The sequence below is a fragment of the Salvelinus fontinalis genome, chromosome 30 (genome assembly GCF_029448725.1).
Source record: "Salvelinus fontinalis isolate EN_2023a chromosome 30, ASM2944872v1, whole genome shotgun sequence".
Classification (NCBI taxonomy): Eukaryota; Metazoa; Chordata; class Actinopteri; order Salmoniformes; family Salmonidae; genus Salvelinus; species Salvelinus fontinalis.
In genome coordinates this window covers 4452623-4596801 of record NC_074694.1, presented here as the reverse complement: position 1 = coordinate 4596801, position 144179 = coordinate 4452623, and the positions used below count along the sequence as shown (strand labels likewise).

Genomic DNA, 144179 nt, shown 5'->3' with positions numbered 1-144179 from the left:
ACTCTTAATGTAACAGTTTAACTTTAGTCCGTCCCCTCGCCCTGACCCAGGCGTGAACCAGGGACCCTCTGCACACATCAACAACAGTCGTTACCCATCGCTCCACAAAAGCCGCGGCCTTTGCAGAGCAAGGGGAACCACTACTTCGAGGTCTCAGAGCGAGTGACGTCACCGATTGAAAGGCTATTAGCGCGCACCACCGCTAACTAGCTAGCCATTTCACATCGGTTACATTAACACAGGAGTCCCCCAGGGGTGTGTCCTCAGTCCTCTACTGTACTCCCTGTTCACCCACGACTGTGTGGCTTCGCACGTCACCAACTCCATCATCAAGTCTGCTGACGACACCCACGGTTGTACGGCCTGATAACCGACAACAAAGAGTCAGCCTATAGGGCGGAGGTAAGTGAACTGGCATTGTGGTGTCATGACAACAACCTCTCCCTCAATCGTCAACAAAACAAAGGAGTTGATTGTTGACATCAGGAAACAGAGGAGGGAACATATCCTAATCCATATCAACAGGGACTGCAGTAGAACGAATCAGCAGTTTTAAGTTCCTCTGCGTCCACATCACCGAGGACTTGACATGGACCAACATCACCACCACTGTTGTCAAGAGGGAGCAACAGCGTCTCTACTTCCTAAGGCGGCTGAAGAAATGTGGCATGCCGCCCCGGGGTCCTCTCCAAGTACTACCGCTGCACCATCGAGAGCATCCTGACCGGTTGCATCTGGCCTGGTACCTTCCCCAAAACGTGTAAATATTGGACTATAAATTGTGCCTTCCTGTATTATACTGATGCTAACATGTTTATTACTTTCTACTGAACCATTTCCTTTATGTTCATATTCTTAACCTTTTATTATTTCCTATTGTTGTTGCATCGTCCAGAAGGAACCCTGCAGTCAGCATTTCATGGCCGGTGTATACCACGTGTATCCTGTATATACAGTACGACAAATAAAACTTGAAACATGAAATGATGTCGTCTACAGATGTATACTAAAGTGATCTGTTTATACAGTGCATTCAGTAAGTATTTAGACCCCTTTACTTTTACCACATTTTGTTACATTACAGACTATTTCTAAAATGGATTAAACAAAAACAAATCCTAATCAATCTACACACACTACACCATGATGACATCACAATACCCCATTATGACATCACAATACCCCATAATGACATCACAATACCCCATAATGACATCACAATAACCCATAATGACATCACAATACCCCATAATGACATCACAATACCCCATAATGACATCACAATACCCCATAATGACATCACAATAACCCATAATGACAAGCAAAAATCTTTTTTTTCAAATACCTTATTTACGTAAGTATTCAGACCCTTTGCTATGAGACTCAATTGAGCTCAGGTGCATCCTGTTTCCATTGATCATCCTTGAGATGTTTCTACAACTTGATAGGAGTCCACCTGTGGTCAATTAAATTGAATGGACATGATTTGGAAAGGCACACACCTGTCTATATAAGGTCCCACAGTTGACAGTGCATGTCAGAGCAGAAACCAAGCCATGAGTTCGAATGGAATTGTCCGTAGAGCTTCGAGACAGGATTGTGTCGAGGCACAGATCTGGGGAAGGGTACCAAAACATTTCTGCAGCATTGAAGGTCCCCAAGAACACAGTGGCCTCCATTATTCTTAAATGGAAGAAGTTTGAAGACTCTTCCTAGAGCTGGCCGGGCAATCGGGGGAGAAGGGCCTTGGTCAGGGAGGTGACCAAGAACCAGATGGTTACTCTGACAGAGCTCCAGAGTTCCTCTGTGGAGATGAGAGAACCTTCCAGAAGGACAACCATCTCTGCTGCACTCCACCAATCAGGCCTTTATGGTGGAGTGGACAGACAGATGCCACTCCTCAGTAAAATGCACATGACAGCCCGCTTGGAGTTTGCCAAAAGACACCTAAAGACTCTCAGACCATGAGAAACAAGATTCTCTGGTCTGATGAAACCAAGATTGAACTCTTTGGCCTGAATACCAAGCGTCACGTCTGGAGGAAACCTGGCACCATCCCTACGGTGAAGCATGGTGGTGGCAGCATTATGCTGTGGGGATGTTTTTCAGCAGCAGGGACTGGGAGACTAGTCAGGATCAAGGGGAAGATGAACAGAGCAAAGTACAGAGAGATCCTTGATGAAAACCTTACTCCAGAGCGCTCAGGACCTCAGACTGGGACGAAGATTCACCTTTCAACAGGACAATGACCCTAAACACACAGCCAAGACAATGTAGGAGGGGCTTCGGGACAAGTCTCTGAATGTCCTTGAGTGGCCCGGCCAGAGCCCAGACTTGACACCGGTCAAACTCTGGAGAGACCTGAAAATAGCTGTGCAGCGACGCTCCCCATCCAACCTGACAGAGCTTGAGAGGATCTGCAGAGAAAAATGTGAGAAACTCTACAAATACAAGTGTCGTGGAAATCGCTACTAATGACCCCAAAGTCAAGCTTAAATGAATTTATGTTTATTCACGCCAGCGGAGAGATTACAGACAAACAGCACTTCATGTGGAGTTTAGTCAGAAGCTCTGATGAGGTATTTCCCCCTCAGCATATTTATACTATTACTACTACAGGTTACACAAGTGCATCCTTCCTCAGCAAAACGTTTCCTCCCAGAGATCGGTTGCAGATGAGGAGAACACCTGGCAACAACACTCTGGGCGTTCAGCCAATATTTCCGCTCCCGCTGAGCCGACCTTGTGAGAGCAAATCTCAGACACCCTGTCTGTCTACAACAGGCGCATTTCTAAATATGCAACAGGTCAAACATGTAAGTTAGAGAAACAGTAAAATTCCACTACACAGGTGCGTCATACACAATAAAAATCGAGGCTGTAATCGCTGCCAAAGATGCTTCAACAAAGTACTGAGTAAAGGCTCTGAATACTGATATAAATGTAATATTACTTTTTTTAAATTATTATTTTTAGCAAAAATGTCTAAAAAACAGTTTTTGCTTTGTCATTATAGGGTGTTGTGTGTAGATTGATGAGGGAAAAAATATATATTTTTAAAGGCTGTAACGTAACAAAATGTGCACAAAGTCAAGGGATCTGAATACTTTCCGAATGTAAGAACAGATCTGGGACCAGGCTAGAAAACATACTGTAGTAGGAACAGATCTGGGACCAGGCTAGAAAACATACTGTAGTAGGAACAGAACTGGGACCAGGCTAGAAAACATACTGTAGTAGGAACAGAACTGGGACCAGGCTAGAAAACATACTGTAGTAGGAACAGATCTGGGACCAGGCTAGAAAACATACTGTAGTAGGAACAGAACTGGGACCAGGCTAGAAAACATACTGTAGTAGGAACAGATCTGGGACCAGGCTAGAAAACATACTGTAGTAGGAACAGATCTGGGACCAGGCTAGAAAACATACTGTAGTAGGAACAGATCTGGGACCAGGCTAGAAAACATACTGTAGTAGGAACAGATCTGGGACCAGGCTAGAAAACATACTGTAGTAGGAACAGATCTGGGACCAGGCTAGAAAACATACTGTAGTAGGAACAGATCTGGGACCAGGCTAGAAAACATACTGTAGTAGGAACAGATCTGGGACCAGGCTAGAAAACATACTGTAGTAGGAACAGATCTGGGACCAGGCTAGAAAACATACTGTAGTAGGAACAGATCTGGGACCAGGCTAGAAAACATACTGTAGTAGGAACAGATCTGGGACCAGGCTAGAAAACATACTGTAGTAGGAACAGATCTGGGACCAGGCTAGAAAACATACTGTAGTAGGAACAGATCTGGGACCAGGCTAGAAAACATACTGTAGTAGGAACAGATCTGGGACCAGGCTAGAAAACATACTGTAGTAGGAACAGATCTGGGACCAGGCTAGAAAACATACTGTAGTAGGAACAGATCTGGGACCAGGCTAGAAAACATACTGTAGTAGGAACAGATCTGGGACCAGGCTATAAAACATACTGTAGTAGGAACAGATCTGGGACCAGGCTAGAAAACATACTGTAGTAGGAACAGATCTGGGACCAGGCTAGAAAACATACTGTAGTAAGAACAGATCTGGGACCAGGCTAGAAAACATACTGTAGTAGGAACAGATCTGGGACCAGGCTAGAAAACATACTGTAGTAGGAACAGATCTGGGACCAGGCTATAAAACATACTGTAGTAGGAACAGATCTGGGACCAGGCTAGAAAACATACTGTAGTAGGAACAGATCTGGGACCAGGCTAGAAAACATACTGTAGTAGGAACAGATCTGGGACCAGGCTAGAAAACATACTGTAGTAGGAACAGATCTGGGACCAGGCTAGAAAACATACTGTAGTAGGAACAGATCTGGGACCAGGCTAGAAAACATACTGTAGTAGGAACAGATCTGGGACCAGGCTAGAAAACATACTGTAGTAGGAACAGATCTGGGACCAGGCTAGAAAACTGGATAGAGACATTAGTTAAGGTGTGAATTGTAGATATAAATGAAATAATGTTTCTGAATGCAAAGGAAACATCTAGAATACTGATAATGTGACGACTGGTCTCAAGACTAAACCCGTCTTGAATTAATTATAATTAATTATTTAATATATATAATTACATTGTATTGTATCTATAAAGTTATTGAATACATCTTACTTTGTGCAACAATTTTGTTCAGAGTTTCAACAAGCTCGAAGACACTTCTGAGTCCTATACAGGAAATAGAATATAATTTTTGTACACAAAAACTCTGTTTATTAATGTATGTAAATCCAGAGCAAACTTACATTGCAAGCAATCTGCTTGAACAGCGAAAAGTGCTTGAAATGGGGACCCCCACCCCCCACATATTTTTCTGCTACTTCAGTTTGTAAAAATTATATTGATCGATAAGCTGACGCACACACAACAATGTTTGTAGAGGTCCTGACTAACGGAGGATAAACTGTCTGAAAATAACCCCTAAAGAAGGCACTGCGAATCCGAAAAGTTGGTGAGGTGAACCCTTGAAAGTGTTGGGAGCATATTTAGAGAGTGTGGGATATAGTAGTATATTATGTTGAAAAGACAGGCAGGGAAACACTACTCTGAATAGATGAATAATACACTCAATAATGAAAGAAACAGAATGAAGAATAGCAGTATATTATATGTTATTATTATATATTGTATAACCTCTTACCTCATCTCTTATCCCAGACCACCTGTTAAACCAGTAGACTATCCCTCTCCCAGACCACCTCTTTAAACCAGTAGAATATCCCTCTCCCAGACCACCTCTTTAAACCAGTAGACTATCACTCTCCCAGACCACCTGTTTAAACCAGTAGACTATCACTCTCCCAGACCACCTCTTTAAACCAGTAGACTATCCCTCTCCCAGACCACCTCTTTAAACCAGGAGACTATCCCTCTCCCAGACCACCTCTTTAAACCAGTAGACTATCCCTCTCCCAGACCACCTCTTTAAACCAGTAGACTATCCCTCTCCCAGACCACCTCTTTAAACCAGTAGACTATCCCTCTCCCAGACCACCTGTTTAAACCAGTAGACTATCCCTCTCCCAGACCACCTCTTTAAACCAGTAGACTATCCCTCTCCCAGACCACCTGTTAAACCAGTAGACTATCCCTCTCTGGGAGAGGTGAATGAGAGTGAATGAAGCTGATATAGTGAGCAGGTAGTTAGTAGAAGGAGAGTGAATGAAGCTGATATAGTGAGCAGGTAGTTAGTAGAAGGAGAGTGAATGAAGCTGATATAGTGAGCAGGTAGTTAGTAGAAGGAGAGTGAATGAAGCTGATATAGTGAGCAGGTAGTTAGTAGAAGGAGAGTGAATGAAGCTGATATAGTGAGCAGGTAGTTAGTAGAAGGAGAGTGAATGAAGCTGCCATAGTGAGCAGGTAGTTAGTAGAAGGAGAGTGAATGAAGCTGATATAGTGAGCAGGTAGTTGGTAGAATGAGAGTGAATGAAGCTGATATAGCGAGCAGGTAGTTAGTAGAATGAGAGTGAATGAAGCTGATATAGCGAGCAGGTAGTTAGTAGAAGGAGAGTGAATGAAGCTGATATAGTGAGCAGGTAGTTAGTAGAAGGAGAGTGAATGAAGCTGATATAGTGAGCAGGTAGTTAGTAGAAGGAGAGTGAATGAAGCTGATATAGTGAGCAGGTAGTTAGTAGAAGGAGAGTGAATGAAGCTGCCATAGTGAGCAGGTAGTTAGTAGAAGGAGAGTGAATGAAGCTGATATAGCGAGCAGGTAGTTAGTAGAAGGAGAGTGAATGAAGCTGATATAGTGAGCAGGTAGTTAGTAGAAGGAGAGTGAATGAAGCTGATATAGTGAGCAGGTAGTTAGTAGAAGGAGAGTGAATGAAGCTGATATAGTGAGCAGGTAGTTAGTAGAAGGAGAGTGAATGAAGCTGCCATAGTGAGCAGGTAGTTAGTAGAAGGAGAGTGAATGAAGCTGATATAGCGAGCAGGTAGTTAGTAGAAGGAGAGTGAATGAAGCTGATATAGTGAGCAGGTAGTTAGTAGAAGGAGAGTGAATGAAGCTGATATAGTGAGCAGGTAGTTAGTAGAAGGAGAGTGAATGAAGCTGATATAGTGAGCAGGTAGTTAGTAGAAGGAGAGTGAATGAAGCTGCCATAGTGAGCAGGTAGTTAGTAGAAGGAGAGTGAATGAAGCTGATATAGTGAGCAGGTAGTTGGTAGAATGAGAGTGAATGAAGCTGATATAGCGAGCAGGTAGTTAGTAGAATGAGAGTGAATGAAGCTGATATAGTGAGCAGGTAGTTAGTAGAAGGAGAGTGAATGAAGCTGATATAGTGAGCAGGTAGTTAGTAGAAGGAGAGTGAATGAAGCTGATATAGTGAGCAGGTAGTTGGTAGAAGGAGAGTGAATGAAGCTGATATAGTGAGCAGGTAGTTGGTAGAAGGAGAGTGAATGAAGCTGATATAGCGAGCAGGTAGTTAGTAGAAGGAGAGTGAATGAAGCTGATATAGTGAGCAGGTAGTTAGTAGAAGGAGAGTGAATGAAGCTGATATAGTGAGCAGGTAGTTGGTAGAATGAGAGTGAATGAAGCTGATATAGTGAGCAGGTAGTTAGTAGAAGGAGAGTGAATGAAGCTGATATAGTGAGCAGGTAGTTAGTAGAAGGAGAGTGAATGAAGCTGCCATAGTGAGCAGGTAGTTAGTAGAAGGAGAGTGAATGAAGCTGATATAGTGAGCAGGTAGTTGGTAGAATGAGAGTGAATGAAGCTGATATAGTGAGCAGGTAGTTAGTAGAATGAGAGTGAATGAAGCTGATATAGTGAGCAGGTAGTTAGTAGAAGGAGAGTGAATGAAGCTGATATAGTGAGCAGGTAGTTAGTAGAAGGAGAGTGAATGAAGCTGATATAGTGAGCAGGTAGTTAGTAGAAGGAGAGTGAATGAAGCTGATATAGTGAGCAGGTAGTTAGTAGAAGGAGAGTGAATGAAGCTGATATAGTGAGCAGGTAGTTAGTAGAAGGAGAGTGAATGAAGCTGATATAGTGAGCAGGTAGTTAGTAGAAGGAGAGTGAATGAAGCTGATATAGTGAGCAGGTAGTTAGTAGAAGGAGAGTGAATGAAGCTGCTATAGCGAGCAGGTAGTTAGTAGAAGGAGAGTGAATGAAGCTGATATAGTGAGCAGGTAGTTAGTAGAAGGAGAGTGAATGAAGCTGCTATAGCGAGCAGGTAGTTAGTAGAAGGAGAGTGAATGAAGCTGATATAGCGAGCAGGTAGTTAGTAGAATGAGAGTGAATGAAGCTGATATAGTGAGCAGGTAGTTAGTAGAAGGAGAGTGAATGAAGCTGATATAGCGAGCAGGTAGTTAGTAGAAGGAGAGTGAATGAAGCTGATATAGCGAGCAGGTAGTTAGTAGAAGGAGAGTGAATGAAGCTGCTATAGTGAGCAGGTAGTTAGTAGAAGGAGAGTGAATGAAGCTGCTATAGTGAGCAGGTAGTTAGTAGAAGGAGAGTGAATGAAGCTGCTATAGTGAGCAGGTAGTTAGTAGAAGGAGAGTGAATGAAGCTGATATAGTGAGCAGGTAGTTAGTAGAAGGAGAGTGAATGAAGCTGCTATAGCGAGCAGGTAGTTAGTAGAAGGAGAGTGAATGAAGCTGCCATAGTGAGCAGGTAGTTAGTAGAAGGAGAGTGAATGAAGCTGCTATAGCGAGCAGGTAGTTAGTAGAAGGAGAGTGAATGAAGCTGCTATAGCGAGCAGGTAGTTAGTAGAAGGAGAGTGAATGAAGCTGATATAGTGAGCAGGTAGTTAGTAGAAGGAGAGTGAATGAAGCTGCTATAGCGAGCAGGTAGTTAGTAGAAGGAGAGTGAATGAAGCTGATATAGCGAGCAGGTAGTTAGTAGAAGGAGAGTGAATGAAGCTGATATAGCGAGCAGGTAGTTAGTAGAAGGAGAGTGAATGAAGCTGATATAGCGAGCAGGTAGTTAGTAGAAGGAGAGTGAATGAAGCTGATATAGCGAGCAGGTAGTTAGTAGAAGGAGAGTGAATGAAGCTGATATAGCGAGCAGGTAGTTAGTAGAAGGAGAGTGAATGAAGCTGATATAGCGAGCAGGTAGTTAGTAGAAGGAGAGTGAATGAAGCTGATATAGCGAGCAGGTAGTTAGTAGAAGGAGAGTGAATGAAGCTGATATAGTGAGCAGGTAGTTAGTAGAAGGAGAGTGAATGAAGCTGATATAGTGAGCAGGTAGTTAGTAGAAGGAGAGTGAATGAAGCTGATATAGCGAGCAGGTAGTTAGTAGAAGGAGAGTGAATGAAGCTGATATAGCGAGCAGGTAGTTAGTAGAAGGAGAGTGAATGAAGCTGATATAGTGAGCAGGTAGTTAGTAGAAGGAGAGTGAATGAAGCTGCTATAGCGAGCAGGTAGTTAGTAGAAGGAGAGTGAATGAAGCTGATATAGCGAGCAGGTAGTTAGTAGAATGAGAGTGAATGAAGCTGATATAGTGAGCAGGTAGTTAGTAGAAGGAGAGTGAATGAAGCTGATATAGCGAGCAGGTAGTTAGTAGAAGGAGAGTGAATGAAGCTGATATAGTGAGCAGGTAGTTAGTAGAAGGAGAGTGAATGAAGCTGATATAGCGAGCAGGTAGTTAGTAGAAGGAGAGTGAATGAAGCTGATATAGTGAGCAGGTAGTTAGTAGAAGGAGAGTGAATGAAGCTGATATAGGGAGCAGGTAGTTAGTAGAAGGAGAGTGAATGAAGCTGATATAGCGAGCAGGTAGTTAGTAGAATGAGAGTGAATGAAGCTGATATAGCGAGCAGGTAGTTAGTAGAAGGAGAGTGAATGAAGCTGCTATAGCGAGCAGGTAGTTAGTAGAAGGAGAGTGAATGAAGCTGCTATAGCGAGCAGGTAGTTAGTAGAAGGAGAGTGAATGAAGCTGATATAGTGAGCAGGTAGTTAGTAGAAGGAGAGTGAATGAAGCTGATATAGTGAGCAGGTAGTTAGTAGAAGGAGAGTGAATGAAGCTGATATAGTGAGCAGGTAGTTAGTAGAAGGAGAGTGAATGAAGCTGATATAGTGAGCAGGTAGTTAGTAGAAGGAGAGTGAATGAAGCTGATATAGCGAGCAGGTAGTTAGTAGAAGGAGAGTGAATGAAGCTGCCATAGTGAGCAGGTAGTTAGTAGAAGGAGAGTGAATGAAGCTGATATAGCGAGCAGCCCCCTCTGCTGGACAAAACAAGCACTACGCGATTGAGACGTCAACCGGTAGGCTCTGCTGTCCGGTATTTCTTAAAATATTATTCCGGGGACAGGCCACCAACAACGGGGACGTCTGGTCACCCTACACTACACTGAAATCCTTTCAAGAGCTCTGCAGTGAATTCAATGCGCCAAGATCCCATTTTTTTGTTTTTTATATCTTCAAATTAGACATGTAATTTCCTCATTTACTTCCAAGAGGAGGTTTAGAGCTCAGTTGAATGAAGTTGAAACCCTTCTTGTCACAGCACAATCCATTAAAGGCAAAATCTCCTATATGTATAGACTCCTTTCTGAGAAAGGAGGCTCCTCCTTTACTCCTTTGAAAATAATCTGGGGAAAAGGACCTTGGTCTGACTGTCAGTGATGAGTTATGGGCGTAGGTTTGTGAGAGAGTATAGTGCTCCTCTACGAATGTAAAAATGAAAGAATCTAATTACACATTTTTGTAAAAATTTTATTACACTCCTTTGAGACTCCATAGAATGAAAACAGACATTTCTCTTAACTGTAAAATATGTACCTCTGAAAGTGGAACCTATATGCATGTATTTTGGAGCTGTAGAGAGATTGCCAGATTTTGTCAATCTATACATACTACTGCACAGAAAATACTACATGTACAGTTTGCTATTAACCCCGTGTATCTTTCTTCTTAATACCCAACAGGACTTTGTTCTTGATCCTGACAGAGAATATTTGTTTATGACCATTACATACTTTGCTAAGAAATGTATTCTTCTATTGTGGGCCTCTAATTCTTCTCCTACATTTAAAATGTGGATTGACCAGATGGTTGACTTTCTTCCTCTTGAAAAGCTCACTGATGACCTCCACAAGAGACAGCCCAAGTTTGATAGACTCTGGTCTCCACTACTCAACGATATTTCACATTGGACAGAGTGAATGGGGTGATGAGGGAGATGAGCAGATACATGTTGTGTAAGGTGCTGTAAAACCTAAAAACTAATTATCAGCTAAGGCTGGAAATAGCTAATAAGAACCTTGATAGTGCTGCTGCAAGTTTTATATATATATTTATTTTTTAATAATTGTTCTTTGTGTGTATGTATATGTATGTATGATATAATAATAATATGTTATTATTTATTTTTATTAAGTCTGTCACATCTGTGAATGTGGAATGTGTTTTGTTGGTTGATTGAAAAACAAGAAAACTTAATAAAACTTTAAATATTAAAAATAATAATTATGGAAGCCCTGAATTGCAATGTCCATGCTAAACGGGTTATATCCATGATGAGTCGTCTATCTATCTCTATGACAACAGGTACAACTCTGATATAAAGTTGTCGAGATGCCACATAAGTCCACTTATATCAGTGCATTCGTAACAACATAACCACTACGAAAATTATATTCTATCAAATATGCCCCACGTAGCAAATTACCGATAACAACATCTGTTGACCGAATTCGAAACTCTCATTGACCTACATACAAAAATTCCTCACTTTGTGAGCTCTCTTGAGTTTTTGTTTTGTTGAGCAGACCTGCCTGGAGGAGTGTATTAATCATGCTGTATGTCTCATTGCAGCCAGCACTATTTTTACTTTTACCTTTATTTAACTAGGCAAGTCAGTTAAGAACACATTTTTATTTAACGGCCTACCCCGGCCAAACCCTCCCCTAACCCGGATAACGCTGGGTCAATTGTGCGCCGTCCTATGTGACCCCCGGATCACGGCCAGTTATGATACAGCCCGGGATCGAACCAACTAGCAGATCAAACGAACCACTAAAAGGCAGAAAAACAAAATAAATGACTCTCGAGTAATTAAAAAGAGTAATCCAAAAAGAACGAATCGATTACGGACTGCGCATCACTACTCCACATCCATTCGTTGTCTGACTCGGCTACCTTATCTTTCTGCTAGTTCACACGAGGTCACACCCTGGAGCGGCGAAACCACACGTATTATATCTGATAGACAAAACTGAGAAAGCATCATTATTACCTCAGTGATGGCGGGGATAGCATCCAAACTGCAGCACGACCGGGAGAAGGCGCAGGGCATCGGTTCCAACGCGCGGGCGGTCAAATATCTCGGTCAGGACTTCGAGGCGCTGAAAGCCAGTTGTCTTGAACTCGGGCAGCTTTTTCAAGATGAGCTTTTCGAAGCGATCCCTGTGTCCCTTGGATTCAAAGATCTTGGACCAAATTCCAGTAAAGTTCGTGGTATCAAATGGATGCGACCGATGGTAGGTAACTCGAACCGGGGTCCCTGTCGAATTGGCATAAAAAACATGAAATTATTGCCTCCTTCCTTTTCTGAGAATGAGACCAACATCATAAACAAACCTGTTTTAATGTCTCGATTGTCTCTTGTCAAAGAATTGCTTATATCTTAGAGAGTAAGTGAGATATTTTCAACTTTCTATTTATTTGCTATTTTCCCAGGAGTTGACCTTTAATCCCCAATTTATAGCTGGAGGGGCCACAAGGACAGACATCTGCCAGGGGGCACTGGGTAAGATGTACACACACACACACACACACACACACACACACACACACACACACACACACACACACAATGGACACGTTAAAAAAAAGAGCCAGAATCTCAATTGGTGGGAATGAAACGGAACAAGTCACATCCACTAGATTCCTCAGTTTTAATTGATGAGAAGTTATCAGGGAAAGATCCTATTCAATTTCCCTGCAGCAAATGTTATGGAATATGTTTGTATTATCAGAAAGATTAGTGGGTTGGTTCATCAGGCTTGTTTCCTAACTGTTCACTATACTTTAATTTACTGTATTGTGTCCGGGCCAGTACAGTTCTGTGGAATGAAATAGATCCTAACTGTCACAGTATGTTAAGTCTTTAACCTGCATATGCCTCCTAACTGCAAAAATTACTCATCATAGAAAATACATTTGCAAGACTAGGCACCCTATAATTACCTGGCTCCATCTACAAGACTAGGCACCCTATAATTACCTGGCTCCATCTACAAGACTAGGCACCCTATAATTACCTGGCTCCATCTACAAGACTAGGCACCCTATAATTACCTGGCTCCATCTACAAGACTAGGCACCCTATAATTACCTGGCTCCATCTACAAGACAAGGCACCCTATAATTACCTGGCTCCATCTACAAGACTAGGCACCCTATAATTACCTGGCTCCATCTACAAGACTAGGCACCCTATAATTACCTGGCTCCATCTACAAGACTAGGCACCCTATAATTACCTGGCTCCATCTACAAGACAAGGCACCCTATAATTACCTGGCTCCATCTACAAGACTAGGCACCCTATAATTACCTGGCTCCATCTACAAGACTAGGCACCCTATAATTACCTGGCTCCATCTACAAGACTAGGCACCCTATAATTACCTGGCTCCATCTACAAGACAAGGCACCCTATAATTACCTGGCTCCATCTACAAGACAAGGCACCCTATAATTACCTGGCTCCATCTACAAGACCAGGCACCCTATAATTACCTGGCTCCATCTACAAGACTAGGCACCCTATAATTACCTGGCTCCATCTACAAGACTAGGCACCCTATAATTACCTGGCTCCATCTACAAGACTAGGCACTCTATAATTACCTGGCTGCATCTACAAGACTAGGCACCCTATAATTACCTGGCTCCATCTACAAGACTAGGCACCCTATAATTACCTGGCTCCATCTACAAGACTAGGCACCCTATAATTACCTGGCTCCATCTACAAGACTAGGCACCCTATAATTACCTGGCTCCATCTACAAGACTAGGCACCCTATAATTACCTGGCTCCATCTACAAGACTAGGCACCCTATAATTACCTGGCTCCATCTACAAGACTAGGCACCCTATAATTACCTGGCTGCATCTACAAGACTAGGCACCCTATAATTACCTGGCTCCATCTACAAGACTAGGCACCCTATAATTACCTGGCTCCATCTACAAGACAAGGCACCCTATAATTACCTGGCTCCATCTACAAGACTAGGCACCCTATAATTACCTGGCTCCATCTACAAGACTAGGCACCCTATAATTACCTGGCTCCATCTACAAGACTAGGCACCCTATAATTACCTGGCTCCATCTACAAGACAAGGCACCCTATAATTACCTGGCTCCATCTACAAGACAAGGCACCCTATAATTACCTGGCTCCATCTACAAGACCAGGCACCCTATAATTACCTGGCTCCATCTACAAGACTAGGCACCCTATAATTACCTGGCTCCATCTACAAGACTAGGCACCCTATAATTACCTGGCTCCATCTACAAGACTAGGCACCCTATAATTACCTGGCTCCATCTACAAGACTAGGCACCCTATAATTACCTGGCTCCATCTACAAGACCAGGCACCCTATAATTACCTGGCTCCATCTACAAGACTAGGCACCCTATAATTACCTGGCTCCATCTACAAGACTAGGCACCCTATAATTACCTGGCTCCATCTACAAGACTAGGCACCCTATAATTACCTGGCTCCATCTACAAGACTAGGCACCCTATAATTACCTGGCTCCATCTACAAGACTAGGCACCCTATAATTACCTGGCTCCATCTACAAGACTAGGCACCCTATAATTACCTGGCTCCATCTACAAGACAAGGCACCCTATAATTACCTGGCTCCATCTACAAGACAAGGCACCCTATAATTACCTGGCTCCATCTACAAGACCAGGCACCCTATAATTACCTGGCTCCATCTACAAGACTAGGCACCCTATAATTACCTGGCTCCATCTACAAGACTAGGCACCCTATAATTACCTGGCTCCATCTACAAGACTAGGCACCCTATAATTACCTGGCTCCATCTACAAGACTAGGCACCCTATAATTACCTGGCTCCATCTACAAGACCAGGCACCCTATAATTACCTGGCTCCATCTACAAGACTAGGCACCCTATAATTACCTGGCTCCATCTACAAGACTAGGCACCCTATAATTACCTGGCTCCATCTACAAGACTAGGCACCCTATAATTACCTGGCTCCATCTACAAGACTAGGCACCCTATAATTACCTGGCTCCATCTACAAGACTAGGCACCCTATAATTACCTGGCTCCATCTACAAGACTAGGCACCCTATAATTACCTGGCTCCATCTACAAGACTAGGCACCCTATAATTACCTGGCTCCATCTACAAGACTAGGCACCCTATAATTACCTGGCTGCATCTACAAGACTAGGCACCCTATAATTACCTGGCTCCATCTACAAGACTAGGCACCCTATAATTACCTGGCTCCATCTACAAGACTAGGCACCCTATAATTACCTGGCTCCATCTACAAGACAAGGCACCCTATAATTACCTGGCTCCATCTACAAGACTAGGCACCCTATAATTACCTGGCTCCATCTACAAGACTAGGCACCCTATAATTACCTGGCTGCATCTACAAGACTAGGCACCCTATAATTACCTGGCTCCATCTACAAGACTAGGCACCCTATAATTACCTGGCTCCATCTACAAGACTAGGCACCCTATAATTACCTGGCTGCATCTACAAGACTAGGCACCCTATAAATACCTGGCTGCATCTACAAGACTAGGCACCCTATAATTACCTGGCTCCATCTACAAGACTAGGCACCCTATAATTACCTGGCTCCATCTACAAGACTATGCACCCTATAATTACCTGGCTCCATCTACAAGACTAGGCACCCTATAATTACCTGGCTCCATCTACAAGACTAGGCACCCTATAATTACCTGGCTCCATCTACAAGACTAGGCACCCTATAATTACCTGGCTCCATCTACAAGACTAGGCACCCTATAATTACCTGGCTCCATCTACAAGACTAGGCACCCTATAATTACCTGGCTCCATCTACAAGACTAGGCACCCTATAATTACCTGGCTCCATCTACAAGACTAGGCACCCTATAATTACCTGGCTCCATCTACAAGACTAGGCACCCTATAATTACCTGGCTCCATCTACAAGACTAGGCACCCTATAATTACCTGGCTCCATCTACAAGACTAGGCACCCTATAATTACCTGGCTCCATCTACAAGACTAGGCACCCTATAATTACCTGGCTCCATCTACAAGACTAGGCACCCTATAATTACCTGGCTCCATCTACAAGACTAGGCACCCTATAATTACCTGGCTCCATCTACAAGACTAGGCACCCTATAATTACCTGGCTCCATCTACAAGACTAGGCACCCTATAATTACCTGGCTCCATCTACAAGACTAGGCACCCTATAATTACCTGGCTCCATGTGCACCTTTGTTTAATAAGCTCAATATTTTGTCTATGTACGACATTAATGTGCACCAATTATGCCCTTTCATCCACAAATATTCATCCCTCCTAGACAATTTTACCTAAACCCTTAAATTGATTCTTCCAGGTGAATTCTGAAATCCATCTATATAACACACGACACTGTGATAACCTTCAACCTCCCCGCATCTCACATAGTCAATTACCTATCAGATACCGTACCAGACTATGGAATTCTTATCTTCAAAACCTCATCATACCTCAAGCGAAGACTGGGGGTCAAGCCTGATGAACCAAACTACCCAATAATCTCCTCCATGAAGACTTGGGGGTCAGCTTGATTTAAAAATGTTTAACCAGGCAAGTCAGCTAAGAACAAATACTTATTTTCATTGACAGCCTAGGAACAGTGGGTTAACTGCCTTGTTCAGGGGCAGAACGACAGATTATTACCTTGTCAGGTCGGGGATTTGATCTAGCAACCTTTTGGTTACTGGCACAACGCTCTAACCGCTAGGCTACCTGCTCTAACCGCTAGGCTACCTGGCTCTAACCACTAGGCTACCTGTCTCTAACCACTAGGCTACCTGCTCTAACCGCTAGGCTACCTGCTCTAACCGCTAGGCTACCTGTCTCTAACCACTAGGCTACCTGCTCTAACCGCTAGGCTACCTGACTCTAACCGCTAGGCTACCTGTCTCTAACCACTAGGCTACCTGCCTCTAACCGCTAGGCTACCTGCCTCTAACCGCTAGGCTACCTGCCTCTAACCGCTAGGCTACCTGTCTCTAACCGCTAGGCTACCTGTCTCTAACCGCTAGGCTACCTGCTCTAACCACTAGGCTACCTGTCTCTAACCACTAGGCTACCCGTCTCTAACCACTAGGCTACCCGTCTCTAACCACTAGGCTACCCGTCTCTAACCACTAGGCTACCCGTCTCTAACCACTAGGCTACCCGTCTCTAACCACTAGGCTACCTGTCTCTAACCACTAGGCTACCTGTCTCTAACCACTAGGCTACCTGTCTCTAACCGCTAGGCTACCTGTCTCTAACCGCTAGGCTACCTGTCTCTAACCACTAGGCTACCTGTCTCTAACCACTAGGCTACCTGTCTCTAACCACTAGGCTACCTGTCTCTAACCGCTAGGCTACCTGCTCTAACCGCTAGGCTACCTGCTCTAACCGCTAGGCTACCTGTCTCTAACCGCTAGGCTACCTGCTCTAACCGCTAGGCTACCTGACTCTAACCGCTAGGCTACCTGTCTCTAACCGCTAGGCTACCTGTCTCTAACCGCTAGGCTACCTGGCTCTAACCGCTAGGCTACCTGTCTCTAACCACTAGGCTACCTGTCTCTAACCACTAGGCTACCTGTCTCTAACCACTAGGCTACCTGTCTCTAACCGCTAGGCTACCTGTCTCTAACCACTAGGCTACCTGTCTCTAACCACTAGGCTACCTGTCTCTAACCACTAGGCTACCTGTCTCTAACCACTAGGCTACCTGCTCTAACCGCTAGGCTACCTGTCTCTAACCACTAGGCTACCTGGCTCTAACCACTAGGCTACCTGGCTCTAACCGCTAGGCTACCTGTCTCTAACCGCTAGGCTACCTGTCTCTAACCACTAGGCTACCTGTCTCTAACCACTAGGCTACCTGTCTCTAACCACTAGGCTACCTGTCTCTAACCACTAGGCTACCTGCTCTAACCGCTAGGCTACCTGCTCTAACCGCTAGGCTACCTGCTCTAACCGCTAGGCTACCTGCTCTAACCGCTAGGCTACCTGCTCTAACCGCTAGGCTACCTGACTCTAACCGCTAGGCTACCTGTCTCTAACCGCTAGGCTACCTGTCTCTAACCGCTAGGCTACCTGTCTCTAACCGCTAGGCTACCTGGCTCTAACCGCTAGGCTACCTGTCTCTAACCGCTAGGCTACCTGTCTCTAACCGCTAGGCTACCTGTCTCTAACCGCTAGGCTACCTGTCTCTAACCACTAGGCTACCTGTCTCTAACCACTAGGCTACCTGTCTCTAACCACTAGGCTACCTGCTCTAACCGCTAGGCTACCTGTCTCTAACCACTAGGCTACCTGGCTCTAACCGCTAGGCTACCTGTCTCTAACCACTAGGCTACCTGTCTCTAACCACTAGTCTACCTGTCTCTAACCACTAGTCTACCTGTCTCTAACCACTAGTCTACCTGTCTCTAACCACTAGGCTACCTGTCTCTAACCGCTAGGCTACCTGCTCTAACCGCTAGGCTACCTGTCTCTAACCGCTAGGCTACCTGTCTCTAACCACTAGTCTACCTGTCTCTAACCACTAGTCTACCTGTCTCTAACCACTAGGCTACCTGTCTCTAACCACTAGGCTACCTGCTCTAACCGCTAGGCTACCTGCTCTAACCGCTAGGCTACCTGTCTCTAACCGCTAGGCTACCTGTCTCTAACCACTAGGCTACCTGTCTCTAACCGCTAGGCTACCTGTCTCTAACCGCTAGGCTACCTGTCTCTAACCACTAGGCTACCTGTCTCTAACCGCTAGGCTACCTGTCTCTAACCGCTAGGCTACCTGGCTCTAACCACTAGGCTACCTGTCTCTAACCACTAGGCTACCTGTCTCTAACCACTAGGCTACCTGCCTGAAGATTAACTCTCTCACACACATAATCAAACAACGTTTTTTCTTGTTTCCTGAATGTATCATGTACAATTATAATTAATGTTTTGTTTAACTGACTGAACAATTATTTATATATATATATATTGTAATGAAACAGGCAGGGAGCAGGTCTCGAACCCTCGACCTTCTAGCCCGAGGTCCGGCGCGCTATCGACTGTGCCGCAAAAGCATGCTCAAGCGGCAGAGTCGATTTCCGCGCTTATAAACCCAGGGTCGTTACACTATATATATATAAAAACCTTTTTTTTTTTTTTACTTTTATTAGTGTTGTGGTTTCCATATCCTCACCTGCACACTGTTTTTACCCGTTTCTTTTATCTGGACTGTTTTGTCTTTCACTTTGTTTTTTCATTGTTGCGAATAAATAAAACCTAAAACCAGTCCTGGGGTTTCATGTGATCATCAAACTATTTATTATGTGCATCAAAGATAGAAACAGGACACTGCTCTGTGAGTTTATTACTCTACATGCCGTTCTGAGACTTTCTACCTGTAGAATAGTTCTATGTGGTGGCGACCCGTCATTCAGGGCAGGTGGGGCATATTGTTCTGGCATTAATACTCGTCAAATATGTGACCGTTGGGCTTGATCTGGTCTTATGTAGCAATATTTGAAATTGTGTTTTTTTATATTGGATAAAAGTAGAGACTCAGAGTTACAAAATGGTATATCATACACAGCAGTTGAGGAACAACGGGGAAAGTAATTCTACTTTTGAAAGTTGATAAACTTGTATACCCACTTTTGAGAAAATGACCTTTTAGAATGTTTTGGTACACCTACTGCTCTTTGTTGTCGTTCACACCCTCTTTAAGCTTTAGCCCTACCCATCTCTTTAAGGGTTGATCCGAACGTTTTGTACTAACAGCAGTCAAGCTAACTTGCTAGTTACTTCCAGACACAAATGAGAGAACAGCTCACTGTTCAATACTCGCACTAGCAGAGCTGGTTAGGCTGTTTTCATAATGAGAGATCACTCTGACCATGTTACTCCCCCTAGCAGAGCTGGTTAGGCTGTTTTCATAATGAGAGATCACTCTGACCATGTTACTCCCCCTAGCAGAGCTGGTTAGGCTGTTTTCATAATGAGAGAACACCTCACTCTGACCATGTTACTCCCCCTAGCAGAGCTGGTTAGGCTGTTTTCATAATGAGACATCACTCTGACCATGTTACTCCCCCTAGCAGAGCTGGTTAGGCTGTTTTCATAATGAGACATCACTCTGACCATGTTACTCCCCCTAGCAGAGCTGGTTAGGCTGTTTTCATAATGAGACATCACTCTGACCATGTTACTCCCCCTAGCAGAGCTGGTTAGGCTGTTTTCATAATGAGGCATCACTCTGACCATGTTACTCCCCCTAGCAGAGCTGGTTAGGCTGTTTTCATAATGAGACATCACTCTGACCATGTTACTCCCCCTAGCAGAGCTGGTTAGGCTGTTTTCATAATGAGAGAACACCTCACTCTGACCATGTTACTCCCCCTAGCAGAGCTGGTTAGGCTGTTTTCATAATGAGACATCACTCTGACCATGTTACTCCCCCTAGCAGAGCTGGTTAGGCTGTTTTCATAATGAGACATCACTCTGACCATGTTACTCCCCCTAGCAGAGCTGGTTAGGCTGTTTTCATAATGAGACATCACTCTGACCATGTTACTCCCCCTAGCAGAGCTGGTTAGGCTGTTTTCATAATGAGACATCACTCTGACCATGTTACTCCCCCTAGCAGAGCTGGTTAGGCTGTTTTCATAATGAGACATCACTCTGACCATGTTACTCCCCCTAGCAGAGCTGGTTAGGCTGTTTTCATAATGAGAGAACACATCACTCTGACCATGTTACTCCCCCTAGCAGAGCTGGTTAGGCTGTTTTCATAATGAGAGAACACATCACTCTGACCATGTTACTCCCCCTAGCAGAGCTGGTTAGGCTGTTTTCATGTTACCCCCACCTGCCCTGAATGACGGTTCGCCACTACATAGAACTATTCTACAGTGATTGGTAGAGAGTTGGTGACTGTAACTGTGCTGCTGGACACAATTCTAATTACGCTTTTTTTTTGCCGACGTTTACTGACACAGTCCAAATTCAATGAATGTTGATCGTTTGTAAATTCATCAGTTCTTCAGAGCTCTGGCACACTCAGACGAGAGTGCTCTGAAATTGGAGTAGATGGCCAGACGGAATTTACGAACGCACCCAAAATGGTAACTTGCATAGTGGAGTCTTTTGTTAAGACATGTAGCTAGGTAGCCAGGTAAACAATGAACCATAATCCCAACTCATGATGTTACTACCCTGCATGAATCTGCAGGGAGCTAACCAAACAGGTTCTATGTTAGCTAGTTAACATTGGGCTATAACTAGCCAAGCAAATGGCTCTGAGATACGAATAATAAGTTTATACACGTAACGTTAGCTAGCGAGCCAGCCAAGAAAATGGCTCTTTCTGTCAAAATTAGAAACATGTACAATCTGAAAATGTAGCTAGCTAGACTATCTTACCCGTCCGTATACATCATTGGTGGACACGTCTCCTGTCGGACGCCACGGTTGCCTTTAGTTTGAAGATGTAATCCGGAGGTGTTTTCTCCATCTCTTTAGCGATCAGACTCTAATTCCACTGATTTCAAAACTCGGTCCTCCAGAAAGTGGAGAGCCACACTTATGCAGCTCAACTACACACTACATAAAAAGAGCCGCGTGTCACGTTCCTGACCTATTTCTGTTAGTTTGTTATGTGTGTTAGTTGGTCAGGACGTGAGTTTGGGTGGGCATTCTATGTTTTCTGTTTCTATGTTGGTTTAAGGGTTGCCTGGTATGGCTCTTAATTAGAGGCAGGTGTTTGGCGTTCCTCTAATTGAGAGTCATTTAGGTAGGTTGTTTAACAGTGTTCGTTGTGGGTGGCTGTCTCCTGTGTCAGTGTTTGTCACACCATACGGGACTGTTCGGTTTGTTTTTGTACATCGTCATTTTGTGTAGTCTATTTTCCCTGTTCGTGCGTTCTTCGTGTTTAATGTAAGTTCGTCATCCAGGTCTGTCTACTCCGTGTGTTGTTTTGTTAGTTATAGTGAAGTTCGTGTTTTTTCGTCTTGTCTTTAAATAAATTATGTGTTCACAACCCGCTGCGCCTTGGTTCCATCACTACTCCTCCTTTTCGGTTGAAGAGGAGGAGGACTACCGTTACAGAACCACCCACCAATCCAGAACCAAGCAGCGGTGTAATCGGAGGAAGGGACAGCGCAAGAAGGAGGAATGGACTTGGGACGATGTTTTGGACGGAAAAGGTTGCTACACATGGGAGGAGATCCGGGCTGGAAGGGATCGCCTCACATGGGAACAGCTGGAGGCACTGAGGAGAGCAGAGGCAACCGGAGAAGGGAACCGGCGTTATGAGGGGACGCGTCTAGCACGGAAGCCCGAAAAGCCTGTGAGTACCACCCAAAAATTTCTTGGGGGGGGGCTAAGAGGTAGTGGGCCAAGGGCAGGTAGGAGACCTGCGCCCACTTACCAGGCTAACCGTGGAGAGCGGGAGTACGGGCAGACACCGTGTTACGCAGTAGAGCGCACGGTGTCTCCTGTACGTGTGCATAGCCCAGTGCGGGTTATTCCACCTCCCCGCACTGGTAGGGCTAGATTGAGCATTGAGCCAAGTGCCATGAAGCCGGCTCTACATATCTGGCCACCAGTACGTCTACTTGGGCCGGCTTACATGGCACCAGCTTTACGCATGGTGTCCCCGGTTCGCCTACATAGGCCCGGTGCGGGTTATTCCACCTCTCCGCACTGGGTGGGCGACGGGGAGCATTCAACCAGGTAAGGTTGGGCAGGCTCGGTGCTCAAGGGAGCCAGTACGTTTGCACGGTCCGGTATTTCCGGCACTACCTCCCCGTCCCAGCCCAGTACCACCAGTGCCTACACCACGCACCAGGCTTCCAGTGCATTTCCAGAGCCCTGTTCCTCCTCCACGCACTCTCTCTATGGTGCGTGTCTCCAGTCCAGTGCCTCCAGTTCCGGCACCACGCACTAAGCCACCTGTGCGTCTCCAGAGCCCTGTACACACTGTTCCTTCTCCCCGTACTCGTCCTGATGTGCGTGCACTCAGCCCGGTGCCACCAGTGCCGGTACCACGCACCAGGCATATAGTATGCTTTGAGAGTCCAGTGTGCCCTGTCCCTGCTCCCCGCACTAGGCTTGAAGTGCGTGTCTCCCGTCCGGTGCCTCCAGTTCCGGCACCACGCACCAGGCCTACAGTGCGTCTCAGCCGGCCAGAGTCTGCCGTCTGCCCAACGGCGCCTGAACTGCCCGTCTGCCATGAGCCTACAGAGCCTTCCGCCAGACAGGAGCAGCCAAAGCCTTCCGCCAGACAGGATCAGTCTGAGCCATCCGTCTCCGCAGCGCCATCTGAGCCATCCGTCTCCGCAGCGCCATCTGAGCCATCCGTCTCCCCAGCGCCATCTGAGCCATCCGTCTCCCCAGCGCCATCTGAGCCATCCGTCTCCCCAGCGCCATCTGAGCCATCCGTCTCCCCAGCGCCGTCTGAGCCATCCGTCTGTCCCGAGCCATTAGAGCCGCCCGTCTGTCCCGAGCCGTCAGAGCCGTTAGTCAGTCAGGAGCCGCTAGAGCCATTCGTCAGTCAGGATCTGCCAGAGCCGCCAACCAGACAGGATCTGCCAGGGCCGACAACCAGACAGGATCTGCCAGAGCCGCCAACCAGACAGGATCTGCCAGAGCCGCCAACCAGACAGGATCTGCCAGAGCCGTCAGCCTGCCATGAGCGTCCAGAGCCGTCAGCCAGCCATGAGCGTCCAGAGCCGTCAGCCAGCCATGAGCGTCCAGAGCCGTCAGCCAGCCATGAGCGTCCAGAGCCGTCAGCCAGCCATGAGCGTCCAGAGCCGTCAGCCAGCCATGAGCGTCCAGAGCCGTCAGCCAGCCATGAGCGTCCAGAGCCGTCAGCCAGCCATGAGCGTCCAGAGCCGTCAGCCAGCCATGAGCGTCCAGAGCCGTCAGCCAGTCATGAGCTGTCCCTCAGCCCAGAGCGGCTATTTATCCAGAACTGCCCCTCAGTCCAGAGCTGTCTCTCTGTCCGGAGCTGCCTTTCAGTCCGGAGTTGCCCCTCTATCATGAGCTACCTCTCTATCCTGAGCTACCTCTCTGTCCTGAGCTATCCCTCTGTCCTGAGCTATCCCTCTGTCCTGAGCTATCCCTCTATCCCGGTGCTGCCCCTTGTCTCGATGTTACCCAAAGGATTAAGTGGGTGTAATATGAGGGTGGTCATTTGTAGGGGGAGATGTAAGCTGGGATTGACTATGGTGGGGTGGGGACCTCGCCCTGAGCCTGAGCCACCACCGTGGTCAGATGCCCACCCAGACCCTCCCCTAGACTTTGTGCTGGTGCGCCCGGAGTTCGCACCTTAAGGGGGGGTTATGTCACGTTCCTGACCTATTTCTGTTAGTTTGTTGTATGTGTTAGTTGGTCAGGACGTGAGTTTGGGTGGGCATTCTATGTTTTCTGTTTCTATGTTGGTTTAAGGGTTGCCTGGTATGGCTCTTAATTAGAGGCAGGTGTTTGGCGTTCCTCTAATTGAGAGTCATATTTAGGTAGGTTGTTTCACAGTGTTCGTTGTGGGTGGCTGTCTCCTGTGTCAGTGTTTGTCACACCATACGGGACTGTTCGGTTTGTTTTTGTACATCGTCATTTTGTGTAGTCTATTTTCCCTGTTCGTGCGTTCTTCGTGTTTAATGTAAGTTCGTCGTCCAGGTCTGTCTACACCGTTTGTTGTTTTGTTAGTTATAGTGAAGTTCGTGTTTTTTCGTCTTGTCTTTAAATAAATTATGTGTTCACAACCCGCTGCGCCTTGGTTCCATCACTACTCCTCCTTTTCGGTTGAAGAGGAGGAGGACCACCGTTACACCGCGTTAGACAGGATTACCTACACATACTGCCCAGATCTAATAGACAGGATTACCTACACATACTGCCCAGATCTAATAGACAGGATTACCTACACATACTGCCCAGATCTAATAGACAGGATTACCTACACATACTGCCCAGATCTAATAGACAGGATTACCTACACATACTGCCCAGATCTAATAGACAGGATTACCTACACATACTGCCCAGATCTAATAGACAGGATTACCTACACATACTGCCCAGATCTAATAGACAGGATTACCTACACATACTGCCCAGATCTAATAGACAGGATTACCTACACATACTGCCCAGATCTAATAGACAGGATTACCTACACATACTGCCCAGATCTAATAGACAGGATTACCTACACATACTGCCCAGATCTAATAGACAGGATTACCTACACATACTGCCCAGATCTAATAGACAGGATTACCTACACATACTGCCCAGATCTAATAGACAGGATTACCTACACATACTGCCCAGATCTAATAGACAGGATTACCTACACATACTGCCCAGATCTAATAGACAGGATTACCTACACATACTGCCCAGATCTAATAGACAGGATTACCTACACATACTGCCCAGATCTAATAGACAGGATTACCTACACATACTGCCCAGATCTAATAGACAGAAGCCGCGTTAGACAGGATTACCTACACATACTGCCCAGATCTAATAGACAGAAGCATGCTATATGGCATACCAATCCAAACTCATCTCTCGGCATGTCCATCCCACTCATCAAACCCAATCATGGCATATATATATATATCTCTGTCTGTCTGTCCGTGTCTCTGTCTGTCCGTGTCTCTGTCTGTCTCTGTCTCTGTCTGTCTGTCTGTCTGTCTGTCTGTCTGTCTGTCTGTCTGTCTCTCTCTCTGCTGGGAATTCCACTCGGTGTGGAGAGCAGGGATCGTCTAGACAGTTAGTGTAAAAAAACACATTTTAGCTGTCTAACTAATATATATATATATATCTAACTAATCCCTGTCTTTTATATGACAGTCTGCAGATATATAAATCTATCTAACTAATCCCTGTCTTTTCCCAGGTGACTGCTGGCTGTTAGCAGCTATAGCTTCTTTGACCCTCAACAAACAGGTGTTGTCCCAGGTGGTTCCCAACGGACAGAGCTTCGACAAGGATTATGCTGGCATCTTTCACTTTGATGTACACACACACACACATGGGTGCAACTTTGATTTTAGAATTGGGGGAGGGGTACATAAACTGGTGGGGGTCTTTTTGGGGTCATCTAAAGCGTCCTGCATTTCTACACAATCTAATATTACCCTTTTTGGGTCATTTTGGGGATATTTTTTATTGTAAATAAGAATAGAACCTGTTTCTAAACACTTCTACATGAATGTGGATGCTACCATGACTACGGATATTCGTGAATGAATTTTGAATAATGATGAGTGAGTTTTATAGATCCACAAATATCTATACTGACTGTGATTGGGGCAAAAATATCTACCTTTAGCCAACTTTTGGCTAGCTCTAATAATACATTATTTGACAATAAACGAGCCAAGTTAATTTACTTCTGTTGAAACGGGACAAAACACAGGCTACAAAGCATTTCCATACACACAACAGCTGTTAGATACGGCTACCTGAAAAATAGCTAGAGGATAGAGCTGAACTGGCTGTGGTAGCTAGCTAGTTCATTAACTTTAGACAGAACTTCAGTCGAGAGGGGATGAAACATTAGCTAACGTTACATGTCACTTACACGACAAGCTCATCACTAGGACTAAGTACTTTTTTTTCTGTTACATCAAACCGCTGTTACCTTGCCAGCTACATCAGTTAAATAAAGAGTAGCCAGTTCCTGCTCTGCTTGCTTTTACAACTCAGAGGAAAAAGTACAACACACACAGACAACAGCTGCCTCTGTTCGCACTCTGTGGTGTCCGAGTGGTTCTAAATCTAGCCGGCTGAAACCACCAAACAGCCTACCTGACCGCTCTGAGGCGTCCGCATGGTCCTAAAGCAATGACCCTTTTTGTATCACAATACAATGATAAAACTGGGGGGGGGGACAAAAATGCAATTTCAGAATTTAGGGGGGGGGTCATGTCCCCGTCCCCCAGTGAAAGTTGCGCCCCTGCATACACATGTACGCACACACACACACACACACACACACACACACACACACACACACACTGGCATGTTGACATCAGGGTTGTGCTCTATTCAGAATTGAATAGACTGAAGTTGAAATTCAAATTGGATGTAGAATTTTTGAGTTTGAATGACAGGAAGTAGAATTGTATTCAGTGCAATTCAAAGAAAATTCCACTCAGCCATAGAACATGAGTTTTCCTTTAATCTAAACTGGTCACACATCCAGATACCAAAGATTATATCAAATTTCTTTGGAAACAAAGTTAATGTTTTTACCTTACTGCTTAGAATTATATTTCTACCAACCATTTCATTTGTTTAGCTTCTTTTTTTTTGAAGGCCTCAGGGTCAACTTGAGGGTTAAACTAATGCATTCTGGGAAATGCAGTATTTTCCCCATATTGAACAAAATATAAGTGATTTAATGAAATATAATAATATAATATTTGCATACAGGTTTTGTTTTCCTTGATCGTTCATTTTAAGAGTTTGTCATGGCTCACATCAACACCATCATCCCAGACACTCTGGACCCACTCCAGTTCTCCGCCCCAACAGATCCACAGACTATCTCAATTGTGCTCCACACTGCCCTTTCCCACTTGGAGAAAAGGAACACCTACATTTGGAAATTATTCAGACTCCTTGAACATTTTCTACATTTCGTTACGTTACAGCCTTTATTCTAAAATTGATTACATTTTCCCCATCGATCTACACAGAATAACCCATAATGACAAATCGAAAGCAGTTTTTTTTCAAATGTTTTGCAATTGTATGACAGAAGTATTCAGACCCTTTGCTATGAGACTTTAAATTTAACTCTGGTGCATCCTGTTTCCATTGATCATCCTTGAGATGTTTCTACAACTTGATTGGAGTCCACCTGTGGTAAATTCAATTAATTGGACATGATTTGGAAAGGCACACACCTGTCTATATAAGGTCCCACAGTTGACAGTGCTTGTCAGAGCAGAAACCAAGCCACAAGGTCGAAGGAATTCGTAAAGCTAAGACACAGGATTGTGTCGAGGCACAGATCTGGGGAAGGTTACCAAAACATGTCTGTAGTATTGAAGGTCCCCAAGAACACAGTGGACTCCATAATTTTTCAATGGAAGAAGTTTGGAACCACCAAGACTCTTCCTAGAGCTGGCCTCCTGGCCAAACTGAGCAATCGTGGGAGAAGGGCCTTGCTCAGATTGGTGACCAAGAACCTGATGGTCACTCTGATAAATCTCTAGAGTTCCTATGTGGAGATGGAGAACCTTCCAGAAGGAAAACAATCTCTCCAGCACTCCACCAATCATGCATTTATGGTAGAGTGGCCAGACGGATGCCACTCCACAGTAAAAGGCACCTGAAAACCTGCTTGGAATTTGCCAAAAGGCACCTAAAGGACTCTGACCATGAGAAACAAGATTATCTGGTCTGATGAAACCAATATTGAACTCTTTGGCCTGAATGCAAAGTGTCACGTCTGGAGGAAACCTGGCACCATCCCTACGGTGACGCATGGTGTTGGCAGCATCATGCTGTGGGGATGTTTTTCGTTCATGATGAAAACCTGCTTCAGAGCTCTCAGGACCTCAGACTGGGGTCAAGGTTCAACTTCCAACAGGACAACAACCTTAAGCACACAGCCAAGACAACGCAGGAGTGGCTTCGGGACAAGTCTCTGAATGTCCTTGAGTGGCCCAGTCAGAGCCCGGACTTCAACCCGATCGAACATCTCTGGAGAGACCTGAAAATAGCTGTGCAGCGACGCTCCCCATCCAACCTGACAGAGCTTGATCTGCAGAGAAGAATTGGAGAATCATACCCAAGAAGACTCAAGTCTTTAATCACTGTCAAAGGTGCTTCAACAAAGTACTGAGAAAAGGGTCTGAATACTTATGTAAATGTGATATTTCTGTTTTTCTATATATATTTATATCACCCCCCCCCCCCCCTTTTTTCTCCCCAATTTGTAGTAGTTATAGTCTTGTCTCATCACTGCAGCTCCCATACGGACTCGGGAGAGGCGACGGTTGAGAGCCTCCGAAACACAACCCAACCAAGCCACACTGCTTCTTGACACAACGCACATCCAACCCGGAAGCCGCACCAATGTGTCGGAGGAAACACCGTACACCTGGCGACCTGGTCAGCGTGCACTGCACCCGGCCCGCCACAGGAGTCGCTAGTGCGCGATGAGACAAGGATATCCCTGTCGGCCAAACCCTCCCTAACCCGGAAGACGCTAGGCCAAATGTGCGTCACCCCATGGACCTCCCGGTAACGGCCGGCTGCGACAGAGCCTGGGCTCCAACCCAGAGTCTCTGGGGGCACAGCTAGCACTGCGCCTCCCGGGAGGCCTGTTTTTTATTTTTTTTATTTTTAATACATTCGGAGACATGTCAACCTGTTTGTGCTTTGTCCCTTGGGGTGTTGTGTGTAGATTGATGGGGGAATATTTTTTTTTGCCATACATTTTTAATAAGGTTGTAAGGTAACAAAATCTGGAAAAAGTCAAGGTCTGAATACTTTCCGAATTCACTGTATGTGAGAATGCTGTTCATTGACTACAGCTCAGCGTTCAACACCATAGTGCCCTCAAAGCTCATCACTAAGCTAAGGACCCTGGGACTAAACACCTCCCTCTGCAACTGGAACCAAGACCTTCTGACAGGCCGCCCCCAGGTGGTAAGGGTAGGTAACAACCGATCCACCACGCTAACCCTGAACACAGGGGCCCCTCAAGGATGCCTGCTAAGTCCCCTCCTGTACTCCCTGTTCCCACAACTGAGTGGCCGCGCAAGTCTCCACAACCATCATTTAAGTTTGCAGATGACACGATGGTGGTGAGACAGCTTACGGAGAGGTCAGAGAACGGACAATGCGGTGCCAGGACAACAACCTCTCCCTCAACGTCGGCAAGACAAAGGATCTGGTCGTGGACTACAGGAAACGGAGGGCCGAGCACGCCCCCATCCTCATCGACGAGGCTGTTGTTGAACAGGTCGAGAGCTTCCTCGGTGTCCACAACACTAAGGAGCTACTGTATCATGGTCTACACACATCAACACATTCGTAAAGAGGGTCACGACAACTTCTCTTCCCCCCCCTCAAGAGGCTGAAAAGATTTGGCCCTCAGATCCTCAAAGTTCTACAGCTGCACCATCGAGAGCATCTTGACTGGCTGCATCACTGTTTGTGTCCGACGGCAAGGCACTACAGAGGGTAGTATATACGTCGCCGTACATCGCTGGAGCCGAGCTCTCTGCCATCCAGGACCTCTATACCAGGCGGTGTCAGAGGAAGGAGACTACAACCACCCAAGTCATACTGTTCTCTCTGCTACCGCACTGCAAGTGGCACCGATTCACCAAGTCTGGAACCAACAGGACCCTGAACAGCTTCTACCCCCCCCCCCCCCCCCAAGCCATAACACTGCTAAATAATTAGTCTGGGTAGCTATTCGTTATCTGTTTAACCATCAGCATTGACACTTTTTGACTCATCACATACACTGCTGCTACTGTTTATTATCTATCCTGTTGCCTAGTCACTTTATCCTGGTCTATATGTACATATCTACCTCCATTACCTTGTACCCCTGCACATTGACTTGTTCCTGGTACCCCGTGTACTGTATATAGACAAGTTATCGCTACTCGGTGTGTATTTATTCCCCGTTATTTTTCAAATTTTCCCTCCAAAAAATTCTCTCTGCATTGTTGAGGTCCTGTAAGTAAGAGTTTATTGTTAATTTACACCTGTTGTTTACTAAGCATGTGACTAATAACATTTGATTTGATGTGTTTGATGTTGATACAATATGTATATATGTTAAGACTACACCTAATATAGAATAGAGGCATTTGAATTTCACTGAATTCAATACAATTTGCTTTGCTTCAAATAAAACATTCCGACATGGGATTTGAGGCATTCCGACATGGGATTTGAGGCATTCCGACATGGGATTTGAGGCATTCCGACATGGGATTTGAGGCATTCCGACATGGGATTTGAGGCATTCCGACATGGGATTTGAGGCATTCCGACATGGGATTTGAGGCATTCCGACATGGGATTTGAGGCATTCCGACATGGGATTTGAGGCATTCTGAATTGAGCCCAACCCTGGTTGACATGCTGATACATCTCTGCAATTGTAATGTTCACTGTATGAAAAAGAGACATTCGGGGCTCACAAACCATCTGTGCAGAGTGAGATCCCTGGGGACTCACAAACCATCTGTGCAGAGTGAGATCCCTGGGGACTCACAAACCAACTGTGCAGAGTGAGATCCCTGGGGACTCACAAACCAACTGTGCAGAGTGAGATCCCTGGGGACTCACAAACCAGCTGTGCAGAGTGAGATCCCTGGGGACTCACAAACCATCTGTGCAGAGTGTGATGTGGTCCTCTTCAGTTCTGGCAGTTTGGTGAGTGGGTGGACGTGGTGGTTGATGACCGGCTGCCCACCAGAGTTGGAGAGCTGCTGTTTGTTCACTCGGCCCAGGGCTCTGAGTTCTGGAGCGCCCTGCTGGAGAAGGCCTACGCCAAGTAAGGGACATCGTCTGAAGAGTAGAATTGATGGCTGGTGGCAGATATCCTTGCAGTGCTGTTGCCCAGGGTTTCCCAAACTCGGTCCCCCCCCCCCCCCAATCAGCTGTGTAGTGCTAGGGCATGAACCAAAACGGCCCCCAGGACCGAGTTTGGGAAACTCTTCAGTAGCCGGTTTGAATTTAGTTTCCGTGAGCTATAAAGTGGGATCTGAATTGGTAACTGGAGGGCCGCTTGTTTCAGATCCCAGGTATATAATGTCCTGCCGTTGTGCCCTTGAGCAAGACACTTAACCCTGAAACCAGCTCCAAGGGACTGTTGCTGACCCTGTCTCTCTCTCTTTCTCCCCCCCAGGCTGAATGGATGCTATGAGGCTCTCTCCGGAGGCTCTACCACTGAGGGTTTTGAGGACTTCACCGGGGGCATCGCTGAGGTCCATGAATTGAGGAACGCTGGACCGAAACTCTTCAAGATCATCAGGAAAGCTCTGAGCAGAGGCTCCCTGCTAGGCTGCTCTATCGATGTACGGCACACACACACACACACACACACACACACACACACACACACACACACACACACACACACACACACACACACACACACACACACACACACACACACACACACACACACACACACACACACACACACACACACAGGTTGAAAATGGCAGATTCTGTCATTACTACGCACCTAAGTTGGAACACAGTGGCTGTAGAGTAACATGCTATACATGACGTCAGAGCTCAGTTTCTCCACTTGACAGGTCTGTATGTGTTTTGACTGACAGCTGTTCTGAACTAGTGCACTGTGCTGTGACGAGAGGTCCCCTCATCCCTCCAGCTCTGGGAAACTGTTGAACATCTGTTGTCTGAGTGAGGGGGAAATACAGTAAATCCAGAGGAGTGGATGTATTTTGAAAAATCAGACATCGAGGATTATAATAAATACAAGCAAATGTTGACTTCACATTTCCATATTTAAACTCATTTACAGTATGGTTTATTCATCCCTAGGCGTGATCCACAGTTAACGAGGATGACGTGTTAGTATACCCTGGGTTGTCCTGAACACAATGAGCCTATGTTTGTCCTATTGTGAAGAACATTTGCAGTGGAACAGACAGTTGAATGCACTTCAAGACTCAATTCTACGTGCGTCACAATTACAATCCGTTTGTGTGAAGTGCGTCGTGAAAAGCCCAGCACTGTAAGATCATAGTTTATAACTTCGCTAGCCATGTTGACAATAAAATACGCTTTCAAATGATGCCCAACTGACTCTTTGGATTGCGTAAACAGCAATAGTAATTGTGTGGGCTGTGTTCCAAACAAAAAACGACAAGTGTCCTCGCTCTAGTTCCTCAACAGCACAGCTAGGAGATCTCAACAAGTACCTTTTATAGTTGAAGACTCTTTTCTTGAGCCATTGAAATGACTAAGGAACCGTGAACACTTTGGAGAGGTGTGTGTGTGACCTCTTGGAGACACCAGTTAGTCCTCTACACTCAAACCGTTGTAATCGGGGAAAAAACTACTACTCCAACATTTCAATTAACATTCTTATGTTACTGAATGCGTCCAGAGTATTTTCAGATTTCTTTATTGACAAATGCTGTGAAAAGTAGAGTAAATGTAAAATCAACAGTGTAATGTTTGGATTCAGTCTTGTCAGGTGCTCTGTGTCTTTATCCTTTTTGGTCTGACACTTTCCCCATAATCTCAAAGTGTTCTCTCTTTCAGTGGCTGCCATGGTCATGCAGATGTGTTTTTAAATATTTCTTCTGTTGGAAACATTTCCATTCGGCCCTGTTCATATAGGCCAGTTTCCACTAATGTAAAGGAGTTACTGTGTGTTTTCTCCACCAGTGTAAAGGAGTTACCCTGTGTTCTCTGTTCTTCTTTACAGATCAGTAACCTAGCTGACTCGGAGGCCATCACGTCTAGTAAGCTGGTGAGGGGTCATGCCTACTCTCTAACTGGAGCAGAACTGGTGAGATAGAACTACTTCGTTATATGTTCTCGTTTCTTTGCCTCGCCTTGCTCAAACTGATCCCTTATCTAGGTGTCGTACAGAGGAGACTCCCTGCAGCTGGTCAGGGTGCGTAACCCCTGGGGACAGGTGGAGTGGACTGGAGCCTGGAGCGACAAGTGAGTAAACCCTCTCCTAGGCCTGCTGGTATGCTGTTAGGGTAACGCCCTCTCCTAGGCCTGCTGGGATGCTGTTAGGGTAAAGCCCTCTCCTAGGCCTGCTGGGATGCTGTTAGGGTAAAGCCCTCTCCTAGGCCTGCTGGGATGCTGTTAGGGTAACACCCTCTCCTAGGCCTGCTGGGATGCTGTTAGGGTAAAGCCCTCTCCTAGGCCTGCTGGGATGCTGTTAGGGTAAAGCCCTCTCCTAGGCCTGCTGGGATGCTGTTAGGGTAAAGCCCTCCTAGGGATGCTGTTAGGGTAAAGCCCTCTCCTAGGCCTGCTGGGATGCTGTTAGGGTAACGCCCTCTCCTAGGCCTGCTGGGATACTGTTAGGGTAACGCCCTCTCCTAGGCCTGCTGGGATGCTGTTAGGGTAACGCCCTCTCCTAGGTCTGCTGGGATGCTGTTAGGGTAAAGCCCTCTCCTAGGCCTGCTGGGATGCTGTTAGGGTAAAGCCCTCTCCTAGGCCTAATGGGATGCTGTTAGGGTAAAGCCCTCTCCTAGGCCTGCTGGGATGCTGTTAGGGTAAAGCCCTCTCCTAGGCCTGCTGGGATGCTGTTAGGGTAAAGCCCTCTCCTAGGCCTGCTGGGATGCTGTTAGGGTAAAGCCCTCTCCTAGGTCTGCTGGGATGCTGTTAGGGTAAAGCCCTCTCCTAGGCCTGCTGGGATGCTGTTAGGGTAAAGCCCTCTCCTAGGCCTGCTGGGATGCTGTTAGGGTAAAGCCCTCTCCTAGGTCTGCTGGGATTCTGTTAGGGTAACGCCCTCTCCTAGGCCTGCTGGGATGCTGTTAGGGTAACGCCCTCTCCTAGGCCTGCTGGGATGCTGTTAGGGTAAAGCCCTCTGCTAGGCCTGCTGGGATGCTGTTCGGGTAAAGCCCTCTCCTAGGCCTGCTGGGATGCTGTTAGGGTAAAGCCCTCTCCTAGGTCTGCTGGGATGCTGTTAGGGTAAAGGTCTCTCCTAGGTCTGCTGGGATGCTGTTAGGGTAAAGCCCTCTCCTAGGCCTGCTGGGATGCTGTTAGGGTAAAGCACTCTCCTAGGCCTGCTGGGATGCTGTTAGGGTAAAGCCCTCTCCTAGGCCTGCTGGAATGCTGTTAGGGTAAAGCCCTCTCCTAGGCCTGCTGGGATGCTGTTAGGGTAAAGCCCTCTCCTAGGCCTGCTGGGATGCTGTTAGGGTAAAGCCCTCTCCTAGGTCTGCTGGGGTGCTGTTAGGGTAAAGCCCTCTCCTAGGCCTGCTGGGATGCTGTTAGGGTAAAGCCCTCTCCTAGGTCTGCTGGGGTGCTGTGAGGGTAAAGCCCTCTCATCGGCCTGCTGGGATGCTGTTAGGGTAACGCCCTCTCCTAGGCCTGCTGGGATGCTGTTAGGGTAAAGCCCTCTCCTAGGCCTGCTGGGATGTTGTTAGGGTAAAGCCCTCTCCTAGGCCTGCTGGGATGCTGTTAGGGTAAAGCCCTCTCCTAGGTCTGCTGGGATGCTGTTAGGGTAACACCCTCTCCTAGGCCTGCTGGGATGCTGTTAGGGTAAAGCCCTCTCCTAGGTCTGTTGGGATGCTGTTAGGGTAAAGCCCTCTCCTAGGTCTGCTGGGATTCTGTTAGGGTAAAGCCCTCCTAGGGATGCTGTTAGGGTAAAGCCCTCTCCTAGGCCTGCTGGGATGCTGTTAGGGTAAAGCCCTCTCCTAGGCCTGCTGGGATGCTGTTCGGGTAAAGCCCTCTCCTAGGTCTGCTGTTAGGGTAAAGCCCTCTCCTAGGCCTGCTGGGATGCTGTTAGGGTAAAGCCCTCTCCTAGGCCTGCTGGGATGCTGTTAGGGTAAATCCCTCTCCTAGGTCTGCTGGGATGCTGTTAGGGTAAAGCCCTCTCCTAGGCCTGCTGGGATGCTGTTAGGGTAAAGCCCTCTCCTCGGCCTGCTGGGTTGCTGTTAGGGTAAAGCCCTCTCCTAGGCCTGCTGGGATACTGTTAGGGTAAAGCCCTCTCCTAGGCCTGCTGGGATGCTGTTAGGGTAAAGCCCTCTCATAGGCCTGCTGGGATGCTGTTAGGGTAAAGCCCTCTCATAGGCCTGCTGGGATGCTGTTAGGGTAAAGCCCTCTCATAGGCCTGCTGAGATGCTGTTAGGGTAAAGCCCTCTCCTAGGCCTGCTGGGTTGCTGTTAGGGTAAAGCCCTCTCCTAGGTCTGCTGGGATGCTGTTAGGGTAAAGCCCTCTCCTAGGCCTGCTGGGATGCTGTTAGGGTAAAGCCCTCTCCTCGGCCTGCTGGGATGCTGTTAGGGTAACGCCCTCTCCTAGGCCTGCTGGGATGCTGTTAGGGTAAAGCCCTCTTCTAGGTCTGCTGGGATTCTGTTAGGGTAAAGCCCTCCTAGGGATGCTGTTAGGGTAAAGCCCTCTCCTAGGCCTGCTGGGATGCTGTTAGGGTAAAGCCCTCTCCTAGGCCTGCTGGGATGCTGTTCGGGTAAAGCCCTCTCCTAGGTCTGCTGTTAGGGTAAAGCCCTCTCCTAGGCCTGCTGGGATGCTGTTAGGGTAAAGCCCTCTCCTAGGCCTGCTGGGATGCTGTTAGGGTAAATCCCTCTCCTAGGTCTGCTGGGATGCTGTTAGGGTAAAGCCCTCTCCTAGGCCTGCTGGGATGCTGTTAGGGTAAATCCCTCTCCTAGGTCTGCTAGGATGCTGTTAGGGTAAAGCCCTCTCCTAGGCCTGCTGGGATGCTGTTAGGGTAAAGCCCTCTCCTCGGCCTGCTGGGTTGCTGTTAGGGTAAAGCCCTCTCCTAGGCCTGCTGGGATGCTGTTAGGGTAAAGCCCTCTCCTAGGCCTGCTGGGATGCTGTTAGGGTAAAGCCCTCTCCTAGGCCTGCTGGGATGCTGTTAGGGTAAAGCCCTCTCCTAGGTCTTCTGGGATTCTGTTAGGGTAAAGCCCTATCCTAGGCCTGCTGGGATGCTGTTAGGGTAAAGCCCTATCCTAGGCCTGCTGGGATGCTGTTAGGGTAAAGCCCTCTCCTAGGCCTGCTGGGATGCTGTTAGGGTAAAGCCCTATCCTAGGCCTGCTGGGATGCTGTTAGGGTAAAGCCCTCTCCTAGGCCTGCTGGGATGCTGTTAGGGTAAAGCCCTCTCCTAGGCCTGCTGGGATGCTGTTATTGTGAAGCCCCCTCCTAGGCCTGCTGGGATGCTGTTAGGGTAAAGCCCTCTCCTAGGCCTGCTGGGATGCTGTTAGGGTAAAACCCTCTCCTAGGCCTGCTGGGATGCTGTTAGGGTAAAGCCCTCTCCTAGGCCTGCTGGGAGGCTGTTAGGGTAAAGCCCTCTCCTAGGTCTGCTGGGATGCTGTTAGGGTAAAGCCCTCTCCTAGGCCTGCTGGGAGGCTGTTAGGGTAAAGGTCTCTTCTAGGCCTGCTGGGATGCTGTTAGGGTAAAGCCCTCTCCTAGGCCTGCTGGGATGCTGTTAGGGTAAAGCCCTCTCCTAGGTCTGCTTGGATGCTGTTAGGGTAAAGGTCTCTTCTAGGCCTGCTGGGATGCTGTTAGGGTAAAGCCCTCTCCTAGGCCTGCTGGGATGCTGTTAGGGTAAAGGTCTCTCCTAGGCTTGCTGGGATGCTGTTAGGGTAAAGCCCTCTCCTAGGCCTGCTGGGATGCTGTTAGGGTAACGCCCTCTCCTAGGCCTGCTGGGATGCTGTTAGGGTAAAGGTCTCTCCTAGGTCTGCTGGGATGCTGTTAGGGTAAAGCCCTCTCCTAGGCCTGCTGGGATGATGTTAGGGTAAAGCCCTCTCCTAGGCCTGCTGGGATGCTGTTAGGGTAAAGCCCTCTCCTAGGCCTGCTGGGATGCTGTTAAGGTAAAGCCCTCTCCTAGGCCTGCTGGGATCCTGTTAGGGTAAAGCCCTCTCCTAGGCCTGATGGGATGCTGTTAGGGTAAAGCCCTCTCCTAGGCCTGCTGGGATGCTGTTAGGGTAAAGCCCTCTCCTAGGTCTGCTGGGATGCTGTTAGTGTGAAGCCCTCTCCTAGGTCTGCTGGGATTCTGTTAGGGTAAAGCCCTCTCCTAGGTCTGCTGGGATTCTGTTAGGGTAAAGCCCTCTCCTAGGCCTGCTGGGATGCTGTTAGGGTAAAGCCCTCTCCTAGGCCTGCTGGGATGCTGTTAGGGTAACGCCCTCCTAGGCCTACTGGGATGCTGTTAGGGTAAAGCCCTCTCCTAGGCCTGCTGGGATGCTGTTAGGGTAAAGGTCTCTCCTAGGCTTGCTAGGATGCTGTTAGGGTAAAGCCCTCTCCTAGGCCTGCTGGGATGCTGTTAGGGTAACGCCCTCTCCTAGGCCTGCTGGGATGCTGTTAGGGTAAAGGTCTCTCCTAGGTCTGCTGGGATGCTGTTAGGGTAAAGCCCTCTCCTAGGCCTGCTGGGATGATGTTAGGGTAAAGCCCTCTCCTAGGCCTGCTGGGATGCTGTTAGGGTAAAGCCCTCTCCTAGGCTTGCTGGGATGCTGTTAAGGTAAAGCCCTCTCCTAGGCCTGCTGGGATCCTGTTAGGGTAAAGCCCTCTCCTAGGCCTGATGGGATGCTGTTAGGGTAAAGCCCTCTCCTAGGCCTGCTGGGATGCTGTTAGGGTAAAGCCCTCTCCTAGGTCTGCTGGGATGCTGTTAGGGTAACGCCCTCTCCTAGGCCTGCTGGGATGCTGTTAGGGTAAAGCCCTCTCCTAGGTCTGCTGGGATTCTGTTAGGGTAAAGCCCTCTCCTAGGTCTGCTGGGATTCTGTTAGGGTAAAGCCCTCTCCTAGGCCTGCTGGGATGCTGTTAGGGTAAAGCCCTCTCCTAGGCCTGCTGGGATGCTGTTAGGGTAACGCCCTCCTAGGCCTACTGGGATGCTGTTAGGGTAAAGCCCTCTCCTAGGCCTGCTGGGATGCTGTTAGGGTAAACCCCTCTCCTAGGCCTGCTGGGATGCTGTTAGGGTAAAGCCCTCTCCTAGGTCTGCTGGGATGCTGTTAGGGTAACACCCTCTCCTAGGTCTGCTGGGATGCTGTTAGGGTAACGCCCTCTCCTAGGCCTGCTGGGATGCTGTTAGGGTAAAGCCCTCTCCTAGGTCTGCTGGGATTCTGTTAGGGTAAATCCCTCCTAGGGATGCTGTTAGGGTAAAGCCCTCTCCTAGGTCTGCTGGGATGCTGTTAGGGTAAAGCCCTCTCCTAGGCCTGCTGGGATGCTGTTCGGGTAAAGCCCTCTCCTAGGTCTGCTGTTAGGGTAAAGCCGTCTCCTAGGCCTGCTGGGATGCTGTTAGGGTAAATCCCTCTCCTAGGTCTGCTGGGATGCTGTTAGGGTAAAGCCCTCTCCTAGGCCTGCTGGGATGCTGTTAGGGTAAAGCCCTCTCCTCGGCCTGCTGGGTTGCTGTTAGGGTAAAGCCCTCTCCTAGGCCTGCTGGGATGCTGTTAGGGTAAAGCCCTCTCATAGGCCTGCTGGGATGCTGTTAGGGTAAAGCCCTCTCATAGGCCTGCTGGGATGCTGTTAGGGTAAAGCCCTCTCATAGGCCTGCTGAGATGCTGTTAGGGTAAAGCCCTCTCCTCGGCCTGCTGGGTTGCTGTTAGGGTAAAGCCCTCTCCTAGGTCTGCTGGGATGCTGTTAGGGTAAAGCCCTCTCCTAGGCCTGCTGGGATGCTGTTAGGGTAAAGCCCTCTCCTAGGCCTGCTGGGATGCTGTTAGGGTAAAGCCCTCTCCTCGGCCTGCTGGGATGCTGTTAGGGTAACGCCCTCTCCTAGGCCTGCTGGGATGCTGTTAGGGTAAAGCCCTCTCCTAGGTCTGCTGGGTTGCTGTTAGGGTAACACCCTCTCCTAGGTCTGCTGGGATGCTGTTAGGGTAACGCCCTCTCCTAGGCCTGCTGGGATGCTGTTAGGGTAAAGCCCTCTCCTAGGTCTGCTGGGATTCTGTTAGGGTAAAGCCCTCTCCTAGGCCTGCTGGGATGCTGTTCGGGTAAAGCCCTCTCCTAGGCCTGCTGGGATGCTGTTCGAGTAAAGCCCTCTCCTAGGTCTGCTGTTAGTGTAAAGCCCTCTCCTAGGCCTGCTGGGATGCTGTTATGGTAAATCCCTCTCCTAGGTCTGCTGGGATGCTGTTAGGGTAAAGCCCTCTCCTAGGCCTGCTGGGATGCTGTTAGGGTAAAGCCCTCTCCTAGGCCTGCTGGGATGCTGTTAGGGTAAAGCCCTCTCCTAGGTCTGCTGGGATGCTGTTAGGGTAAAGCCCTCTCCTAGGCCTGCTGGGATGCTGTTAGGGTAAAGGTCTCTCCTAGGCCTGCTGGGATGCTGTTAGGGTAAAGCCCTCTCCTAGGCCTGCTGGGATGCTGTTATTGTGAAGCCCCCTCCTAGGCCTGCTGGGATGCTGTTAGGGTAAAGCCCTCCCCTAGGCCTGCTGGGATGCTGTTAGGGTAAAGCCCTCTCCTAGGCCTGCTGGGATGCTGTTAGGGTAAAGCCCTATCCTAGGCCTGCTGGGATGCTGTTAGGGTAAAGCCCTCTCCTAGGCCTGCTGGGATGCTGTTAGGGTAAAGCCCTCTCCTAGGCCTGCTGGGATGCTGTTAGGGTAAAGCCCTCTCCTAGGCCTGCTGGGATGCTGTTAGGGTAAAACCCTCTCCTAGGCCTGCTGGGATGCTGTTAGGGTAAAGCCCTCTCCTAGGCCTGCTGGGAGGCTGTTAGGGTAAAGCCCTCTCCTAGGTCTGCTGGGATGCTGTTAGGGTAAAGCCCTCTCCTAGGCCTGCTGGGAGGCTGTTAGGGTAATGGTCTCTTCTAGGCCTGCTGGGATGCTGTTAGGGTAAAGGTCTCTTCTAGGCCTGCTGGGATGCTGTTAGGGTAACGCCCTCTCCTAGGCCTGCTGGGATGCTGTTAGGGTAAAGCCCTCTCCTAGGCCTGCTGGGATGCTGTTAGGGTAAAGGTCTCTCCTAGGCTTGCTGGGATGCTGTTAGGGTAAAGCCCTCTCCTAGGCCTGCTGGGATCCTGTTAGGGTAAAGCCCTCTCCTAGGCCTGCTGGGATGCTGTTAGGGTAAAGCCCTCTCCTAGGTCTGCTGGGATGCTGTTAGGGTAAAGCCCTCTCCTAGGCCTGATGGGATGCTGTTAGGGTAAAGCCCTCTCCTAGGCCTGCTGGGATGCTGTTAGGGTAAAGCCCTCTCATAGGCCTGCTGGGATGCTGTTAGGGTAAAGCCCTCTCATAGGCCTGCTGGGATGCTGTTAGGGTAAAGCCCTCTCATAGGCCTGCTGAGATGCTGTTAGGGCTTAAAATGACATCAAATTGATCAGAAATACAGTGTAGACATTGTTAATGTTGGAAATGACTATTGTAGCTGGAAACTGCAGATCTTTTTAGGGAATATCTACAGAGGCACAATATCAGCAACCATCACTCCTGTGTTCCAATGGCACGTTGTGTTAGCTAATCCAAGTTTATCATTTTAAAAGGCTAATTGATCATTAGAAAACCCTTTTGCAATTATGTTAGGACAGCTGAGCTACGGAGGACCACCACTCTGCGGACTGCGTGGAACTGAGAAAAATGGTTTCTATTTACCTTGGTTTCACAGTAACTTTATGCAGTTACTGCTAACATGTCCCCCATTTTCTGCAAAACAGAGGCAGGATACTTGTCCACATGATTAGGCATGTATTGAATGTAGCAAAAATGACAACTAATTTTTGACCAAATGAGCAGTTACTTCCTTTTTGCTTGGTAGGGCAGTATGGCTCTGCTCTGTGATGTGATGTTTGCCATAGAAATACTTGCTGTGATAATTTCTGTGTCCACACCGCAGCTTCATGTTTGTAATAGTGCAAAAAGAAATTGTAACCCTTATTAAACCAGGCAAGTCAGTTAAGAACAAATTCTTATTTACAATGACGGCCTAGGAACAGTGGGTTAACTGCCTTGTTCAGGGGCAGAACGACAGATTTTTACCTTGTCAGCTCGGGGATTTGATCTTGCAACCTTTTCGGTTACTAGTCCAGCACTCTAACCACTAGGCTACCTGCCACCTCTACACTCTAACCACTAGGCTACCTGCCGCCCCTCCACTCTAACCACTATGCTACCCTGCAGCCCTTAATCCCCTTGCTAGCGTTGTTGTAATGCTGGGTTATTGTAAAGATGACTCAAGTCTGTGCCATTGACTAGTCTAGTTCTACTAGTTCTGCTATCTTCGGTTGTATTGCGCCATGATAATGAGGGCTTTTGTCTCCCTGGCGTGCATGGTATGGTACAGAGCCAGCAGAGAGAGGGTGTTGCTGACCTTTTGAAGACTGAGTCAGCCCATTTGACATGTTAAAAGTAGAACTGACAGTGTTTTTAAACTACTTCGCAGATATGAAACAGACAATCATATCAGTCAAAAATATCCATTTCCTGGTTTATGGTACAAAAGCAACTTTTATAAGAGGTTTTAAAAATAGCCATATTACCATAAATTCCATAATGTAAAACATTGTTGGCAGAATAAATGGAGGTAGTTCAATGCCTGGTTAATGTTATTCACCAATACATTTTCTTGGTAGTCCTAAACATATTGCTATCAGGTTGTAAATCCCAGCTGGCCTGCTACATCGTTGGCTGCCTCCAGCCAATCAGGATGCACTGTTGCAGTTTCCATTTAATAAATAGTGTTGGACAAAAATAGACAAATCTAACTCAGGCTGGGAAGTTCATACAATCAAACTAGCGAGGGCAAGGATTACAAGTCAGTCATCACGTGGCTAATAGGCTGATCTATTTATTTAGCCAGCTAAAAACACGGCGCCTAATGATAGCTAGCTAGGTAGCTGCTGGGAGGATTAGTGGTTATCTTAGGGAGGGAGAGAGAGCCTACCTGTTCATGGTTTTTAATCAATAAGACTGTAAAGTAAAGACTCCCTGGTATTTACATATTTGCAGAAATCCATTCAGGTGTATTTTGGAGAATCCTTTCTAATGATCTAAAGTCACGCTGTTGCTACTTCCTGTAAACACACAGTCCAGTTCAAAGTGAATGATGACAGGCCCATGTGGCAAATAGCTTATTTGCATAAAGGCCTACTGTAGCTCTGATTGGCTATGGCGCACCGGTCTGCATAGACTCCGGTTCTAGACTAGACGGATGTTTTATGTACTGCAGTGTCTATTAATTGTCCAAACGCTTTCCCACTCTATTTTGATATAGAATTTTCACAAATACCTTACAATTACGTCGTTCACAAACATTCAGTGAATTTATCAACACTTAGATGTGGTCATCGTCAGGTGATCATTCTTCCTGGACGAGGTGTTGAGGAGATTTAATGGTGCTAAAATGTTGTCAGTTCTACTTTTTTTTAAAGGTATTAATGACGAGGGCTCTTTTTCTTTTCTAATGAAATGTGTTTGTTTCTCCAAGTTCCTCAGAGTGGTACCATGTCAGTGATGAAGACCGGGCCAGACTGATCAACACATCTGAAGATGGAGAGTTCTGGTAAAAACAGACCAGTTCTGGTACTCCCGATTTATACCTTTACATGAACTATCATAAGGAGACCCCTGTTATAATGGTTCTATCTATTTTAGTCATGTTTTTTAATGGTGTGTGTGTGTGTGTGTGTGTGTGTGTGTGTGTGTGTGTGTGTGTGTGTGTGTGTGTGTGTGTGTACTTCTTTGTGTTCCAGGATGTCGTTCTCAGACTTCCTCAGTCAGTACTCGCGTCTGGAGATCTGTAACCTTACACCGGACACCCTCTCAGAAGATGAGTACCAGAATTGGGCCCTTAACAAGTTTGAAGGCGCCTGGAGGAAAGGTTCCACAGCCGGGGGCTGCCGTAACTTCCCCAGTATGGACCCTGGACCTTCTCTTCTGTCTACATCTTACTGACCCATACCATCATCCTCTTCCTGCTTAAATCTTAAACACTGGTTTTGTAGCCAGAGAGATCTCTCTCCATGCTGATGGTATAGCTAGACCATATTTATTTAACCAGGCAAATCAGTTAAGAACAAATTCTTATTTACAATGTCGGCCTAGGAACAGTGGGTTAACTGCCTTGTTCAGGGGCAGAACGACAGATTTATACCTTGTCAGCTCGGGGATTTGAGCTAGCAACCTTTTGGTTACTGGCCTAATGCTCTAACCACTAGGCTACCTGCTCTAACCGCTAGGCTACCTGTCTCTAACCACTAGGCTACCTGTCTCTAACCACTAGGCTACCTGTCTCTAACCACTAGGCTACCTGTCTCTAACCACTAGGCTACCTGTCTCTAACCACTAGGCTACCTGTCTCTAACCACTAGGCTACCTGTCTCTAACCACTAGGCTACCTGTCTCTAACCACTAGGCTACCTGTCTCTAACCGCTAGGCTACCTGTCTCTAACCACTAGGCTACCTGTCTCTAACCACGAGGCTACCTGCTCTAACCACTAGGCTACCTGTCTCTAACCACTAGGCTACCTGTCTCTAACCACTAGGCTACCTGTCTCTAACCACTAGGCTACCTGGCTCTAACCACTAGGCTACCTGGCTCTAACCACTAGGCTACCTGGCTCTAACCACTAGGCTACCTGGCTCTAACCACTAGGCTACCTGGCTCTAACCACTAGGCTACCTGGCTCTAACCACTAGGCTACCTGGCTCTAACCACTAGGCTACCTGGCTCTAACCACTAGGCTACCTGGCTCTAACCACTAGGCTACCTGGCTCTAACCACTAGGCTACCTGGCTCTAACCACTAGGCTACCTGGCTCTAACCACTAGGCTACCTGGCTCTAACCACTAGGCTACCTGGCTCTAACCACTAGGCTACCTGGCTCTAACCACTAGGCTACCTGTCTCTAACCACTAGGCTACCTGGCTCTAACCACTAGGCTACCTGTCTCTAACCACTAGGCTATCTGGCTCTAACCACTAGGCTACCTGGATGGTATCCCCCTTATTAATAGTCCTCCAACCCCCTTCTAAACTGTCCGATAAATGGTGAAAAGCACAGGACCCAGAATAGAGCCTTGGGGACACCAGTCCCAGTCAATTCCACATTGTCCAATGTAACGCCATTCACTGATTTTTGTGATCTCTATTTCCCCAAACAACATACATACAACTAATAGCTGGACCCCCTGCTGCTTCCCTCCCCAGATTCATTCTGGCAGAACCCCCAGTTTGTGATCAAGCTGGACGAAGAGGATGATGATCCTGACGACGATGAGGCTGGCTGTACCTTCCTCGTTGGACTGATCCAGAAGAACAGACGCAGGATGAGGAAGACAGGAGAGGACATGAAGACCATTGGATTCTCCATCTATAAGGTGAAGTATGTTTGGGATTAAAAGTCTGGAGCTACACAACCATTTTAGATCAACCGTAGTCATCACCTGCATGAAGTTACATTCCATTTGCTTATCGTAACACACACACACTAACAGGCTAGCTAGCATGCCCGGTCTGTAACACAGACACACACTAACAGGCTACCTCGCATGCCCGGTCTGTAACACAGACACACACTAACAGGCTAGCTAGCATGCCCGGTCTGTAACACAGACACACACTAACAGGCTACCTCGCATGCCCGGTCTGTAACACACACACACACTAACAGGCTAGCTAGCATGCCCAGTCTGTAACACAGACACACACTAACAGGCTACCTCGCATGCCCAGTCTGTAACATACACACACTAACAGGCTCGCTAGCATGCCCAGTCTGTAACATACACACACACACACTAACAGGCTAGCTAGCATGCCCGGTCTGTAACATATACACACACACACTAACAGGCTAGCTAGCATGCCCGGTCTGTAACATATACACACACACAGACACACACTAACAGGCTCGCTAGCATGCCCAGTCTGTAACACACACACACACACTAACAGGCTAGCTAGCATGCCCGGTCTGTAACACACACACACTAACAGGCTGGCTAGCATGCCCAGTCTGTAACACACACACACACAAACTACAGGCTGGCTAGCATGCCCGGTCTGTAACACACACACACTAACAGGCTAGCTAGCATGCCCAGTCTGTAACACACACACACACACACACTAACAGGCTGGCTAGCATGCCCGGTCTGTAACACACACAAACTACAGGCTGGCTAGCATGCCCGGTCTGTAACACACACAAACTACAGGCTAGCTAGCATGCCCGGTCTGTAACATACACACACACTAACAGGCTAGCTAGCATGCCCGGTCTGTAACACACACACTAACAGGCTAGCTAGCATGCCCGGTCTGTAACACACACACACACACACTAACAGGCTAGCTAGCATGCCCGGTCTGTAACACACACTCACACACTAACAGGCTAGCTAGCATGCCCGGTCTGTAACACACACACTAACAGGCTAGCTAGCATGCCCGGTCTCTAACACTCACACACTAACAGGCTAGCTAGCATGCCCGGTCTGTAACACATACACACTAACAGGCTAACAGGCTAGTTAGCATGCCCGGTCTGTAACACATACACACTAACAGGCTAGCTAGCATGCCCGGTCTGTAACACATACACACTAACAGGCTAGCTAGCATGCCCGGTCTGTAACACACACACACACACACACACACACACACACTAACAGGCTAGCTAGCATTCCCGGTCTGTAACACACACACACACACACACACTAACAGGCTAGCTAGCATGCCCGGTCTGTAACATACACACACACACACTAACAGGCTAGCTAGTATGCCCGGTCTGTAACATACATACACACTAACAGGCTAGCTAGCATGCCCGGTCTGTAACATACACACACACACACTAACAGGCTAGCTAGCATGCCCGGTCTGTAACATACACACACACACACTAACAGGCTAGCTAGTATGCCCGGTCTGTAACATACACACACACTAACAGGCTAGCTAGCATGTTAGTCATTTAGCAGACGCTCTTATCCACCGTGACTTACAGTAGTGAATACATTTGCATGTTAGTCATTTAGCAGACGTTCTTATCCACCGTGACTTACAGTAGTGAATACATTTTCATACTTTATTTCGTTCTGGTCCCCTGTGGGAATCGAACCAAACAACCCTGGCGTTGGAAATTCCCCAAGCTGCTAATGAGAACCTTGACGACCTTGTACCTAGCCGGTGGGGTTCCCCCACCCAGGCAGTGGCAGTGCTGGCAACACTAGCTGCAGTGACCCATGGGGAGGGGGTCACACTCGGACATTCAGTGAGGGGGTATATTATTGTGGCCCTGGTGGCACAAATAATGTGTGTGTGTCCCACAACTGTTGTGAGGGAGTAAAATAAGTTAGGGACAATATAGAATGAATGACAATAATGGTTTGCTAAAATAATAGTTGCTTACCATAATGTAGTGTTGGTAATGGTGAGAGATTAAAAATCCTTTACATAGACTGCCTACATTACGACAAATATTCATAGATAATTATGTATAATTGTAATGGCTATACCAGAATAGAAAGAGGAGTTGGAGGCCCCGGTGCACAACTGAGCAAGAGGACAAGTACATTAGAGTGTCTAGTTTGAGAAACAGATGCCTCACAAGTCCTCAACTGGCAGCTTCATTAAATAGTACCCACAAAACACCAGTCTCAACGTCAACAGTGAAGAGGAGACTCCCACTCCTCTTTCTATTCTGGTTAGAGCCAGTTTGTGCTGTTCTGTGAAGGGAGTAGTACACAGCGTTGTACGAGTTTTTCAGTTTCTTGGCAATTTCTCGCATGAACAGACTTCGTTTCTCAGAACAAGAATAGACTGACAAGTTTCAGAAGACAGTACTTTGTTTCTGTCCACTTTGAGCCTGTAATCGAACCCACAAAATGCTGACGCTCCAGATACTCAAATAGTCTAATAAAGGCCGGTTTTATTGCTTTTTTTAATCAGGACAACAGTTTTCAGCTGTGCTAACAATTGCAGAAGGGTTTTCAAAAGGGGTTGCAATATTAGAGGTGTGTCCTTAAAGACAATTTAATGCAGTGCAAACAACCATGGAAAAGCAGGTTTTAGCGGTAACCCTGTGTTACGCACGCCTCTGAGAAGAGGGAACGCAACTCCCTGCTATAACTCAACTCTCTGAAGTGCAAGAGGTATGGACTGTAGGTGCGAGCAAGGATGACACAAAAGCAGATTTTACCGTTTACTTGGATTTATTTTCTTACACGGTAATATGGGGAAAAGGGGCTGGATGGAACCAAAGCAAAGAAAGTAAATATCAAAGTTCCCCCTCTCCTATCTAACCTGCCTACCCACTTAACTTACCACCGTCTGGTGCCCTAACCAAAATACAGGGGGTGGTCCGCCCAGGTCTTACCTAGTGTGCCTAGACAGTAAATATACTACGGGTATATGTATGCCCGCGGGCCTCTTGCCTAAGCACTCCCAAAGTGCCTTCTCCTTCCCCCCTGGGAACAAATGAAACAGAGTAATTATTAATGATTTCACAAACACTCAAACACAGGACATAGAAAAACTGCTACCAACAACAACAGTACATACCACACTTTCTGATACACAACCCACACTATATCACAATCTAATTTTTTCTCTCTCTCAATCTCCAAATCTCTACTCCTTATCTCATCTCTACTCCTTATCTCATCTCTACTCCTTATCTCATCTCTACTCCTTATCTCATCTCTACTCCTTATCTCATCTCTACTCCTTATCTCATCTCTACTCCTTATCTCATCTCTACTCCTTATCTCAATCTCTACTCCTTATCTCATCTCTACTCCTTATCTCATCTCTACTCCTTATCTCATCTCTACTCCTTATCTCATCTCTACTCCTTATCTCATCTCTACTCCTTATCTCATCTCTACTCCTTATCTCATCTCTACTCCTTATCTCATCTCTACTCCTTATCTCATCTCTACTCCTTATCTCATCTCTACTCCTTATCTCATCTCTACTCCTTATCTCATCTCTACTCCTTATCTCATCTCTCTCCTCATCTCTCTCTCCTGGGCAGAACACTGGCTTTTATCTTCAGGTGGCAATGGTGATTAGAGTCAGCTGCTTCTTGACGAGGGGGCGGGGTCAGCTCCAATCACCAATTAGCCTGGTGTTGACCAATCAGCTGGTTGGGGAGTACTTCAGGAAGCCATCTCCTGAAACACACACTCAAATACAGAACAGAACCCAGAAACTGGGGAACGTAACACCCTGTTGATAAATGGCTTTTGAAATCGGAAGAGCAAGCTCTCCAGCCGTGAAGCAGTGCCTTATGGGACAAGAGAGGTGTTTCTTTTGTTCCAGTAAGTCCATATTCCCATCATGAAACAAGAAATGAGATGATGCTGGTTATAGTGTGGAAATATGAGGTTGGAATAAAACTTTGAAATTGTGAAAATTATGATTAATACCCTTTTTGTGTAAGAGCTGTTAGAAAACACAGTTTGACATTTCTGCTTGTTTTGATGAGATAGAGTTCTGGCCTGCCTTGTGACATCACCGTGTGGTAAAATTAGTAAACCTGTTTGGGAAAACAAAGACTTTCTGTCAGGAAACCATCTCAGGGAAGCTCATCTGCTCGTTGTCCTCACCAGGGTCTTGTACTGAATGCAGTTCGGCATCGTAATCAACTTCAGTGGGAAAATGCTGACCTCCGATGGTTACCGGCATACTGGATAAGTGTGTTTTTCTTCACAGATTAATCCTGGTTTCAACTGGACAGATGGCAGACAGCATCAGTGGGGATTTTTGCATGCATATCATGGTGGGGCAAACTCCGTAAAAAATGTTTTGGATGCATGCCAGCAAAGCCACAACACTAAATACGTTCATTGCACTATAATGGTGATAAACGGTGCCCACAAACTGTTAGAGCCTAAATAAAGCCCTTTTCAGCACCATGTAGTGAATGCTTAGCCAGGTGTAGCAAGGGTATCAGTGGAGGCTTGTTTGGCAGCAAAACAGCTCATTCAGCATCATTTACTGCCTTTAAAAAAAACATGGCTGACTTGCTTAAATAAATGTGGTTTCTACTGAGAATTGAGATGTACAAACTATGGCATAAGGGAATAACGAGCGGATAAGAGGTAATCCGTCATTTCGATTAAGACATTAATGAGCGAGCTGGGACGGACGTAATCAATGTAACTTTGTTCCGCACTTTTAAAATGTACAATGACAGAATTCAGAACATGGGTTGTTAGTACAGTATTCTCCCTGTACCCCAAGTCAGAACCGTAGGATAAAGGAGGCATGTAAGCTTACAATATTCGATAATGACATTTCTCTAAAACAGACATGTGCACCACTAAGTCAGAACAGTAGGCTACGTTATGAGGGGGAAAGGGACCAAATGATTAGTGAGGCACATGGGCAACTCAGTTTACTACACAACATAAACTTAGTATTCCTTTCTTAGCTACACCAATACATATCTCCCTGGCATATTACATAATTTATGCAGCAGCATACAAGACATTTTTTGGACACACCTTGCTGTGCTCACTTCAACAGGAAGGTGGTGCAGCGGTCCTTGTGGGCAAATTTTGTCATCAAAGTCTGACATTTTCTGGATTTATGGTGCTTTCAAGACAACTGGGAACTCGGGGGGGGAAAAAACGAGGTTGAATCATGACGTCAGTGATCTTCAGGTCGGAGCTCGAGAAAGAGGCCTGAGTTTTTTGTTTTTTTCCCCAGAGTTCCCAGTTGTCTTGAACTCAATGAAGTCTGATATTTCCCAGTTCCGAGTTTCCAGTTGTCTTGAATGCGGCAGAAGTCATGCTGGATTGATAGCATGGCCAATGTGTTCAACCTTTTCTGGCCCATGGCACGTGAATGTTAATCCTTTTAAGGTTGGAAATGCGACCCTTAAACTCAAACCGTCTCTGGCTCCACACCCGCCCGGCCATCTAGTTGTGTGAAAGTTTGTGTATAAACTAATCCATCATGTATGACATTCCTGGGAGTGTGTAAACGTACATTTTGTATTACCATGTACTTTTTGTATGTTCTCTACAGTTATGTACTTGAAAATGTATCAATTGACCAGTTCGGCACATTTGGGCAGACTTTAAACAACATATTGACCAGTTCTGCAACGCTTCACTGGATAAATCTGCAATATTATATTATGGCCTTTCTCTTGGATTTCAAAGATGATTTTATTTAAACATGTTTTTTTATTTTGTATTATTTTGTACCATATCTAATGTGTTATATTCTCCTGCATTAATTTCACATTTCCACAAACTTCAAAATGTTTCCTTTCAAATGGTACCAATAATATGCATATCCTTGCTTCAGGTCCTGAGCTACAGGCAGTTAGATTCGGGTATGTCATTTTAGGTGAAAACATTTTTAGAAAAGGGTCTGATCCTTAAGAGGATGTTGTCATTAACAATTTTGTCTGCCAACGCTCCAAACATATTTAGCAACAAGTGGATGTGTTTTACTGTTGCTATTGATGGTTGCTGTAGCCTGTGCTATTTAATAAACGGTAACCATCTACAATGGACTAGGAAGAGAATATTCCTTGCCCCCCAGCCGAATTGGGAGTTGACGTCATGGAACATGTTGGAGCCCCTCTATCCCTCACCCCTCTTTCTCCTCCCTCTCTCCCTCCCCTTCTTTCTCTCTCGGCCTCCCCCTTCTCTCACCAGGTAAGGCCTGTCAGGCCACACCTCTCTCTCTCTCTCTCTCTCTCTCTCTCTCTCTCTCTCTCTAGCAACATCTCTCTCTCTCTCTAGCAACATCTCTCTCTAGCAACATCTCTCTAGCAACATCTCTCTCTCTCTCTAGCAACATCTCTCTAGCAACATCTCTCTCTCTCTCTAGCAACATCTCTCTCTCTCTCTCTAGCAACATATCTCTCTCTCTCTCTAGCAACATCTCTCTCTCTCTCTCTAGCAACATCTCTCTCTCTCTCTCTAGCAACATCTCTCTCTCTCTAGCAACATCTCTCTAGCAACATCTCTCTCTCTCTCTCTAGCAACATCTCTCTCTCTCTCTCTCTCTAGCAACATCTCTCTAGCAACATCTCTCTCTCTCTCTCTAGCAACATCTCTCTCTCTCTCTCTAGCAACATCTCTCTAGCAACATCTCTCTCTCTCTCTCTCTCTCTAGCAACATCTCTCTCTCTCTCTCTAGCAACATCTCTCTCTCTCTCTCTAGCAACATCTCTCTAGCAACATCTCTCTCTCTCTCTAGCAACATCTCTCTAGCAACATCTCTCTCTCTCTCTAGCAACATCTCTCTAGCAACATCTCTCTCTCTCTCTAGCAACATCTCTCTAGCAACATCTCTCTCTCTCTCTAGCAACATCTCTCTAGCAACATCTCTCTCTCTCTCTAGCAACATCTCTCTCTCTCTCTAGCAACATATCTCTCTCTCTCTAGCAACATCTCTCTAGCAACATCTCTCTCTCTCTAGCAACATCTCTCTCTCTCTCTAGCAACATCTCTCTCTCTCTCTCTAGCAACATCTCTCTCTAGCAACATCTCTCTCTCTCTCTCTAGCAACATCTCTCTCTCTCTCTCTATCAACATCTCTCTCTCTCTCTCTCTCTCTAGCAACATCTCTCTCTCTCTCTCTCTAGCAACATCTCTCTCTCTCTCTCTCTCTCTCTAGCAACATCTCTCTCTCTCTCTCTCTCTCTCTAGCAACATCTCTCTAGCAACATCTCTCTCTCTCTCTAGCAACATCTCTCTAGCAACATCTCTCTCTCTCTCTAGCAACATCTCTCTAGCAACATCTCTCTCTCTCTCTAGCAACATCTCTCTCTCTCTCTAGCAACATCTCTCTCTCTCTCTCTAGCAACATCTCTCTCTCTCTCTCTAGCAACATCTCTCTCTCTCTCTAGCAACATCTCTCTCTCTCTCTCTAGCAACATCTCTCTAGCAACATCTCTCTCTCTCTCTAGCAACATCTCTCTAGCAACATCTCTCTCTCTCTCTAGCAACATCTCTCTAGCAACATCTCTCTCTCTCTCTAGCAACATCTCTCTCTCTCTCTAGCAACATCTCTCTCTCTCTCTCTAGCAACATCTCTCTCTCTCTCTCTAGCAACATCTCTCTCTCTCTCTAGCAACATCTCTCTCTCTCTCTAGCAACATCTCTCTCTCTAGCAACATCTCTCTCTCTCTCTAGCAACATCTCTCTCTCTCTCTAGCAACATCTCTCTCTCTCTCTAGCAACATCTCTCTCTCTCTCTAGCAACATCTCTCTCTCTCTCTCTCTCCCCCCCTCTCTCTCTTCTTCCCCCGCTCTCTCTCTTCTCCCCCCCTCTCTCTCTCTCTCTTCTTCCCCTCTCTCTCTCTCTCTCTCTTCTCTCCCCCCCCTCTCTCACTCTCTCTTCTCTCCCCCCCTCTCTCACTCTCTCTTCTCCCCCTCCCTCTCTCACTCTCTCTTCTCCCCCTCCCTCTCTCCCTCTCTCTTCTCCCCCCCTCTCTCTCTTCTCCCCCCGCTCTCTCTCTTCTCCCCCCGCTCTCTCTCTTCTCCCCCCGCTCTCTCTCTTCTCCCCCCCCCTCTCTCTCTTCTTCCCTCACTCTCTCACTCTCTCTTCTCCCCCTCCCTCTCTCTCTCTCTCTTCTCCCCCCGCTCTCTCTCTTCTTCCCCCTCTCTCTCTTCTTCCCCCGCTCTCTCTCTTCTCCCCCCCTCTCTCTCTCTCTCTTCTTCCCCTCTCTCTCTCTCTCTCTCTCTTCTCTCCCCCCCCTCTCTCACTCTCTCTTCTCTCCCCCCCCTCTCTCACTCTCTCTTCTCCCCCCCCCTCTCTCTCTCACTCTCTCTTCTCCCCCTCCCTCTCTCACTCTCTCTTCTCCCCCTCCCTCTCTCACTCTCTCTTCTCCCCCTCCCTCTCTCACTCTCTCTTCTCCCCCTCCCTCTCTCACTCACTCTTCTCCCCCTCCCTCTCTCACTCTCTCTTCTCCCCCCCTCTCTCTTCTCCCCCCCTCTCTCTTCTCCCCCCCTCTCTCTCTTCTCCCCCCTCTCTCTCTCTTCTCCCCCCCTCTCTCTCTTCTTCCCCCGCTCTCTCTCTTCTCCCCCCCTCTCTCTCTTCTTCCCCCGCTCTCTCTCTTCTCTCCCCCCCCTCTCTCACTCTCTCTTCTCCCCCTCCCTCTCTCACTCTCTCTTCTCCCCCTCCCTCTCTCACTCTCTCTTCTCCCCCTCCCTCTCTCACTCTCTCTTCTCCCCCTCCCTCTCTCACTCTCTCTTCTCCCCCCCTCTCTCTTCTCCCCCCCTCTCTCTCTTCTCCCCCCGCTCTCTCTCTTCCCCCCCCCCTCTCTCTCTTCTTCCCCCGCTCTCTCTCTTCTCCCCCCCTCTCTCTCTTCTCCCCCCTCTCTCTCCCTCTATGTCTCTCTCTCTTCTCCCCCCCTCTCTCTCTCTCTCTTGCTCTTCTCCCCCCTCTCTCTCTCTCTCTCTCTCTCACTCTTCTCCCCCCTCTCTCTGTCTCTTCTCCCCCACTCTCTCTCTCTCTCTCTCTCTTCTCCCCCCCCCCTCTCTCTCTCTCTCTCTCTCTCTTCTCCCCCCCCCCCTCTCTCTCTCTTCTTCCTCCCCCCAGGACTCACATTCCTTCTTCTCCTGACAGAACAGGTTCTAACACGTCCTCGTCAGCAAACTAACTACACCCCCACGTTACATCAAACTAACGACCCATAGGGTACTACTGTTGACCAGGACCCATAGTGCTCTACTGTTGACCAGGACATATAGTGCTCTACTGTTGACCAGGACATATAGTGCTCTACTGTTGACCAGGACATATAGTGCTCTACTGTTGACCAGGACATATAGTGCTCTACTGTTGACCAGGACATATAGTGCTCTACTGTTGACCAGGACATATAGTGCTCTACTGTTGACCAGGACATATAGTGCTCTACTGTTGACCAGGACATATAGTGCTCTACTGTTGACCAGGACATATAGTGCTCTACTGTTGACCAGGACCCATAGAGCTCTACTGTTGACCAGGGACCGTAGTGCTCTACTGTTGACCAGGACCCATAATGCACTACTGTTGACCAGGACCCATAGTGCTCTACTGTTGACCAGGACCCATAATGCACTACTGTTGACCAGGCCCGTGGTGCTCTACTGTTGACCAGGACCCATAGTGCTCTACTGTTGACCAGGACCCATAATGCACTACTGTTGACCAGGCCCGTGGTGCTCTACTGTTGACCAGGACCCATAATGCACTACTGTTGACCAGGACCCGTAGGGTACTACTGTTGACCAGGACCCGTAGGGTACCGGGTACTACTGTTGACCAGGACCCGTAGGGTACCGGGTACTACTGTTGAACAGGGCCCGTAGGGTACCGGGTACTACTGTTGACCAGGGCCCGTAGGGTACTACTGTTGACCAGGACCCGTAGGGTACTACTGTTGACCAGGACCCGTAGGGTACCGGGTACTACTGTTGAGCAGGGCCCGTAGGGTACTACTGTTGAACAGGGCCCGTAGGGTACTACTGTTGACCAGGACCCGTAGGGTACCGGGTACTACTGTTGAGCAGGGCCCGTAGGGTACTACTGTTGACCAGGGCCCGTAGGGTACTACTGTTGACCAGGGCCCGTAGGGTACTACTGTTGACCAGGGCCCGTAGGGTACTACTGTTGACCAGGGCCCGTAGGGTACCGGGTACTACTGTTGAACAGGGCCCGTAGGGTACTACTGTTGAACAGGGCCCGTAGGGTACTACTGTTGAACAGGGCCCGTAGGGTACTACTGTTGAACAGGGCCCGTAGGGTACTACTGTTGAACAGGGCCCGTAGGGTACTACTGTTGACCAGGACCCGTAGGGTACCGGGTACTACTGTTGACCAGGACCCGTAGGGTACTACTGTTGACCAGGACCCGTAGGGTACTACTGTTGACCAGGACCCGTAGGGTACCGGGTACTACTGTTGACCAGGGCCCGTAGGGTACTACTGTTGACCAGGACCCGTAGGGTACCGGGTACTACTGTTGACCAGGACCCGTAGGGTACTACTGTTGACCAGGACCCGTAGGGTACCGGGTACTACTGTTGACCAGGACCCGTAGGGTACTACTGTTGACCAGGACCCGTAGGGTACCGGGTACTACTGTTGACCAGGGCCCGTAGGGTACTACTGTTGACCAGGACCCGTAGGGTATAGGTGTAGCAAATAGAGTGCCATTTGTGACGCAACCAAGTCAGACACAAAAGATGTCATTATTCCTGGTAGGTGATTATAGATGTATACAAAGTTTTCACGTTGTCATGATGGGGTATTGTGATGTCATGATGGGGTATTGTGATGTCATGATGGGGTATTGTGATGTCATGATGGGGTATTGAATGTATTGAATGATGGGGTATTGCATTTTTTTTATCCATTTTAGAATAAGGCTGTAACTTAACAAAATGTTTAAAAAGTGAACGAGTTAAAACATTTCCGAATGCACTTTATGTATATTATAGACTCCTAAAGATATCACAATTTCTGGTAGGTGACACAGTACCAGTCAAAAGTTTGGACACTCATTCCAGGGTTTTTCTTTATTTGTACTATTTTCTACATTGTAGAATAATAGTGAAGACATCAAAACTATGAAATAACACACATGGAATCATGTAGTAACCAAAAAAAGTGTTAAACAAATCAAAATATATTTTAGATTCATCAAAATAGCCACCCTTTTCCTTGATGACAGCTTTGCACACTCTTGGCATCCTCTCAACCAGCTTCATGAGGTAGTCACCTGGAATGCATTTCAATTAACAGTTGTTCCTTGTTAAAAGTTAATTTGTGGAATATCTTTCCTTAATGCGTTTGAGTCAATCGGTTGTGTTGTGACATGATAGGGGTGGTATGCAGAAAATAGCCCTATTTGGTAAAAGACCAAGTCCATAATATGGCAAGAACAACTCAAATAAGCAAAGAGACATGACAGTCCATCATTACTTTAAGACATGAAGGTCAGTCAATACGGAATTTTTTCAAGAACTTTTCATTTTTCTTCAAGTGCAGTTGCAAAAACCGTCAAGCGCTATGATGAAACTGGCTCTCGTGAGGACCGCCACAGGAAAGAAAGACCCAGAGTTACCTCTGCCGCAGAGGATAAGTTCATTAGAGTTAACTGCACCTCAGATTGCAGCCCAAATAAATGTTTCACAGAGTTCAAGTAACAGACACATCTCAACATCAACTGTTCAGAGGAGACTGTGTGAATCAGGCCTTCATGGTCGAATTGCTGCAAAGAAACTACTACTAAAGGACACCAATAAGAAGAAGAGACTTGCTTGGGCCAAGAAACAGGAGCGATGGACATTAGACCGGAGGAAATCTGTCCATTGGTCTGATGAGTCCAAATTTGATATTTTTGGTTCCAACCGCCGTGCCTTTGTGAGACGCAGAGTAGGTGAACGGATGATCTCAGCATGTGTGGTTCCCACCGTGAAGCATGGAGGAGGAGGTATGGGTGTGGAGGTGCTTTGCTGATGACACTGTGATTTATTTAGAATTCAAGGCACACTTAACCAGCATGGTTACCACAGCATTCTGCAGCCCCCATTCCATCTGGTTTGCGCATAGTGGGACTATCACTTGTTTTTCAACAGGACAATGACCCAACACACCTCCAGGCTGTGTAAGCGCTATTTGACCAAGAAAGAGAGTGGAGTGCTGCGTCAGATGACCTGGCATCCACCATCACCCGACCTCAACCCAATTGTGATGAGTTGGACCGCAGAGTGAAGGAAAAGCAGCCAACAAGTGCTCAGCATATGTGGGAACTCCTTCAAGACTGTTGGAAAAGCATTCCAGGTGAAGCTGGTTGAGATATTACCACAAGTGTGCAAAGCTGTCATCAAAGCAAAGGCTGGCTACTTTGAAGAATCTAAAATATATTTAGATTTGTTTAATTCATCCACATCTGCTTCAGCTGAACTCTGAACGCTCTGCCAGCACGCTGACAGGAAACGTTCCTGAACTCTGAACGCTCTGCCAGCACGCTGACAGAAAACGTTCCTGAACTCTGAACGCTCTGCCAGCACGCTGACAGGAAACGTTCCTGAACTCTGAACGCTCTGCCAGCACACTGACAGGAAACGTTCCTGAACTCTGAACGCTCTGCCAACACGCTGACAGGAAACGTTCCTGAACTCTGAACGCTCTGCCAACACGCTGACAGGAAACGTTCCTGAACTCTGAACGCTCTGCCAGCACGCTGACAGGAAACGTTCCTGAACTCTGAACGCTCCGCCAGCACGCTGACAGGAAACGTTCCTGAACTCTGAACGCTCTGCCAGCACACTGACAGGAAACGTTCCTGAACGCTCTGCCAGCACACTGACAGGAAACGTTCCTGAACTCTGAACGCTCTGCCAGCACATTGACAGGAAACGTTCCTGAACTCTGAACGCTCTGCCAGCACATTGACAGGAAACGTTCCTGAACGCTCTGCCAGCACTCTGACAGGAAACGTTCCTGAACTCTGAACGCTCTGCCAGCACGCTGACAGGAAACGTTCCTGAACTCTGAACGCTCTGCCAGCACGCTGACAGGAAACGTTCCTGAACTCTGAACGCTCTGCCAACACGCTGACAGGAAACGTTCCTGAACTCTGAACGCTCTGCCAGCACACTGACAGGAAACGTTCCTGAACTCTGAGCGCTCTGCCAGCACACTGACAGGAAACGTTCCTGAACGCTCTGCCAGCACACTGACAGGAAACGTTCCTGAACTCTGAACGCTCTGCCAGCACGCTGACAGGAAACGTTCCTGAACTCTGAACGCTCTGCCAGCACGCTGACAGGAAACGTTCCTGAACTCTGAACGCTCTGCCAGCACGCTGACAGGAAACGTTCCTGAACTCTGAACGCTCTGCCAGCACGCTGACAGGAAACGTTCCTGAAATCTGAACGCTCTGCCAGCACGCTGACAGGAAACGTTCCTGAACTCTGAACGCTCTGCCAGCACGCTGACAGGAAACGTTCCTGAACTCTGAACGCCCTGCCAGCACTCTGACAGGAAACGTTCCTGAACTCTGAGCGCTCTGCCAGCACACTGACAGGAAACGTTCCTGAACGCTCTGCCAGCACGCTGACAGGAAACGTTCCTGAACTCTGAACGCTCTGCCAGCACGCTGACAGGAAACGTTCCTGAACTCTGAACGCCCTGCCAGCACTCTGACAGGAAACGTTCCTGAACTCTGAGCGCTCTGCCAGCACACTGACAGGAAACGTTCCTGAACGCTCTGCCAGCACACTGACAGGAAACGTTCCTGAACGCTCTGCCAGCACACTGACAGGAAACGTTCCTGAACTCTGAACGCTCTGCCAGCACATTGACAGGAAACGTTCCTGAACTCTGAACGCTCTGCCAGCACATTGACAGGAAACGTTCCTGAACGCTCTGCCAGCACACTGACAGGAAACGTTCCTGAACGCTCTGCCAGCACACTGACAGGAAACGTTCCTGAACTCTGAACGCTCTGCCAGCACATTGACAGGAAACGTTCCTGAACTCTGAACGCTCTGCCAGCACATTGACAGGAAACGTTCCTGAACGCTCTGCCAGCACTCTGACAGGAAACGTTCCTGAACTCTGAACGCTCTGCCAGCACGCTGACAGGAAACGTTCCTGAACTCTGAACGCTCTGCCAGCACGCTGACAGGAAACGTTCCTGAACTCTGAACGCTCTGCCAACACGCTGACAGGAAACGTTCCTGAACTCTGAACGCTCTGCCAGCACACTGACAGGAAACGTTCCTGAACTCTGAGCGCTCTGCCAGCACACTGACAGGAAACGTTCCTGAACGCTCTGCCAGCACGCTGACAGGAAACGTTCCTGAACTCTGAACGCTCTGCCAGCACACTGACAGGAAACGTTCCTGAACTCTGAACGCTCTGCCAGCACGCTGACAGGAAACGTTCCTGAACTCTGAACGCTCTGCCAGCACGCTGACAGGAAACGTTCCTGAACTCTGAACGCTCTGCCAGCACGCTGACAGGAAACGTTCCTGAACTATGAACGCTCTGCCAGCACGCTGACAGGAAACGTTCCTGAAATCTGAACGCTCTGCCAGCACGCTGACAGGAAACGTTCCTGAACTCTGAACGCTCTGCCAGCACGCTGACAGGAAACGTTCCTGAACTCTGAACGCCCTGCCAGCACTCTGACAGGAAACGTTCCTGAACTCTGAGCGCTCTGCCAGCACACTGACAGGAAACGTTCCTGAACGCTCTGCCAGCACGCTGACAGGAAACGTTCCTGAACTCTGAACGCTCTGCCAGCACGCTGACAGGAAACGTTCCTGAACTCTGAACGCTCTGCCAGCACGCTGACAGGAAACGTTCCTGAACTCTGAACGCTCTGCCAGCACGCTGACAGGAAACGTTCCTGAACTCTGAACGCTCTGCTTCCTGATTCACACTCTAATTTCTGCCTGACATAGAACTCAATGCAATTCAGCGTTGGGTTTCCAAGGCAACCCTTATGCATTGATTACAAGAAGAAGATATCTTCAAGTTCATGATTCAAATCTTCTGTTTTGATTCATTCATGACCTGTCAAAGATCCATCTGTTCCATTCTTCGTGAAGAGACTAGCTAGATACTGTTAGCAGACAGTTCATGATTCACGTGTCAATCATTTTGTTTGTTTGTTGAGTTACCAGACGGTTCATGAATCAATCATGGTGTTTGTTGTTGAGTGACCAGACGGTTCATGAATCAATCATGGTGTTTGTTGTTGAGTTACCAGACGGTTCATGAATCAATCATGGTGTTTGTTGAGTTATCAGACGGTTCATGAATCAATCATGGTGTTTGTTGAGTTATCAGACGGTTCATGAATCAATCATGGTGTTTGTTGAGTTATCAGACGGTTCATGAATCAATCATGGTGTTTGTTGTTGAGTTACCAGACGGTTCATGAATCAATCATGGTGTTTGTTTGTTGAGTTACCAGATACTTCTCTGGTGTGTCCAACCCCTACTCCTCTGCTATATGTGTGTTGAAATGTCTTTCAAACTCTAGTCAATGTCAAATATGTTGTGTGGTTTGTTCTCCATATGTTATCCCCCACTCACCTCTGTAATTATTACAGCGTTCAACAATATAAACGCAACATGTAAACTGTTCCCTGTCATGGTCCCATGTTTCATGAGCTGAAATAAAAGATTATGTCTCTAAAATGCTGTGCACAAATGTGATTACATCCCCGTTAGTGAGTATTTCTCCTTTGCCAAGATATGCCACACCTGTCAGGTAAATGGATTATCAAGAAGCTGATTAAATAGCATGATCATTACACAGGTGCACCTTGTGCTGGGGACACTAAAAAGCCGTTCTAAAATGTGCCGTTTTGTCCCACAACACAACGCCACAGATGTCTCAAGTTGAGGGAGCGTGAAATTGGCATGTTGACTGCAGGAATGTCCACCAGAGCTGTTGCCTGAGAATTTAATGTTCATTTCTCTACCATAAGCCACCTCCAATGTCGTTTTAGAGATTTTGGCAGTACATCCAACCGACCTCACACCACAAGTAAGGCGTGGTGTGGGCGAGCGGTTTGCTGATGTCAATGTTGTGAACAGAGTGCCCCATGGTGGCGGTGGGGTTATGGTTTGGACAGGCTACAGACAACAAACACAATTGCATGTTATCGATGGCAATTTGAATGCACAGAGATACTGTGAGATCCTGAGGCCCATTGTCGTGCCATTCATCCGCCGCCATCACCTCATGTTTCAGCATGATAAAGCACTGCCCCGTGTCATAAGGATCTGTACACAATTCCTGAAAGCTGAAAATGTCCCAGTTCTTCCATGGCCTGCATACTCACCAGACATGTCACCCATTGAGCATGTTTGGGATGCTCTGGATCGACGTGTACGACAGCGTGTTCCAGTTCCCACCAATATCCATCAACTTCACACAGTCATTGAAGAGGAGTGGGACAACATTCCACAGGCCACCAATCAACATCCTGATCAACTCTATGTGAAGGAGATGTGTTGCGCTGCATGAGGCAAACGGTGGCAACACCAGATACTGAATGGTTTTCTGATCCACGGCCCCTACCTTTTTATAAAGGTATCTGTGATCAACAGATTCATATCTGTATTCCCAGTCATGTGGAATCCATAAATTAGGGCCTAATGAATTCATTTAAATTGACTGATTTCCTTTTATATAATCTTTGAAATTGTTGCATGTTACGTTTTTATATTTTTGGTTCAACTTTATGACTTTATTAGCATTGTGATAAATTTAGTGTTTTATAAATTGAGTTGCACTGAGCAGAGAGCAACAACAAAGAGCCTTTCCAGTGTTCTAACCAATTTTAAAATGCCTGTTTTTACAGGAAACTGGCCTCAGGCTACGTTTGCCGTCAGAGGGGAAACAGGAAGCCGACGGGTGTGTACTGCAATTCCAACCTCCCACTTTTTCTACCTGCCTTTTCTTTCCCCGACCAAAGAAGCGCTGGATACACCTCGTCCTGTCTACTTCCTTCACAGCAGGGTAAATGGTGAGTACAGGATGGTTTTTATGCGTCGACGGCGCTTCCTAAGCCAACGTATTCTCAGTATTACTATATATTGTAGGGTTAGAGGTTAGAGGAAATATGTCTTATGCTATGAAACTGAGAGAGCGGTTTTAAAATAACTTCATCAAATGGACAGTATATACCTCTCTCTCTCTCTCGCCAGTCCAATATTCACCGATGCCACACGGATAATTGTAAGAACATAACACTTGAAACCTTAGTAGGAATCTATCCTGAATCTTTGGCTCACAACGGCCATAGTTACTTTCACCATCTTCTTCATTGAAGAGCAAACGTTTTTCTTGTGTGTCATCGACTTGTTTACTCTTGCCATTCGGATGAAAGCTTTTGTCTTATAATATGTTTTGGATTCTTCTGTAAGTAAGGAATATAAAATGTTTAGGAAGCATTCGAACTGCCAAAAGTAGTGCACTATATAGGGAATAGGGTCCTATGTGCTCTGGTCTAAAGTAGTACACTATATAGGGAATAGGGTGCCATTAGTTATACAACCAGCTCCCCCCTGAGTGTATTGGCGTCACCAGGGGGGGTTCTAGTGCTGACTTGTTCCTCACTGTCTCCAGGAATGTGGCCGACAGAGGCCCAGAACACTAGGAAACTATGTATGCCTAGAGAGAGACTAAGAAACTCACCTTGAAAGATCAGGGCCTGTATTCACAAAGATCGGGGCCTGTATTCACACAGATCGGGGCCTGTATTCACACAGATCGGGGCCTGTATTCACACAGATCGGGGCCTGTATTCACACAGATCGGGGCCTGTATTCACACAGATCGGGGCCTGTATTCACAAAGATCGGGGCCTGTATTCACACAGATCGGGGCCTGTATTCACACATATCAGGGTCTGTATTCGCACAGATCGGGGCCTGTATTCACACAGATCGGGGCCTGTATTCACACAGATCGGGGCCTGTATTCACACAGATCGGGGCCTGTATTCACACAGCGTACTGACTAATCTAGGGTCAGTTTGGCCTTTTAGTTCATCATTGTATTGACCAGGGGGCCTGATCCTAAATTAGCACACTTACGCTGAGACTCTTTGTTAACATGGGCCCAATAATAGTTTCTCTCTCTCTATACTCCATGTATCTCTCTCTATACTCCATGTATCTCTCTCTATACTCGTTTACTAGTTGAATATATACAGTTGAAGTCGGAAGTTGACATACACTTAGGTTGGAGTCATTAACTCGTTTTTCAACCACTTCACAAATTTCTTGTTACCAAACTATTGTTTTGGCAAGTCAGTTAGGACATTTATTTTGTGCATGACAAGTCATTTTTCCAACAATTGTTTACAGACAGATTATTTCACTTATAATTCACTGTATCACAATTCCAGTGGGTCAGAAGTTTACATACACTAAGTTCACTGTGCCTTTAAACAGCTTGGAAAATTCCAGAAAATGATGTCATGGCTTTAGAAGCTTCTGATAGGCTAATTGACATCATATCATACTGTATCACAATTCCAGTGAGTCAGAAGTTTAGGGCTCCTTTTTTCTCAATTTCCGCCTGACTGACGTGCCCAGGGTAAACTGCCTGTTGTGCAGGCCCTGAAGCCAGGATATGCATATGATTGGTACCATTGGATAGAAAACACTTTGAAGTTTGTAAAAATATAAACATAATGTAGGAGACTATAACACAATAGATATGGTAGGAGAAAATCCAAAGAAAAACCAACCGGAAATGTTTCTTTTTTGAGAGACCATGCTCTTACAATGGAAAGTATAGGGGCATTCTGAATTCTAGCTCCCAGGATGCAAATCCTATGGCTTCCACAGGGTGTCAGCAGTCTATGTTCAAGGTTTCAGGCTTGTAACTTCCAAAACGAATAAGACATCTGAGTTTTAGTACAGGGACACAGTCTTGGAAATTCGTGTTTGGGCGCACGATGAAGACAAGATGCACCTGCTAAAATCGGTTTCCTATTGAACATACTTCTTTCCGTAAGAAATATTATAGTTTGATTACATTTTAGGGTGTCTGAGGAGTAAATAGAAACGTATTTTGACTTGTTGAAACAAAGTTTAGGGGTAGATTTTCAGATTCCTTTCTCTGCAAGTTGAACGAGTGGAATAATCAAATCGATGGCGCCAACTAAAGACTTTTTGGGATATAAAAAATGATGTTATCTAACAAAACGACACTACTTGTTATAGCTGGGACCCTTTGGATGACAAATCAAAGGAATATCTTCAAAAAGTAAGTGAATATTTAATTGCCATTTGTGAATTTATGAAACCTGTGCAGGTGGAAAAATATTTTGATGTGTGGCATCCTCAAACAATCGCATGGTATTCTTTCACTGTAATAGCTACTGTAAATTGGACAGTGCAGTTAGATTAACAAGAATTTAAGCTTTCAACCGATATAAGACACTTCTATGTACCTAAATGTTTAATATCCATAATTTTTATGATTATTTATTTGAATTGCGCGCACTCCAGTTTCACCGGAAGTTGTCCCGCTAGCGGGACGCCTAACCCTTTCAAACAGCTTGGAAAATTCCAGAAAATTGTCATGGCTTTGGGAGCTTCTGTCAATTGGAGGTGTACCTGTGGATGTATTTCAAGGCCTACCTTCAAACTCAGTGCCTCTTTGCTTGAAATCATGGGAAAATCAGCCAAGACCTAAGAAAAAAATTGTAGACCTCCACAAGTCTGGTTCATCCTTGGGAGCAATTTCCAAACGCCTGAAGGTACTGCAGCGTGTCATCGGTGACTCGGACTCACCTTCCTGTGACTTGTATTTGCACTTAGACTGGATGGGCTACTATGGTCAGCAGAATATTAGCAGCACTGGGTTTGCAGAGCAGTGAGGGGTTTTGTTGTCTAGCTAGCAGTGTGAAGGACTAGCCTCAGCAGTCAGACTGTGATCTGCAGAGCAGTGAGGGTTTTGTTGTCTAGCTAGCAGTGTGAAGGACTAGCCTCAGCAGTCAGACTGTGATCTGCAGAGCAGTGAGGGTTTTGTTGTCTAGCTAGCAGTGTGAAGGACTAGCCTCAGCAGTCAGACAGGGATCTGCAGAGCAGTGAGGGTTTTGTTGTCTAGCTAGCAGTGTGAAGGACTAGCCTCAGCAGTCAGACTGTGATCTGCAGAGAAACACGTGATGAGTGCCAGGCTCCGGTTCCGGTTTTCAGTAGTTCATTGTTTGTTTTTCCATGTAGCTGTGTAGTTAACCTGTCTAGGATGAGGGTGCCGCTAGCGGCACTCCCCCCCCACCCCCACTGAAAAGGCAGAGCCGCGAAATTCAAAAAAATTATTTTTTTAAAATATTTAACTTTCACACATTAAAGTCCAATACAGCTAATGAAAGACACAGATCTTGTGAATCCAGCCAACATGTCCGATTTTTTAAATGTTTTACAGGGAAGACACAATATGTAAAGATGTAAATCTATTACCTAAAAACACATTAGCATAATCCACCATCTTTTATTTGTCCACCAACACCAGTAGCTATCACCAATTCGGCTAAACTAAGATATTTATAGCCCCTAACCAAGAAAAAAACTGATCAGATGACAGTCTGATAACATATTTATGGTATGGGATAGGTTTTGTTAGAAAAATGTGTATATTTCAGGTAGATGGCATAGGTTACAATTGCACCCACCGTCACAAATGGACTAGAATAACTACATAGAGCAACGTGTTTACCTACTTACTAATCATCAAACATTTCGTAAAAATACACAGCATACACTAATCGAAAGACACAGATCCTGTGAATACAGACAATATTTCAGATTTTCTAAGTGTCTTACAGCGAAAACACAATAAATCGTTATATTAGCATAGCACATAGCACATAGCAGCCCAGCATTGATTCTAGCCAAAGTGAGCGATAACGTCAACATCGCCAAAATATATTAATTTTTTCACTAACCTTCTCAGAATTCTTCAGATGACACTCCTGTAACATCATATTACACAATCCATATAGAGTTTGATCGAAAATGTGCATATTTAGCCACCAAAATCATGGTTAGACAATGTGAAATGTAGCCCAGCTGGTGAGAAAATGTCCGTGCGCCATATTAGACAGTGATCTACTCTTATACATAAATACTCATAAACGTGACTAAAAAATATAGGGTGGACAGGGATTGATAGACAATTTAATTCTTAATACAATCGCGGAATTACATTTTTTAAATTATCCTTACTTTTCAATACAGTTTGCGCCAAGCGAAGCTACGTCAAAAAACATGGCGTCCTAAGCCACTAACATTTTTCGACAGAAACACGATTTATCATAATAAAAATGTCCTACTTTGAGCTGTTCTTCCATCAGTATCTTGGGCAAAGGATCCTTTCTTGGGTCTAATCGTCTTTTGGTGGAAAGCTGTCCTCTTGCCATGTGGAAATGCCAACTGCGTTCGGGATGAACTGGAAGCGTGCCCAGCAATTCACAGCGTTTCAGAAATAAATGTCCCAAAATCGCACTAAACGGATATAAATTGCTATAAAACGCTTTAGATTAACTACCTTATGATGTTTTTAACTCCTATAACGAGTCTTAACATGACCGGAGAAAGATTACTCCCAACACTAATGCTTGGAACAGGTGCGGGTCGGTGTCCTCCACGCGCATAACGCAGCTCCAAAAGACTTACTAGCTACAGGGTTTTTTAATTTATAGTGCCTGTGAACGCGCAATCGACCCCATTCAAATCGTCATCACCTAAAGGCATCCAGGGGAAGACGTAAGCAGTGTCCGTATACTCATAGCAATAACTGTGGCCTTTTAACTGACTCCAGATCAGGGGCCAACATTTCTGAAATCTGACTCCATGTCAGGGAAATTGCTGTAGAATGGGTTCTGTTCCACTTAGAGACAAAATTTCAACTCCTATAGAAACTATAGACTGTTTTCTATCCAATAATAATAATAATATGCATATTGTACGATCAAGAATTTTGTGGGAAGCCGTTTCAAAAATTACACGATTAGCATAAATAGTGACAACAGCGCCCCCAGCCTCAACAGGTTAACTTCTGGAACAACACACTAGTTTTACAACAACAACAACAACAAAAAAGAAGGAAATGATTGAGTATTTAACCTTTTTTTAGCATCAGCCCTCTGCCTAACTCTGCCTAATTCTCACTTGAAACATCGTTTTTGTGTTTAATAGGATAAATGTCACATTCTGTGTTTCATCTGACGACAGATCTGTTTTTGCAATTTTCATTCTACAACGTTTCAGATTCAGATATGATAATTTATCACAAACTAGTTTGGATTTTAGTGAACTACTTTAGTTCAGTTAACTCTATTTTTCTTAAGGGTAGCTTTAATGTTGCTTAACCTTTTTTCCAGTGTGATGTAATTGGTAGCTTGGTGAACTTATATTTTCAGAGTAGCTTCCCCAACTCTGCACATCGCGTTCCCTGTAACCAGTAGTCACCAGCCTACTATTTAGCTTTGCCTGGTTAAGAAACACAAACTGCTTTACGAAATTGAAAACAATAGTATTGTCTAGCTATCGTCTGTCTGTCCCCTTGAGTATTGAAAAGTAGGCCATCTTTGAATGTGTTGTCTCACTCTATCCTCCCACTTCCCCGTCTCCCTTTTAGTTTTCACTCTGGAACAAAACAAAAACTAGGCCTCTTTTGCAGCGTCAAGCCAGCAGCATGCCTACCTCCTGTCGTCACTTACTTTCAGATATATTCATAGATCTTTATTGATGAAGATGCATTGGGTGCCGTTTGAAGAGTAAATGATGTGTGTACAAAATCTATCCGATAAGCAGGGTCCAGGCCTGGTCACCTGCCCTCCAGTGGTGACCACCAATCAAATCCAGTCAAATGTCATTGTATTGTCGTGTGCTTCTCACACAGTGCAATGACAACATAATAATCAAATAAGTAACATAGGGAATCAATGAAATAAGTGACATTGTTTATTTAGTCTTTTTATATATATATATATATATATTTACAAAATCAATTACAAGAGGCATGCAGATCAAAGAAAATAAGATGTAAATAAAACAAATAAAAAGTGAGTCTACAGTTATATAGTATACATTGTTTTCCCATGTTCATAGTGCGTGGAATGACTTCAGTGGCGTAGCAGCATAGAATGGGTGGCTGTCGGGGGGGGGGGGGGGGGGGGCGATACACAGAACCTTAAGTGACATATTCATTTGACAGAGGTCATGAACTGCCCATTTGATCGGCACGGCAACAGGACCATGTTTTCAAAACAAGTGTTTCTGTGCTCATGTCAGTATTACACCGGTGAGCTAATGTAACAGTATAACTTTAGTACGTTCCCTCGCCCCGACACGGGCGCGAACCAGGGACCCTCTGCATACATCAACAACTGACACCCACGAAGCGTCGTTACCCATCGCTCCACAAAAGCCGCGGCCCTTGCAGAGCAAGGGGCAACACTACTTCTAGGTTTCAGAGCAAGTGACGTAACTGATTGAAACGCTACTAGCGCGTACCCGCTAACTAGCTAGCCATTTACACTGACACAGAGAGCACCACAGTCTGGTCCAGCCCAGCTAGCCATTTCACATCCGTTACACTAACGGCTATAGAAATCAGGGATGGAGACAGCCATTCATATGTAGAGGTCTATAGAGCCTGTGTTGAACACATCACCTGGTGTTACGTTGGGCACCTACTGACCCCCCCCCCCCCCCCCCCACAATTTTTTTTTTTCATTTCTCAATGACTTGGATTACTAAATAAAACAGATTTCAGGAAATACAGGCAGGCACCACATTACAACAAGACTAAACAGCTCCATCAAGATGGTCTTGTAAGTATAAAAGCAAAGCTTCTTTTCATATAATAAAAACAGCTGGGAAAAGGTAGTGGAATGGGATCAAGAATCCAATACTTTATCTTGTACGCAGAACAAAACGATCACATGACTGTGGAAGCACCTCCTCTATGAGCATGACTCAGGCTGTTTTGAGAAGGTTTGAATACTAAGCAGCCTGACCTACACATAGTGTGAAGTACAATACCAACATAACTACTGTAGTAGGTCAAAGCTGTGTGCTGGAAAAACCTTGCGTGGCTGGAATAAGGCATTGTGGTACTTATGTGAATTTCCTTTATTTTTCGGGTCCAGACCAATGCCTACTTTTTACTTTTAACATTGTTTTTAAAATATACTGTACATTGGTAGTGCAGTAAGGTAACATAACTATTGCATTGGTCTGGTAGACAAAAGTACTTTCATTGTGTAACAATTTACTAATAACTAGTAAGTGTGGTAGGGTGCAGTAGTGACCCCCAGGGTTCATCTGTTGGAACAGATGGTCTTATCTGGGCAAAGTGAATGTAACGTTACATCCATGGCTTTCACATCCACATGGAGCTGTGGTAAATACAAGGCTGGGGACTGGCCATTGCCCTAATTAGGGGGCTCATGAGTGGCGCAGCAGTCTAAGGCACTGCATCTCAGTGCTAGAGGTGTCACTGCATCTCAGTGCTAGAGGTGTCACTGCATCTCAGTGCTAGAGGTGTCACTGCATCTCAGTGCTAGAGGTGTCACTGCATCTCAGTGCTAGAGGTGTCACTGCATCTCAGTGCTAGAGGTGTCACTGCATCTCAGTGCTAGAGGTGTCACTGGTTTGATTCCAGGCTGTATCAAGTAGCTAGCTAAGCTATGGGGTAGGGACATCCCAAGGATTCAGGATTGCACGGACACTAGTCTCTCCGTGCATGATTCAAAATCCAGGCTAGTGAATTGGTGCTCCGTCTATCTATACCAACAGAATGGGTGCCGCTAGTGTATTAATGTTCGGTGGTGATAAAAATATATACTGTACCAATGACTGTAGATAAATATCAAACAATTAAACTAGTCTAGGTGTTACATTTTCTTTTCCAGAAGTTACTGGCTACCTATCAACTATTAAAGACAGGTTTGAAAAATAGTTGGTGGATGGGAACAATGATAACATCCCTGTTGAGGCTTTTCGGCTTCTTCTGTGGTGTTTGAGAGGTGCCGCTGTACATAGTGATCAACACTTCTTCTGTGGTGTTTAAGAGGTGCCGCTGTACATAGTGATCAACACTTCTTCTGTGGTGTTTAAGAGGTGCCGCTGTACATAGTGATCAACACTTCTTCTGTGGTGTTTAAGAGGTGCCGCTGTACATAGTGATCAACACTTCTTCTGTGGTGTTTTAAGAGGTGCCGCTGTACATAGTGATCAACACTTCTTCAAGAGGGTGAGGCGATTTAGGGAGTGGCGTTTATTGCTATAAAGGAACAACAAAACAGCTTGCAGCCTCTGGCTGGCTGTGGTTAGCTGTAAAGTGGCAGGCCGATTTTGAGATTAGAGACATTCCTTGCAATTGTCTTTTCAAATTAACTCATGCCTAGATAACAGAGGTAACCAAATATGTTAAAAAATAAAAAAAAATGAATCATTTGTTTTTGCTTTGTGCACATAAACCAATATTAATGTGGTATATTTTGTTTAAACTCAGACCCAGTGACTCAGACTTGAGCACTTGGACTTCAGCCATAGGGACTTGACTCGGATTAGAGCACAGGAGACTTGGGACTAGACTCAGACTCAAGGTTTAGTGACTCGACTACAACACTGGTTTGTTAATTCGTAAAAATCTAAATAACTTCACAGATCTTCATTGTAAAGGGTTTAAACACTGTTTCCCATGCTTGTTCAATGAACCATAAACATGCACCTGTGGACACTAACAGCTTACTGACGGTAGGCAATTAAGGTCACAGTTATGAAAACTTAGGACACTAAAGAGGCCTTTCTACTGACTTTGAAAAACACCAAAAGAAAGATGCCCAGGGTCCCTGCTCATCTGCGTGAACGTGCCTTAGGCATGCTGCAAGGAGGCATGAGGACTGCAGATGTGGCCAGGGCAATAAATTGCAATGTTCATATGTTGAGACACCTAAGACAGTGCTACAGGGAGACAGAATGGACAGCTGATCGTCCTCGCAGTGGCAGACCACGTGTAACAACACCTGCACAGGATCAGTACATCCGAACATCACACCTGTGGGACAGGTACAGGATGCCAACAACAACTGCCCGAGTTACACCAGGAACGCACAATCCCTCCATCAGTGCTCAGACTGTCCGCAATAGGCTGAGAGGCTGGACTGAGGGCTTGTAGGCCTGTTGTAAGGCAGGTCCTCACCAGACATCACCGGCAACAACGTTGCTTATGGGCACAAACCCACCGTCCCTGGACCAGACAGGACTGGCAAAAAGTGCTCTTCACTGACGATTCGTGGTTTTGTCTCACCAGGGGTGATGGTCGGATTTGCGTTTATCGTCGAAGAAATGAGCGTTACACCGAGGCCTGTACTCTGGAGCGGGATCGATTTGGAGGTGGAGGGTCCGTCATGGTCTGGGGCGGTGTGTCACAGCATCATCAGACTGAGCTTGTTGTCATTGCAGGCAATCTCAACGCTGTGCGTTACAGGGAAGACATCCTCCTCCCTCATGTGGTACCCTTCCTGCAGGCTCATCCTGACATGACCCTCCAGCATGACAATGCCACCAGCCATACTGCTCGTTCTGTGCGTGATTTCCTGCAAAACAGGAATGTCAGTGTTCTGCCATGGCCAGCGAAGAGCCCGGATCTCAATCCCATTGAGCACGTCTGGGACCTGTTGGATCGGAGGGTGAGAGCTAGGGCCATTCCCCCCAGATGGTTGCAGGTGCCTTGGTGGAAGAGTGGGGTAACATCTCACAGCAAGAACTGGCAAATCTGGTGCAGTCCATGAGGAGGAGGTGCACTGCAGTACTTAATGCAGCTGGTGGCCACAGCAGATACTGACTGTTACTTTTGATATTGACCCCCCCCTTTGTTCAGGGACACATTATTCCATGTCTGTTAGTCACATGTCTGTGGAACTTGTTCAGTTTATGTCTCAGTTGTTGAATCTTGTTATGTTTATACAAATATTTACACATGTTAAGTTTTCTGAAAATAAACGCAGTTGACATTTCTTTACATATCAGGGATTGGCTGTTTGCGAACGATTCGTTCTTTTTGAACGACTCTTTTTACTGATTCGAGAGTCATGATTTTTCTGAGTGACCTGTTCATTTTAGTCGTTAGTTTGACCTGCTAGTGCAGGGGTGTCAAACTCAAATACCCAGTGGGCCAAAATGTAAAACCTGAACAAAGTCGCGGGCCAACATTGAACAAATGAACCTTTTAATATGGACCCAAACAAGTTTTGCTTTAACATTGAATATGGAACAAGCATCGCTTATTACCATACAATATATAATTTAATAGTGGAGACATGCAAAATCGAATTTTAAAAGAAAAAACACATCAATGGCATTAATTTATTAAATAAATAAAATTTAAATAAAAATCGTATGCCTCTTTTCTATTTGCAGCCTTCTGATTTAAATACCAAAATAAACTTTGGTCCACTGGCTAATAATTTTACAAATAAAATGATAATAAATCAATCAACCATTCAAGCCCATGCCTTGTAGCAAGAAAAAGTGCACAAAGAAAACGTTAATTATTGATCACACTGATCTAATCTGATGTGCCCAAGCCAGATACCTGACATCTCTTCTTGGATGCTAGTTCATCAATGTCTGGGCTCAGGCTCTGAGCTGAAGAAATCTACTGTGTTCCTGCTCAGGCTCACGTTTGAAAATGCTTACTTTTTCTCTGGGCATACGAGGTCACAAACTTTCATCATGCACTTTTTCACGAACTCTCGCTCATTAAAGGGCCGGGCTGATTTTGCGATCTCTGCTGCCACTATATAACTAGCCTTTACAGCAGCCTCACTTTGTGATGTGGCTTTTTTGAACATATTCTGTTGTGAAACCAAACTTCTTTTCATCTCCTCTACTTTCTGGCTCCTTTGAGTCATGTCCAGGTCATGGTGTTTCGTTTCATAGTGTCGTCTAATGTTGTACTCCTTACTTACAGCCACGTTGACTCCACAAACAAGACAAACAGGTTTGTCTTTTACATATGTAAACAGATATTCTGCCTCCCACTTGTCCAGAAAGCTCCTGTTTTCAGCCTTTCTTTTAGCGCGCTGACAGTTGTAGCGTCTATGTTGCTATGACTACTGTCACAGAGGAGAGGGCGTTTGGCGCGCGAAAACAACAGCAGAGCATTATGGGATTCGTAGTATTAGCGGTGAATGCGCTGTATAATACCGGTGGGCCAGCTCTAGTAGTAATTTGGTATTGTTTCGCGGGCCAAATATAATTACCCCGCGGGCCAAATTTGGCCCGCGGGCCAGAGTTTGACACCCATGCGCTAGTGCAATGAGTCCTACTGTAGGATTAATACACGCTCCTCTGGCTCAGTCGGCTCCAGAGACGTCCTTCCGACCACCAACTGTCTGTCATTATGCATACAGGGAAATTGATCATGAGCACAGAGACGAAAAAATACACGTTTAGAACTGATCATTGATCGCATGGTGCAAGAATGAATGAAATGAATTGATTGTTGAATGTTATGATGGACACAGCCTCTGCTCAACAAACTGGAACCTGAGAACGAATCGTTTGGGGAGAACGAATCGTTTGGGGAGAACGAATCGTTTGGGGAGAACGAATCGTTTGGGGAGAACGAATCGTTTGGGGAGAACGAATCGTTTGGGGAGGACGAATCGTTTGGGGGGGACGAATCGTTTGGGGAGGACGAATCGTTTGGGGAGGACGAATCGTTTGGGGAGAACGAATCGTTGGGGAGAACGAATGGTTTGGGGAGAACGAATGGTTTGGGGAGAACGAATGGTTTGGGGAGAACGAATGGTTTGGGGAGAACGAATGGTTTGGGGAGAACGAATGGTTTGGGGAGAACGAATCGTTTGGGGAGAACGAATGGTTTGGGGAGAACGAATGGTTTGGGGAGAACGAATGGTTTGGGGAGGACGAATGGTTTGGGGAGGACGAATGGTTTGGGGAGGACGAATGGTTTGGGGAGGACGAATGGTTTGGGGAGGACGAATCGTTTGGGGAGAACGAATCATTTGGGGGGGCTGCAGTTCGCAAACAACTGTACTTATCCCCTCGTGGCAGCAATGCATTCCCGCCAAGAGTCGTTCACAATCTAGTCGACAGTGGCCACAACTAGACCTCGTTTAAAATGTTTCATGAAATAATCGTATTTGTATGCCTAGCGATCAACACGTGTACATTTGTTTTAAAGCACATTTTTACAAGTCTCAGTCACAAAAGACGACTCCAATAAGCCTCCTATGCTGAACAACATGTAAACAAGAGGCTTGTAGAATCATGACTCTCCAGTTTTCAGTGAATCTTTTACCGGTAGGGGGTCCCGGGGGTCTGGGCATTACTGACTCAAATGAACCAAATCAGTCAAAGATCAGAGTTGGTTAAAAGAGCTGAACTTCCCATCAATAGTCAGGAGTCTTTTTTGGTGTTCCAAAGATTATGGTCACTTGCCCGAAAAATGTGAAAATAGCTAATTACACACATAAATTCCCAAACTTGTCAGTCGTTCACTTACTGTGAATGGTAAGGAAGCACAAAGATCCATTTAGGCTGATGGAATTCTTTGCAGTTTGATTGTTTTCAGGAATATATTTCACTCGCCCAATTGGGCAACCCAGAGCAGGCTCACTTGCCCGACTGCTAAGTTCAGTAGCCCCGGTCAACCCTTTAATGTCAATCCCTGCATATAAATACATCTGTCAGGTTACAAGGTCCTAACTTGGAAATAAGATATCCTGCTGTTCAAGCAATGGTCATTTCAATGTACTTTTATATTCTAATTGATTCTTCAAGATCATATATTTCTAAGGAGCTTAGTACAACTGTCTCACCATAAGGTTGTATTCTAATTCTTCTTCCTCTTCTCTCTTTCTCTAACTTTGTGACCATTGTATTCTTCTTCTTCTCTAACTTTGTGACCATTGTATTCTTCTTCTCTCCTTTGTGACCATTGTATTCTTCTTCTCTAACTTTGTGACCATTGTATTCTTCTTCTTCTCTAACTTTGTGACCATTGTATTCTTCTTCTTCTCTAACTTTGTGACCATTGTATTCTTCTTCTTCTCTAACTTTGTGACCATTGTATTCTTCTTCTTCTCTAACTTTGTGACCATTGTATTCTTCTTCTTCTCTAACTTTGTGACCATTGTATTCTTCTTCTTCTCTAACTTTGTGACCATTGTATTCTTCTTCTTCTCTAACTTTGTGACCATTGTATTCTTCTTCTTCTCTAACTTTGACCATTGTATTCTTCTTCTCTAACTTTGTGACCATTGTATTCTTCTTCTCTCCTTTGTGACCATTGTATTCTTCTTCTCTAACTTTGACCATTGTATTCTTCTTCTCTAACTTTGACCATTGTATTCTTCTTCTCTAACTTTGTGACCATTGTATTCTTCTTCTTCTCTCCTTTGTGACCATTGTATTCTTCTTCTTCTCTAACTTTGTGACCATTGTATTCTTCTTCTTCTCTAACTTTGTGACCATTGTATTCTTCTTCTTCTCTAACTTTGTGACCATTGTATTCTTCTTCTTCTCTAACTTTGTGACCATTGTATTCTTCTTCTTCTCTAACTTTGTGACCATTGTATTCTTCTTCTTCTCTAACTTTGTGACCATTGTATTCTTCTTCTTCTCTAACTTTGTGACCATTGTATTCTTCTTCTTCTCTAACTTTGACCATTGTATTCTTCTTCTTCTCTAACTTTGTGACCATTGTATTCTTCTTCTTCTCTAACTTTGTGACCATTGTATTCTTCTTCTTCTCTAACTTTGACCATTGTATTCTTCTTCTCTAACTTTGTGACCATTGTATTCTTCTTCTTCTCTAACTTTGTGACCATTGTATTCTTCTTCTTCTCTCCTTTGTGACCATTGTATTCTTCTTCTTCTCTAACTTTGTGACCATTGTATTCTTCTTCTTCTCTAACTTTGTGACCATTGTATTCTTCTTCTTCTCTAACTTTGTGACCATTGTATTCTTCTTCTTCTCTAACTTTGTGACCATTGTATTCTTCTTCTTCTCTAACTTTGTGACCATTGTATTCTTCTTCTCTCCTTTGTGACCATTGTATTCTTCTTCTTCTCTAACTTTGACCATTGTATTCTTCTTCTCTAACTTTGTGACCATTGTATTCTTCTTCTTCTCTCCTTTGTGACCATTGTATTCTTCTTCTTCTCTAACTTTGTGACCATTGTATTCTTCTTCTTCTCTAACTTTGTGACCATTGTATTCTTCTTCTTCTCTAACTTTGTGACCATTGTATTCTTCTTCTTCTCTAACTTTGTGACCATTGTATTCTTCTTCTTCTCTAACTTTGTGACCATTGTATTCTTCTTCTTCTCTAACTTTGACCATTGTATTCTTCTTCTCTAACTTTGTGACCATTGTATTCTTCTTCTCTCCTTTGTGACCATTGTATTCTTCTTCTCTAACTTTGACCATTGTATTCTTCTTCTCTAACTTTGACCATTGTATTCTTCTTCTCTAACTTTGTGACCATTGTATTCTTCTTCTTCTCTCCTTTGTGACCATTGTATTCTTCTTCTTCTCTAACTTTGTGACCATTGTATTCTTCTTCTTCTCTAACTTTGTGACCATTGTATTCTTCTTCTTCTCTAACTTTGTGACCATTGTATTCTTCTTCTTCTCTAACTTTGTGACCATTGTATTCTTCTTCTTCTCTAACTTTGTGACCATTGTATTCTTCTTCTTCTCTAACTTTGTGACCATTGTATTCTTCTTCTTCTCTAACTTTGTGACCATTGTATTCTTCTTCTTCTCTAACTTTGACCATTGTATTCTTCTTCTTCTCTAACTTTGTGACCATTGTATTCTTCTTCTTCTCTAACTTTGTGACCATTGTATTCTTCTTCTTCTCTAACTTTGACCATTGTATTCTTCTTCTCTAACTTTGTGACCATTGTATTCTTCTTCTTCTCTAACTTTGTGACCATTGTATTCTTCTTCTTCTCTCCTTTGTGACCATTGTATTCTTCTTCTTCTCTAACTTTGTGACCATTGTATTCTTCTTCTTCTCTAACTTTGTGACCATTGTATTCTTCTTCTTCTCTAACTTTGTGACCATTGTATTCTTCTTCTTCTCTAACTTTGTGACCATTGTATTCTTCTTCTTCTCTAACTTTGTGACCATTGTATTCTTCTTCTCTCCTTTGTGACCATTGTATTCTTCTTCTTCTCTAACTTTGACCATTGTATTCTTCTTCTCTAACTTTGTGACCATTGTATTCTTCTTCTTCTCTCCTTTGTGACCATTGTATTCTTCTTCTTCTCTAACTTTGACCATTGTATTCTTCTTCTTCTCTAACTTTGTGACCATTGTATTCTTCTTCTTCTCTAACTTTGTGACCATTGTATTCTTCTTCTTCTCTCTTTTGTGACCATTGTATTCTTCTTCTTCTCTAACTTTGTGACCATTGTATTCTTCTTCTCTAACTTTGTGACCATTGTATTCTTCTTCTTCTCTAACTTTGTGACCATTGTATTCTTCTTCTTCTCTAACTTTGTGACCATTGTATTCTTCTTCTTCTCTAACTTTGTGACCATTGTATTCTTCTTCTTCTCTAACTTTGTGACCATTGTATTCTTCTTCTTCTCTAACTTTGTGACCATTGTATTCTTCTTCTTCTCTAACTTTGTGACCATTGTATTCTTCTTCTTCTCTAACTTTGTGACCATTGTATTCTTCTTCTTCTCTAACTTTGTGACCATTTTATTCTTCTTCTCTAACTTTGTGACCATTGTATTCTTCTTCTCTCCTTTGTGACCATTGTATTCTTCTTCTTCTCTAACTTTGACCATTGTATTCTTCTTCTTCTCTAACTTTGTGACCATTGTATTCTTCTTCTTCTCTCCTTTGTGACCATTGTATTCTTCTTCTTCTCTAACTTTGTGACCATTGTATTCTTCTTCTCTAACTTTGTGACCATTGTATTCTTCTTCTTCTCTAACTTTGTGACCATTGTATTCTTCTTCTTCTCTAACTTTGTGACCATTGTATTCTTCTTCTTCTCTAACTTTGTGACCATTGTATTCTTCTTCTTCTCTAACTTTGTGACCATTGTATTCTTCTTCTTCTCTAACTTTGTGACCATTGTATTCTTCTTCTCTCCTTTGTGACCATTGTATTCTTCTTCTTCTCTAACTTTGACCATTGTATTCTTCTTCTCTAACTTTGTGACCATTGTATTCTTCTTCTTCTCTCCTTTGTGACCATTGTATTCTTCTTCTTCTCTAACTTTGACCATTGTATTCTTCTTCTTCTCTAACTTTGTGACCATTGTATTCTTCTTCTTCTCTCCTTTGTGACCATTGTATTCTTCTTCTTCTCTAACTTTGTGACCATTGTATTCTTCTTCTCTAACTTTGTGACCATTGTATTCTTCTTCTTCTCTAACTTTGTGACCATTGTATTCTTCTTCTTCTCTAACTTTGTGACCATTGTATTCTTCTTCTTCTCTAACTTTGTGACCATTGTATTCTTCTTCTTCTCTAACTTTGTGACCATTGTATTCTTCTTCTTCTCTAACTTTGTGACCATTGTATTCTTCTTCTCTCCTTTGTGACCATTGTATTCTTCTTCTTCTCTAACTTTGACCATTGTATTCTTCTTCTTCTCTAACTTTGTGACCATTGTATTCTTCTTCTTCTCTCCTTTGTGACCATTGTATTCTTCTTCTTCTCTAACTTTGTGACCATTGTATTCTTCTTCTCTAACTTTGTGACCATTGTATTCTTCTTCTTCTCTAACTTTGTGACCATTGTATTCTTCTTCTTCTCTAACTTTGTGACCATTGTATTCTTCTTCTTCTCTAACTTTGTGACCATTGTATTCTTCTTCTTCTCTAACTTTGTGACCATTGTATTCTTCTTCTTCTCTAACTTTGTGACCATTGTATTCTTCTTCTTCTCTAACTTTGTGACCATTGTATTCTTCTTCTTCTCTCCTTTGTGACCATTGTATTATTCTTCTTCTCTCCTTTGTGACCAGGCCTCTGGAATAGCGGTTCACGATGATGTCGTTCACACGTTTGACAAGATCAGAGTACGCCTCCAGGGGGCTGACAAGCAGGAGCAGCTGAAGCTGGTGCTCTTCAAGATCAGCGACGACGGGAAATGTATCATCGTGGACGAGGACAAATGCCTGAAGGTCAGAAGCGGCATATATACTAGTATATAATTATAATTTAATAATATAGGACATTTATCAGACACTTTTATCCAAAGCCCTCTATTCTGGCGTTGCAAGCGCCGTGCTGTACCCACTGAGATTCAGAGGACCAAGTATTTAGGCATTTTAACAGAAATTTAGGGGCTGCATCCTAAATCTCCTAAAGCTCTGGTCAATAGTAGTGAACTATATAGGAAAGGGGGGGGGGGTCAGTGGTCCTACTTACAGTGGTCAACGAATGCATTCACCTGAAATGTGTCTTCCTCATTTAACCCAACGCCTCTGAATCAGAGGGGTGTGGGGGGGGACTGCCTTAACTGACGTCCAAGTCATCGGCGCCCGGGGAACAGTGGGTTAACAGCCTTGCACAGGGACAGATTTTGACCTTGTCAGCTCAGGGATTCGATCCCGCAATCTTGGGGTTACTGGCCCATTGTTTAAAATTCAGAACATTCTGAATCATGTAATATGGAGCTAACGTGGCTGCCATTATAATTATGTCATGTTAATGTATCAAAATGCAGAAACCGCAATGTCCAAACTTTCTTACTATTATAATTGGCGTTAGGGTTAGTAACGTGAACATCTGGAAAAAGCTCTATATCATTTGTTATCAATTAATCAATTACCAATCAATGAAGGTCAAGGACCTGAACGGGGAGGAGGACGTATTCAGGAAGATCGTCAACATGATGCCAACGGAGGACTGCCGCTATGCCCTGTACGACTGTTCCTGGGAGAGCAAGGACAGCCCCAAAGAGGCGCTATGCCCTGTACGACTGCTCCTGGGAGAGCAAGGACAGCCCCAAAGAGGCGCTATGCCCTGTACGACTGCTCCTGGGAGAGCAAGGACAGCCCCAAAGAGGCGCTATGCCCTGTACGACTGCTCCTGGGAGAGCAAGGACAGCCCCAAAGAGGCGCTATGCCCTGTACGACTGCTCCTGGGAGAGCAAGGACAGCCCCAAAGAGGCGCTATGCCCTGTACGACTGCTCCTGGGAGAGCAAGGACAGCCCCAAAGAGGCGCTATGCCCTGTACGACTGTTCCTGGGAGAGCAAGGACAGCCCCAAAGAGGCGCTATGCCCTGTACGACTGCTCCTGGGAGAGCAAGGACAGCCCCAAAGAGGCGCTATGCCCTGTACGACTGTTCCTGGGAGAGCAAGGACAGCCCCAAAGAGGCGCTATGCCCTGTACGACTGCTCCTGGGAGAGCAAGGACAGCCCCAAAGAGGCGCTATGCCCTGTACGACTGTTCCTGGGAGAGCAAGGACAGCCCCAAAGAGGCGCTATGCCCTGTACGACTGTTCCTGGGAGAGCAAGGACAGCCCCAAAGAGGACCTGGTCTTCATCATGTGGTAGGTTGGACCATAGAGTTAGAATAACTAGACTTGTAATAACTAACACCGAGGACCTGGTCTTCATCATGTGGTAGGTTGGACCATAGAGTTAGAATAACTAGACTTGTAATAACTAACACTGAGGACCTGGTCTTCATCATGTGGTAGGTTGTACCATAGAGATATAATAACTAGACTTGTTTGTAATAACTAACACTAACCCTTAGGACCTGGTCTTCATCATGTGGTAGGTTGGACCATAGAGTTAGAATAACTAGACTTGTAATAACTAACACTGAGGACCTGGTCTTCATCATGTGGTAGGTTGTACCATAGAGATAGAATAACTAGACTTGTTTGTAATAACTAACACTAACCCTTAGGACCTGGTCTTAATCATGTGGTAGGTTGGACCATAGAGATAGAATAACTAACACTGAGGACCTGGTCTTCATCATGTAGTATGTTGGACAATAGAGTTAGAATTACATGGACTATACACCATGAGTAACAATACCATGTCAGCCATATTGAATGGAGGGTATGTGTGTGAGAGAGAGGATTTGTTAATTGACTCAAGGCAAAATGTTTGAAACACTTTCTAAATGTAATATTCTTATGTTTGAATTACAGGGCCCCAGAACACTCAATGTAATATTCTTCTGTTTGAATTACAGGGGCCCAGAACACTCAATGTAATATTATTATGTTTGAATTACAGGGCCCCAGAACACTCAATGTAATATTCTTCTATTTGAATTACAGGGCCCCAGAACACTCAACTATCAAAAAGAAAATGAAATACGCCAGCTCAAAGCAATACATTAAAGCAAAGTTCCAAGGTAAGAGTTTAGGTGTCTTTCAAAACGTTTCACCTATCTCCTTTCCACAATCAGATGGATATGTTCATTAGGTACCAGACGGAAGAAAATGGACTGAAACAGGGAAGACTGGCTTGTCCAATAAGATACTCTCATTTTCAAAAGCCTTCTGTCACATGACGTAAAGCTATAATCCACAGTTGGATTTATAGATTAATCATTTTACAAATCAAATGTTATTCATCACATGCTTGGTAAACAGGTGTGGACTAACAGTGAAATGTTTCCCAACAATACAGAGAGAAAGAAAATAGAGAAATAATAGAAAAGTAAAACTTAATAATAATAAATACACAATGAGTAACAATAACTTGTCTATATACACGGGGTACCAGTACCTAGTAGATGATAACTTGGCTATATACACAGGGTACCAGTACCTAGTAGATAATAACATGGCTATATACACAGGGTACCAGTATCTAGTAGATAATAACTTGGCTATATACACAGGGTACCAGTACCTAGTAGATAATAACATGGCTATATACACAGGGTACCAGTACCTAGTAGATAATAACATGGCTATATACACAGGGTACCAGTACCTAGTAGATAATAACATGGCTATATACACAGGGTACCAGTACCTAGTAGATGATAACTTGGCTATATACACAGGGTACCAGTACCTAGTAGATGATAACTTGGCTATATACACAGGGTACCAGTACCTAGTAGATGATAACTTGTCTATATACACAGGGTACCAGTACCTAGTAGATGATAACTTGTCTATATACACAGGGTACCAGTACCTAGTAGATGATAACTTGGCTATATACACAGGGTACCAGTACCTAGTAGATAATAACATGGCTATATACACAGGGTACCAGTACCTAGTAGATGATAACTTGGCTATATACACAGGGTACCAGTACCTAGTAGATGATAACTTGGCTATATACACAGGGTACCAGTACCTAGTAGATGATAACTTGTCTATATACACGGGGTACCAGTACCTAGTAGATAATAACATGGCTATATACACAGGGGTACCAGTACCTAGTAGATGATAACTTGGCTATATACACAGGGTACCAGTACCTAGTAGATAATAACATGGCTATATACACAGGGTACCAGTACCTAGTAGATAATAACTTGGCTATATACACAGGGTACCAGTACCTAGTAGATAATAACATGGCTATATACACAGGGTACCAGTACCTAGTAGATAATAACATGGCTATATACACAGGGTACCAGTACCTAGTAGATAATAACATGGCTATATACACAGGGTACCAGTACCTAGTAGATGATAACTTGGCTATATACACAGGGTACCAGTACCTAGTAGATGATAACTTGGCTATATACACAGGGTACCAGTACCTAGTAGATGATAACTTGGCTATATACACAGGGTACCAGTACCTAGTAGATAATAACATGGCTATATACACAGGGTACCAGTACCTAGTAGATGATAACTTGGCTATATACACAGGGTACCAGTACCTAGTAGATGATAACTTGTCTATATACACAGGGTACCAGTACCTAGTAGATAATAACATGGCTATATACACAGGGTACCAGTACCTAGTAGATGATAACTTGGCTATATACACAGGGTACCAGTACCTAGTAGATGATAACTTGGCTATATACACAGGGTACCAGTACCTAGTAGATAATAACATGGCTATATACACAGGGGTACCAGTACCTAGTCGATGATAACTTGGCTATATACACGGGGTACCAGTACCTAGTAGATAATAACTTGGCTATATACACAGGGTACCAGTACCTAGTAGATAATAACTTGGCTATATACACGGGGTACCAGTACCTAGTAGATAATAACTTGGCTATATACACGGGGTACCAGTACCTAGTAGATAATAACTTGGCTATATACACGGGGTACCAGTACCTAGTCGATGATAACTTGGCTATATACACGGGGTACCAGTACCTAGTAGATAATAACATGGCTATATACACAGGGTACCAGTACCTAGTAGATGATAACTTGGCTATATACACAGGGTACCAGTACCTAGTAGATGATAACTTGTCTATATACACAGGGTACCAGTACCTAGTAGATGATAACTTGGCTATATACACAGGGTACCAGTACCTAGTAGATAATAACATGGCTATATACACAGGGTACCAGTACCTAGTAGATGATAACTTGGCTATATACACAGGGTACCAGTACCTAGTAGATGATAACTTGTCTATATACACAGGGTACCAGTACCTAGTAGATAATAACATGGCTATATACACAGGGTACCAGTACCTAGTAGATGATAACTTGGCTATATACACAGGGTACCAGTACCTAGTAGATGATAACTTGGCTATATACACAGGGTACCAGTACCTAGTAGATAATAACATGGCTATATACACAGGGGTACCAGTACCTAGTCGATGATAACTTGGCTATATACACGGGGTACCAGTACCTAGTAGATAATAACTTGGCTATATACACAGGGTACCAGTACCTAGTAGATAATAACTTGGCTATATACACGGGGTACCAGTACCTAGTAGATAATAACTTGGCTATATACACGGGGTACCAGTACCTAGTAGATGATAACTTGTCTATATACACAGGGTACCAGTACCTAGTAGATGATAACTTGGCTATATACACAGGGTACCAGTACCTAGTAGATAATAACATGGCTATATACACAGGGTACCAGTACCTAGTAGATGATAACTTGGCTATATACACAGGGTACCAGTACCTAGTAGATGATAACTTGTCTATATACACAGGGTACCAGTACCTAGTAGATGATAACTTGGCTATATACACAGGGTACCAGTACCTAGTAGATGATAACTTGTCTATATACACGGGGTACCAGTACCTAGTAGATGATAACTTGGCTATATACACAGGGTACCAGTACCTAGTAGATGATAACTTGGCTATATACACAGGGTACCAGTACCTAGTAGATAATAACATGGCTATATACACAGGGGTACCAGTACCTAGTCGATGATAACTTGGCTATATACACGGGGTACCAGTACCTAGTAGATAATAACTTGGCTATATACACAGGGTACCAGTACCTAGTAGATGATAACTTGGCTATATACACAGGGTACCAGTACCTAGTAGATAATAACATGGCTATATACACAGGGTACCAGTACCTAGTAGATAATAACTTGACTATATACACAGGGTACCAGTACCTAGTAGATAATAACATGGCTATATACACAGGGTACCAGTACCTAGTAGATAATAACATGGCTATATACACAGGGTACCAGTACCTAGTAGATAATAACATGGCTATATACACAGGGTACCAGTACCTAGTAGATGATAACTTGGCTATATACACAGGGTACCAGTACCTAGTAGATGATAACTTGGCTATATACACAGGGTACCAGTACCTAGTAGATGATAACTTGGCTATATACACAGGGTACCAGTACCTAGTAGATAATAACATGGCTATATACACAGGGTACCAGTACCTAGTAGATGATAACTTGGCTATATACACAGGGTACCAGTACCTAGTAGATGATAACTTGTCTATATACACAGGGTACCAGTACCTAGTAGATAATAACATGGCTATATACACAGGGTACCAGTACCTAGTAGATGATAACTTGGCTATATACACAGGGTACCAGTACCTAGTAGATGATAACTTGGCTATATACACAGGGTACCAGTACCTAGTAGATAATAACATGGCTATATACACAGGGGTACCAGTACCTAGTCGATGATAACTTGGCTATATACACGGGGTACCAGTACCTAGTAGATAATAACTTGGCTATATACACAGGGTACCAGTACCTAGTAGATAATAACTTGGCTATATACACGGGGTACCAGTACCTAGTCGATAATAACTTGGCTATATACACGGGGTACCAGTACCTAGTAGATAATAACTTGGCTATATACACGGGGTACCAGTACCTAGTCGATGATAACTTGGCTATATACACGGGGTACCAGTACCTAGTAGATAATAACTTGGCTATATACACGGGGTACCAGTACCTAGTAGATGATAACTTGGCTATATACACAGGGTACCAGTACCTAGTAGATAATAACTTGGCTATATACACGGGGTACCAGTACCTAGTATATAATAACTTGTCTATATACACAGGGTACCAGTACCTAGTAGATAATAACTTGGCTATATACACGGGGTACCAGTACCTAGTCCATGTGCAGGGGTACGAGGTAATAACTTGTCTATATACACGGGGTACCAGTACCTAGTAGATAATAACTTGGCTATATACACAGGGTACCAGTACCTAGTAGATGATAACTTGGCTATATACACGGGGTACCAGTACCTAGTAGATAATAACTTGGCTATATACACGGGGTACCAGTACCTAGTAGATAATAACTTGGCTATATACACGGGGTACCAGTACCTAGTAGATGATAACTTGTCTATATACACAGGGTACCAGTACCTAGTAGATAATAACTTGGCTATATACACAGGGTACCAGTACCTAGTAGATAATAACTTGGCTATATACACAGGGTACCAGTACCTAGTCGATAATAACTTGGCTATATACACAGGGTACCAGTACCTAGTAGATAATAACTTGGCTATATACACAGGGTACCAGTACCTAGTAGATAATAACTTGGCTATATACACAGGGTACCAGTACCTAGTCGATAATAACTTGGCTATATACACAGGGTACCAGTACCTAGTAGATAATAACTTGGCTATATACACAGGGTACCAGTACCTAGTAGATAATAACTTGGCTATATACACAGGGTACCAGTACCTAGTAGATAATAACTTGGCTATATACACAGGGTACCAGTACCTAGTCGATGATAACTTGGCTATATACACAGGGTACCAGTACCTAGTAGATGATAACTTGGCTATATACACAGGGTACCAGTACCTAGTAGATAATAACTTGTCTATATAAATGGGGTACCAGTACCTAGTAGATAATAACTTGTCTATATACACAGGGTACCAGTACCTAGTAGATGATAACTTGGCTATATACACAGGGTACCAGTACCTAGTCCATGTGCAGGGGTACGAGGTAATAACTTGGCTATATACACAGGGTACCAGTACCTAGTCCATGTGCAGGGGTACGAGGTAATAACTTGGCTATATACACAGGGTACCAGTACCTAGTAGATAATAACTTGTCTATATACACGGGGTACCAGTACCTAGTAGATGATAACTTGGCTATATACACAGGGTACCAGTACCTAGTAGATAATAACTTGGCTATATACACAGGGTACCAGTACCTAGTAGATAATAACTTGGCTATATACACGGGGTACCAGTACGTAGTCCATGTGCAGGGGTACGAGGTAATAACTTGTCTATATACACGGGGTACCAGTACCTAGTAGATAATAACTTGGCTATATACACGGGTACCAGTACCTAGTAGATAATAACTTGTCTATATACACGGGGTACCAGTACCTAGTAGATAATAACTTGTCTATATACACGGGGTACCAGTACCTAGTAGATAATAACTTGGCTATATACACAGGGTACCAGTACCTAGTCGATGATAACTTGGCTATATACACGGGGTACCAGTACCTAGTAGATGATAACTTGGCTATATACACGGGGTACCAGTACCTAGTAGATAATAACTTGGCTATATACACAGGGTACCAGTACCTAGTCGATGATAACTTGGCTATATACACGGGGTACCAGTACCTAGTAGATAATAACTTGGCTATATACACAGGGTACCAGTACCTAGTAGATAATAACTTGGCTATATACACAGGGTACCAGTACCTAGTAGATAATAACTTGGCTATATACACGGGGTACCAGTACCTAGTAGATAATAACTTGGCTATATACACGGGGTACCAGTACCTAGTAGATAATAACTTGGCTATATACACAGGGTACCAGTACCTAGTAGATAATAACTTGTCTATATACACAGGGTACCAGTACCTAGTAGATAATAACTTGTCTATATACACAGGGTACCAGTACCTAGTAGATGATAACTTGGCTATATACACGGGGTACCAGTACCTAGTAGATAATAACTTGGCTATATACACGGGGTACCAGTACCTAGTAGATAATAACTTGGCTATATACACAGGGTACCAGTACCTAGTAGATAATAACTTGGCTATATACACAGGGTACCAGTACCTAGTAGATGATAACTTGGCTATATACACGGGGTACCAGTACCTAGTAGATAATAACTTGGCTATATACACAGGGTACCAGTACCTAGTAGATAATAACTTGGCTATATACACGGGGTACCAGTACCTAGTAGATGATAACTTGGCTATATACACAGGGTACCAGTACCTAGTAGATAATAACTTGGCTATATACACGGGGTACCAGTACCTAGTATATAATAACTTGTCTATATACACAGGGTACCAGTACCTAGTAGATGATAACTTGGCTATATACACGGGGTACCAGTACCTAGTAGATAATAACTTGGCTATATACACGGGGTACCAGTACCTAGTAGATAATAACTTGGCTATATACACAGGGTACCAGTACCTAGTAGATAATAACTTGGCTATATACACAGGGTACCAGTACCTAGTAGATGATAACTTGGCTATATACACGGGGTACCAGTACCTAGTAGATAATAACTTGGCTATATACACAGGGTACCAGTACCTAGTAGATAATAACTTGTCTATATACACAGGGTACCAGTACCTAGTAGATAATAACTTGTCTATATACACAGGGTACCAGTACCTAGTAGATGATAACTTGGCTATATACACGGGGTACCAGTACCTAGTAGATAATAACTTGGCTATATACACGGGGTACCAGTACCTAGTAGATAATAACTTGGCTATATACACAGGGTACCAGTACCTAGTAGATAATAACTTGGCTATATACACAGGGTACCAGTACCTAGTAGATGATAACTTGGCTATATACACGGGGTACCAGTACCTAGTAGATAATAACTTGGCTATATACACAGGGTACCAGTACCTAGTAGATGATAACTTGGCTAAATATAGTCCATGTGCAGGGGTACGAGGTAATAACTTGGCTATATACACGGGGTACCAGTACCTAGTAGATAATAACTACTCTATATACACGGGGTACCAGTACGAGTCCATGTGCAGGGGTACGAGGTAATAACTTGTCTATATACACGGGGTACCAGTACCTAGTAGATAATAACTTGGCTATATACACAGGGTACCAGTACCTAGTCCATGTGCAGGGGTACGAGGTAATAACTTGGCTATATACACGGGGTACCAGTACCTAGTAGATAATAACTTGGCTAAATATAGTCCATGTGCAGGGGTACGAGGTAATAACTTGGCTATATACACGGGGTACCAGTACCTAGTAGATAATAACTACTCTATATACACGGGGTACCAGTACGAGTCCATGTGCAGGGGTACGAGGTAATAACTTGTCTATATACACGGGGTACCAGTACCTAGTAGATAATAACTTGGCTATATACACAGGGTACCAGTACCTAGTAGATAATAACTTGGCTATATACACGGGGTACCAGTACCTAGTAGATAATAACTTGGCTATATACACAGGGTACCAGTACCTAGTAGATAATAACTTGGCTATATACACAGGGTACCAGTACCTAGTAGATGATAACTTGTCTATATAAATGGGGTACGAGTCCATGTGCAGGGGTACGAGGTAATAACTTGGCTATATACACAGGGTACCAGTACCTAGTAGATAATAACTTGTCTATATAAATGGGGTACGAGTCCATGTGCAGGGGTACGAGGTCATACCTATTGACCCTTGAACAATATAACTGAGTTCAACTGTCGTACCCAGTAGTGTGTTGAATGAGGTGGCCGGGGCGATTGAGGTGGCCGGGGCGATTGAGGTGGCCGGGGCGATTGAGGTGGCCGGGGCGAATGAGGTGGCCGGGGCGAATGAGGTGGCCGGGGCGAATGATGTGGCCGGGGCGAATGAGGTGGCCGGGGCGAATGAGGTGGCCGGGGCGAATGAGGTGGCCGGGGCGAATGAGGTGGCCGGGGCGAATGAGGTGGCCGGGGCGAATGAGGTGGCCAGGACGAACGAGGAGGCCAGGGCGGGGCACAGACCCAGTTTAGGGGGGCCATAAAATGACGAATTTTAAATCGATACAAGGTGGATTTGTTTCAATATAATTATGAAGGTTCAACGTATTTAATGCTTCATCTTAGGTTTGGTACATTTCCCCCTCCAAAGTCATCATAAACCAATTCTAAAAGTATTGTTAGTGTTTACATTCAAGGTCAGGAGTTTTTATAAGGATATTAATGTACAGCAGTAAATTCACTTGAAAGTGCAGAATTATACCGTGACATTTGAGCATCTCTATGTTTTTAACGGGACATCCTAGTTTTACACACGCTTTTTGATGGGCTTTATATGGTAAGGACATCTAGCCTAATTTACTGTCATCTTATCTTTGACTGTGTCAACGAACACAAACCACTCGTCATGTTTTCATCTGATTGTCAAACACATCACTTCAGAAAGCAGGTGAAATAGGTCACCTTCATCTGCTCCTAAATAAGTCCAGCCGCCGAACAGTGAACTGTTGACCTGCCATTTGAATAGAAAGGGACATCTATTAAAACACCATCAGTGGAATGACATTCGGTCTACAAAGTAATGTGTATTCATGGATGCCAAGGGAAACCAGGCTTCCCCAAAATATTTTACAATTTTAAAAAAGGAACTCACTTAAATCCGTGTTTCATAATTTTCATTCAATTCACTAGAGGCTGAATCCATTTCACCAGAGAAAGCTTCCGAGCGTGAAAAACAGCATCCCCTATCTGTCTCAGTATGTGTAGACCATGTATCTGATGCTGTCTGGACAGTGAAACAGCTCCCCTCTGTCTCAGTATGTGTAGACCATGTATCTGATGCTGTCTCAGTATGTGTAGACCATGTATCTGATGCTGTCTGGACAGGGAAACAGCACCTCTCTGTCTCAGTATGTGTAGACCATGTATCTGATGCTGTCTGGACAGTGAAACAGCTCCCCTCTGTCTCAGTATGTGTAGACCATGTATCTGATGCTGTCTGGACAGTGAAACAGCTCCCCTCTGTCTCAGTATGTGTAGACCATGTATCTGATGCTGTCTCAGTATGTGTAGACCATGTATCTGATGCTGTCTGGACAGGGAAACATTACCTCTCTGTCTCAGTATGTGTAGACCATGTATCTGATGCTGTCTGGACAGTGAAACAGCACCTCTCTGTCTCAGTATGTGTAGACCATGTATCTGATGCTGTCTGGACAGTGAAACAGCACCTCTCTGTCTCAGTATGTGTAGACCATGTATCTGATGCTGTCTGGACAGTGAAACAGCACCTCTCTGTCTCAGTATGTGTAGACCATGTATCTGATGCTGTCTGGACAGTGAAACAGCACCTCTCTGTCTCAGTATGTGTAGACCATGTATCTGATGCTGTCTCAGTATGTGTAGACCTTGTATCTGATGCTGTCTATGAATTTGAGTGGTTGCATTTCTCCAGGCCATCCATCAGATTTTTACCAAAACAGAGGCGGGGTGTCCACTTTGTTATTGTTTCAACTGCAGATTCTAGCGCTCACGAGCTCACAGAAGTTGTAGACTAGTGACCTAGGCTGGTCTAGCGTGCTAAACCAGGTCCTCCAGAACTGCAGCATGGGATTGAAACCTGACTATTTCAGCACTCTACTCCCCCCCCCCCCCCCCCCAGCTCCAATAAACTAACTAAAATATGTGAGTGAGACTGCACCATTCCTTTAAAAAAAGAGAGAAATGACTGACTGGCTCGTGTTCTCGTGTGTTTCACAGGTCTGAAGTTTGAGTGGCAGGTGAACGACATGTCAGACGCCAAAGACAGCTCTGTGTTCATCGATAAACTGGGAGGGAGAGGAGTCGTAAAGAAACTGGAGGGGAAAGAGGTCTAAGGTCCCCTGACTCCTGACGCCGCCCGTACAACATGGAATCGAAACCAGACCTGGGTTCAAATACTATTCGAAACCCTTCAGATTCTTTCAGCGTTTTTGTTAAAGAGTGCTAGGTGGGCAGGTTTTTTAAAAACATTTAGTGATTTTTCTACTGATTGCAACAGGCAAGCTCAATCAAGCACAGCAAAAGTATTTAGAATTATTTCGAATAGTTCTTGAACCCAGGTCCGTTCAAAACCCAGCTGCTAAAGCAAGCCCACTGTCGGTGTCTCCAACTGAACTGTCCAACGACACAGTATGGTAGTTGATTTGGTCTTTGTAGAAACATGCCTTGGTCAATGAAATAGCTACTCATGTAGTTGATACATTAACTTCCCCCCAGACATCACTGCTCCACGGTTTATACAAATTCACATGTATTTCCTGTAGCTTGGGATCCTAGTATCATCCTTGAATGTGCTTTTATTGTCTATTGACTCTGTTCCAGAACAATCATGTGATTTTTTTAAGCATACCGTTGATGTCACACCTTCCGTGTTTGCTGATGTTTTGTTTTGAATTTGGAAAATGTCACAAAATATATTGTTTAAAAAAAGGAAGATACCTCCACAGAATATCGATTGCAGAAGGTCCACCAGTTTATAATAAAGAGAAACTGGATTTCCAATATACTGCCCTGGATTGTCTGTCTGTGTCTCTGAGATATCAGTATTCCATTTGTTACCACAGAGATTGACATTACGTGTCAACGGAACAGTTGGGCAAGTTGAGCCTGGTCTGTTGTCGCCCCATCGGCTAGTTGATGATTTTTTATTTTTTTTTATTTTCAGTAAAAACAATATCTCCCCCTACGTTTAAGTGAAAGATTAACAACATGTGGTATTTCTGTGGGTAAACAGCTCATGTAAACAAGAAAATAATAACTACTCATCAAGCTATTGTAAGTATGACACCGGACCTCATCTTGTTGACATGGCATGGGTCGTGACACCAATTCTGTGCCTTTAAAAGATGTGTAACCTGGTAAAGAAAATCTTTTGTATTGTGTGTAGATTGAAAAAAAAAAATGATTTAATCAATTTTAGAATAAGGCTGTAACGTAACAAAATGTGGAAAAAGTCAAGGGGTCTGAATACTTTCCTAATGCACTGCAGATACGAACAAAGAACACCATCACGAATAGTGTTTCACCATTTAATGAGTACGGTGGCAAATAGCAAAGGTGTCTCAGGTAATATTTGAAATATAGTTTAACCTACCAATCAACGTATATCGAGTGCCGTGGAGGGCACAATCTTACAATGTTGTAGTCCAGAAATGAGAGCTTTACTGTCTATGTGAAAAAGCCTCTGATGTAGACTGTCATAGAACTCATCTCTCTAGGAGAATTTCTGTGCCCGGGACACATAGGTATATCTAAAGGATCCCACCCTGTTCACCAATGTAGCAAGACAAGTACATTACATTTAAGTCAATTAGCCAGAGCAATTTACAGGAGGAACTAGGATTTAAGTGCCTTGCTCAAGGGCACATCGACAAAGTTTTCACCTAGTCTGCTCTGGGATTTGAACCAGTAACCTTTCGGTTACTGGCCCAATGCTTTCAACCGCAAGGCTACCTGCCACCCTGACAAGGCTGTGTAAGACAAAACCCACAAAGACAACAGGCAAATAAATGCATACAGTGTGTGATCTTAATGTCTAAATAGTGACGACGGGGATCAAACTGCAGGACTTTTGTGAGACAAAGTGAGAGACACTGCATCTGTAGTGTGTGTTACTCTAAACTCTCTCTCACAGGTGAGTGAATCAGCTTGGCTGATCTCTGGGAACAGGACACACACACGAGAGCTGAATAGATCATGTGTGACAAAAGTGAGAGAGACAAGAATGAGCATCACAATAAAGGAATGCAGTTTGTGAGCTAGAAAACGAACATCCTGACTGAGGCAGGGTGCTCTGCAGTTATCCAACTGTTGACAGGGACAATGTGGCATTTCCTGTTTGTCAGTATGAACGAAATCCTGCCTTCAATACTATGTTAGATTTACACTACTTGTCCTATAGATTTTGGAATAAACTGAAAGCTAAAACGTTCATCATCCATGGAAGCTTAAAGTCCTTCCGTTGGAAGGCGGGGAGGGGGATAATTTCATGAATATTCATGAGTCTTGACATTCAAACCCATTGGGTGATTAGTTGAGCCTTTTTGAGTGTGTGACCTCACACAGATGCGCTACAGACTAGTGCCGTGTTCAAAACAAAATGAGAACTGGGAAATCTCCGACTTCCATGCCTTCCGACTGGAAAAAATCGGCTTGAACCAATTCATCCAACTCTTTCTAGAGCTCCGACTTTTAGACCTGAAGATCACCGATGTCATGATTTGACCTCGGTTATTTCCGAGTTCCCAGTTGTCTTGAAGGCACCATAGGTTAAAGATGGGATCATCATGTCATCTACAGAGCCGCCTGTTTAGCTAACTCGTGCCGCAGGCATGATTAGATAGCAACGACTGCACGTGTTGGAAAACTCAGCTTTACCAAATTAATTCGGTAATAAATGAAAGCCTCACTAGCTAGCTACCCTGAACTAAAATATAAACGCAACATGTAAAGTGTTGGTCCCATGTATCATGAGCTGAAATAAAAGAACGTCCAGAAATAAGTAAAATAAATCCCAGAAATGTTCCATATGCTCAAAAAGCTTATTTCTCTGAAATTGTGCTTAAATATTTGTTTACATCCAAAATTAAACAAAATGTATTGATAAAGCCCTTCTTACATCAGCTGATATCTCAAAGTGCTGTACAGAAACCCAGCCTAAAACCCCAAACAGCAAGCAATGCAGGTGTAGAAGCACGTTATTGAGCATTTCTGCTTCGCCAAGATAATCCATCCACCTGTCAGGTAAATGGATTATCAAGAAGCTGATTAAACAGCATGATCATTACACAGGTGCACCTTGTGCTGGGGACACTAAAAAGCCAGCAACACTGATTGACAATAAATTGCACATCAGCCAGGAAGCATAGGAACTGAGAAGTGGTCTGTGGTCACCACCTGCAGAACCACTCCTTTATTGAGGGTGTCTTGCTAATTGCCTATAATTTCCACCTTTTGTCTATTCCATTTGCACAACAGCATGTGCAATGTATTGTCAATCAGTGTTGCTTCCTAAGTGGACAGTTTGATTTCACAGAAGTGTGATTGACTTGGAGTTACATTGTGTTGTTTAAGTGTTCCCTTTATTTTTTTGTATTTACATTGCCAGGAATCCTAAAAGAATTCATTATTAATACAACAAGTTTTAATGGCCTTTTTGTTTTTAATTGTAGTTAAAGTAGTGCCATATTGTTTAAATTGATTTATAAATATGAAATGTACCTAATATTATTAGCAGTTGAATTAAATATATCAATTTATCAATGTCAGAATTTCTGAAATAAATAATTATATCATAACCAATAAATCTGTCTTGTTTTCTTTCTAACAAAGTTCTGTATGTCACTCCAAAAAATTATCCTATAAATACAGATACAAAAAACAAATGAAAAATGGTCACCTTCTCCATTCCACAGAAATCACAATTATAGTCAATATTCAGCTTGAATCTTAACAAAACATGTTTCACAAGATAAATTATATGTACCATTTTATATGAAACTTCATTTACCTTTGTTTCTGATACAATATTTGTTAGATTTTCCATGCTTTCTCCCATTGTATATCACCATAGATATTCGACCAAAGAAATCTTGCTGAGGGAAATAAAGGGGGCCGATCCTAAGCCAAAGAAAAAGGGAGCAACCTTCCCACTAGCCATGATTTGGCTGAGATAATGAGTGGGCTGGACATGCCGAGAGATGAGTTCGGATTGGTCTGCCATATAGAGGGGTTCTGTCTATGTGGTATGGCATTCCTGACAGGGAGACACTTCCATCATGCATGATGATGTATACAGGTGTGATAGTCTAGCGTTAGCTAGCTACATTTTCAGATATTACACGTTTCTAATTTTGATAAAGTGCTTTCATTTCAAGCATTTCAAGTGTACTGTTAGCTAGCTAGCTAACGTTAGCTGGCTGGCTCCCTAGTTGACGTTATTATTCGTAACCCAGAGCCGTATTCATGCAGGGTAGTAACGACATGATTTGGCACTGTGTTCATTGTTGTTTAACTAGCTAACGTTGACTGGCTGGCTCGTTAGCTAACGTTACGTGACCTGTGTATAACACCGGTTGAATATGGCCGGTGTCAGTAAACGTCTGAAAAAAAGCGCAATGAAATTGTTGCCAGCAGAGCTGGTTAGGCTATTTTCATGTTATCCAGAGGTAAACAAATCATCGGCCAGAGCATCAAGTGTCCGAGAGCGAAACAAGATGGGTGGGGCTAAAGCTTAAGAAGGTTTGAACGATGCTGAATGGCTGTAGACAAAGAAGAGCTCTTCACTAGATACCAAAACATTCAAAGGCCATTTTCTCAAAAGTGAAAGCAGAATGGCTTTCCCATTGTTCCTCAACTGTAGTGCATGATATACCATTTTGTAACTCTGAGTCTCTACTTTTATCCAATGTAAAAAACACCATTTCACCATTTTGCTTCATAAGACCGAATCCAAGGGGTGAGTCACATATTTGAAACACACAGTGAAAATACAATATTTCAAGAGTCATATTAAAATTATTGTGTGCTATGAATATGGGACCTAATATTTTACTTGTTTTACTTTAATACACACAAGTGAATTTGGCCCAATGCTTTTGGTCCCCTAAAATGGGTGAACTATGTACAAAAAGTGCTGTAATTTCTAAACGGTTTACCCGATATGGATAGAAATACGCTCAAATGAAAGCTGACAGTCTGCACTTTAACCCCATAGTCATTGTATCATTTAAAATCCAAAGTGCTGGAATACAGAGCCAAAACAAACAAATAAAACATGCACTGTCCCAATACTTTTTGGAGCTCACTGTATTACTTCCAATTTTATAAAAATGTAGACGATACATGTATATGTTAAACGTTTGTCTTTTTCTATGGTACCACTTGAAGTAAGTTATCAATATATTCTATTAAAATCAGTGTTTACATAATTGTGTAAATAAAAAAAAAAGTGAATTTCCTTCTTCCAAAATGTCTGGAATTCCTATTCATAATAGCATCAACCTTATGTCTATACCAGACATGAAAACCCTTTGCCACACAGCGTAACATATTACAAGCAATACACAGAAATGCAATTTCAATTGTCTTTATTCGGCTCATGTTACATGGAGAATAGAGAGACACTAAAGCACTACAGTCGGGAGATTTTCAGAAAGGTCCGTCTGAGAGCTTCACTCTTCATCGTGTCCTTTCTGTGGCAGAAGGTGGATAAAAGGTTGTGAAAAATTACCTCTATATTCTGGAAACATTTGTATTATATACTTTGGGTCTTGAAATGTCAATTACACAATGGGGCAACTCCAATGAGTGTTTATGCTGCACTTAAACACTCATTCATTAAATGGTCCCAACATTACAACTGTGTTTTCTAGGAAATTAACTAAGATTTGACTTTTAAAGGTGCAATGATGTCAAATCAAATAATTAAATTGACATTAAATTAATTTGGCTTTTGCTTTCATTTCAACTACTGTCCTTATTACAATAAACATCTCCAAAAATGATGTAATTGCATTGTAAGTGACCACTGAAACCAGGAAGTGTGCAAATTATAACCAAAGCAACTGACCTGGGAGCTGGGTCACAACTCTTGGTCTCTTGGTCTCACTCCTCATCCTTTCCTTTCTGTGACAGAGAAGATAGATTTTTAATATATATTTTTAAAAATATACCTTTATTTAACTAGGCAAGTCAGTTTAAGAACAAATTCTTATTTACAATGATGGCCTAGGAACAGTGGGTTAACTGCCTTGTTCAGGGGCAGAACGACAGAATTTTACCTTGTCAGCTCGGGGATTCGATCTAGCAACCTTTGGGTTACTGGTCCTTGGTTATAAGAACATTGTAATCCTACTGGAAAACCTTGATATTGCCGATGTGCTCTAGTTAAAATTACAATAAGCTTCAACAGGTAAGTAGTATACACTTATAAACTATGGACATCATGTTGCCCCCATACAGATACCAAACCTGTAGTGGTCCTGATTCTCCTTAGATCTACTACGTAATCAAGTAAAAGTTTGCAAAACATTTTATAGTTGCAATATTGTCCAATGAACAATTAAAATGAAATGAACAGTAGATTAAGTTGATTCTTAAACTGTAGGTATTACATAAAATCTGTAAAAAAATAAATAAAAATGGTCCCAGTTTCTTTAGATCCCATGTACTACCATGGTAGTAGCTACATGGGAAGGTACAGTGTTTCAGTGGAGTTTGTAGTGTAGGTACATATTCTTACTGAAGACAAAACTCTGTAAGTCAAAGCATGTAATGAATATCAATGTTGAGGAGTGGTTATTACATACAGTATAATTGTTAATAATATATTACCCTATAACATAATAACTTTTAGTGATTTGCTACCGAGGAAATGACTTGAGGCTATGGTAGAGAGACAAGGTTGAAATACCAAAGTTGAAATTGAAGTTGTCCTTTAATTTGAATTTGTTTATCAAATGAATTAATGTATAAAACTGCAACAGGTATACAGTATAATCGTTGACTGTTATTACACTGTACCTACTTATAAAACTACCATGGAAATACATTAAATGTAAAGTGGGGACTTTTTTTTCTTCTTCAGGAAATGTATCTATGAAACCATCGGGGCCGTTAGCAGTAAGCTTCGGGACCGTTAGCAGTAAGCTTCGGGGCCGTTAGCAGTAAGCTTCGGGACCGTTAGCAGTAAGCTTCGGGACCGTTAGCAGTAAGCTTCGGGACCGTTAGCAGTAAGCTTCGGGACCGTTAGCAGTAAGCTTCGGGACCGTTAGCAGTAAGCTATTACATTTAGAGTTGATCCTATCTTGTATAGTTTTACAACACAATGGACAGCCCGCAAATTAATTCATATAAATGTAGATATTCAGATGTTAATGATATTATGGCTATTGGATTTTATAAAGTATTCAACGTAAAGGCTTCAGCCATACATTACATGGGGGGGGAAGTCATTCAATTATAATGAATTGAAGATTGAAGCAGCAGATACTGACCTTGGAACCGACGTCCCGACTCTTGGCTCTCATCTTATTGACCTGAGACTCAGCAATATCAGCCCTCTCCTCTGCCTCGTCCAGTTCATGCTGAATCTTGCGAAATTTGCCCAAATTGGAATTGGCTTGTTCCTCCTGTGAAAAATATGGATGATTTTAGTCTCTAGCAAAAAAGGCAACAATTCATAAATGACACATGCATCAGTTGGATGATGGAAGGTTTTGTACTTACAGCCTCCTCTGCAGTTCTCTTGAAGGATTTGACCTTGAGCTGCAGTTTGTCCACCAGGTCCTGCAGACGGCTCAAATTCTTACGGTCTTCCTCAGTCTGCACCAGAAAACAAAGGGCGGGGGGGGGTGTGGGGGGGGGGGGATAGGGTCATATATATGAACCTTAGGTTTGCTCTGAGCATGTTCGTAGTGCAACTCTGATGTACCTGGTAGGTGAGTTCCTTGATGCGTCTCTCGTATTTACGGACTCCTTTCACAGAATCGCCACTCCTCCTTTGCTCCAGTTCCACTTCAGTCTCTAGCTCCCTCACCTGGAAAGATGTGATGGATGTTAACACTGTTTACAATATTATGTCGTCACAACTACATTCAACATTGAAGCTAGAAATGTTTTATGTTCATTTATAGAAGAGAAAATAGGTTAGTCTCAAATACTTACTCTGACCTCCAGCTTCTGGATCTGCTTCTTGCCCCCCTTCATGGCGATTTGTTCAGCTTCATCCAGGCGGTGCTGCAGGTCCTTGATGGTCTGCTCCATGTTCTTCTTCATACGCTCCAGGTGAGAACTGGTGTCCTGCTCCTTCTTCAGCTCCTCTGCCATCATGGCAGCGTCAGTAATGGCCTTCTTGGCCTTCTCCTCAGCGTTTCTGCATTCCTGCACAGCCTCTTCCACTTCAGTCGAAAGCTGGGATGTGTCACCCTCTAGCTTCTTCTTCTGGCTCAGCAGGCTGGTGTTCTACATATGTGTTTTCAGGAATTACTTTCATGTTATCTTCAACATTTTCACGTTGTGTATATTTAATAAGGCTATCTATTGTTGTCTATCGATGCCTTTTACCTGAGAGTGCAGTAGCTGAACTCTCTCACTAACATCCAGCAGTTCCTGCTCGGCCAGTTTGCGGCCTCTCTCCGTCTGCTCCACCAGGGACCTCAGCTCATCCAGTTCAGCCTGCATCAGGTTGTTGCGTCTCTCTACAATGGCAATGTTCTCCTTCAGGTCGTCACCGCCACGTAGAGCATCATCCAGCTGCAGTTGAGAATCCTGTGGAGAGAATTTCGGTTTTGTTAGAAAGAGGTCCCAGAAATACCCCAAGATCTGTTTAACAATTATTTTTTGGGGGCTTCATCTTTATAATAAAAATGTAGTAGGTCAGATTAAATCAGGGTTGCGATCAATTCCACTAATTCAATTCTTAATCAATTCCATCTCCCTGGAAATTTAATTCAATTAAAATTCAAGGTTAGTCTTTAAAATCAGAGATAATTCAATTCCAAGAATGTAATTCCCAATTCAATATTATCCCAAAAAATTATATTTCTTTTACCTTTATTTAACCAGGCAAGTCAGTTAAGAACAAATTCTTATTTTCAATGACTGTCTAGGAACAGTGGGTTAACTGCCTTGTTCAGGGGCAGAACGACAGAATTTTACCTTGTCAGCTCGGGGATTTGATCTAGCAACCTTTCGGTTACTAGTCCAATACTCTAACCACTAGGCTACCTGCCGCCCTCTTACACAAATATTAAATTGATTTCCAATTCAATTCCAATTCAAACAGTCCTAGTAGTCTAATTCCATAACTTGGTGGTGAAATTCGAATTTAATTACAACCTAAATTCAAGAATTGAATTGTAATTTCGAATTAAATTGGAATTGACCCCAACCCTGGATTAGATGCTGTGGAAGTGTTACCTTCAGATGGGCATGAAGACCCTTAAGTTGCTTCTGGGCCTCTCCCGCCTGCCTGTTGGCCTGGCTGAGCTGGATCTCCATCTCATTGAGATCTCCCTCCATCTTCTTCTTCAGCCTGAGAGCTTCATTCCTGCTGCGAGTCTCTGACTCCAGGGAGCTCTGCAGGGTATCCACCACTCTCTGCTGGTTCCTCTTATTCATCTCCATCTCCTCATCCTTCTCCACCAGTTTGCGCTCAATGTCAGCTTTGACCTGGTTGTACTCCAACTGTGCTCTCAGGATCTTGCCCTCCTCGTGCTCCAGGGAGCCCTATTGAAACACAACACACATTGTATGTCAAAATCTTCTAATATTTTACTCTCAGTAAATGGTGTCTATCCCTACCAGTAAATATTTCCCAGTCTCACCTCAGCTTCCTCTAGTGCAGTCTGTATCTCAGCCTTCTCCTGCTCTAGCTGTTTACGGATCTTCTCCAGCTCATGGACGCTCTTTCCTCCCTCACCAAGTTGCTCAGTCAGATCAGAAATTTCCTCTGTGGGGGGGAGAAAAAAAAATTTGCACGTCAGTATCATGTGATAACAAATCTCTTTAATAATATTTAAACGATTGCCTGAAATGCAGGCCAATAATATTGATGCTCTGACCTTGTAGGTTCTTGTTCTCCCTCTTCATGGTCTCCAGATGATCCAGAGACTCCTCATAAGAGTTCTTGAGTTTAAAGAGCTCAGTGCTGAGGGATCTGGCCTCTTTCTGGGAGCTCTCCAACTCAGTCTGAGACTCCTCAAACTTCTGCTTCCATTCAGCCAGGACCTAGTAGAATCATACATGTATTGTAAATGGTCTTGAATAAACAGCATATGAATTATCATGTATTATAATGAAAGTTAAGAAGAATGTCCCATAATAATACCTTGTCGAAGTTCCTCTGCTTCTTGTCCAGAGCGGCAGCAGCTGCATTCGATCTCTCCACATCCACCATGAGATCTTCAATCTCATTCTGGAGTCTGTGTTTAGTCTTCTCCAAGGAGGAGCATTTAGCGTTAACAGCTTCCACAGCTTCCTCGGCATCCTGCAGACGCTGAGCCAGCTTCTTCCTAGATTGACATAGATGGGGAAACTCATTTCAGAACAGCTGACTTTATTTTTCTATATATATATATATATAATGGTTGTATATCAGGTAATTCATGTATCATTCATCATATACTGTTGTGTATCGCTCATTCAGCCAAGGTTGAATAGCCTTGAGAGTAAGAAAACATCCTTACTTTGCCTCTTCAAGCTCCTCGGTCTTCTGGATGGCATCAGTTTCATACTTGGTTCTCCACTGAGCCACCTCAGCGTTGGCCTTGGACATGCCACGCTGCAGCTCAGCCTTGGCCTCCTGCTCCTCCTCATACTGCTCCCTCAGCAGGTCTGAGTCATGGCGAGCAGACTGCACTGCATGGGCAAGTGCGTTCTTTGCCTGGAAAATAACGGTAAAAAAAAAGAATACGTAGTTATGCCGGAGGATGAATGTAGTCGGATAACAGATTCTACATTTTTTGTATAAATACCTTGACTTCCTCCTCCAGTTGTCTCTTGAGGTCTTCAATCTGCTGAACGTTGGACTGCTTGCCTCTGGTTAGTTGGGAGACCAGAGAGTCCTTCTCCTCCAGTTGTCTGGCAAGTTCACCTGTTTTCATCGAATTTTTGGATCATTTCAATGAGTCTCTTACTGTGGACGTGGCTGTTTATGTGAATGTTCATGTTAAAGTTGTTATACCGTTCTCAGTTTGAAGCTTTGCTTTCTGCATGGTGAAATCATTGATGGATCGCTGTCCTTCCTCAGCTTTCGTCCTGTATTCACTCATCTGGTCCTCGAGAGTGCGGCACATTTTCTCCAAGTTTGTCTGAAAACATGTTTTAAAAATATATATAATGCGGCGCAACCTTGATAGATCATATTTCTGAAACTCAGTGCCATGTGCAGAGCCATGTGCAGAGCCATGTGTAGAGCCATGTGCAGAGCCATGTGCAGAGCCATGTGCAGTGCCATGTGCAGTGCCATGTGCAGTGCCATGTGCAGTGCCATGTGCGATATCTATCTGATCTCAGAAAATGCTTGTATTTCATCATTAATCCACTGACCTTAGTCTTGACAATCTGCTCCATGTTGGAGACCACGTCATCCAGCTCCAGTCTGAGCTCACTCTTCTCCTTCTCCAGCTTCTGCTTCACTCTCTGAAGGTTATCAATCTGCTCTCCCAGGTCAGCCACACTGTCAGCATTTTTCTTCCTCAGAGAGGCAGCTGTAGCCTCATGCTGCAGAGTAGCCTCTTCGAGGTCTCTGCGCACCTTCTGGAACTCAGCCTCCCTCTTCTTGTTCATCTCAATCTGGGAAGCAGTGGCTCCACCAGCCTCCTCCAGCCTCTCGCTGATCTCCTCCAGCTCTCTGGCCAAGTCTGCCCTCTGTTTCTCCACCTTGGCACGGGCAGCTCTCTCAGCCTCCAGCTCCTCCTCCAGCTCCTCGATGCGGGCCTGAAATGGTCGGAATTAAACTTTTCTGGTGAGAGCAGAACATAATCAAGTGTAACAGAAAGAGTATATTTTCAACAATAATATTGAAATACCTGCAACTCCTTCAGTTTCTTCTGAAGCTGGGCGCTCATGGCTTGCTCATCCTCAATCTTGCTGTTGAGTTGGCTCATCTCAAAGTCCTTCCTGATGAGTAAAAAAAAGAAATGGTTTATTTGAAATATTTTAATGATTTTTTTGTGAGTTGTGGTCTTTTCTGGTATAAAATAATATTAGTATGTAAACAGTTAAATGTATTTGTGATCTTACTTCTTCATCCTCTCCTCCATCTGTTGCTTGTCATTCTCCAGGTCCATTAGGCTCTCCTGGGTCAACTTCAAATCTCCCTCCAGCTTTCTCTTGGCTCTCTCAAGGTCCATCCTCACCTTCTTCTCTTGCTCCAGAGACCCTTCAAGCTGATAAAGGATATATTTAAACAATACTAGAAGTAAACCATTTGCTGTAGCCTATTTCTTTAGGATATGACTAAATATGTAGTCATTTTTATCAATACTAATTTCGATACTCACGTCATCAACTTGCTGTTCCAGTTTGGCTTTGGCCTTGGTCAGCGTGTTGACTTTGTCCTCCTCACTCTGTAGGTCATCCAACGTTTGTTGATGAGCCTCCTGCAGAGCCTTCTTCTCCTTGGTCAGCTTGGCAATGATTTCGTCCAGAGCTGCCATCTCCTCAGTCAGGTTTTTAACCTAAAGAATACACTAGTGTCATTACACTTTCATCCACACCAATTATTTGTAGTTTTAACAACCCAAGAATGAAGAGAAACTTTGACCTTGTTCTCTGTGGCATGCTTCTCCTTCTCCACTTTAGCCAGAGTGAGCTCCAGATCATCAATGTCCTTCTTGAGTTCTGAGCACTCATCTTCCAGCTTCCTCTTCTTAGCAGTCAGCTCTGAATTCATCTCCTCCTCGTCCTCCAGTCTCTCTGTCAGCTCTTTGGCTTTGGCCTCAAGCTGGATCTTATTCTTGATCAGCCCCTCACATCTCTCTTCAGCGTCACCAAGAGTGTCTTCTGACTGTCAACGTGTCAACATATTGTAAGCATATATCAAATCCTTCAAATTTCAGAAATTTGGTTGGTTATAAAATATTCTGTATTCATTAATTGTATGACATATCGATTTATCAAATCATGTCTCATCCCTCTCTTTGTTTTTCCATGTCTCTTGCTGAATCCCAAACCAGTCCCTTCCCGTAAAGCCCTCGATTTGCACGTTCACAAGTGTTTCCGCCATATTCACAAAGCTGAGGGAGTGAGAATTATCAAGGGAGGTAGGGGACTAATTAGAGACCCTCCGATAGCCACTTTAACCAGCACTGCTGTAGGCTCCAGGGCAAAGTGCTATCCCAACATGCATCATGTTTGGACTTGGCCCAATATCATATGAAAAAAATGGAAAGTCTTGCCTAATGATATGACACGTGCATTTGTTTGTGTCTTATTATCGAGGTGTGAAACATGTAACAAAATGAAAATGTTTAACTGTTATTGAGGTTAAAGATTTTGTTCATCTTGTATCTTGTTATATCTTTGAAAGAATTTATAAAATACATTTTCATTATTGTACTTTTTTCCTTAAATTGCATCGTTGAAGTCACGAATGTGTCCTGTAGTTGGACCGGGTTTATTCCATGCCGCTCTGGAAGGCACCCTTTAAGGGTTTGCCAGCAAGTGTGGCAACAGATGAACCTTCAAAGGAGTTAAGGCTGGTTTGGGATTGGGCCTCAGTCATGCTAAGAACTCGAAAGGCCATTATTTACACAGGATTTGACTGCAGCAAAGGGACGAGTGCAGTTAAAGTTACATCAAAGTCGTTTAGAAATGTGACTTTTACTCACAGATAGGACTGCCATTTGCAGGTCATTCTTCTCTTGGAGAAGGGAGACCATCTTCTCTTCCAGCTCCTTTCTACGGGCGTCCGTTTTAGCAAAAAGCTCTTTAAGCTTCAGGAATTCTTCCTTCATGTTGGCCATCTCTTTCTCAGTCTCTGCTGAAACCAGCAGAGGTTTGATCTTGAAGAACATTTTCATCCAGGGCCAATTCTTGACACCCATGAAGGCACGAATGTTCCATTGGATCACAAGCAAAGCATCCCTGTGAATTGTTATAAAATTAGCTTGTGATACAACCTTTTCCACCTCCACCATATTGTCTGCAGAAGTTCTATCTATTGTTTTTCCAACCTGCGGTCAACAATTTTCTGGAACTCAATCCTGGCAAGTAGACCACGTGATCGGGCCTGGAGGCCAGTGATGATGAGGGCGAGACGGTCGTCTCTCATCTCCTCAAGGGTACCCAGGAGACCAGCCTTAAAGAACACCTAATAAAGATATACAGAGACATATAAAGGTGAATAGACAGACAGACAGACAGACAGACAGACAGACAGACAGACAGACAGACAGACAGACAGACAGACAGACAGACAGACAGACAGACAGACAGACAGACAGACAGACAGACAGACAGACAGACAGACAGACAGACAGACAGACAGACAGACAGACAGATAGATAGATAGATAGATAGATAGATACAGGTGTGTATATATGCAGTACACATCAATGATTTCACTGTGTATATGGTTAAGGACGAATCACAGAATTCCATTCAGATCAGCTGGAGGGGCCAGCCAATTAATGATATTCCTGAGCACTCAATACCAGCAGGGGGCAGTAAATCACCAACCAGGTGGTTTTTATACCTCTAGGTTATGCACTCTAGCTCAGTAGGTGCTTGTATGAACCTTTTCAGTTTATTTACAAACTTCCAATAATACACCCATGGAAATATAAGAAAACGTAATTGACTTCTTTAAAATAGATGGCGCTGGCCATTCTGTCGTAGAAGTGGCCATTGCATTAGTTCTCTAGTACAACTCTACGGGTATTGCTCAGTTTTGGCCTGGTTTTGGTGTTAGTGGTGTAATGGCAATATGTTGCTAGGACCCTTTTTGTTGGTCCTATCTTTCCCTCCTGATCCCGACAGGCCATATTGCTTTCCATCTATTTAGAGAACTTACCTTTGTGTGTCCTAATCTGTACTGGGTGTGGTCAATGTCCAGAGAGCCCAGCAGTTTTTCTGCCGCCTTCACGTTGTCAATGAACTGACCCTCGGGGATAGCATTTGGGTTGAGGATGCGATATCTGAATTAAAATCACCAAACAATTATCTTCAATAGACGTCACAAAAGTTAGGACACATTAACTCATTCCAGGGTTTTTCTTTATTTATTTACTATTTTCTACATCAAAACTATGTAATAAAACATATGGAATCATGTAGTAACCCCAAAAAAAGTGTTAAATAAATCAAAATATATTTTATGTTTGAGATAGTAGCCACCCTTTGTCTTGATGACAGCTTTGCATACTCTTGGCATTCTCAACCAGCTTCATGAGGTAGTCACCTGGAATGCATTTAAATTAACAGGTGTGTCTTGTTAAAAGTTAGTTTGTGGAATTTCTTTCCTTTTAAATGTATTTGCGCCATTTAGTTGTGTTGTGATAAGGTAGGGGTGGTAAACAGAAGATAGCCCTATTTGGTAAAAGATCAAGTCCATATTATGGAAAGAACAGCTCAAATAAGCAAAGAGAAACGACAGTCCATCATTACTTTAAGACATGAAGGTAAGTCAATCCGGAAAATTTCAAGAACTTTGAATGTTTCTTCAAGTGCAGTCGCAAAAACCATCAAGCGCTGTGATGAAACTGGCGCTCATGAGGACCGCCACAGGAAAGGAAGACCCAGAGTTACCTCTGCTGCAGAGGATAAGTTCATTAGAGTTAACTGCACCTCAGATTGCAGCCCAAATAAATGCTTCACAGAGTTCAAGTAACAGACACATCTCAACATCAACTGTTCAGAAGTGACTGCGTGAATCAGGCCTTCATGGTCGAATTGCTGCAAAGAAACCACTACTAAAGGACACCAATAAGAAGAAGAGACTTGCTTTGGCCAAGAAACACGAGCAATGAACATTAGACCGGTGGAAATCTGCCCTTTGGTCTGATGAGTCCAAATTTTCGATTTTTGGTTCCAACCGCTGTGTCTTTGTGAAATGTAGAGAAGGTGAACGGATGATCTCTGCATGTGTGGTTCCCACCGTGAAGCATGGAGGAGGAGGTGTGATGGTGTGGGGGTGCTTTGCTGGTGACACTGTCAGTGATTTATTTACAATTCAAGGCACACTTAACCAGCATGGCCACCACAGCATTCTGCAGCGATATGCCAGCCCATCTGGTTTGTGCTTAGTGGAACTATCATTTGTTTTCAACAGGACAATGACCCAACACACCTCCAGGCTGTGTAAGGGCTATTTGACCAAGAAGGAGAGTGATGGAGTGCTGCATCAGATGACCTGGCCTCCACAATCACCCGACCTCAACCCAATTGAGATGGTTTGAGATGAGTTGGACCGCAGAGTGAAGGACAAGCAGCCAACAAGTGCTCAGCATATGTGAGAACTCCTTCAAGACTGTTGGAAAATAAGTCCTCATGAAGCTGGTTGAGAGAATGCCAAGAGTGTGCAAAGCTCTCATCAAGACAAAGGGTGGCTACTTTGAAAAATCTAAAATATATTGTTTAACATATTGTTTTTGGTTACTACAGGATTCCATATGTGTTATTTCATAGTTTTGATGTCTTCACTACTATTCTACAATGTAGAACATAGTTTCAAAAATAACCTGAATGAGTATGTGTGTCCTACCTTTGGACTGGTACTGTACATTTTAATTTATTCTTTCCTAAAGAGCACATATTCAACTTAAGAAAAACATGTTTTCCCATCTCAAAAAGGTTAAATAAATAAATAAAAATACTATCATTAAGTGCCAAATAAAGTAACAGGGTTATCGTCATAGGGTTGACGACGTAATCTTAAATCATCCATAATTCGCCTTGTGAGGGGGGAATGGAAGCTCATTGTGTACAACAGGGAGTGGCAAATGAATGCAGAGCTTCACAAGGAAATGGACATTTCTAGCCTGTTTATCTACGGCTAACAGTGTTGACGTGTTGTGCTCCACCCACTCAGTTTTCCACCACAAAACATCAGAAAATGACCACAAAGAGTAGAACCAGCTCATTTACTTTTACACTATGATTTGACTATTGGATGTCCATGTTTTAATTTTCTTAATTTTTAAGGAACAGTTTCAGTTTAGTTTCACGTAACAGGGTTGACCTTAAAATTAGGGATATTTATTATTATTACATTTTTTTATGAATCACTAATCACATTAAATAAATAATACTCTTGAGATATTACTTTGTCAAAGAAACAAAATAACTAGGGCTTTAGAATGATGGTGAAAACTTGGATTCATTTTGCTATTAAGTGGGTTAAAATCTTCCCAAGAGGGCGCATAGGATGCACAGCTTCAGGAATGTTCTACTTTTGCAAATCTGATTTATTGAATTTTCCATGTGGTCTATATTAAAGGGCACTTCATTTAATATAACAAGCTTAAAACTAGTTCTACTTAAATAGTCAAAGGGACTCAAAAGGCCCTCCTTTCCTGTTAGAAAGAAAATGTATAACCTTATTTTTTTATTATTTTTTGTACCTTTGTTTGAAATCAGCATACAGGATCCTGTTGGGGAAGCCCTTTCGGCAGATCCTGATGCCTTCCAGCACACCGTTACAGCGCAGCTGGTGCATGACCAGAGGATTCTCCATGGCCCCGGGAGTCTTGGTCTCGTTGGGGATGAGGCAACGCACAAAGTGAGGGTGAGTAGACCTCAAGTTGGTCATGAGTTTACCCAAGTTCTCCTGTGAGTACGACAAATGTAGAAATTCTCCGTCAGTGCCTTTGTCTCAGAGTACCTCACGAGTCACAACGGCATTAAATGGCTGACGTGTCAATCCACAACATACTCACATCTCAAATGTAATGTAATGCTATATACTCACATCTCAAATGTAATATAATGCTATATACTCACATCTCAAATGTAATATAATGCTATATACTCACATCTCAAATGTAATGTAATGCTATGTGAAAAGATAGAGTGATTTAATGTGGGATCTACCCTGTGCAGCGCAGACACAGTCTGGAAGGAAGAACCTTTCTTCTTCTTTCCTCCAGCCGCTTTGTCCTCACCTGATGACCTCATGACAATTAGATTATACATGTTGTTATTGTCCTCACCTGATGACCTCATGACAATTAGATTATACATGTTGTTATTGTCCTCACCTGATAACAATTAGATTATACAGGTTGTTATTGTCCTAACCTGATAACCATTAGATTATACAGGTTGTTATTGTCCTCACCTGATGACCTCATGACAATTAGATTATACAGGTTGTTATTGTCCTCACCTGATAACAATTAGATTATACATGTTGTTATTGTCCTCACCTGATGACCTCATGACAATTAGATTATACAGGTTGTTATTGTCCTCACCTGATAACAATTAGATTATACATGTTGTTATTGTCCTCACTTGATGACCTCATGACAATTAGATTATACATGTTGTTATTGTCCTCACTTGATGACCTCATGACAATTAGATTATACATGTTGTTATTGTCCTCACTTGATGACCTCATGACAATTAGATTATACAGGTTGTTATTGTCCTCACTTGATGACCTCATGACAATTAGATTATACAGGTTGTTATTGTCCTCACCTGATGACCTCATGACAATTAGATTATACAGGTTGTTATTGTCCTCACCTGATGACCTCATGACAATTAGATTATACATGTTGTTATTGTCCTCACTTGATGACCTCATGACAATTAGATTATACAGGTTGTTATTGTCCTCACTTGATGACCTCATGACAATTAGATTATACAGGTTGTTATTGTCCTCACCTGATAACAATTAGATTATACAGGTTGTTATTGTCCTCACCTGATAACAATTAGATTATACAGGTTGTTATTGTCCTCACCTGATAACAATTAGATTATACAGGTTGTTATTGTCCTCACCTGATAACAATTAGATTATACAGGTTGTTATTGTCCTCACCTGATAACAATTAGATTATACATGTTGTTACATACACCGGATAGGTGCAGTGAAATGTTTTGTTGTAAATTAGTTTTAAGTGCCTTGCTCCATGTCGATTGAGGTATTCGAACATGTAACCTTTCGTTAACTGCCCCAACACTCTAACCGCAAGGCTACTTGCCACTCCTCTGTTCTATCATGTCAAATGTTATTTACTTTATTGGTTTGTAGTCTTTGCAGATAGAAACATATAGTACCTCCTTCTGCACCAGCGTAGCTCGCAAAGAGATTGGACAAGAACTTAAGACTTGACTTCTGGAACAGTCCGACCACAGTCTCATTCAGTGGGTCTTTGTTCTTCACCAGCCAGTTACCAATGTTGTAGTCGACAGTACCAGCATAGTGAACCAGGGAGAAATGGGCCTCCGGTCTTCCCTTAACGATCTTGGGTTTCTGGAAACATGCGTTTTTGCCCAGATGGGTGTCATACAGCTTAGCCTTGAATGTGGAATCACTGGCCTTGGGGAACATGCACTCCTCTTCAAGGATGGACATGATACCCATGGGCTGGTGGAAGGAATGAAAATCCATTAGTACCAAGAGAAAAGCATAGTGAATAAATATCAGAATAATTTTGTCTATGAAGATTTTCCCCTTCGTAATGCTCATTTTAAAAGTACTCACATTGAATGTTTGAAATCTCAAAGATATCTCAGGACACTTCATATAAACGACTACCAAAAACTGAAGACACCAACCCTTTCAATGAGGTCAATGCAGGCAGCCAAGTCCATGCCGAAGTCAATGAACTCCCAGACGATGCCCTCTTTCTTGTACTCTTCCTGCTCCAGCACAAACATGTGGTGGTTGAAGAACTGCTGCAGCTTCTCATTAGTGAAGTTGATGCACAGCTGCTCAAAGGTGTTGAACTGAAATACAAGTTCACAGTTACTTTATTTTTGTCAGCTGTAATGTTTTAGATAAATCGTTTGAGGATGTGTTTTTTTTCTTCTTCTTTTTGTTGTTGTTGTTGTTTACCCCCCATTTTCTCCACAATTTTGTGATATCCAATTGTGATCTTGTCTCATCGCTGCATTTCCCAGAGGGACTTGGGAGAGGTGAAGGTCGAGTCATGCATTCTCCAAAAGGAGTCGCTTCAGCGTAATGAGCCAAGTAAACCCCCCCCTCCCCGGCCAAACCCTCCCGTAACCCGGCCGAACCCTCCCGTAACCCGGCCGAACCCTCCCGTAACCCGGCCGAACCCACCCGTAACCCAGCCGAACCCTCCCGTAACCCGGACGAACCCTCCCGTAACCCGGCCGAACCCTCCCGTAACCCGGCCGAACCCTCCCGTAACCCGGACGAACACTCCCGTAACCCGGATGAACCCTCCCGTAACCCGGACGAACCCTCCCGTAACCCGGCCGAACCCTCCCGTAACCCGGCCGAACACTGGGCCAATTGTGCAAACAATTGAGGTGTCTGTAGTGACACCTCAAGCGCTGCGATGCAGTGCGTTAGACCGCTGCGCCACTCGGGAGGCCCACGATTGGTTATTTTTATGAAATATAGCCTACATCAAACACTCACATCAAAGATCTCAAAGCCAGCAATGTCCAGCACACCAATGTAGTGCTGCCGAGCGTTCTTAGTGTCCAGGGTCAGGTTGATTCTGATCACCATCCACAGGAACATGTTCTCGTAAATTTTCTTTGACAGTGCACCAATAGAGTAGTACACCTACAAAATATTGAGAAAAATGAATTACTAAAACATAGGTTCAACATGAACGAATTGGAACAATTTCCCAGACACAGATTAGGCCTAGTCCTGGACTAAACATCCTGCTCAATGGGCGAATCACTCATTTCAAATATTAGCAACTCTAAACAGAAGTTTTTATACTCACAATTTTTAGCTCTTGGAAATGTACAATTGTTTTTTCTTCGACTCACCTGATCGACACTCTGACCTTTGGTGACCCATTCATTTCCTACTTTGACCCTTGGGTGACACAGCCCCTTGACTAGGTCCGCAGAGTTCAGGCACATCAGATATGCGACTTTGTCGACATCTGGAAAGGAGAGGTTTTAATGGTTGTAGGAGGAGGCATTCTGACCGACAGATTTTTTTCAAAGATTACTACCGTATATATTAAAGCGAGAGGTTTTATATCCTCACCCTCAGTGCCATCAGATTCTGCTTGCTCCTCCCTCTGCTTGTTCTTAAACTTCATGTTACCGTAATGCATTATGGCCCCGGTCAGCTTGTAAATGCCATTAATCTCTTCTTGAGAGAAGCCCAGCACATTAAAGGCATCCTAGTGCAGAATAAAGTTTTTTTTTTTTTGCATTGGATAGAAAGTTGGACAAATAAACGAGGAGAGATAAATGGAAATTGTCATGAAAATTGACTTACATCAGTAGCCATTAGCTCATCAGAATCATCAATGGAAGTGACTTTAATCTCTCCTTGGGAGATGAAGGCGTAGTCGTAGGGATTGCTGGTGATGAGGAGCATCTCTGAAAAGCACAGTTGAATGTGTCTATGGTACTGTTTATTATGCAGTGTTTCTCAATCTGTTTTTTGTGGCAGCTAATTTACTGACAACGATCAGTAACATTCCAAGGACTGGTGCTCGTCCACAGACCTGAGGTTGAGAGACACTGAGATAGTGTTCAGTACCTCGTTGAGTGTTGTATTACTCACCCAGCAGTTCTGGTTTCTTTTGGGACAGAATCTGGTAGAAGATGTGGTAGTCTCTCTCAGCCTTGAGCTGGAAAGTGACACGTGACTTTTCCAGAAGATCTGATATGCATGAAAAAGTGAATGTGTATTTTATTGAATCTGTTGTCAAAGAGATTTTTTTAAAACCTGTTCAAATGTAACTTTTACTTACAAGTCTCAATGTCAGCAGAGGAAAGTTTCCCAGTGACTCCGAAATGAATTCGGATGAATTTACCCTGTAAAGGTTTTACCAACATATTAATGAATGGGTGTATATACACCAGATAATATGGTGATAGGATTTGATAATAAAGACGTGTTCTCAAACAAGAGGGGGAAAAAAAACGTACGAATCGGGAGGAGTTGTCATTCCTGATGGTCTTTGCGTTACCAAACGCCTCCAGGGCAGGATTGGCCTGGATGATTTGATCCTCCAAGGTCCCCTACAAACCAACATGGCATACAGTGTTACATTTCTGTCGTGAATATCTTTGTCAACGTGCTCATACAAACAGGAAGTGGGTTTCATTTAGGATGGACAATTCTGTCGACCTTTTTCTCTTCTGCTGCACTTTTCTTTCCGGCGACGGCAGCAATGCTGGCAAAGTACTGAATGACTCTCTTGGTGTTCACAGTCTTTCCAGCACCGGATTCTCCACTGGGAATGAAAATACAAACGTTGATGATTGAACATTTCTCCTAATTTGAAATAGCCTCAAATCGATATAACCTTTTTGGTCGAGGTACTTACGTGATGAGGACAGACTGGTTTTCCCTGTCTGTTGAAAGGAAAGGAAGTATCAGTAAATAGCACCTTTCCAAATATAGTTTGATGTTTTGAATCTACTTAGAATGTACATTTGACCTGACAGCATGTACTGGTAGGCATTGTCAGAGACGGAGAATACGTGAGGAGGAGCTTCTGTCCTCTTCTTGCCTCTGTAAGCATTGACAACAGACTGATCGTACACTGGCAGCCACTTGTAGGGGTTGACAGTAACACAGAACAGCCCTGAGTAGGTCTGTGGAAGACGAGAGAGGTGGCGATTTTAAGTTATATTCATTTGAATCCATGTTTAGATCTAATCAATCAATCAAGTTTATTTTATATAGCCCTTCGTACATCAGCTAATATCTCAAAGTGCTGTACAGAAACCCAGCCTAAAACCCCCCAAAACAGCTAGTAATGCAGGTGTAGAAGCATAATGGAGATATCAGCAGGCAGGTCATGACTTACGTAGATCATCCAGGCTGCGTAACGCTCTTTGAGGTTAAACAGCACGGCGGGCTCGTGCAGGAAGGTGAACATCGCCATATCCTCAATTTTATCAAACTTTGGCGGGTTTTGGGGGTGGCAGTCAATCTCCTTCACGACAACAGTCTGAAAGAAGAGCAAATTACATTTCCACCGTTTGTTTCATTTCATTTTTTCAAAGTACACCGCTTTTCTATGTAATATCAGTAAAGGAAATAAAACACGAATCATTATATAGACTACATATTGTTCATGGTTGTCTATCCACGTTAAAAATCTTTTTTATTAAAAACGTTCACCTTGCCAAACTCCGTGTTAACTGTGATTTTGTCCCCGTCTCTGGTGGTGATTGTGCCCTTGACGTACTCAACCTCAGGGTCAGGAACATAGCACTCTCTCTTTATGTCAAAGGGTCTAGTCTGGCATTCCATCCTCTCCTTGTCTGGTTTACGCAGAAAGGGAGCTGCTGCCCCGAACTCCTCCATAACCATGTCCCCCATCCTGAAATCTGTACAGGGAGGAACAGAGAATATCTACATCCATCCATAGTGTCATTCAAAAGATCCCATCCTGAAATCTGTTCAGGTAGGAACAGAGAATATCTACATCCATCCACAGTGTCATTCAAAAGATCCCATTCTGACATTAACATTAGTTAGTAAACCTGAAAATTGTCTGTTGAATCAAAATTGAAAACTGTCTTGCCCAGGATAGTTTTAAAATAGTATTTATCCTGTGCTTTTTTGAATTGATATGCAGTTGTATGTTCCTTTCATTTTGTTTCACAGGGAATACGTGTTTTTGTTGGGTACATGCTAAAGAAGGGAGTTATTTTTTTTTACATCACAGGGACTGGACCTGGATTGGACCTTAGAATCATTAAGTAATGGTTAATACTGTATGTTTGTTTTACCTTTATTTAACTAGGCAAGTCAGTTAAGAACAAATTCTTATTTTCAATGACGGCCTAGGAACACTTAACTGCCTTGTTCAGGGGCAGAACGACAGATTTGTACCTTGTCAGCTCGGGGATTTGAACTTGCAACCTTTCGGTTATTAGCCCAAAGCTCTAACCACTAGGCTACCCTGCCGCCCCCGTATTAGCAAACTCCATTTTGAATGAGATGCTGACAGATTCTGACATGGTTTATTTAGTGTTAATGGGTTGTGGTGTACAGTTATAATGTATTGTTATGACTGTTATATGTATGAGTCCTTACAATGTTTCATAACTTAACATATATGTTGTCTTTCTATGTGGCAATTTATAATAGGTTCTAAATGACTGATAATAACTCTAGCTTCTTGTAATAGAATACTGTAGAGATTCTCGCTAATATGAGCCACGTTACAATTCTCACCAAGTAGGTCAACACTGGTGTTAGAAGTGGGATGGGTGCCATGGGAACGCATAGACAGACGTGTGAGGGGGCTGATGTGGTCGAAGCATTGGGATGCTTCTTTCCTGTTCGGAGCGGGATGTGTAACGATCCTCACTAATGTGAGCCGTGTTACAATTCACCCCTAAGTGAGTTAACCCTATCAGTGGGATGTGTAACGATCCTCACTAATGTGAGCCGTGATACAATTCACCCCTAAGTGAGTTAACCCTATCAGCGGGATGTGTAACGATCCTCACTAATGTGAGCCGTGTTACAATTCACCCCTAAGTGAGTTAACCCTATCAGCGGGATGTGTAACGATCCTCACTAATGTGAGCCGTGTTACAATTCACCCCTAAGTGAGTTAACCCTATCAGTGTGATGTGTTTGACGTTCCCCCCAGCGACCCGGGTTCGCTTCCCTGCCCCGCTGTTCGCAACAATACTTACATATTATAAGCAGTTCGTAGTCACTTATGACAAGTCTTATAATGCTTCATGATCGTGTCATAATAATATTTGTATGGCTTCAATAAAATGTTACTCTTGGCTAAGAAATCTCAATTGGTGTCCTGGCTGAAATACAAGTTGGTCTCAAGATAGAGAGACTGACCTGGCTGAAATACAAGTTTATCTCCAGCTAGAGAGACTGACCTGGCTGAAATACAAGTTGGTCTCAAGATAGAGAGACTGACCTGGCCTGAAATACAAGTTGGTCTCCAGCTAGAGAGACTGACCTGGCTGAAATACAAGTTGGTCTCCAGCTAGAGAGACTGACCTGGCCTGAAATACAAGTTGGTCTCCAGCTAGAGAGACTGACCTGACCTGAAATACAAGTTTATCTCAAGATAGAGAGACTGACCTGGCTGAAATACAAGTTGGTCTCAAGATAGAGAGACTGACCTGGCCTGAAATACAAGTTGGTCTCCAGCTAGAGAGACTGACCTGGCTGAAATACAAGTTGGTCTCCAGCTAGAGAGACTGACCTGGCCTGAAATACAAGTTGGTCTCCAGCTAGAGAGACTGACCTGACCTGAAATACAAGTTTATCTCAAGATAGAGAGACTGACCTGGCCTGAAATACAAGTTGGTCTCAAGATAGAGAGACTGACCTGGCCTGAAATACAAGTTTATCTCAAGATAGAGAGACTGACCTGGCCTGAATAACAAGTTTATCTCAAGATAGAGAGACTGACCTGGCCTGAATAACAAGTTGGTCTCAAGATAGAGAGACTGACCTGGCCTGAAATACAAGTTTATCTCAAGATAGAGAGACTGACCTGGCCTGAATAACAAGTTGATCTCAAGATAGAGAGACTGACCTGAATAACAAGTTGGTCTCAAGATAGAGAGACTGACCTGACCTGAATAACAAGTTGGTCTCAAGATAGAGAGACTGACCTGGCCTGAATAACAAGTTTATCTCAAGATAGAGAGACTGACCTGGCCTGAATAACAAGTTGGTCTCAAGATAGAGAGACTGACCTGGCTGAAATACAAGTTTATCTCAAGATAGAGAGACTGACCTGGCCTGAATAACAAGTTGATCTCAAGATAGAGAGACTGACCTGAATAACAAGTTGATTTCAAGATAGAGAGACTGACCTGAATAACAAGTTGATTTCAAGATAGAGAGACTGACCTGAATAACAAGTTTATCTCAAGCTAGAGAGACTGCTGTCTTCAATCCTCAACACGTGCTCTAGTATAATGAATTACACATTTAATCACTTTCATCCCAGTCAGGCTTTCGATGGCCCAAATTCAATTCATTGCAGATACAGTTAAGGCAAAATGTACTGCTGTAAACCACTATAAAAACTATTTCACAACAACAACTTCAACAAACAAGAAAAGGCACATGCCATGACTTTAAATATATATATAGGTAGGCCTGAGCCTTAGTCAAGAGAGTGTATCTACACTCTACAACCGTAGTGTGGAAGTTCACGTTCCTTACCTGTTGTTGGTCAGTGGTCACCTCTTGGTTTGGTAGAAAGGATCTCTGCTGAGAACGAAATAGACAAAAACAAAGATCAACATCAATCACCTGACCAGTTATGTATTTGCTGATTGGTGCCTTGTGATGCTGTGGGAATCATAGTTGTTAGGTCCTCAGCAGACTATGTGCTTACCTTTAGGATGACAGTCCGATGCTTTGCGTCTCCCTGGTCTGTTTCTCTCCAGACCTGCACGCCTCTTTATAAAGGCTGTTGCTCAGCCCTATATGGAGATGGGCCGATGCAAAATATACTCTGATTATTTTAAAAGATCTGTATTTGGAAGCAGAGGTGTGTGTCTAAGGCAGGCTATCCCACGAGGGCAGAGGAGGGGACAAAATCACCCAGGGTGCGTAACCCCTTTGTTTATGGCTTCACGAGGACAATAGCACCCTCCTCCGAAGGTCAGTCTGACACCATGTACATCCAAGTATGGTGCATGTATGGTATGTAATGTTTGAGCAAGGACAGAATGACAATCTCATGTTCATTTGTTTCATATAATCGTGCTTTTAAATAAAGCACTCCTAATGGTCATACCATGCATCATTTATCTATTTGATTTAGAATTTTAGGACCCCTGTAGGTATAATAATAAAAAATGTATTTGATCCAATATTGAATTTTGCCTTTACTACTATAGCACATAGAAACGCATTGAATAGCCCATTCATAAATGGCAAAAAGACAGTCAAATCATAAATAATAAGGAATACAGGTTTGAAGTGTCTGTGTTAATTCTAGGAGATATATAAAAATGCTTAGGAAATAGTTTTTTTGTTCTTTGACACGTTTTAACCTTTTATTGGGAGGGGCACAACACTTTCTGTGAGAAGACTTCCTGTTTTTGGGATGTCTTCCTGTTGCTCGGCCGCCTTCCGCCACAGGTGCGGAAGGAACGATATCTCTAGCTTAAAGCTGCGGTACGTCACTTTTTGGGCGACCCAGACCAAATGCACATAGAAATATCTGTTATAGAGCTGTCGTTCTCATCGAAAGCAAGTCTAAGAAGTGGTAGATCTGTTCTATCTCCGCTATTTCTATGTTTCCCGTTCTTAAGTTTTGTTTTTGCATCTTTTACTTTCAGTTTTGTACACCAGCTTCAAAACAGCTGAAAAATACAATATTATTGGTTATGGAAAATATATTTCGCAGTGGTTTCGATGGTACAATGATTCTCAACACTATAATTGCTTTTGTCACAAACTGAAATTATGTGAACTATTAGAATTTTAGCCACCAGGAAATGTATTTGATCTTAATCAGGTACAGTATGTGTAAAGTAAAATTGTATTGTGCAACATAGAATGTGGCCCCCTTCCAAAACACCAATAACCTGTGCTGTAACACCACTGACACAATGTAACACCAATGACTTGACACAAATTATTTAAACTATTTTGTAAGAATTGTTGACTTTTTTCTCAATATATTTTCCGTAAATAAAATGTTTTTGTTTAATTCATTAAATAAGTATCTAATCAAATCGTGTCACTACATATCTACACATGAGCATCGGGATAAGACAATTTGTTACCCACCAGTGTTTGCAGTATAATTGTATTTATTTATTTAACCAGGCAAGTCAGTTAAGAACAAATTCTTATTTAAATTGACAGCCTACCAGGGAACAGTGGGTTAACTGCCTTGTTCAAGGAAGACCTTGTCAGCTCGGGGATTCAACCCAGCAACCTTTCGGTTATTGGCCTAACGCTCTAACCACTAGACCACCTGCCGCCCCCAAGTATAAATTACTTACATATACGTTTTCTTATTAAATAACAGTATTGTCATTCTTTTTACATTTTAAAGTGTTTTTTTCCACATGGTGCTAAAGTCCAGGCACAGCATTACCACCACAATTCAAGAAGGACCCTCCTAATTTTCACTGTCACTATGAGATGGTTTCATGTTGACAAGAGGACATGTCAGATTATTCAAGACAACTGCATCTGTACTCCTTTGTTCGCCAAGACAAGGTCACCGTCCGATCCATTGTCACAGAGTAACAGCCACTGTAAGTATAACCCTAGGCCTCATCTTGTTTACGTGTCTTTGTCCCTTCCCTTTATCCTTGAGGACAAAGATAAACCTGTGAAATTGTTCTTGGATTCCAACTGAGGCACTTCATTGTGCTTGACTGTCTGGGCCTCGCCATCTGACATTGTGATAGCCGTGGCCTGTTCTCAAAGGTCTCACATAAATACATCTAGGCCATACGTGAAAGAACACTTGTCGCCTTCCTTAACCCTTGTGTGGTGTTCATGTGCTTGTTATTCACCCAATGTTCACGGGTCTGATGGACCCACAGCATTATAGGGTTTTGTAAACAATACAGACATAACAATTTACATAAAAATACTTAATACTTAGATGTTGACTTATATCAATTACAAGCAATATAGACAGCATACATGGTTAATATTTGCCATTTACCTGCTAGATCACATCAATCAATAAAAACGCTATTCATTTTTTTGTTGTTGATCAAATTAGATTTTTGTAAACAAATTAATTATAATCAAGACAGGGGTGGAATAAATCATGTTTTATCTTGAACAAATATAAATTAAACAAGGTTTTCATCACAATTGATTTTTATTGCTATGAACTGAACAAATTTGAAGGACAAATTTAACGTACAGTATTTTATGGAAATGACAAATGAGCACAAATTGAACACAAATAAAGGCTGGTCGACACCCCACATGAGGGACAGAGTTTTACTGTGTGCGTGTTGCAAATGTATTTCTTGTACTTGATGCATGTGGTCTGTGTCTTCCTGTCCTTCTTCTTCTTCTTCTTCCTTCACATCGCAGCGCTTCTTCTTGTTTCTACCGGCTGCAATCTAGAATGATAAAAACACTGAGCTCAGGCATTTTACTAACACCTCATTCATTCACTCACATATATAAACTCAGCAAAAAAAAGAAACGTCCTCTCACTGTCAACTGCGTTTATTTTCAGCAAACTTAACATGTGTAAATATTTGTATGAACATAACCAGATTCAACAACTGAGACATAAACTGAACAAGTTCCACAGACATGTGACTAACATAAATGGAATATTGTGTCCCTGAACGAAGGGGGGGGGGGGGGGGGGGGTCAAAATCAAAAGTAAGTCAGTATCTGGTGTGGCCACCAGCTGCATTAAGTACTGCAGTGCACCTCCTCCTCATGGACTGGACCAGATTTGCCAGTTCTTGCTGTGAGATGTTACCCCAGTCTTCCACCAAGGCACGGTGTGACGGTTCTCGTGGGCTGAAGGAAGAGTGGACCAAGGTGCAGCGTTTAAAGTGTTCATGATTTAATCCAAAAATCAAATCGAACAAAAACAACAAACAGGAGAACGAACAGCGAAACAGTTCTGTCTGGTGAAGACACAAAAACAGAAAACAACTACCCACAAAACACAGGTGGGAAAAGGCTACCTAAGTATGGTTCTCAATCAGAGATAACGATAGACAGCTGCCTCTGATTGAGAACCACACCCGGCCAAACACATAGAAATAGAAAACATAGAACAAAAACATAGAATGCCCACCCCAACTCACGCCCTGACCAACCAAAATAGAGACATAAAAAGGAACTCTAAGGTCAGGGCGTGACAACCTGCAAGTTCCTGGACATTTCTGGGGGCCAGTTCTTGCTGTGAGATGTTACCCCACTCTTCCACCAAGGCACCTGCAACCATCTGGGGGGAATGGCCCTAGCTCTCACCCTCCGATCCAACAGGTCCCAGACGTGCTTAATGGGATTGAGATCCGGTCTCTTCGCTGGCCATGGCAGAACACTGACATTCCTGTTTTGCAGGAAATCACGCACAGAATGAGCAGTATGGCTGGTGGCATTGTCATGCTAGAGGGTCATGTCACGATGAGCCTGCAGGAAGGGTACCACATGAGGGAGGCGGATGTCTTCCCTGTAACGCACAGCGTTGAGATTGCCTGCAATGACAACAAGCTCCGATGATGCTGTGACACACCGCCCCAGACAATGACGGACCCTGCACCTCCAAATCGATCCCGCTCCAGAGTACAGTCCTCGGTGTAACGCTCATTCCTTCGACGATAAATGCAAATCCGACCATCACCCCCAGTGAGACAAAACCGCGACTCGTCAGTGAATAGCACATTTTGCCAGTTCTGTCTGGTCCAGCGACAGTGGGTTTGTGCCCATAGGTGACGTTGTTGCCGGTGATGTCTGGTGAGGACCTACCTTACAACAGGCCTACAAGCCCTCAGTCCAGCCTCTCTCAGCCTATTGCGGACAGTCTGAGCACTGATGGAGGGATTGTGCATTCCTGGTGTAACTCGGGCAGTTGTTGTTGCCATCCTGTACCTGTCCCGCAGGTGTGATGTTCGGATGTACTGATCCTGTGTAGGTGTTGTTACACGTGGTCTGCCACTGCGAGGACAATCAGCTGTCTGTCCTGTCTCCCTGTAGCACTGTCTTAGGGGTCTCACAGTACGGACATTTAAATGTATTGCCCTGGCCACATCTGCAGTCCTCATGCCTAAGGCATGTTCACGCCGATGAGCAGGGACCCTGGGCATCTTTCTTTTGGTGTTTTTCAGAGTCAGTAGAAAGGTCTCTTTAGTGTCCTAAGTTTTCATAACTCTGACCTTAATTGCCTTCCGTCAGTAAGCTGTTAGTGTCTTAACGACCGTTCCACAGGTGCATGTTCATTAATTGTTTATGGTTCATTGAACAAGCATGGGAAAACAGTGTTTAAACCCTTTACAATGAAGATCTGTGAAGTTATTTGGATTTTTACGAATTATCTTTGAAAGACAGGGTCCTGAAAAAGGGACGTTTCTTTTTTTTGCTGAGTTTAGTTACAGCAGGCCAAGGTAAGAGAGTCAGACACACACACATGCAACAACATCATTCACACTTACTTCCTGTATTAGAGTTTTTGGTTCTGTGGGTCGGGTAGATGGGGCACCAACATCCTCCCCCTGAATCCTCCTCACGATGGCTGCAGAAGCTGGGGTCCTTGGGATATGTTGCCTCCTCTTGATTTGAGATCTTACCAATGCCCTGCCCAGCTCCTCGAGAAAGAGACGTCTCCTCTGGATTTGATGTCTTACCAACGTCTTGCCCAGCTCCTGGAGAAAGAGACGTCTCCTCTGGATTTGATGTCTTACCAACGTCTTGCCCAGCTCCTGGAGAAAGAGACGTCTCCTCTGGATTTGAGGTCTTACCAATGCCTTGCCCAGCTCCTGGAGAAAGAGCCGTCTCCTCTGGATTTGAGGTCTTACCAATGCCTTTCCCAGCTCCTCTAGAAAGAGCCGTCTCCTCTGGGGCTTCCCTCTGTTCCAATCTGGGTTCAACGCCATCCAGATGACTAACGTGTCGTACGCCGAGATGTCCAAGATGTTGAGGAATATCACAAGATGCCAGCGTAGGGTTCTTCTTTTGCAGACAGTCACCAGCTTGTCTAAATTGTCCACCTCTCCTTTTGTGGCATTGTAATCCATTATGAGTTCTGGTTTTTGATGTTCCTGGCCACAGATTCTCCCATCCCTGTGCAGCGTACTCATGAGTACCACATTGTTGCCTTTCTTTGGCACGTAGGACACTGGGGACGTGTCGGCGGTGAACACAAACGTAGAGGAATTGATAGGCCTGTTCAGTGTATTCAACAGCTGAGGTGGGAGCTTGTTTTTCCGTACTGTTCCTACCCTCGTCAGCTTCCTCTTGAGGAGCTCCTGTCCCAGCTTGTGTGAAGTAAAAAAAGTTATTGCATGTGATGTTGTGGCCACGGAGTCCCTGTGTCACGTCCAGGACAACCCACATCCCTTGGTTCTTCTCAGGGGCTCCTACATCTGGCTTCCCCGTATACACATGCAATTTCCACGCATATGATGAAGCAGCATCCTAGTGTAACGGATGTGAAATGGCTAGCTAGTTAGCGGGTACGCGCTAATAGCATTTCAAGCAGTTACGTCACTTGCTCTGAAACCTAGATGTAGGGTTTCCTCTTGCTCTGCAAGGGCCGCGGCCTTTGTGGAGCGATGGGTAACGATGCTTCGTGGGCGACTGTTGTTGATGTGTGCAGAAGGTCCCTGGTTCGTGCCCGTGTCGGGGCGAGGGAACGGTTTAAAGTTATACTGTTACATTGATGCTGTTGACACGGATCACTGGTTGCTGCGGAAAAGGAGGAGGTTGAAAGGGGGTTGAGTGTAACACATATGAAATGGCTAGCTAGTTAACGGGTACGCGCTAATAGCATTTCAATCGGTTACGTCACTTGCTCTGAGACCTGAAGTAGTGTTGCCGCTTGCTCTGCAAGGGCCGCGGCCTTTGTGGAGCGATGGGTAACGATGCTTCGTTGGTGACTGTTGTTGATGTGTGCAGAAGGTCCCTGGTTCGCGCCCGTGTCGGGGCGAGGGGACGGTTTAAAGTTATACTGTTACACTAGGCAGCCCAGATCTTGATTCCATATTTTGCGGGTTTAGACGGTATGTACTGCCTGAAGGGCCAGCGGCCCCTAAATGGCATAAGCTGCACAGTAACGTTGGGCCCTGGGTTGTAAAACAGGGGAAGGCAGTCCACCCACTTGTCTCACACTGACCTGATTTCAGCTAGCTTGTCTCTCTGCCGCCGAGCTGGTCCGGTGTCTCGGTTATCGAAGCGGATAATCCTGGAAGTAATGTGGAAGTTTTCCAGAGACATTGTTGCACTGAAAAGTTCTCTGCCAGTTTCTGCATCCCACAGGGATTCAGTGGATTCCCCATTGGATCAGTTTCTGCATCCCACAGGGATTCAGTGGATTCCCCATTGGATCAGTTTCTGCATCCCACAGGGATTCAGTGGATTCCCCATTGGATCAGTTTCTGCATCCCACAGGGATTCAGTGGATTCCCCATTGGATCAGTTTCTGCATCCCACAGGGATTCAGTGGATTCCCCATTGGATCAGTTTCTGCATCCCACAGGGATTCAGTGGATTCCCCATTGGATCAGTTTCAGCATCCCACAGGGATTCAGTGGATTCCCCATTGGATCAGTTTCTGCATCCCACAGGGATTCAGTGGATTCCCCATTGGATCAGTTTCTGCATCCCACAGGGATTCAGTGGATTTCCCATTGGATCTGAAAACACCAGCAAGGATGAGAACCCCAAAGGATGCATGTAAATGAGTTTGGTCCATCTCCTTCCATCTCTCTCCTAAAACAAACCTTCCCAAATGAGTGCAGGCCAGAATGATTTTCTGGATGGTGTCTGAGATGAACAATATATCAAAATAATGTATAGAAATAATGTATAGAAATAACATTGTGCAGGTTCACGCAAGACATTGTGTAGTTTCACACACTACAAAAGGGAAAGAGTGTGAGAAAAGCAGGAGACAGGGTCAGACAGACAGGGAGTCAGACAGACAGGGAGTCAGACAGACAGACAGACAGTCAGACAGACAGACAGACAGGGAGTCAGACAGACAGGGAGTCAGACAGGGAGTCAGACAGGGAGTCAGACAGACAGGGAGTCAGACAGACAGGGAGTCAGACAGGGAGTCAGACAGACAGGGAGTCAGACAGACAGACAGGGAGTCAGACAGACAGGGAGTCAGACAGACAGGGAGTCAGACAGGGAGTCAGACAGGGAGTCAGACAGACAGGGAGTCAGACAGACAGACAGACAGACAGGGAGTCAGACAGACAGGGAGTCAGACAGACAGGGAGTCAGACAGACAGACAGGGAGTCAGACAGACAGGGAGTCAGACAGACAGGGAGTCAGACAGACAGACAGACAGACAGGGAGTCAGACAGACAGGGAGTCAGACAGACAGACAGACAGGGAGTCAGACAGACAGGGAGTCAGACAGACAGGGAGTCAGACAGACAGACAGACAGGGAGTCAGACAGACAGGGAGTCAGACAGACAGACAGACAGGGAGTCAGACAGACAGGGAGTCAGACAGACAGGGAGTCAGACAGACAGGGAGTCAGACAGACAGACAGACAGACAGGGAGTCAGACAGACAGGGAGTCAGACAGACAGACAGACAGACAGGGAGTCAGACAGACAGGGAGTCAGACAGACAGGGAGTCAGACAGACAGACAGACAGACAGGGAGTCAGACAGACAGACAGACAGGGAGTCAGACAGACAGACAGACAGGGAGTCAGACAGACAGGGAGTCAGACAGACAGGGAGTCAGGGAGTCAGACAGACAGGGAGTCAGACAGGGAGTCAGACAGGGAGTCAGACAGGGAGTCAGACAGACAGGGAGTCAGACAGGGAGTCAGACAGACAGGGAGTCAGACAGACAGACAGGGAGTCAGCCAGACAGGGAGTCAGACAGACAGGGAGTCAGACAGACAGACAGGGAGTCAGACAGACAGACAGGGAGTCAGACAGACAGGGAGTCAGACAGACAGACAGACAGACAGACAGGGAGTCAGACAGACAGGGAGTCAGACAGACAGACAGACAGGGAGTCAGACAGACAGGGAGTCAGACAGACAGGGAGTCAGACAGACAGACAGACAGGGAGTCAGACAGACAGGGAGTCAGACAGACAGACAGACAGACAGACAGACAGGGAGTCAGACAGACAGGGAGTCAGACAGACAGGGAGTCAGACAGACAGACAGACAGACAGACAGGGAGTCAGACAGACAGACAGACAGACAGGGAGTCAGACAGACAGGGAGTCAGACAGACAGGGAGTCAGACAGACAGACAGACAGACAGGGAGTCAGACAGACAGACAGACAGACAGGGAGTCAGACAGACAGACAGGGAGTCAGACAGACAGACAGGGAGTCAGACAGACAGGGAGTCAGACAGACAGGGAGTCAGACAGACAGGGAGTCAGACAGACAGGCAGAGAGTCAGAAAGACAGGCTGGGAGTCAGACAGACAGGGAGTCAGACAGACAGGGAGTCAGACAGACAGGGAGTCAGACAGACAGACAGGGAGTCAGACAGGCTGGGAGTCAGACAGACAGACAGGCAGGGACATACAGACAGACAGACAGGCAGGGAGTCAGAAAGACAGACAGGGAGTCAGACAGGCTGGGAGTCAGACAGACAGACAGGCAGGGACATACAGACAGACAGACAGGCAGGGAGTCAGAAAGACAGGCTGGGAGTCAAACAGACATGCAGGGAGTCAGAAAGACAGGCTGGGAGTCAAACAGACAGGCAGAGAGTCAGAAAGACAGGCTGGGAGTCAGACAGAGAGGGAGTCAGACAGACAGGGAGTCAGACAGACAGACAGGGAGTCAGACAGACAGACAGGGAGTCAGACAGACAGACAGGAAGTCAGACAGGCAGGGAGTCAGACAGACAGGCAAGGACAGACAGACAGACAGACAGGCAGGGAGTCAGAAAGACAGGCTGGGAGTCAAACAGACAGGCTGAGAGTCAAACAGACAGACAGGGAGTCAGACAGACAGACATTCATTAATCTGGACATTAAGATAATTTTAATTGGGCCAACGTCAACATTATCCAATAACTGAATAATTTAATAACGTATTATTTTATAATGTAATAACACTGGATAATGTCATAAAAAGCCAGTTAATTTAATAAAGCGGTTGAGCTGATATGTAACTGTTTCCTGGATAATGTCCTAAGTTGTTACATTATCTGGTGGCCAATCAGGTGAGTAACAAATGTTTTTGACCTGTGTGCCACAAGGTCCCAGGCAAGGTTGTTATTCAGAAGAAAACAACTAGGGGTCTCAATTGAGTGTGATTTATATGGACACAAAAATGCGATCATTGTGGAAAGTCAGATTAATAGTTAATAGTAAAACGTTTACATGCTTAAAACTGTTTCCATGGATACGTCTGAAGTCACGGCGGCACTCGGATAAATGCTAAATCAAAATACAAGTCGATTTTTGTTGTTGTTGAGAAGCCTATTTTATTCTGAGTTTGAACGTATAAAGTTTGTTTGTGAAAATAATTTCTAAGATGCATAATTTAAGTTTTTCCATAATTCACTTCACTCGCTGCACATGCTCAGATCAAATAGACCGCTGGAACACCGATTTAAAGCAGAGTAAGGTGTTTACATGACTAGTGTCATAAATCGGCCCTACTGCCATAATCAGATAAATATCTAATTATCAGTGTGCATGTTAAACGTACTAATTTTGTCTGAGACACGGCGGCTGTGAGAAGACACTAGTGAAAGTGTGAAGCTGTCTACATGATAGTAATGTGGGGGTTGACATAGCTGGAAAGAAAGTGACCTCCTTCGAGACAGTGAAAGTGTGAAGCTGTCTACAAGGTTGTAATGTGGGGGTTGACATAGCTGGAAAGAAAGTGAGCTCCTTCGAGACAGTGAAAGTGTGAAGCTGTCTACATGATTGTAATGTGGGGGTTGACATAGCTGGAAAGAAAGTGACCTCCTTCGAGACAGTGAAAGTGTGAAGCTGTCTACAAGGTTGTAATGTGGGGGTTGACATAGCTGGAAAGAAAGTGAGCTCCTTCGAGACAGTGAAAGTGTGAAGCTGTCTACATGATTGTAATGTGGGGGTTGACATAGCTGGAAAGAAAGTGACCTCCTTCGAGACAGTGAAAGTGTGAAGCTGTCTACAAGGTTGTAATGTGGGGGTTGACATAGCTGGAAAGAAAGTGACCTCCTTCGAGACAGTGAAAGTGTGAAGCTGTCTACAAGGTTGTAATGTGGGGGTTGACATAGCTGGAAAGAAAGTGAGCTCCTTCGAGACCTGTGTGTGCCATGGGGGTTAATGCCCTGTATTTTCTTCTGTAAACTCTTGGAGCCCTTTTGACTCTTACAACTTCACACCTGTGCCTAGCTTCAACCTTGGGCCTCTGTAATTAGCTTCTAGATCTGAACATACCAGACCGTGTCCCTCAATGACATGTTAAGGGTCCCATTCCCAGCTGTCTTGTGTGCGTCTGTGACGAAGGGGGAGAGGTGCATTTGAGTCTTGCTTGATGAACCAATGTTATTTATTGAAGGGGTTAAAGGGACAGTTCACCCAAATTATATAATTACATATTGGTTTCCTTACCCTGTAAGCAGTCTATGGACAAAGCTAAGACAGCAATCCATGCTTTGTTTTTGCTTACCTGGCCACTGCCACTTTTTAGCATTTGTGGCCCAAAACCAAATGCAAGTCAATATCCCGATATTAGGAAACTAATATGTATTTTTTGACATTTTGGTGAACTATCCCTTTAAGGGTTTATTTGCGTCTTACTTGATGTACTTGAACACATGGACTCACCTTAACCTTTTCTCCTGGCATCCTTTGTCTCCATAGAATGGAATGAGTGGAAGAGATGAGATATGTTATATGATATACTTTATTGTCCCCCACCAAGATTGAACTCCCAGGTATTCATAGGAAGTTGGTGGGGTGTCATGGTCTGTATCTCAAAGACTGAGAAAATGGCTTTGATTCTAAAAGGACCTCACTTCAATGTTATATCTGATTTTGGTGTAGGTCTTTTTTTTAAATTTAATATTCAAAATAGTGTTGAGACTATGTTATATTCTTCTCATAACTTACCAGTAGTGGCGTTAGAAGCCAGTCAAGAGGTGGGAATGGTACAGCCCATGTTCTACTATCCCGTAGTGGACAATGTGGGAAGTACAAGGAGAACATTCTGAGTGTGCAGCCCAGGTCACACACAGCCGTTTTTCACCCTTACCGAAGAACGAGGAAACAAAAGAAGTGTTACCTCGTTTCCTAGTAGTCTTTTTAATATATACATTTTGTTTCAATTACAGGTAAGCAAAACATCTTACACCTTAGTGCGAAATAGATGTTACTATATTTACCATCTGTTGTCATATGTTGTTGACAGTTGTTGACATGTAATTCATGTTTTGTTTAATAAATGTTGTCACTGTTTAGTTGAATAAATATTTAGTTGATTAGTACAGTCACGTTATTCATGTTTTTTGTTTATGTTTTGGAGGAGTATTAATGTTTGTTGATTAGTACAGTAATGTAGTTATTAATGTTTTGTTTAATACATTTTGTTGATCAGTATAGTAATGTCATTAATTTAATAAATTGATAAAACATACAACTGTTTCCTACAGGTCTCATTAATATTGTGCATTGCTTTGTGACCCACAAAATACAATACAAATCATCGTTATGCCGTAAGATATGTAGTGCTTAGGTTAGTTGTCCATAATTTATGACTTAATAAGACAACAAAAACCTCCTAATGACAAGCTTAAAACCTCCCAATGGACAACAGTTGTCCTTTATGTTGAAATAGATGTCGTTTGAAAGTGCTCCTCTGGGACTTGTTTCCTGGTTTGACACCCCCTCCACTGTTAGGGCAAGATACAGCACATGTGACCCGATTCAGGAATCTAGCCGTATGTCACACGACTTCACAGGAGAGCTGTTTGAACGTAAAAAATTTTTTTGGGGGGTCAAGATGCGTATTTTTTGGGGGGCAGAAATGCCTTCTTGAACATGTGAACATTCATGTGCCTTAATAACTAACTTGTATGCCATCTGTAAATACGAATAAAATTGTTAAATTACGAGCCTTGTTGGTTATAAGCCACGGAAAGTGAGCAACCTTCCCACTAGCCATGATTGGCTGAGATAATGAGTGGGCTGGACAATGCCGAGAGAGGAGTTCGGATTGGTCTGCCATAGAAGCTCGTCACTCTGTGTTGGTGATCCTGTTGAACGCGGCTTTAAAAAAATATGTATTGTGTAGTGGAGCTGCATAAGTGTGGCTCTCCACTTTCTGGAGGATCACGTTCTATTGGTTCTGTTGCCACGTTCTATTGGTTCTGTTGCCATGTTCTATTGGTTCTGTTGCCATGTTCTATTGGTTGGGTCGCCACGTTCTATCGGTTGGGTCGCCACGTTCTATCAGTTCTGTTGCCACGTTCTATCGGTTGGGTTGCCACGTTCTATCGGTTGGGTTGCCACGTTCTATCGGTTGGGTTGCCACGTTCTATCGGTTGGGTTGCCACGTTCTATCGGTTGGGTTGCCACGTTCTATCGGTTCTGTTGCCACGTTCTATCGGTTGGGTTGCCACGTTCTATCGGTTGGGTTGCCACGTTCTATCGGTTGGGTTGCCACGTTCTATCGGTTCTGTTGCCACGTTCTATCGGTTGGGTCGCCACGTTCTATCGGTTGGGTTGCCACGTTCTATCGGTTGGGTTGCCACGTTCTATCGGTTGGGTTGCCACGTTCTATCGGTTGGGTTGCCACGTTCTATCGGTTCTGTTGCCACGTTCTATCGGTTCTGTTGCCACGTTCTATCGGTTGGGTTGCCACGTTCTATCGGTTGGGTTGCTCTGGCAGTGCACCTCATTGCACAAAGGCGGAGGTAGCGGTCCTGCTGCTGGGTTGTTACCCTCCTACAGCCTCCTCCACGTCTCCTGATGTACTGGCCTGTCTCCTGGTAGCACCTCCATGCTCTGGACACTACGCTGACAGACACAGCAAACCTTTTTGCCACAGTTCGCATTGATGTGCCATCCTGGTTGAACTGCACTACCTGAGCCACTTGTGTGGGTTGTAGACTCCGTCTCATGCTACCACTAGAGTGAGAGCACCGCCAGCATTCAAAAGTGACCAAAACATCAGCCAGGAAGCATAGGAACTGAGAAGTGGTCTGTGGTCACCACCTGCAGAATCACTCCTTTATTGGGGGTGTCTTGCGAATTGCCTATAATTTCCACCTTTTGTCTATTCCATTTGCACAACAGCATGTGAAATTCATTGTCAATCAGTGTTGCTTCCTAAGTGGACAGTTTGATTTCACAGAAGTGTGATTGACTTGGAGTTACATTGTGTTGTTTAAGTGTACCCCTTTATTTTTTTGAGCAGTGTATATAGAGAGAGAGGTTCAGCATAGGGGATCAATGAAATATATTAATCTCCTGTTCAGCACCAATTGGTAGAGTTCTGGTAACCTTTTAAAAGGATATCTATAACCTATTGGTCCATTAGATCAGTGGGATGACCACACACCAATTTTACTTCCATATGATGGTTATTATTTCGATATATTTGGACATTCCACTGCCATTTCTCACAAGACGAATGTTCGACACAAAGATCCCTCCATTACCTAGTGTATTTTGTTCTGTTGACATTTGGAAAGTTTGCCGTCATGAATCTCTCTTACATGTACTGTACTCTCATAAAAAAGGTAGGATGGAATCCAGGTTAATGACAGATAGATCTGTGTTAGAAACTTTAAAAAATAAATAAAATGTAACAGTAAAATTTATAATTTTCATAAAAATTGGGACAAATTTTTGAATATTCACATGAAATCTGTCACCATAGTAACCTAGCTTCTGTTCTAAAAGTTGTGTACGTCAACAATGACCACATAATGTTAGAGTCTTTCCATTCAGACATTTCCACTCCAAAAGTAACAAAAGATCACTCCATTCAGACATACCCCGATAAGAAACTAAATCTTCTCATCCTACTTGTATTAGTGAAACCCAAAATGGTTCCTCCTAACTTAACAAGATCTGTGTTGGAATGGAAGCCAGAGAGAAAATACAACATAGAAAAGCACATTCAGAGCCAAAGCTGTTTCTCCATAAAGAGGAAATTAAAACATTAAATCTCTGATGTTACAGCCGGTCCCCAACGCAAAACATTTTGACTGACGCGTACGCAACAGACAACTTGTTTCTTGGAAACATTGGATGATTTAACACAGGGCCAGTAGGTACGTGGTAGAAATCATTTATCAAAAAAGATAAAATCACAGAATAAGTCAAACTTTCCCCCAAACGGTGTTTGACACAATATCCTGAAAAAATAAATAAAACCCACTTTTGTCACTGTGTTTAAAAGAGAAAGATCTACAGCTAATTGTTCCAAAACTTGTTTACAATCACATCTCTATTGTATGCATGGGAATACCTGGAAACAGATTTATACAATTAAATATCACTTTGAACTCATTTCCTCGTGTTTTTAATCTTTTATGTCAAACAATAATACAAATTATATATAATACAAATTATATATATATATAAAAAAAATCCCACCAGGCTATTAGAAACCATCATGTTCGCTTCATGGGCGTGTCCCATTTCCCAATGTCGTGCACTATATAGGGTACAATTTGGGACTCCCAGACTACTGAAGCTCTCCGCAGTCTGCGATGGTGATACTCTTGGAGGTTCGCCCCGAACGAGATCCGAACATCTCCACTTTCCTGATCACATCCAGTCCCTGGGTCACGATGCCAAACACAACATGTTTCCCATCCAGCCTGAGAAGAGGAAGGGGTTTATTAACTTTTCCCCCGGTACTGAGAAAGACAAATCAGATCTGAGGCTGTATGTAGAAAGCCTCTCAGCGTAGTCCTGATCTAGGATCAGGCCCTCCCTGTCCACACAATATAATTCTTTATGATATCAAAATGGCATAACTGATCCTACAGTGCCTCCGGAAGGTATTCCGACTCCTTGACTTTCCACATTTTGTTACATTACAGCCTTATTCTCAAATGTATTAAATCTCCACGCCCCTCAATCTACCATAATGACAAAGCAAAAAGAGGTTACAATTTTTTTGCTAATTTATTACAAATAAAAACTGAAATATCACATTTTACATAAGTATTCAGACTTTTTACTCAGAACTTTGTTGAAGCACCTTTGGCAGCGATTACAGCCTCAAGTCTTCTTGGGTATGACGCTGCAAGCTAAGCACAGCTGTATTTGGGGAGTTTCTCCCATTCTTCTCTGCAGATCCTCTCAAGCTCTGTCAGGTTGGATGGGGAGCGTCGCTGCACAGCTATTTTCAGGTCTCTCCAGAGATGTTCGATCGGGTCCAAGTCAGGGCTCTGGCTCGGCCACTGAAGGACATTCAGAGACTTGTCCCGAAGCCACTAATGCGTTGTCTTGGCTGTGTGCTTAGGGTCGTTGTCCTGTTGGATGGTTAACCTTCGCCCCAGTCTGAGGTCTGGAGCAGGTTTTCATCAAGGATCTCTCTGTACTTTACTCCGTTCATCTTCCCCTCGATCCTGACTAGTCTCCCAGTCCCTGCCGCTGAAAAACATCCCCACAGCATGATGCTGCCACCACCATGCTGGACCGTAGAGATGGTGCCATGTTTCCTAAAGAAGTGACACTTGGAATTTATGCTAAAGTGTTCAGTCTTGGTTTCATCAGACCAGAGAATCTTGTTTCTGATGTTCTGAGATTCTTTAGGTGCCTTTTGGAAAACTCCAAGCAGGCTGTCATTTGCCTTTTACTGAGGAGAGGCTTCCGTCTGGCCACTCTACCATAAAGGCCTGATTGGTGGGGTGCTGCAGAGATGGTTGTCCTTCTGGAAGGTTCTCCCATCTCCACAGAGGAACTCTAGAGCTCTGTCAGAGTGACCATCTGGTTCTTGGTCACCTCCCTGACCAAGGTCCTTCTCCCCCCATTGCTCAGTTTGGCCAGGCGGCCAGCTCTAGGAAGAGTCTTGGTGGTTCCAAACTTCTTCCATTTAAGAATGATGGAGGCCACTGTGTTCTTGGGGAACTTCAATGCTGCAGAAATGTTTTGGTACCCTTCCCCAGATCTGTGCCTCGACACAATCCTGTCTCTTAGCTTTATAGACAATTCCTTCAACCTCATGGCTTGGTTTTTGCTCTGACATGCACTGTCAACTGTGGGACCTTATATAGACAGGTGTGTGCCTTTCCAAATCATGTCCAATCAATTGAATTTACTGCAGGTGGACTCCAATCAAGTTGTAGAAACATCAAGGATGATCAATGATGCAACTGAGTTCAATTTAAAGTCTCATAGCAAAGGGTCTGAATACTTATGTAAATAAGGTATTTGTTTATTATTTGCAAAAAATTCTAAAAAAGCTGTTTATGCTTTGTCATTATGGTGTATTGTGTGTAGATTGGAAAGTTTGGATATTTTTTTATATTTTAGAATAAGGCTGTAACGTAACAAAATGTGGAAAAAGGGAAGGGGTCTGAATACTTTCAGAATGCACGGTATATCCTCAGTCCTACTCAGACACTTAATCAGCACAGCAGGCCCTGGTCTGTTTCTCTGTCCGTACCACTGTCTCGACAGGTCCGTACGTACCACTCGGTCTTGTCGGTGCAGATGAAGAACTGAGATCCGTTGGTGTTGGGCCCAGCGTTGGCCATTGACAAAATGCCTAAATGGAAAAAAAGAAATACCACATTACATTGTAACTAGACCCCTAAGTGATGCCTGGCAAGTTAGCCGAGGTATTGCAAACACACACCACACTACTCAAGACAAGCCGGGGTTACAGTTCCTATGGCAACATCCTTGATATCAAGTTAGTGATCTGAAATATCAAGAGGCCTAATTACTTAGAATCAGAAACGCCTAAGAAAAGCTAGATGATTTGGTCAATTGATTCTTTATGGCTGTGTTAACAGAAATAGTTCTCAACCACATTAAGTTGGTTACACAGTAAAGCTCTCGCTGAAACATCCGCCGTGAAATGCTGCCATCTAGTGGTACGAAGGGGATTCATTCAAAATAGCCCAAAAGGTAGGCTACAGTATTCTGCAAATACATTTTAAATCTAGAAAGTTCCCAGATCATTTTAATCTAGCATGGTCCCAGATCCGTTTGTGCACTTGTCAATTCCATTGCAGTCAGTCATCGGCAAGCCATTTCTTTCACATGATAAATGAGTGATTGTGAGTTGGCATAATAGCACAAACAGACTGGCCCTCAGGCTAGATCAGGTCAACTTCAACCCAGACAAAACAGAGCTGGTCACTTACCAGGTCCTGTGTGCTTCAGATCGAAGTTCTCGTCTTTGAATTTGGGTCCGTAGATTGATTTCCCTCCGGTTCCATTGTGATTAGTGAAGTCTCCCCCCTATACAGAGTCGAATAGACACACATTTAGAGCAGTCAGAGAAAGGCTTACATGTGTTTGGGGCAAAGATACCATGAGTTACCACAATAACAATAAAAAAAAAAGGTATAGGTGATCATTAGGGGTTCTCAAACTAAAACACAAAAAGGAACAACTAAAGATTACTTGACCTACCTGGCACATGAACTGAGGAATGATCCTGTGGAAGATGGATCCCTTGTAGCCAAAACCATGTTCTCCGGTGCACAGTGCTCTGAAGTTCTCTGAGGGGGAGAAATAATGGTTTAGCCAGGGCTCTCCAACCCTGTTCCAGGAGACACGCCATCCTGGAGGTTCTCACTACAACCCTGTTCCAGGAGACACACCATCCTGGAGGTTTTCACTCCAACCCTGTTCCAGGAGACACACCATCCTGGAGGTTCACACTACAACCCTGTTCCAGGAGACACACCATCCTGGAGGTTCTCACTCCAACCCTGTTCCAGGAGACACACCCTCCTGGAGGTTCTCACTACAACCCTGTTCCAGGAGACACACCATCCTGGAGGTTCTCACTCCAACCCTGTTCCAGGAGACACACCATCCTGGAGGTTCACACTCCAACCCCGTTCCAGGAGACAAACCATCCTGGAGGTTCACACTCCAACCCTGTTCCAGGAGACACACCATCCTGGAGGTTCACACTCCAACCCTGTTCCAGGAGACACACCATCCTGGAGGTTCTCTCTCCAACCCCAGTTGTAACTAACCTAATTCGGCTTATCAACCAGCTAACTATTAGAATCAGGTGCGCTAGAGGTCGCTAGGTTGGAGTGAAAACCTACAGGAGGGTATCTCTCCAGGAACAGGGTGGGAGTGAAAACCTACAGGAGGGTATCTCTCCAGGAACAGGGTGGGAGTGAAAACCTACAGGAGGGTATCTCTCCGGGAACAGGGTTGGAGTGAAAACCTACAGGAGGGTATCTCTCCGGGAACAGGGTTGGAGTGAAAACCTACAGGAGGGTATCTCTCCGGGAACAGGGTTGGAGTGAAAACCTACAGGAGGGTTCCTCTCCGGGAACAGGGTTAGAGTGAAAACCTACAGGAGGGTATCTCTCCGGGAACAGGGTGGGAGTGAAAACCTACAGGAGGGTATCTCTCCGGGAACAGGGTTGGAGTGAAAACCTACAGGAGGGTATCTCTCCGGGAACAGGGTTGGAGTGAAAACCTACAGGAGGGTATCTCTCCAGGAACAGGGTGGGAGTGAAAACCTACAGGAGGGTATCTCTCCGGGAACAGGGTTGGAGTGAAAACCTACAGGGGGGTATCTCTCCGGGAACAGGGTTGGAGTGAAAACCTACAGGAGGGTTCCTCTCCGGGAACAGGGTTAGAGTGAAAACCTACAGGAGGTAGCTCTCCGGGAACAGGGTGGGAGTGAAAACCTACAGGAGGGTATCTCTCCGGGAACAGGGTGGGAGTGAAAACCTACAGGAGGGTAGCTCTCCGGGAACAGGGTGGGAGTGAGAACCTACAGGAGGTAGCTCTCCGGGAACAGGGTGGGAGTGAAAACCTACAGGAGGTAGCTCTCCGGGAACAGGGTTGGAGTTAAAACCTACAGGAGGGTAGCTCTCCGGGAACAGGGTGGGAGTGAAAACCTACAGGAGGGTAGCTCTCCGGGAACAGGGTGCCCTTACCAACAGGATGTACGAATACAATACGTTTTATTCAAAGTATGAATTACACACACACTCTGGACTCTGACATTGCTCGTGTTGATGGGTCCTAATATCTTGTGTTGACCTTTGGATTATAAGTGTATTGTTTGTTAGAAATTACTGCACTGTTGGAGCTAGAAACATAGGCGGTGAAGCATTAAACTGATGTTGATTGATCCCTGTCGAGGGAGGAGCAGATTTTTTTTGGTATATAACAGTAAAAAAAAAAAAACATTCCTATGACGACTTATATTTTTTGTTAGCAACTTCAACTCTTGCACATTTTCTCATGAACAGTATATTTCAACACTCAACCGCTCAGGCAAATTTTCCGAATTACTAAACTTGGAACCAATCAAAACTCCTGTACATACCCCCTCGTGATGAAGGCAGCCAATGACCTGCTTCTATCTATGATGTAAACACAGCCTCTTGTGAAAACATGTACCTGCTGTCTGATTATGCTAGCTAGCTCCCAGACTGAAGAGGATCAGATATAGCTAGCTAGCTCCCAGACTGAAGAGGATCAGATATAGCTAGCTAGCTAGCTCCCAGACTGAAGAGGATCAGATATAGCTAGCTAGCTAGCTCCCAGACTGAAGAGGATCAGATATAGCTAGCTAGCTAGCTCCCAGACTGAAGAGGATCAGATATAGCTAGCTAGCTAGCTCCCAGACTAAAGAGGATCAGATATAGCTAGCTAGCTAGCTCCCAGACTAAAGAGGATCAGATATAGCTAGCTAGCTAGCTCCCAGACTAAAGAGGATCAGATATAGCTAGCTAGCTAGCTAGCTCCCAGACTAAAGAGGATCAGATATAGCTAGCTAGCTAGCTAGCTCCCAGACTAAAGAGGATCAGATATAGCTAGCTAGCTAGCTAGCTCCCAGACTAAAGAGGATCAGATATAGCTAGCTAGCTAGCTAGCTCCCAGACTAAAGAGGATCAGATATAGCTAGCTAGCTAGCTAGCTCCCAGACTAAAGAGGATCAGATATAGCTAGCTAGCTAGCTCCCAGACTAAAGAGGATCAGATATAGCTAGCTAGCTAGCTCCCAGACTAAAGAGGATCAGATATAGCTAGCTAGCTAGCTCCCAGACTAAAGAGGATCAGATATAGCTAGCTAGCTAGCTCCCAGACTAAAGAGGATCAGATATAGCTAGCTAGCTAGCTCCCAGACTAAAGAGGATCAGATATAGCTAGCTAGCTAGCTCCCAGACTAAAGAGGATCAGATATAGCTAGCTAGCTAGCTCCCAGACTAAAGAGGATCAGATATAGCTAGCTAGCTAGCTCCCAGACTAAAGAGGATCAGATATAGCTAGCTAGCTCCCAGACTAAAGAGGATCAGATATAGCTAGCTAGCTAGCTCCCAGACTAAAGAGGATCAGATATAGCTAGCTAGCTAGCTCCCAGACTAAAGAGGATCAGATATAGCTAGCTAGCTAGCTCCCAGACTAAAGAGGATCAGATATAGCTAGCTAGCTAGCTCCCAGACTAAAGAGGATCAGATATAGCTAGCTAGCTAGCTCCCAGACTAAAGAGGATCAGATATAGCTAGCTAGCTAGCTCCCAGACTAAAGAGGATCAGATATAGCTAGCTAGCTAGCTCCCAGACTAAAGAGGATCAGATATAGCTAGCTAGCTAGCTCCCAGACTGAAGAGGATCAGATATAGCTAGCTAGCTAGCTAGCTCCCAGACTGAAGAGGATCAGATATAGCTAGCTAGCTAGCTAGCTCCCAGACTGAAGAGGATCAGATATAGCTAGCTAGCTAGCTCCCAGACTGAAGAGGATCAGATATAGCTAGCTAGCTAGCTCCCAGACTGAAGAGGATCAGATATAGCTAGCTAGCTAGCTAGCCCCCAGACTGAAGAGGATCAGATATAGCTAGCTAGCTAGCTAGCTCCCAGACTGAAGAGGATCAGATATAGCTAGCTAGCTAGCTCCCAGACTGAAGAGGATCAGATATAGCTAGCTAGCTAGCTAGCTCCCAGACTGAAGAGGATCAGATATAGCTAGCTAGCTAGCTAGCTCCCAGACTGAAGAGGATCAGATATAGCTAGCTAGCTAGCTAGCTAGCTCCCAGACTGAAGTAAGACACATATCTGTTTGAGTGCACTTGAAATTTGGAGCGGGCATTACAAATTGTCTTGAGCATATGAAGAGGTAACTCTGTTGAGCATTTGGATAATTTGTCAACTCGCCAATGTGCCAGATTAGACTAGCTAGCTACTGTAAATTTCAATTTGTCAGCTAGCCAATGTGACAGATTAGATTAGCCAGCTACTGTAAATGTCAATTTGTGTTTCATTTCTCACTGTCAATGAATTCAAATGGTTGAATCAGGATTTGGCATGATTATATACACATAGTGCATTCGGAAAGTATTCAGACTCCTTGACTTTTTCCACATTTTGTTACGTTAAAGCCTTATTCTAAAATGTAATACCCCCCCCCTTGAGGGGATCTGCAGAAATAAATGAGAGAAACTCCCCAAATACAGTTGTTCCAAGCCCGTAGCATCATACCCAAGAAGACTCAATGCTGTAATCGCTGCCAAAAGGTGCTTCAACAAAGTACTGAGTAAAAGGTCTGAATACTTATGTAAAATGTGATATTTCCACTTATTTGTACTAAAATACCAAAAATATCCCAAGAACTGTTTTTGCTTTGTCATTATGGGTTATTGTGTATAGGTAGAGTGGGGAAATAACGAATTTAATACATTTGAGAATAAGGCTGTAACGTAACAAAATGTGGGAAAAAGTCAAGGGGTCTGAATACTTTCTGAAGGCACTGTACATACGAACAAAGGCCACCATCGTCAAGTGTGTCACTATTTATTGAGTACGGTGGCAAGTAGCAAAGGTGTCTCAGGCATTATTTAAATATACTATAACCTACTAAACCAAACAAATATAAACAACATGCAAAATGTTGGTCACATGTTTCATGAGCTGAAACTAAAGATACCAGAAATTTTCCATAAACACAAAAGCTTATTTCTCTCAAATGTTGTACATCCCTGTTAGGGAGCATTTCTCCTTCGCCAAGATAATCCATCCACCTGACAGGTGTGGCATATTAAAAAAAAGTTGATTATAAAGCATGATCATTACACAGGTGCACCTTGTGCTGGGGACAAAAAGGCCACTAAAATGTGCAGTTGTGTCACACAGCACAATGCTACTGCCTACCCCGGTCGACGCTGGTCCAATTGTGCGCCGCTATATGGGACTCCCAATCATGGCCGGTTGTGATACAACCTGGTTTCGAACCAGGGACTGTAGTGACACCTCTTGCACTGAAATGCAGTGCCTTAGACCGCTGCGCCACTTGGGAGCCTGTTTACCTGTCCAGCTAGAGAACATGAAAGTATTTATTAAAAATATATATATAATTGACATTGGCAACAAATGGAAATGTGTTCAGAAAAAAAATAGACAATATGTAAAAAAATAAAAAAAAACAGCTCCTCCCTCGACAGAGATCGATCATCTCTAAAAAGTAAAAACAGATGGCCTACTACAGCCCACCACCTAATAAGCATTTCACCGCACCTGCGATAAATGGCGTACGTGACCAATAAAGTTTGATTAAACACTTTTGAATCTGGAATAGTTGTTGTCCCCCTACCTGCTGTTTTGGGAACAACATCTGCATTCAGCTGCAAAATAAAAAATAGCATACGTTATGAGGCAGTCAGTTGCATGCAGCTAATCTGATTAAATCAGGCTGTAATACACTAATTGGTATATAAAGCATGAAACTAATGCCGGCAAAAATCACGTAAAATGTTCTTTACAAGCCAGAATGTTGAACACTATTATATATATTTTTTAGGCAAAATTGCCACAGGAAAGTATTGTTTAACAATGTTTCTAGAGAGCCGGTAGGTACATGGTTGTCCGTTCATGGCATGCTTGCTATTAAAGCAAAGACTGAATGAGGAGAGGTTGAAGAACAAATCAGTGCCTTGGGAAAATATTCAGACCCCTTGACTTCCTCCACATTGTAGTTCCCCCCCCCCCCCCCCCCCATTTATTTAACTAGGCAAGTCAGTTAAGAACAAATTCTTATTTACAATGACGGCCTACATCGGCCAAACCCGGACGACACTGGGCCAATTGTGCGCCGCCCTATGGGACTCCCAATCACGGCCGGATGGGATTCAGCCTGGATTCGAACCGCTGCGCCACTCAGGAGCCCAAATCTACACACACACACACACAATACCCCATAATGGCAAAGCAAAAGCTGGTTTAGAAATGTTTGCTAATTTATATTTTTTTATATTTAAAAAAATTAAACAGAAATATTACATTTACATAAGTATTCAGACTTTTTACTCAGTACTTTGTTGAAGTACCTTTGGCAGCGATTACAGCCTCAAGTCTTCTTGAGTATGATGGTACAAGCTTGGTAAACCTGTATTTGGGGAGTTTCTCCCATTCTTCTCTGCAGATCTTCAAGCGCTGTCAGGTTGGATGGGAAGCGTTGCTGCACAGCTATTTTCAGGTCTTTGCTTAGGGTCGTTGTCCTGTTGGAAGGTGAACCTTCGCCCCAGTCTGAGGTCTGAAGCAGGTTTTCATCAAGGATCTCTGTACTTTGCTCCGTTCATATTTGCCTTGATCCTGACTAGTCTCCCAGTCCCTGCCGCTGAAAAACATCCCCACAGCATGATGCTGCCACCAACAAGCTTCACCATATGGATAGTGCTAGGTTTCCTCTAGATGTGAATCTTGGCATTCAGGCCAGAGTTCAATCTTAATTTTTTATTTTATTTAACCAGGTAAGCTAGTTGAGAACAAGTTCTCGTTTACAACTGCCAAGATGAAGCAAAGCAGCGCGACACAAACATATTGGTTTCATCAGACCAGAGAATTGTGTTTCTCATGATCTGAGAGTCCTTTAGGTGTCTTTTGGCAAACTCCAAGCGGGATGTCATATGTATTTTACTGAGGAGTAGCTTCCGTCTGGCCACTCTACCATAAAGGCCTGATTTGTGGAGTGCTGCAGAGATTGTTTTCCTTCTGGAAGGTTCTCCCATCTCCACAGAGGAACTCTGTCAGAATGACTATCTGGTTCCTGGTCACCGCCCTGATCAAGACTCTACTCCCCAGTTTGGCAGCTCTAGGAAGACTCTTGGTGGTTCCAAACTTCTTCCATTTAAGAATGATGGAGGCCACTGTGTTCTTGGGGACCTTCAATACTGCAGAAATGTTTTGGTACCCTTCCCCAGATCTGTGCCTCAAAATAATCCTGTCTTGGCGCTCAACGGACAATTCCTTCAACCTCATGGCTTGGTTTTTGCTCTGACATTCACTGTCAACTGTGGGACCTTATATAGACAGGTGTGTGCCTTTCCAAATCATGTCCAATCAATTGAATTTACCACAGGTGGACTCCAATCAAATTGTAAAAACATCTCAAGGATGATCAATGGAAACAGGATGCACCTGAACTCAATTTCGAGTCTCGTAGCAAAGGGTCTGAATACTAATGTGAATAAGGTATTTCTGTTTTAAGAAAAGTTATTAAATGACTAAAAATACATTTTTGTCATTATGGTGTATGGTGTGTAGATTGTTTTATTTCATCAATTTCCTCAATTGTAGACATCAAAATGTGGAAAGTCGAGGGGTCTGAATACTTTCCGAAGTCACTGTGTGTATATATATATATATATATATATATATATATATATATATATATATATATATATATATAGCGTCATGCTTGGTTCAATAGCTATACATATCCAATATAAAACTAACTTCATGGTGCCCAAGTGAACAATATACCGACTAAAAAGTCTGGTAAAAAAAATACTTTATTTCGTTTAAAACTTCGAACAACTGAAGGACAAATCGCACAGACAATCCGGTTGAGTAAGTTTAAAATGTCATTTTGTTAAACGTTCTGGGGTTTAAATTCCGATGTCCACCAGATGCATATTATACGTTTTGTTTTGCTTAATGTCTAGCCCGCATTTTCCGTAATTAACATACATGCTTCGCTTTTCATTCCCCTAGTTAAATGCTGGTTAGTTATAGTTTGTACTTCCGTTTGTACCACCACACAGTAAAGCAACTCGAGTTGAAAATATTGAACGCATGCGGTTCCCCCAACGTAGCGTTACAGACTGCTCCATTTGATTAATGACTTCCGCCGGAAAACAAAGAGTCTGATGCATCTGGTGGACATGAGGAATAATTTACACGATTTTGCAGGCATCCGTTTCAGGCTGTATATACACCAAATAATTGCGGATTAAATCAGACTAGTAGTTAGCTAGTTTGTACAGTAGGCCTAGTTCTACATGCCAATTAGTTGTGCTGTTACTTAGGTCCAACTGAGCGTTCCTCACGTTGGTTTCAAGTTGTAACTGGTGTATTATACGATGCCTACTCGTTATTTCAAAGGCCGAGGCCAAAACAAATGAACATTTAATAGCCGAGTTACGTAAACCATCGGATTAAGCTCTTAGTCAAGACAACTGAACTCACCTCGAATGTTACTCTTCCGACGGGCTGGTTGTCAGCAGCAATGTCAAAGTAGACGACCGGGTTGGCGGCTGCAGGGCCAGCAGAATACAACCGAGCGGCGGTAAACGCCAACGAACGTCCTGAAATGAGCTTGACCCTACTCGGTAAAGCGGCAAGTAGCATTTTAAGGCTGGGTGTAAACATAAAATGGACTTGAGATGCCGTGAAATACCACGTTAGGTGGTTACATATGCCGCTGTGACTGCAAGGAGGAAGTTCTTCCCAAGATCTCGGAAGAATATCAACCGTTTCTAAACCCGGAGGTGCAACATCGCGAGACTTCCGCTTTAGAAACAGAATGGGAAAATCAGGCCGGGCGTTGAGAAGGCAATGAGAGATGTGAAACATTATTCCTTTAGTTGTTCATTTTCTCGAACTCTAAAGGCACAACCTCGATTCAAGCAAATGTCTTCAGTAGTTGAACATGTTATTACTCCAACCTCGTGAAAGTCACAAACTGACATGTTTTTCATTTCCGTCAAAAACAACTTTATATTGATGGAGTGCCTTTTGATTTGACTGCCTGCACATGCGCGATTCGGCTCGAGAGACACCAATGGAACTCGATGCACAAGCGTTTCGCTACACTCGCAATTACATCTGCTAACCATGTGCATGTGACCGATAACATTTGATAAGGCGAATATTGATCTTTTGTTGTACACATCCAGATGATGCTGTGTACTATTTTGCGCTCAACCCTGTTGGTGTGATCTAGGCGTTAGACCCCATGCCGTGTTTCTATGCATAGATAGATGCAGGAAAGAAGTCAATGTTGTTTGGATAT

The 144179-nt window shown here is 44.3% G+C and overlaps 3 protein-coding genes and 1 pseudogene across 3 annotated transcripts; 2 read left to right on the top strand and 2 right to left on the bottom strand.

The window, feature by feature from the left end:
• Positions 1–11713: 11713 nt before the first annotated feature.
• Positions 11714–44749, top strand: LOC129828439 (calpain-2 catalytic subunit-like). The gene is made up of 10 exons (XM_055889486.1): positions 11714–11959; positions 12159–12228; positions 25696–25814; positions 31202–31335; positions 31690–31858; positions 33247–33330; positions 33403–33488; positions 42837–42911; positions 43102–43262; positions 44559–44749. Exons 1-10 carry the CDS (start codon positions 11723–11725, stop codon positions 44747–44749), a joined length of 1326 nt encoding a protein of 441 aa, XP_055745461.1. The 5' UTR covers positions 11714–11722.
• A 16964-nt stretch (positions 44750–61713) lies between these two features.
• LOC129828553 (uncharacterized) lies at positions 61714–91283 on the top strand. Its single transcript, XM_055889574.1, has 5 exons — positions 61714–61873; positions 78905–79063; positions 79726–80437; positions 81185–81261; positions 91196–91283. The coding sequence occupies exons 1-4, from the start codon at positions 61871–61873 to the stop codon at positions 81217–81219; spliced, it is 909 nt and encodes a 302-aa protein (XP_055745549.1). The 5' UTR covers positions 61714–61870; the 3' UTR covers positions 81220–81261; positions 91196–91283.
• Positions 91284–96547: 5264 nt separating this feature from the next.
• LOC129828552 (myosin-7-like) lies at positions 96548–114443 on the bottom strand (annotated as a pseudogene).
• A 17081-nt stretch (positions 114444–131524) lies between these two features.
• On the bottom strand, positions 131525–143654 carry LOC129828551 (peptidyl-prolyl cis-trans isomerase A-like). The gene is made up of 6 exons (XM_055889573.1): positions 143354–143654; positions 140481–140511; positions 135328–135416; positions 135057–135153; positions 134377–134452; positions 131525–132554 (listed from the first exon to the last, which is right to left on the bottom strand). The coding sequence occupies exons 1-6, from the start codon at positions 143534–143536 to the stop codon at positions 132419–132421; spliced, it is 612 nt and encodes a 203-aa protein (XP_055745548.1). The 5' UTR covers positions 143537–143654; the 3' UTR covers positions 131525–132418.
• Positions 143655–144179: the final 525 nt, after the last annotated feature.

What these genes read in the sequence shown, in the direction of transcription:
- LOC129828439 (XM_055889486.1), top strand. Translation starts at nt 11,723, where the DNA reads ATGGCGGGGATAGCATCCAAACTGCAGCACGACCGGGAGAAGGCGCAG. An exon ending in CTGGCATCTTTCACTTTGAT is followed by an intron (nt 25,815 to 31,201) that starts GTACACACACAC and finishes GGTCCTCTTCAG; the next exon opens with TTCTGGCAGTTTGGTGAGTG. An exon ending in CTCTAACTGGAGCAGAACTG is followed by an intron (nt 33,331 to 33,402) that starts GTGAGATAGAAC and finishes TCCCTTATCTAG; the next exon opens with GTGTCGTACAGAGGAGACTC.
- LOC129828553 (XM_055889574.1), top strand. An exon ending in ACGAGGACAAATGCCTGAAG is followed by an intron (nt 79,064 to 79,725) that starts GTCAGAAGCGGC and finishes CAATCAATGAAG; the next exon opens with GTCAAGGACCTGAACGGGGA. An exon ending in GACCTGGTCTTCATCATGTG is followed by an intron (nt 80,438 to 81,184) that starts GTAGGTTGGACC and finishes TTTGAATTACAG; the next exon opens with GGCCCCAGAACACTCAACTA.
- LOC129828551 (XM_055889573.1), bottom strand. Translation starts at nt 143,536, where the DNA reads ATGTTTACACCCAGCCTTAAAATGCTACTTGCCGCTTTACCGAGTAGG. An exon ending in TCGGAAGAGTAACATTCGAG is followed by an intron (nt 140,512 to 143,353) that starts GTGAGTTCAGTT and finishes TTTATTTTGCAG; the next exon opens with CTGAATGCAGATGTTGTTCC. An exon ending in TCTGAAGCACACAGGACCTG is followed by an intron (nt 134,453 to 135,056) that starts GTAAGTGACCAG and finishes TTTTCCATTTAG; the next exon opens with GCATTTTGTCAATGGCCAAC.